The 144179-nt window shown below is 28.8% G+C and overlaps 2 protein-coding genes across 3 annotated transcripts; one reads left to right on the forward strand and one right to left on the reverse strand.

Moving 5' to 3' along the window:
• Window positions 1–16929: 16929 nt before the first annotated feature.
• LOC107448372 (ankyrin repeat and MYND domain-containing protein 2) lies at window positions 16930–24205 on the reverse strand. The gene has a single exon (XM_071187926.2). The coding sequence runs from the start codon at window positions 23945–23947 to the stop codon at window positions 22763–22765; it is 1185 nt and encodes a 394-aa protein (XP_071044027.2). The 5' UTR covers window positions 23948–24205; the 3' UTR covers window positions 16930–22762.
• Window positions 24206–45044: 20839 nt separating this feature from the next.
• On the forward strand, window positions 45045–118133 carry LOC107448366 (uncharacterized). 2 transcript variants are annotated; one of them, XM_043054894.3, is made up of 16 exons: window positions 45045–45212; window positions 80093–80230; window positions 88199–88271; window positions 89147–89255; window positions 95226–95391; window positions 98093–98165; window positions 101588–101783; window positions 104737–104836; window positions 107009–107148; window positions 107226–107352; window positions 108591–108704; window positions 108789–108938; window positions 109957–110129; window positions 111414–111483; window positions 113512–113678; window positions 114744–118133. In XM_043054894.3, the coding sequence occupies exons 1-16, from the start codon at window positions 45164–45166 to the stop codon at window positions 117540–117542; spliced, it is 4644 nt and encodes a 1547-aa protein (XP_042910828.2). In that variant the 5' UTR covers window positions 45045–45163; the 3' UTR covers window positions 117543–118133. The 2 variants fall into 2 exon arrangements, with proteins under 2 accessions (XP_042910828.2, XP_042910827.2); XM_043054893.3 differs by having other exon boundaries at window positions 45048–45212; window positions 108789–108965.
• The last annotated feature ends 26046 nt before the right edge of the window (window positions 118134–144179 follow it).

The following is a 144179-nucleotide window of genomic DNA, read 5'->3' on the forward strand; positions in this document are numbered from 1 at the left end:
GCAAACAAAATCCCTTGGGTAACAAAACTTCTCATTTTCCCTTATTCCATTCAGGCTCAGAACTGGAAACCTGATATTCTGAACGAAGCTCAATTAGAACATTAATTAAACTAATGGGCCCCTTACTCTGCTTAATAAATTTTCCTGCACAGAAACAAGCTTTATGTTGCCACATACACTTTGTTTCCTACAGCAAAACGAAAAGGGTTTTAATTGCCGCGTACTGCAGACGATAAAGTAAAAGGAAAGAATAAAAAAAAAAGATAACAGACAAAGCACGGCTTGCTAGAACGTGTTGACATGGTAATAGACTAGATTAATGAATGCAATCTTTTGTCCGATCGATTTAGAGCAATACATCATATGTGGCGATGTTAATCAAGTTGAAGATTAAACTTCGCACTATAAAAGAATCATAAATTATTTTTAAAAAAACTACATTGTGTTGCATGACTTTTTTAAAGTTTTATTAGAGCATGAAAGATAATTTAACATTTTTGTCAATTTAAATTATAAAGAAAAAAAAATATTTTAAATGATGGGAAATTAATTTTTCTCTTCTTAATTACTTTAAAAGAAAATTTACTTCAACTTCAAATTACCTATTTAATGAAAGTTTAAAAATGATTGCTTTTCAAAAATCATATACTCTGTTCCAAAATCTCCTCGTTTTTTTTACTACTAACAATTATCTCCTAAAATTTATATATTTTATTAAAAGACACTTTATTTAAAGTTAAGAGGACAATTATTATTTAAAGTTAAGAATCAATGAGCAATAATGAATTCAAAATATATACAGGAATTATAGAATAATTTTCAAGCGCACTAAAAATTTTTAAACCGGAACTCATACGTATACATACATGCCATAGACATTCAAGTTCCGAAAACGAAATGTGCAAAAAAAAGTGTGCAAAAAAAGACACTTTTTTTCCATCATTTATGACAACGATTTTTAATTTTCATTTTTTCTGAAAAATTATGAATTTATTATTATTATAGCCACTTAGTTAATATGGTTAATATTTACTAATAACAATCAATAAAGCTTTAGAAAACCAAATTTAAGTAAATAATTTTATAATTCAAACTTCATTATGGATTATAAGATTTGTAATACAGGTAGAAAATTATTGAACTGTATGAAATAAAAAAAATAAAAATTTCAAAAATTTTAAATATTTTTGAATTCATAAATTTTAAAAGTGACTAAATGTTCGGATTAATTTGGATAACTAAGAGGAAAGTACGTGCTTAAAAAAAATCCCAATAAATTTGGCATTCAACATCCAAATTTTAACAGAACCTAGCTAATGGTTCAAAAGTTAACAAGTTTCTTTTCTTATGGCTCAATAATTATCATCCTGTAACGTGTAATCAAGGTATAAGGGCAATTGATGGTGTTTCTCAATTCTTGTTCAAGTTAAAGGATTGACACACCCCCTAGCAACAATTTTACCCCAGTTGGGCTCAAAATTGATTCAATATGAATACTATATGAACCTGCGCCGAGAGACCAATGTAAGGAAGTCTAGATTTTTTTAATATTCATCCTATATAGAGCTAACATCGGCCTTTATGAAGCCAATATTGGGTCTATATTTGTTGAATAATGAATATAAAATCTGGATATGGATCTGATAATTTTACATAGAGCGGATATTAGTTGTAGAGTGACTGTAAAATATATATGGTCCTTTGAACGAACCCTTGTTGAAAAACGAAGAGAAGATTCGTGACTTCACCTTGCCAAGATCCGTGAATATAGGTCCAATAAAGGCCCAAGTTATTTTACTGCTACGGCTATTTGTTTAAATACGATAAATAATTGTTATCGTACTTAAAAACTTACTTTATTTGTCACTACTAAATAATTTCTTTTGTTTTTAATTTATCAATTTGAAGCTTCATTTCACAAGAATGCGTGGTACGACCAAAATCTCAACTCATTTATCAAAGCATTTTTTCGAAAACAAAAATATAACATTGTTAATTTGTTCTTATCGTGATTTTCAAATTAAAAATATATACATTTAAGGAGTACGGTACTTATAGTCTTCAACTTATGCGTCCAGATGGCGTGATCGCATGAATCATGACAGGATGAGAACAGAATCTTGGATATTCAATCCCATGACTAGTCAAAAGATAAGAATGTGATGCTGATGATGTACAGAGAGCTGACCTCAAATATGCTAATTAATAAGTACGAACAATATTTTAAGTTACGAAATCAGACACAAAAACGTGCTTTCTTTGTTGAATAAGGATATCTTTTTTTTGACGGATTTCTGACCCCCAAAATGCCGCAATCTAGGAAATATGGTCCCAATAGTTTGTTCAAGAGCGCGATGTAAAAATTGAACCCCTTAATATAAATTTCACTTTTTGCGCATTTCGCTATATCTCGAGAACTTCTTAAGTGAATCGAAAAATTTTTTGCGCACAATTATAAAACTCGTTTACTCAAAAATAACTCAAAAATACAAAAAATAAATTTTAGTAAATATTTATTATTTTATTAAAAGATTGAAAAAATTTTTAATTGTAAGGTATACAATTTTTTGCATCATTTTAAAGAACGTAATTTTACATGATAAAATATAATTATAATTTTTACATGATAGTCATTTTACATGATAGTTCCTGATAAATCAAATTTTAAGCAAGGCATATATTTCAAATTCGATTTCTCCGGAACTATTCAACCGATTTTGCATAAATTTTGTATTTTGAAATGTAAAATTATATACTTTAGACTGACGTGAAAAAATTGTTGTATACCTTACGATTACCGATTTTGCATAAATTTTGTATTTGCCATGTAAAATTAAATACTTTAAATTGACGTGAAGAAATTTATACCTTACGATTTAAAAATTTTTCGACTGTTATTAAATAAAATAGTAAGAGATAATAAATATCTACCAAAATAAATTTTTTGAAGCGAATTATCTCTGGATAAACGAATTTTACAATTGTGTATAAAAAAATTTCAATTCGCTTAAAAAGCTCTCCAGATACGGTAAAATAAGCAATAAGTAAAATTAACATGAAGGGGTAGAAATTCTGGACCATTAAGTACTTTTTTGTGTCTGATTTCGCAACTTAAAATACTGTCTCCACTAATTAATTAGCATATTTGAGGTCATCCTTTCGAACCATTTAAGTTCTAGAAAGTGAAGATTCGATTATTAGATTATTTATTTTATTTATTTATTTTTTGTGCACTGTACATTAAACAATAGTATGACTTAATCTGAAACTGCTTGGAATTTACTAGAGAGCTAACTAACTGAATATTTAATGCTTTAATGTATCGTTAAACCAAGCAGTCACATTTTTCGATCATTACATTAAATTAGAGGCTTAATGTTGAGAAAACTCAGAGTACATAAATCGCACCTATTATCCAAATGTGACAGCGTTCCTCATTTTTTTCTTTACAAAACGCAAATGTAAATAATTCCATTTAAAAATTTAAAAATTGTCTCACGTATGCGAGTGTACTCCTAAGCTCGACAAAGAGCCGTGGTGGCTCAGGGAATTGAGCGTTCGCCTTTCAATGAGATGAACCGGGTTCAAATCCCAACGTTGACTGATTGATAAGAATTCCTCACCCGGCTCGTAGTGCTGACGTAAAATATCCTCAGTGGTAGGTGGATCATGAATTAGAGTCGACATGTCGTCAGGCTTACTGTGACAAGTTTTCTTTGTTTTCCTCACCACGTAACGCCGATCAAGAAGTCCTCCACGAAGGCGAATTTCTCCTAATACTTGATCAAGGAGTTCTTTATCTTCTGGATTGGGTTCAAAATTACATGGCTACGGAGTTGAACATTAGTAGTCATAAACCCAGAAATTGGGTCGGCTGTTCAACTTCGGTTATAAACTAAAAACTAGACTAAGAAAAGTTCCTTTGTTCTCAGATATGGACTAAAAAAAAAAAAAACTACTAAGTGGATTGGCTATCCATATTTGATAATAAGGGAAAAAAATATTTAATGAGGAAAATCCAGGATAGACCATGTTTTTTTTTTTTTTTACTTATTATCAGGTAGTAATATAAAATTAAAAAAAAATAATGTTGAATTTGATAAAAATTAGATTTCACAAATAAAAACAAATAAATGACAAGAACTTTATTCAACTTAGTATGCATGCAACCCGGTTTCCTTTTTTTTATTTAACGTAAATGCTCGAAAACTCATGACTAATTAACATCAAAAATTTCTTGATAATTATAGTTTCAATTTCGGTTAAAGTTTTGAGTAATTTCATTGCATTTCTTTTAAAATTAGATATTTTGAAATCAATTTCAGAGGCTTTTAAAAAGAAAAATATAGGTAATTATGATAATTTTTTTCATCCTTTGATGGTAATTTTTATAGGTTTTTAGTCCTTAAACATGTTTTTTATTTATTCATTGAGTTCTAAAAGGGCATTGCCTCTTAGCACGAAAACCAACTACGGAGCCAATTCTTTTTTTTAAATATTTATAGAAATTACGTTTCTAGTTATCTTTTTTAATATTAATAATAGTAATTTGAATTACATTTCATGAAATAATTTAAATACACCCTTCAGATTACTCAATTGATCATATTAAATGTCTCTGTAATAAATAAAAACGCGATAGGTATCACAAATGAAATTTTGAAACCAACGCCTCAAGAACTGTCTTGCAAATATTGTAATATTAACACACGCTCCTATTAAACCAATTACTTAAGTTAGATATACACAGAAAAGTATTCTTTTTTTATTGTAAATTATTGAGTATGAGTGAACTTTTTGAACTTTTAGTATCATCCATATATTTTACCACCTCCGTCTGTGTCAGATGCTAGAATTGTTCCCATTGCGCCCAGGGCAATCTGAAAGAATAACGCATCGTAATAAGAGGGTAGATAAGTAATTAGGCAAATTCGAATTCGTTCTCGGGAAGTGATAAATGTGCCAGTTCTAACAACTAAAGTTGCAATGACATGGAATTAGAAGATCCCTCATTACCACCTATAAAAGTAGTTTCAAAATTTTAGGCAACTTTACAATCTGAACACGTCCGAAACATCTTCACCGAGGTGGCGCTACATGTCGCCAAACTATGAAAACGCATCAACAATTCTAATAACCCTAAAACGCTTTGGGAAACAATGGGTGATGGCTTCAATTTTCGTAAATGAATTCTTTCTTTGTTCACGATGGCTACCGTGCGATGCTGTGTTCTCGATCACATTATCTTCCATTAACTTTCATCATACAGAAATATGAATTGCCCTTTCGTCAGTTGCTAATGCTCTTAGCGCCAGTGATCTTTGCGAATTAATCCAATGGATGTTATGTAATGCAATTGATGGATACCACTGTGTGAACGTGTTAGTTGTGAGTAATCGCTGCTCAAAGCCCATTATGTGAACCATTATTTCTTACAAAATGGGGTGTGAACTGAAAATATTTCTAGGAGTGTGAATTGATTGATCTAACTCACCACTGACTGCGAAACTAACGAGCAGCAATGATTGATTTTGAATATTTGAAAGAAACCTAATTCAAAAATGAATATTCTCCTTATAGATGTCATACTATATGAGATGTTATCAATAACTCATATGTCAAATTTTAACACTTTTTGAAATTAGCAAATAATAAAATATCACATTGGAATAATGCAACTATATTATTTTTAATAAATCCTCTTTTTTTCTGGTAGCGTATACCAATAACATCAAATATTAGAATTATTAAAAAAAATCTAAACAATTTAAAAACATACTTTTTTGTTAAAAGACATGAAGTTTTTCAAACAATGTTTTTTTTCTATTTGATTGACAAATCTCTAATAAATGTATAAGTTCATTGTTTAGGCACTAATTCGTAACTTAAAATATAAAATTTATTCTTTTATTTAAAGTTTTTTTAATAATAGACTGTCGGACTATCCACTTTTCGTTGAGTGCTTAAACACAAACGTTTTAAAATCCTTAAAATAAATGGTGAACTAAAGATAAATTCAATAAATTATAAATTCTTACAGAAATTGATCAACCACCCCACCCACACTACATTCTGAATCTACAGGAAGACAATTTTAGTCATTTTAAAAATGCCACGGACAGGTCTCATTTTAAATGGATTATAATGTGCTAATATCCACTTAATTGTCCTTTCATCGACATGATTTAAGTTTTTTCAACACACCCTGGAAAATTATCTGTTTGAACGAGTTCTGTTTTCAACTTCATATTATACAGAGTGTCTGAAAAGCATGGAAATAGTCAAAAATTTCGAAAAATACTCATCGAATCAAAAATTTAAAAATATACGTGCAAAATATTTTCCAAAGGTGCTATTAATGATACTAAATACGACTCTTCGCCTCAAACCACAAACTCTTAGGGTGTAAAGGGATCAACTTCAAATTCTGAAAGGAGAACACTCCAATTGAGGAAGGGGGCAAACTATGAAAACTTAAATGTGACTTATAGATACTTGTATTTTAGTTTACAGATGGCGATGTATCACAAAATTAAAATTGAGTAAAAATTCTTTAAAATTGGAACTCTCTTGAGAAATGCTTTTCTGATCGAAAAAATAAAAATAGTTAGATATTTTGATAAACTTATCAAATGACACCAAACTCAACCCCCATTCCCAAGCTCTGTCCCAGTTGCTCGGAAACACCTCAGCTAAAAGACAACAATGATCAATATTTCAACTTTAATTTATGACTTTTAATTTAGTATTTCATTGCACGCTAAGTTTTTTTTAAACGAAATATAAGGTGTTTAGCAATATTTGTATGACTAAAATTCAGTAATCTGCAATGCAAGATTCTGACAACAGCCTTCCCCTCTCCTATTGTTTTCCACTCTTATTATTTATAAAAGCTTTATTTCACTATGTAATTTAACAAAAAGAAAGTGATTTTCAATGTAAATCTGACTGGAATTTGAGTTATGTTTGACGCTACCATATATATTTTTTAACTTCAAAAATATTCATAAAAGTGTTATGGAAATCTATGTATTCTATCAGTTTCTTAATAATCAAGTTAAAATAACTGCTTTGACATATTTTACTGCAGTGCAGAATTTGAATTCAGGGAATCCGGGGTAAAATAAGCTCCTTTGGGACAGAGAAATATGTTCTCGAAAGAGAGATGCAAATTTCGAAACTATTCCATCGTTTGCTGCTCTCTTTCTCGGTAACCATTTTTTTTTGTTCGTTTTTTTACGTGGTTTTCTGACTTTCTACACTTTCAATAAGATGATATTACGACACGTGATTTCAAATTTAGTAATCCTATTTTGACACGATCATTTCACGACGATTCAGTCGTAAGTCCACTTCCTTTTTCGATCGCTTTTAGACAGTTATTTATCACTTTTTCGGCTAATTCTGCGAGGTTTTAAAAATTCTAGTTTTATAATACAATATGTTAGTGCAATGCCTGAGATTGGATTTCGAGTGATCACATTTTGACATGCTTGATTTGTGACTATTCCATCGGTTATCCACGTCGTTTTCCGGCCATTTTCTAGATAGTTATTTTTTGTTTTTACCGTGTTTTTCACTTGTTTTTTGTTTTGTTTTTTTCAAGTAGTGGTATTTCCAATACAATTTTATTACCAGACGCTAGTTTCAATTTAAAGTAACACTTTTTGTAGCTCTCAATTCGCGACTATGTCGTTTTAAATCAACGTCATTTTTTAATCATTTTTCCACAATTATTGCAGTTAGTTATAATTTTCAAGGCCATTTCAACATCGTTTTTAAATTCTCGATATTTTAAATGCGATGTGATACAATCCTCTCTTTTCTTTTGCCTCCCTCATGTATGTGTGTAACGTTTTTTCATTTTTTACTTCAAATTTAACACAGTTCTATGCATAATACTCTTATATCAAATTTAAAGTAATTTTAAAAAATGAAAATAAAATTTCAAAGGAAATTGCCGCTCTTCTTGAAAATTTATTTATTTACAACTTAACTGAACAACACGTGATCTCTTTAGTTTGTGACCTATCAAAGCTAACTCTTAACTGAGCTTATTGACAAAACGTAAATATTTGTCACAACTTTCTCTAAAATCTAAAGGAACATTGGATCTGAAGCATGTTGCTGAGATCAGAAATGGACATAAAAGATAATTTTTCAAAATTTTCTCGAATAATGAATAAAAAATTATTCATTGGATAGAAATATTTTGAATAAAGAATAAATTCAGTATTTTAAGTCCTTAATCCTTATTTATTCGCCAAGAACATATTCAAAATAAACAATTTCATGAAATACTGTTCAACAGAAATGGGAGTCGAATCGACTACAAATGAAACTAACTGCAAATTAAAAGTACATATAAATAAACTACTAGTAATCCAAATATCACAGCTACATTAACAATAATTTCTGGTAAAAAGCGGTAATTGATAAAAGCGACTAGAATTGATTACTATTGCAATTAACTATGAATAAAAAGTACATAGTAATAAACTACTTGTAATAGTGATAACAAGTAGTCACAGTTACAAGTAATAATTTCTGATGAAAAGCGGTTATGATTACTAGTAACCACAACAAGTAGCGATCACAGGTAATTATGATTACAAATAACCAAAATCTTTTATTACAAAGCATTGCGTCTACATGTAATCATGATGTATAAGGAAAAAAATTAAATAAATAAAAGAACACTCTAAATAGTATTTGAAATAAAGATCTGATTTTCCCATACTCAGACTCAACCTTATTGGTTCGAGGGCCAATCCTTAAATATGCTAACTACTTAAGACAATATTTTATGTTACGTGCAGACGATATTTTATGTTACGAAATCAAACACAAAAACGGACTTGAACGAACTTTCAAACTTACTTTGAATAAATATACTTTTTTTCGACGAATTTGGATTTCTGAAACTCAAACTCTGGATCAATCGAAAATATAGATCTGAAATCTGGAAAATATTGTCCCAATAGTTTGGTCAGGATAGCTGTAGAAATTTTGGATCCCTTATGTAAATTTCACTTTTTGCGTATTTCGCCATATCTCGAGAAATGTTTAAACAAATCAAAATAATTCTTTAAAGCAATAATAAAAATCGTCTTTCCAAAGATAAAAATTCATGCAAAAATTAATTTTTACTAATTATACATTATTCTTTATTATTTTATTTAATAACTGTCAAAAAAAAATTCGAAATGTAAGGAATAGAAATTCTTACATCATTTTAAAGAATATAATTTTGTATAGCAAAATACAAAATTTGAACGAAATCGGCCAAATACTTGTTATGAAATCAAATTTTAAATATACCACTTTTATAGAAGTTGAAAACTCAGAAACTATTCGATTGAGTGCGCTTAAATTTTGTATTTTTCTATTTAAAATTACATTCTTTAAAATTATATAAATCTCAAGGAGGAACATATGGAGGAAAAACTTGGTTTGTAGTTAATGTAATTTAAAATTGCTGGTTTTACTTCAATTTGTTTTTCATTTTGTAAAATGTGAGGAAATGCTAGAAAGAACGAGAAATAAGACTGTAAAAAAAAACTTGCACCAATATTAGTTTATGAAACATAATAGTAAAGAATTCAATATTTGTGGTCTTATAAAATTTTCCAAAATTGACTGGTAAAATTAATTATTATAATAAATAGTATAAAACAACTGAATTTTTAAAAAAATTCAAAATATTGTAAGGCTACTAAGTAAATAATAAATTATTTTTCTAACTATTTATGAAAATGCTTCTAGTGCTAAACGTTTCTTGTAATTCTAAGATATTGCCATTTATGTGATAAAAAAATAATATTGTTTAAAATTAGCACAGTACATTTTTATGTTAAGGTATAGTTAACATCACTATTCTTTTTTTTTATCATTAAAAAATCTCAGCTATCTATGAAATCTAAAATCTTAAATCAAACACTTTAGGTTAGTCAGTCCTAGTAGAAAAATAAGAAGAAAAAATAGATATATATATATATAAGTAAAATTCAAAGGGTAAATTATAAATGTTTAAAATTATAGCTTTAAAGCAGTGTTTCCCAAAGTGGTCTATATGGACTCGCAGGGGTCCATGGTACCATTCAGGGGGTCCATGAAAAATAAAAACTGATTTAAGGGTCCCTGAACAACGTCAGTGGGTCCGCTTGAGGTTTAGTATAAAATAATAAAATTTTTATTATGGAAATGATGATAAATAAAATAGTAGCGATTTTCACGTCCTAAGTAAACTATAAATAAAAGTGGGTGCTTATAATTATTAACAGTGGTTTGTTACAAATTAAACAGTTGATTTACAAGTTTTCTTATACCTTTTGTTCCCTTTTTAAGAGATATGAATGAGTCGAAGAAAAAACGCCGAAAATACAGTGCTAAATATTTGAAGTATGTCTTTATTTCTTTACCAGTAAATAGTACTTTACCTATGTGTCTTCTATGTAATAAAACTATAACAAGTGATTCTATGAAACATTCCAAGCTTAACGAAGAATTGATAAAAATCCATAGTGACAAAAAAGATAAAGATTTAACTATTTTTCAAACAGTCAAAAAAATTATCTGAAAACACCGTCACTGCAACAACTTATAGGGACAACATCTAAGCAAGGTGACGATGAATTGCATGTTTCGATATATTACATGATTGCCAAGTCTGGAAAGCTTCAAACTATTGAAGTACTTATCTTACTAGCTATAAGTGATATAATACTCACCGGGTTGCACAAACCAGCTTTTAACACTGTAAAAAGAATTCCACGGAGTAATAATAATGTACAAAGAAGGATTGACAAAATATTTCAGTGCGTAGGAAATTCTTTATGTGAGTACTTAAAAATATCTGAATTTTCTATACAGCTTGACGAGTCCACTTATCCAGGAAACGAAGCTTTTACTTTTAGCTTATGTACGACTTGTAAAAGAATAAAAATTCAACCAAGAATTGTTATTTGCTAAATGTTTGGAAAGCGATACGAAAGGTGAAACACTATTGACTGAATTGAAAGCTACATATCCTTGACTAATATCATTTTTGTAGCTACTGACGGTGCTCCGGCAATGGTAGGAAGATACCGAGGTTTTCTGGCTAACTGAAAACAAGCTGCAGGAATGTATTTTCAGTACATTTGTCAGACTTAACGAAACTAATTTAACTACAAGAAGAACAATAAATTTAATCAAAACTAAAATCGTAAAACTGCACTTAGGAAGAGGATATTGTTCTCTCAGTTTCAGTGCCGTAATGAACCTCATCGCAAAAGAAAAAATAAATAAATAAATGATTACAAATTAGTGCCCACAAACATTGAGTCTGATATAAATACAGTCTTAAAATCTCTTCACGTTCATCCAAGTCATTATTTTTTAAATTTTATTTTAAACAAAAGATATAATTTCAATAAATAGTTCTTCAACGAAATGTTTTTTTTTTTTAATTTTTAATTTTTATACAGTACATATCAGTTCTTCACTTGGTTGTCCGTGATCAAGTTTTGACTATAAAAAGGGTTCCATGGGTCAAAAAAGTTTGGGAACCACTGCTTTAAAGCTTTCACTCGGCATAATCCATTACTGTTTAATACACTTTAAAGACTGGTGTTCTAATCTTTTGAATCATTATAACACTTAGAATTTAATTAATTACACACTCTAAAGTAAACACTAGATTTATCAGAAATATTTTATATGATATTATAGAAAATTATATGCGCTAATTTTTTTACTAATGGAAAATATACACAAAGTTGCAAAACATTTAAAAACCAAGTTTAATACTCAATAAAATAAAACAGTCGAAGTTTTCCTTTTATCTAATAAAAATGTTTACTTACCAAACATTTGGAATCAATTCATCTCAGAATATTTATTCCAGTATATTTTCGCAAACGACAACTACCACTTATAGTGAAAACTATATTCTTTTTTAGATTTAAATAAAATTCCGTTTGCTTTGTTCATGAGCAACTTAAATAGGATTATTTGCAAATATTGTTATTAGATTATTTATTTGAGGGTCTATTTAGCAGTAAGTTCTAAATGTATATACAATGAGGTAACAGTAAAATACAATACTTTAACTCAAAAAATACTTGTTTTAATTCCGTGTAATAATTTCGAGTTCGAAAATAATTTCGTGTCTCGAATTGAAGCAGACGACAAATTTGTTTTTTCTAATTTAGAAAATCGGTTCGAAAAATTCATAACAGGAACTAATCTTATTTTAAAACAATCTAATTAAGATTACTTTCATTAACTACTAGCAATCTTAAAAATGATACAATTAGCATGCGTATGTAGGATATACGTACGTATTTAGTATGCATAAATTACGTGTACATACATATATTGATTCCAGTACATACAATGTAAGTATGAACATACAGTGTTTCTTTGCATGTATGTACATTTATGAATATAAAATATACGTAGGTTTATAAACGTAGGTATTATGTACATGCAATGCTTAAAAGTACGAACAAACACGTAAGTATGTATGCATACAATTTACGGATGTACAGTGCGCCAAAAAAACGGACCATCTAAATAACTTTTAATCTAATGATCGGATTTTCAGGTTCTAGGACTCAATTTTAATGGCCTAGGGGTAATCTCAAATATGCTAATTATTAAGTGCAGAAGATATTTTAAGTTACGAAATCAGACAAAAAAAAGCGTACTTTCTTTGAATAAACGTACCTTTCTTTCGACTGATTCGGATTTTTGACCGTCAAAGTAAAGGGTGTCACGTCATCGCAATCTGGGAAATATGGTCCCAATAGTTTTGTCAGGAGAGCGCTCCAAAGTTTTGACCCCTTAAAGTTAATTTTACTTTTTGCGTATTTCGCTATATCTCAAGAACGTTTTAAGCGAATTAAAAAAAAATTGAACGCCATTATAAAATTCGTTTATTCAACGATAATTCCGTGCAAAAAATAACTTTTAGTTAATATTTATTATTTTGTTTTTATTTTAATTCAGAATGCTCGAAAAAATTTTGAATTGTAAAGCATACAATATTTTGCATCATTTTAAAGAATGTAATTTTAAATAGCAAAATACAAAATTTGAATGAAATCGATGGAATAGTTCCATAGAAATCGAGTTTTAAAAAAAAATGTATTTTTCATATTTTTAAAATTACAATTAGTCTAATTGATTAAAATTGTCATTTTATTTGCATTTTGCTCTCGTAGGGTAATTTATGCCTTAAAATTTATTTTCAGGTTATCATAAACATTAATTGGTACATTTAATGATCTTTACCAAATATCTACCCGTGATCCTCATTCAATTTAAATTTGAGTTTATTAGTTTAACTCTTCATTTAAGTTACGAATATATTAAATTGAAGATAGAATGTAATTCGTAAATGAAGAAATGTGTAGAGCAACAATTTTTAGAAATAGTGCTGCCATCTCTCTGCCAACTCGAATCTCAAAAAGTTAATGAAAGAAACGCGGTGGTGCCCTCTACTGCAATTTTTATAAGCTGGCTTGTCAAACATGTATATATATATATATACAATTAAAAAGTAGCTTATATATTAATTAATTTTATTATTTTCTAACTAATTATTTTTTCTCGCAGAGCCAACTAAAGACAATTAATTTCAACCACTTGAATCAATTTCAAAATTATTACAATTCAGAAATATTATTTAAAAAATATTTACTTGAAACGATTTTCAACAAAAATTACCAATTACTCTTGGTCAAATACTTAAAAGGAAAGTTAATTTATTTAATCTACAAATAATTAAACTTTAGTAAAAATTAAAAGCAAACCAATAACCTCAATAAAGATATTATAATTTGGAATTAGTAACACTTATGTATCGAATTTAATAATTACTTTAAAAAAATAAAACATTAGTTTTTAAATTATTATAAATAAAGTACAATAAGCGAAAAACTTGAAATCATTGTTATTTGTATCATGAATTAAATGTTAACTATTTTAAGTAGCATAAAAATACATATCAGAAAATTTTGCAGTGGGAATCAAGCCCACGCCAAAACTCATAGGTTATATAAATACAAAAATTAATTTTTATGTAAGTATAATCAACGATTAATGTCATATTTAGTTCAATTTTGCATTGAGTCAAAAACAAAATAATACCCTTCATTGTAGATTGATCAGAAATTAGACAATACCAATAATTCAAGCAAATTATGTACAACCAATAACGTAAACAAATCATTAAATAAAAATTTAAAATCATACAAATGTGATAATCAGATCACATTTGATGTGATCATTGATATAAATGATTTTTAACGTTGATTATTCTGGAAAATGTTACTGAAACTGAGGGCTAAAACATCAGAGTTTGCAACGCTTCATAATAAATTACTCTTATTAGGGCTGGGGGAGGGGCAGTGGCCCCCAACTAATTTCCAAACTATTTTTTTCTGATAAAATATTACTTTATATAAATATCATTAAATCCCTTCTCCACATTACCAGTCAAGTTTAATGATGAATTTAACAAATAATCACCCCAAATATTACTTAAATAACTTCACTCAATGATTTTTTGAGGATCCTAAATTTGGCATTTTAGGATCAATATTCAACTCATACAACGCATGGGATGTGCCTTTAACTGTACCTTCATAAAAATAAAATAAAGACATTTGAAATATAACAAATGAAGTCAGATACATCAAAAAATACCCACACAGATCGCAATTTCAAAATAATGTAAGATGTTTTTTTTATTGCCAGTAAACTACATTTTTTTGTCTAGAGCCCAACACATTTTATTTGCAAGCAACTTTCTTTACAACCTAAAATGATAACCAAATGTTTAAGATACTATGATGATAGTTAAGAGTATTGCAATACACAAGTGTAAGAATTTTCATAACGGTATGCAAATTTATAACAAAAATTAGAACTGCAAAAATTTTGTAAAAAAAGTGTGTTAATGTTTGAAAACAGTTTAGAAAAATTACCTAATATCTCTTAGCATTTATTTTATTCACAATTTTTCTTTGTTCATATATGAAAAAAATATATATATATGACTCTTTTATTCGCCTAACATGCTATGTTTGAGAACCTTGACTCTTTTATTTTTCTTAAAATAAAAATCTTATTTTTATTTCTAGAATCATTTTTCTTAAGTTCTAGAGTAAATGTCTGATATCAGTGGCGTAGTTTTTAATATATGTTGGGAGGAGGTTTTCTCCTTCTGATATATATATATATATATATACAAAATGTTTAGATTACAAAAAATTAATAATAAAAACTCTTTTATATCAACATCCTACTCACTATACAATAGTTTTGTCCCCCAAACCCTCCCCAAAACTATGCAACTGTCTGATATTCCATTTTACCACCAGCTTTTTGGTCCTGTAGTTTTTTAGTAATTAAGTTTCAAACAAGAACATTTATCTTGAACTATATCAAGGTTAACACTCTGACATTTTCTAAAAGACTGCATTTATAAATCTTAGTGCCTGTGCGTATGCGTTTTTTTCTTCTTCTTTTTTTTAAGTACAATATTTTAATATGCTTCTCTCTTTAAAATATAATATTGAAGAACTTTATTCCAATAATGATAAGTAAACAACCCTTAATTTGTATGAATCTGAAAAAGCATCATTACAGCCACCAGCATCAACCCAGAATCTGAGCCAAAAATGAAATAATAACCAATGGAAAAAAGTGAACCTTGAAAAAAAATGAATTTATTTTTAGACCAAGAAGAGTATATAAGTCTATTTGCTATCTAGGTTATATGGATGCAAAATATTACAATAAAAAAATATTGTAATTACTGCTAGAATTTATTTAAAAAATGTTTCAAGTTGATAATGAATTTTAGAAGTGATAGTAAATTTCATATTTCGGAATTTGATTTACATTTGAATCATCCTGATTGATAAAAATATATCTTATTATAGTGTAATAAGACAAAGCTATATACAGTTTTTGCATGAATTGTTCACAAGGGATAACAAGATTTTTAAAAATACAATTTAGTTTTTAGTTGCAAAATTTCTTTTTGATCAAAAAATCAAGAGGTATGGGTCGGGATAACTGGTTGGTAGGACGGTGAGTTTGTGAGAAAGTAAATTTGAATTCCGCCAACCAAAGAATCCCTGTGTATTAAATGGTTGACTGTTAATCTGTCGGGGTCATAAAATTATCCAAGTTCCCGTAACAAATCAATATCTCTGGGGGTACTGAATCGAAGATTAATCGTTTTCTGGTTCTGGTTAAAATTACAATCTGTGAGTGAATAAATGCACAGTATGATTGGGTCCTCCCTGTAGAATGGGATAAGGCGTGTGTGGCTGAAGTCAAATTCTTGGCCACAGATGGCACCACTGAAAAAAGAGATAGCCTTAGCACCCTCAGCCTTAAAAATTTACTTGACTTCAAGCAGGCTTGCTGTTGGCAAATGTCATAAGTAACAACAACAAGAGGCAATTAATAGAACCTTATTACAGGATTTAAGAAAGTAAACTGTTTATGTTTTAAAAAATTATTAATGCTTGAAAGATAGACCTATCTAAACAATATCTCTAATAATCAATTTATTTGAAAATTAAATAAATTACGAAAGTATTTATTTAATTTATTAAATAAAGTAAAGTATTTCCACAACAGCCCGTTGAGGGCCAGGGGTAATAGAGGTTAAGGCTCAAAAAAAAAATAATAATAATAAATAAAGACAACAAAAAAGAACATAATGAATACACCCTAAATTCAGTAATATTAATTGGAATATTATATTAATTCAATGCCACTGAAAATTAGTAACACTAACAAATATTGTGATGCCTAAATATTCAATTTATTAATGATTGCTCTGCTGAGTTATAGTACTGAATATCAGAATGAAATTTTTAGTAATAAAGTGAAAAAGAGAGATTTTTAAAGAAAGTATTGGAATTGGTATTTAAATTCTGTTTTATTTTTTCTTTTATAAACATCAAGCATGACAATTATTTCATTGGCTGTAATATACAAAACAACCAATTTCTTACATAAACATATTTCATTTGCTGTGCAACAATATTTAAAAAATATTGATTCACAAGCTAAATTATAAGTAGAATTACAGTCATATGTCATTTTTACAGTCATTTTTAAGATGAATTTGTTAAAAAAATTAATTATACATATCATATTCTAAATTTTTCTTAATAGGAATCTATTTGAAATGAGTGATTAAAAAAGAAAGCAACATACTAATCAAATTTGTTTCTGTAAATAAATAAATGTTTCAAAATAAATGTCTTACTAAGAAACCATTCAATTTAGAAAAAATAATTTTAATTAGTCAATTATAGTTTGACAAACCATTTTTTTGATTCATAAGAATAAAAATAATAAATAAATTTAAAATTAAAACGCGAGAATAACAGACAAAACTAAATAAGTTTTATAAAAAAAAAATCACTTTAGTATTTACATAAAACACAATGATGCCTATCCAATGTTCACCATTCTCCCTTTATAATCACATGAAAAGTGAATTTTCAGAGGATATTTCCATTTAAGTGTTTACATTTACAAAAGCAGTCTATTTTTATTAGTTTAAATGTCATTTAGTCACAATTCCAAATTATTTTCAAATATATAATTAACAAATATACAATTAACCGTAATTGTAGAATAGAGTTAGTTCAGAAAAATTATTTGATTAATTGATAATTATAACAAGATAATCCTTTTTCATTGACATATGCAATGATTTACAATTCAGATAATGATCAGGACTACATTTATATATAGTTAATGAATCAACAAGATAAAATTCAGAAAAAAGGATAGGTGATGTAATAAAAATAAAATGTGAACTGAAAAAGGAAATTTATTACTTCAATGTAGAAAAACTTAGTCAACCATTAAAATTTTTTAGCTAATACAATTCTGTATAAAATTATTTAGATAAATAAAAATTGCATTCTTGCTGTTTAAAATCTTGTACTATATGCATTAAATTTTACTTAAAAAAAAAAAAAAAAACTCAGTGGTGCGACAGGTCAAGGAGAGGGAAGGCCTGTTTGAAGGCAGGTTTTGGAATGATATTGCCTAGAAATCATGTTCTTAGGTGTCTTTACATAATTAGATTTTGAGGGATTTTTATTCCATAGTTTTTATGAAATTTTAAGTTAAGCAGTAATAAAATTGTTAAATTTGATAATCTTAATTTTTTTTTTTGTTTTGGTTATAAAATGCTTGATAAGTATTCTTAAATAATAACTTTGTGTAAGTTCCTATGTTTTTATAAAATTTGTAAGGGAGTGCTAACGGAATAACTGCCAGCAAAAAAACATTGATATAACTCAGACAAACTTTTTATTTATGTAATGTATATTTGACGATACAAAAAATTTCATAATAAAAGTGAATTTTGAAATTAACTGGGTGGTAATATTAGTTTACTTGCTTTTCGCATATGATAAAAGTGGTACTACTAAAAATGCATGAAAAATGGTTCATGAAGAAAAGAAATTACTAAAAATAGGTAGCAGAGTGGAAATAAAGCTGTTTTTGTGATTCTAAGAATTTTTTTTTCCAAGTTAATTTACAAAATATAAAAATAGTAATCTGCATTGTCCATGTATGCGGTGATGTGAGGAAGAAAAATTTTCAAAATGGAAAGTTTTCCTCTACTCTCCATTCCTAATTCAAAAAAAGTCACTTTTTTTGCAGACTTTTTTTTATGAAATATTTTAACCTTCCATAAAAAATTTTATTAGTTAATTTTATACCATTTAAACAAAAACTACAGGCTATAATTCTAACACTTTAATCCACATAAATAAAATTAAGTTAGTTTTTTACTTAAGATTTGTCATATTGTTTACTCATATCTCTTTGAATTTAATACACAAAGCAAGACTGAACTTGATAGATGAAAGCTTGAACAAAGACAGTTGTCTTTGTTCAGGTTCACAACAGTTGAATCTGAACTCTAATGATTTAGAGAGAACTACCAACATAAATAATCAATTATGCTATATAACATATTAAATTTGGATATTAAGAAAATGTGTTCCAATTGCCCTGGCACCAAAAGAATTAAAAGTAATCTTAATTAGGAATTTAACATAATTAACATTGTAATGTTGCAAAAAGTGCTACTTTTACTGTAAGTTTGGCATGTTTTCTGGCAGAGGGAATGTACCATGTGTTAGACCATATTAAGTTAAGATATTAAGCATTATTAGCAGAATTGGACAGGCAAATTGCATTCTGATGTTGTAAAGAACAGTATTATGCCTTTAAAATTATTCAATACATTACAATAATTATTTTTAAAAATTCTTTGCTAACTTTAAATGTTTTCATTGATTTTATTATTATACATAAAGAGGTAAATATGCATTAACGAATATGCTCCCACAATTTTTTAAAGCTAACTTGAAAGACAATTTTTAAACCAAAATTTCATCTCACAAATTTACTTTGTCCAGAAATTATGACTAACCATTGTTTTAAATAGAGGGTGATGTCCGCATACACAAAGCAACATTAATTTTGTGACAGTGTATTTGAGTACAATAAAACAACCTGATTTATAACAGCTAAATCACTGATTTAGTTCAACCTCGAACAAAGTAATGAGGCCAGACATACCGCAGCAGCTTTAGGAAGAAAAAAAAAACTGAAATTAGTGTAGTAATATAAAACTTCAGAAACATGTTTTTCCAAATTGTACCAGAGCCGTAGCTGGGATTCATTTTCATAGACTAAAAATACTCCTTGACTTTTTTCGAAAGAGTAAAATTCACCTTAGAATAGTAAAAAATAATGAAATTTTAAATTACAGAAACTGACTTCAAAATTTTTTTGTATATTTAAAATTTAAATAAATATTTAAATTTCTCTTCCCATGATTCTATAGCATTATCGAAATTGAAATCACAAACATTACTATTTTGATATTAAATTCAGATCCTTGCTTTGATATTCAAGTAATTATTTCCAACTATTTGTGTGTCAATTTCTATTATAATTTTTACCCGTTTAGGTTTAAAAACCCTTATTCACATTCAGTTGTTTATAAGTAAAGGTATTGCTACTACTATAACAAAGTTAAAAGGTAAAGAGAAACAGAGAGAAAAAATTTAAGAAAATTTCGAGAAAGAATCATGCATTTTCACTCTATTGTTATTTAAAATACGAGTAAAAACACACCCAACTTGTTTTTTTAGGAATATTACCGATTTTTAATGAGTGAAATAAGCTTGCAGACGAGTAAAAAATATCTCTGATATTGAACTGTAATAAAAATGATTCTTTAAAGGTATTATTGGATTGAATAAAATTTAAAATGAAAAAAAAAAAATACATTTTTATAATAACATTTAGTAATTTCACTTAAGTTATATAACTTTTTTATTAGTTGTTTTGAAACATTATTAAGCTCTCAAATGGTATCATATCTCTTTGAAAGTCAATTTGAGGATTCAATATTGCATCTAAAATTGCAATTTTGTTAATTAAAAATATGAAGATTTGAAAAAAAATACTAAAATATTTCACCAGTTTCGAAAAAAACTTTTAAAAAAAATTGTAAACAACCCCTCAGAAGATCATTTAAAAAAAATTCTGTGATTATTATTATTATGCATTAAAATTATTTTAAATAAATTATACAAAGAGACAAATTTAAATTTTTGCCACAACTAATTTCCATCAAACAAATTTTGCTTTCAAATTCTAATGATAGTAAATAAAAATAAGTATATGACCCCTAATTTGCCCTTAAAAATGCTTTATAGGAAAATTCAACTAATTAAGTTTACTTTTCATCATATTATTAGTCAAATGTCCAAAAAATTCTGAAACAAATAGAGGAGAATAGATAAGATACCTCAATCACTTTTGTGCAGTTTGTGGATGGTCTTTGTGTGCAATATATTATACTCTTGCAGTTTAAGGACTCATCAAGTCTTTCGATAGAAATTAGGCAACAAAAAAAAAGGGTGAAATTAGTGAAAGTTCAGCACATGTGAGAGGTAGTGGCAGAAGGCGCCACTCTAATGGCTATTGCAGTTAAAAAGTAAACTCAGATACAAATCTTTTGTATTTATGATATTGTCTGCAAAATTGGTCACAAAAAATCTCAATGACAGCTATTGAAACAGTAATTACAGTTGCAAAAACACTTCTGATTAAATGAAGTTACAGTTGCAAAAAGCACTTCTGATTAAATTAAGTTACAGTGTCAATATAGGAGAATGTGGTGCAAAACAAAAGCTTTGGAGTAAAAAAACACAATAAAATATCTCTAGTGACTTAGTGGAAAGGTTATTGCAGTACAGCAACACTTTCTAGGGTAGCAGTCAGAATTTTGAATATCACCCTTAATAACTGCCTCATGTGAAGACAAGTGGAAGGCATATAGCAACATAAAAATAAAAAAAAGAGAAAGATTCGGAAATGAATGCATTGCAAAAATGGTATAGATATCACAACATCTTCATTTGATACGCGATGACAATACCCTGCTTTAGAATTCTGAGTATGATTATTAAAGGAACACACACAGAATCTTCAGATATTAGTACCATTCCTGATTTGAGTCTCCATATCTGGGAGTGACCCAGAAAGTTAGAACATCAAAATCATGCTGTTTCCATAAGTAGAAAAGTGTTAGCAAAAAAAAAATTATGATCAAAATTACATTAGAATTCATTCCAATAATTATTGAATGCATTAAATTTGGTCATTTGTTTTGATTTTCAACATATTCTTATAGCAATGAAGTGGGGGATGTTTTCATAACAGTACCTATTTCTGCCTCTTACTACTAGCAAAGGGCCAAAGGGATTTTGCATTTTCAAAATATTTTATAGCTTGTCCAGGGATGGTTACGAGTTACACCCTATAAGTATGCTTCCTACTGTAATTTTTATCTTTTTTGTTTTGGGTTTCTTCCGTGGTTACTTGGAGTTATCTTGCAAAGCTATCAAGATACAAAAAACTCTCTAATTCAGCTTCTTCTTAGTTAAAAAAAATAAAAAAAAATTTCTTCTTTTTTTTTTGTTATTTTAGAACATATTTTGTTTTCATTTCAAACATTCATAGATCAATTTAGCAAAAAATATTTTGTCCAACGTGGTACTCATTAATTAACTGCTGAGACATATATACAAAATAGTAATTGCAAAATTATTATACTTTACTTTTCAGCTTTATAGAGGATTAAAAACTTATAAATCCTAATTTTCACACTTTATTAATTAAAGGAATAAAAAGAACTTTAAATTCATCTTTACATAAAAAATTCCTAAGGGGCCATTTAAAAAAAAAATTAATTTACAAAAAATATTTCATAGAAGAAATTTAAAACTAAACAAAACCTAGCCAGAAAATTTATATAGTTGCACCTTAAATAAAAACAAGTATTTATAAGATCTAATTTTAATATAATTTTAGGTAACATAATAAAAATTCTAAATAAAATTTCAAATTTATTGATAAAAACAAAAGAACTTAACTTAATTATAAATTACTCTTTGGACTTGAAAACAAAGCTTGTTATTTTAAAAAAAAATTTCACAGCTCTAACTTTAAGTAAGTTATGAAGCATACAAAGATATAAATAAGAATATGGAATTTGCACAAAATGAAATTTCAAAAGACAAAATATTGTTCAAAATCTGACAAACAAACAGCATTTTACACAAAGCATGCTTATATGACTACATCTTTTAAATTTTTTAAGATCTTAAACTTTCCTTTGAATAAACTCATCAGAAATTTATTATAACTCTTTAGCTTCAGAATTATTCTCCACCCCTTCTTCCACTTCTTTCAGCTTTTCCTCTTCATATGTTTTTTTTAGTTCAGCACAGAAATTTTTATGTGTGAACCAATGTAGCTTTTGGCAAGTTTTATCACAATATTGCACAGATTTACACGCAGAACATTTCTTTTCAGCATTAGGATCACTACAAGTAACACATGATGTAGTAATGTTAAAACCTCTCTGACCAGTTACAGCTTCATTAATAATTGATATAGCACTAGGTTCTTCACCTATATTCCCAGTAGCAAGAGTGCGAACTAATTGTTGAAACAAAGTACATTCGAGGTAAGGGTATTCACGAACATCTTGGCGGAGAAATTTTTCTAAGCCAATCGGAAAACCATTTTTATCTCCACAAATCCACCGCTTGATAAGTGGAGTTAAGACATCCTTCCCAAATTTTTCTGTTGTTTCTGAACACTTGGATTTTTGCTCCAAGTAAAACTTTTCACAAGCATTTAACACGAAAGCCAAATGATGATATTTCAAGGACAAAAGCTCGTTACATTGATCTTTAAACATTTTCTCTGACAATATATTCAAAACACGAGCAACTTTTATAGAATTATCAAGAATAACAGGAGTAGCTTGAATAAACATTGCTATTTTCACTGGATTAATGTTAGTTATAACAACAAGTTTGTGAACTGGTTGGCTAAGCACTGCAGGGAGCTTAGGTTCTTTTTCTAAACCATGAATTTTCGTGAAGTATTCGATTTCTTCAATGGGCAAATAATTGTTGATTATGCTTACAATATGATGATTACCTACAAATGCAGCCATTTGAGAAGCAGTTTTGTTGATAGAATTGACAGATGTTGTTGAAGCCCCATGTTCTAAGAGTAGGTTAACAACATCAACATTCCCAGATAAGCTTGCAAATGTAAGAGCACTATATCTTGATACGTGAGTAGTTGCATTGACATTAGCCCCACAATCAAGAAAAAGTTTACATAATTTATAGTCACCTTTGTAAGCAGCTTGTTGTAGAGGAGTAGTACCATCTTCGTCTACACAATCTACATGTACATTTTCAACAGTTATAAGATATTTGGCTTGTTCATAATTACACTCCAAAGTGTACTTGAACAGTTCCTTTTCCAACTGTTTGCTACCGTTCTCTTGAGATGACTCAGCCATCAGGTCTAGAAGTAATGTTTTGTCAATCTTAAAACGACAATCTAATAATATTCAAACTGTTAAACTAATAAACAGTAACAAGGCCGGTAAACAAGATATTCTCTGTTTATTCTACAGATTCGATGAAAATATATTCTAGTTACTATATCGATTTTTCGATTACATAATTTGGAGCGCCAGATAATGGATACATTTTTGCTGGCATAAAATATCCTCCTTAATAAGGAAATCGAGAGCCACCATTGGACAATTGCCTCAAACGTAGAGAAGAATAGGGAAAAGGTTGCACTTCAACACAAAATTTCTCTTCTTCCAATTTTTAATCAAATGAAAATTACTATTGTAAAAATATATATAATTAAATAATATTTGCAAAAAATATTTTCCAAAAAAACGTTCAAAAATCCTTTTTTGGGGGGAAAAGTCAAATTTAATTAAAATTAATTTAACTAAGTAAGTAAATAAAAATAAATTTCAGTAAATAAAAATTAGTAAATATTTAAATTGTAATGAATCATTAAATTTTTTTGAATAGAATGAAGTAGAATTTTTATTTCAACATGGATGGTGTTTTTCTACACTAGGGAACGCTGCAAGCTCGGTACTACCTAAATTTCCGGGTTACTGTTTCCGTTGCATTTTAAAGTCTTTTGGCATCATTGTGTTTTGAGATTCTTGCAAACAATGTATTTGATTACTTATTACTTGTGTTTACAATGCTAACAATACTTCATTCTACTCTACTGCTAAAAGTGCAATGCTAGTTACTAAAAAGTTACAATGCTAAAAGTGTTAACACTAACGTAAGATGGTGCACAGCTTGCAACAAGAACAAACTTATGGAAAGAGACCATACCAAGACTGCAAAAAAGCAAGTTATTCAAAATCTGGCAACCATGTCACCTTTTTTAACAATATATCTCTAAATAACTAAAAAAAAATTCACTTTAAACTCCCCAGAATTACGTAATAACATTAATACCTTATGAAATATGGCAGATTTGAGCTCAGAAATTATCTAATTTATTTCTTTTATTGAAAACAAAATTATCCGTTTGAAAATATCGCCTCGCAGGATAACATGCAGTAAGCAGCTTCAAACTTTCTAACCGGAACTAGAGCAGGCATACACAGGGTCGTAGCTAGGTAACCAAGGGCCCTGGGGCAAATTAAAAAATGGGGCCCCACTGCAATGTAAACTGATTAGGTTTTACAAATAAAAATATGAAATATACAAATACTTTAAAAATGCTATACTTAAGCTCTTTTTTGTGCACTGCTGGGCAGGTAATAAAAATATTAAATAACAGTAACAACATAAATTACAATTAATACTTGGTGTAGGTTTGGCTAATAAAACGAAATAGAGAAGATTCAAGGGCTTATTATATAAAGGTCGGGCCTAACAACTGACTAAATAACAATTATATTTAAAAAAAGTTTCTAGCTTTAGTTTTCGCAAAAGTATCAATGACTTCGTTTAAATCCAGGCTTGATGCGGTTTTGCTTTCAATTGTTATTAGCGATAAATGTCGGAATCGAGTTTGGCCCATATTATTTCTTAAGTAATTTTTTATTATTTTTAATTTGCTAAATGACCTTTCAGCTGCTGTAGAAGTGACAGGAATTGTAAAGAATAATAACATAGGTCACATTCTAGCACTCCATATTTGCTCATTATTTCCTTACATAATTGGTGAACAGTCCATGCTTGAGTTAGTTGAGGTAAAAGTAGGTGGTAAATATTAATAAATTGAAGTGAAAAACTAGGGTCTATTATATCTGAATATTTTCTTTGGAATTCGTCACGCTTTTGTAATAAAGTTGCTTCATCAACATGTAATAAAAATGTTGGTATTAGAAAATCGAATATTTGACAGACTGCACTCATACCAATAAAACGTGTATCGAATTGAGATATTACTGTGTCTAGTACATTATTGAAAATCTCAATTTTAAATATTGGCGATTGAAATGGGCTGCAGGTGGCGTAGAGCAGAACTCTTTTCCTATGGCAACACTTAACATGCTTTCCCCATTAGCGTGTGGAAAGTCCTAGAGGAAGGAAGTACGTTAGTTTCTCTCTTGATTTTCATATACACTGGTTATCATAAATTAAGGAAAAATCACAAAAATAGCGATAACTCTTTCAAAAGTAAGACAAACCGTGCAAAATTTGCATATGTTGTCCACTAAGAGTAGCTGAGTAAAATTGCAATATGCAAATTAGTGGCGCTGCACTCGGCTTACGTCATCTGCCTGGAGCATAAAAGTCCAAGTTTGAGAGAAAGCACACAAATTTTACTGGGATTGCGACATTGAAAATCTGAGATAGCCAATTCGTAATAATGACCTCTAGGCATCATTTGCCTGAAGAACTACGATGGAGAGCCATCGGGAGACTAGAGGCAGGGCAGAGTCAATCAGAAGTGGCCAGATGGCTAAATGTGAGTCCATCTGTGGTTCATAGACTTTGGAGGCAATTTCAAACCACAGATTCGGCATCTAGGAGGTTCAGTCAAGGACGGCCAACTGTTACGACCAGTGCCGATGACCGATATTTGACATTAAGTGCACGCAGGAATAGAACCGCTACTCCGACACATCTTAGATCCTCTCTTGCTGCAGCCACCGGAAGGTTGGTGTCAACGTCAACTGTGCGCAGAAGGCTCCACGAAGGTGGTCTGTATGCGAGACGACCAGCCATTTGCGTGCCGCTCACATCACGCCATAGGAGAGACCGTTTGCAGTGGGCCCGACAACATGTCCACTGGACGTCAGATCAATGGAGGCCTGTTCTCTTTACGGATGAGTCCAGGTTTAGTCTAGAAAGTGACAGTAGACGTTATTTGATATGGAGAGAACCTGGGACCCGTTATCATCCATCAAACATCCGTGAAAGAGATGCATACGGAAGAGGCAGTGTCTGTGTTTGGGGAGGCATATCCTTAGGAGGGCGCACATACCTCCATGTCTTTCCAAGGGGAACCGTGAATGCTCAGGTTTATCGAGACAACATCCTTGATGCTTATGTGCGCCCATATGCCGGGGCAATTGGTGATTGCTTCCTGTTACAGGACGATAATGCAAGACCACACAGAGCTCGCATTGTTGATGATTATCTTCAACAGGAAACAATTACTCGCATGGAGTGGCCAGCTCGATCCCCGGACTTGAATCCTATCGAGCACGTTTGGGATGCTCTAGGGAGGCGTGTATCTGCCATCAATCCGCCCCCTCAGACCCTTGCCACGCTTGCAACTGCTTTACAAGAGCAATGGCTCTCACTTCCTATTGAACTGATAGACCGCATAATTGAAAGCATCACACATCGCTGTTTGTGCTGTATTGCTTCTAGAGGCAATCATATTCCATATTAAAGGTACTTTTTCTATTGCAAACCGATACTTCCAATTTGTTTATTTTATACATGTGCTAATTTCTATACTACTATTAATGTCTGATAATTTCTTTTTATGTTGTTTAATACCTTACTATGTGTTGTATATTGTGGGTAAGTTTCATAAAATTCCATGTGTAATTTCTTGAGTTATCGCGATTTTTGTGAATTTTCCTTAATTTATGATAACCAGTGTAGATTAAAATCTTTTAACTTGAAAAACTATATGGAACTGAAAACTACATTAAACATAGTTCTAAAGACAAGTATCATGGAAATTTTAAAACATATTTTTATTAAATAAAAAGGAAAAATATTAAGAAAGGGGAAAATATCGTAGTACATTCCTATACAACTGAAAAGAGGAGGAGAGGGAAGGGAGAAGGGCTAAAAGCATGAAACCGGTCTCTCCCCAGATGGCGTATTCGAGTGTTGCGATCGCGAATTTTTTCTCGGTTTGGAAATCGGTGATCAGCAGCTAATTCATCAAAATGTTTTTTTTAACTTTTCTTTGCCTTTTTTCTTGAAAATGGGTATCAATACCATATTTTCTTGCAGTTTCACTGGCTTTGCACTTGAATAATTCGAAATCATTTCTATAAATTTGCAACTTTGCTTTGGTCTCTGCTAAAACTTTACTCGCCTCACCCAAATTGATGTTGCATTTTTGTAAAGTTTTGGATGCATAATTGATGTCGTTCAATACACTGTGCATGAATTCGCAAAGCAACACGAACTCGAAATTTAGTATTTTTGTTTTAATACTCTCTGCTTCACTACGCTCATCTTTATTAGGACTCTTTAGAACTATTTCTGATAATGCTTTGATAATATCAAAAGAACGAAGTTTTATTGCAGATATCGTATTGACCCTACTGGACCATCTAGTCGGATTCAGTTTTTTTAGAGTGGTGTCCGATTCGCCAGTGAATTTTGACAGTAGATCCCAACGTTTGATGTTGTTTCCGAAAAAGTTATACAAATCTTGCAACGTTGCGAAAAAAATCTGTATTTCCCCACAACTGCTAACGGCATCATTTATCACCAAATTTAAATTATGAGTGGCACAATGTACGCACTCTGCGTTAGGCTGGATATCCTTAATATGTTTTTATACACCACTCATCACACTGGCTCCATCATAGCCTTGCCAAACACATTTTTTTAAATCAATATTTTTGTCGTTAAATAATGTTGTCACTTGGTTGACTGAATCTACTGCGCCATGTTTGATGGCTGCATAAAAGCCTAGAAACACTTCTTTTACTTCTATATCAATGTACGCATTGGCTGTCCATTTTCCGATCTGGTTATTACTGCATACCTCACAACAATGCTTAGCTGATCTACCTTCGATATGTCCTGTGTCGTATCCATAATGATGGCAAAAAACGGTGACGCTCTAATTTGTTCTAGTAGATGGATTTCGAGTTTAGTCCCGAAGCTCTCAATCATTTCATTTTGAATTGTTGCACTCAGATATCTTGTAGATCCTAAAAACATAAAAAAACACAATTTCAAAAAAGTCCTGATATTAAACAGTTAATAATTATAAACAAAATTAAACGATAAAAAAACTTAGAAATAATTATTATTACCTTTGGGCATATCCAAAACTTGCCGCAAAATATGATCATATCGGGCGACAAGCTCTACAAAGGACAGAAAATTTCCGTGGTATCCTTTCTGACTTAAGTCTTCTTGATGTCCTCTCTAAGCCAAAGAACTCTTTGCTAGGGTAAGTATGATATCGAATAACCTTTGAAGAACCGTTTTCCAAACTGATTCTTCTTTGCGAATTTCATTTTCAAGTTCCTTGTCGATAGTATTAGTATCGTTTTTTTTCTCCAAAATTCATGCACAGCACATGCTTCCAAATGGTTACTCGAACAACTGTGTTGTTTAATTCTTTCTGATAAATGCTTCCAATCTCGAATTCCTGTACACCAAACATTATTCCTTTGTGAAGCAAATAACCAGCAGGGTTGACAATAGGCAGCGTCTAGTATTCTGGAATAACACAACCAAAAACGATTTACTGGCCCATATTTAGAACACGAAACGTAGTACGATTTTGAAAAACACCTATTGTTCTGATAGATGTCTGTTGGAAAAGGTCCTGAAGGCTGTAAAGACCCCATATCAAGAATTTGACGTTTTTCGTTATCACTTAATATCTTGTTCGTGAAGTTTCCCAAGTCATAAGAAGATTTGTCGTACACATTTTCGAAAAATGTAGAGGTCTGTGGTTCCTCCAAACCCTCCGCTCTTATGTGTGTCATGCAAACATCATCCACGTTCACATGATCGGCAGCGGAGGTATCTCCAACTGCAATAATTGTCGAATCTTCTTCAGTAGGCTTCTCAACCAACACTGCAGTTACCACATTATTTGAGTCAATAGAAATATTTAGGCCAGATGTACTTGCAGAAGGCTGACTAAAAAACTTGTCAATTTTGGGCAATTTTTGTTTACCATCTTCTCTCTTTTGGTATTGTTTGCGTTTAAATGCACCACTGGGTTTCTTCTTTTTATCCATAATTTTAGTTTTCTAATTTATTTAAACAACACAATATTAGATTGTGCTTGTGTAGGTAGGTACTCACTGTTCACTGACGACGTTAAAAGTAAAATAAAAGGAAAGAGAAACACAATGATACGCTACAAGTGTCGTTGGGGAATCCCTGGAGAAAAAAAAATTATCACCGTTAGAGTTAAAACATTTAACGGTGGAGACTGTAATGGTTGGCAACTGTTTGGCGACCTCTTAAGGCGCACTTGGCGCATTTTGTCATCCCGTCGGAGGGATGCGAGAGAGAGAGAAACGTAGATGTATGTTTGATATAATCGGGAGGCGAATTGACAAAACATACCGTAGATTATAAACTAGGCGATTGCAAGTGGAATTGGCGATGGATTACGCGTAAATGTGGTGGCAGAACAAAATTACATTAACCTAAACAGTGAAATTTGATATTTTTTTTCTCCTCCTCGACTCGCCATGATGAATAAAAATAACTCATTAATTCATTTTAGTAGAGAATTAAAAAAGAAAATAATCTGTTTATTCTTAGGATCACGTTACAAATAAACTGTATTTATATTTTATTAAGCGCAATAATTTATATTTTATAAAACGATCTAGTTTTTTGATATAACAGATTTAATTTTTTAATTTTATTTTTTTACAAGAATTGTGTTTGTGAAGAAATAAAAATAATTTATTAATGAACCAATCACAAAAAATAGTGTAACATTTTAATACCATGTTTTATTGGAACGCTATTTTGAAGAATTAATTCTATTTAACTTTTATTGTAAGAAAACATAACCTATTTAAATTTAGTGATTTTCTCTGTTAAATCAATCTTGATAAAAGAATAATGTAAACTTTTTTATGAACATTTTTTTTAGAAATTAACAAAGACATATCATTTATTAGAAAAAAATTGGAGTATTCAAAAATGTTATCACGCTTTAAAGTAAAAATTTCTTGCGAATGAAAAAATCGATATTTTTAAAATTTTAAAGTAATCGGAAATTCCGCTAGTGAAAAAAGAAAAAGTGAAAAAATTTCAAGAAGGGAAAAATGTACAAATGAAGGGATTTTTCTTCGATGACCTATATCGCGTTTGTTTTATTACTAGAAGCATTTATTGTAAAAAAATATTTATTAAATAACTTTTTTTTCAATGGGATGAGATCTTAAACTTCGTGAAAAATTGATTCAATTCCTTAATACATATAAAAGACCGTAAATACCTCATTTATTATGGAGGTCATAGATACCTTGATACTCTTTCAGTATAAGAATAATAAATGCAATTAATAGAAAATGCACAATTTTAAAAATATATTTTATTTACATATATTGTGTACAGGTTATTCTGCAACGATTATGCGTAGCATAAATTTATAGATTCCTAAATACTGTCATATGAATTAGGTAATTAAAAACATAATTAAAGAAATAACAGAATTAAAAATAACATAATTAAAAAAAATTTTAACCTTCAATTAAAAACTTCCTGTTGTCAAGTATTAATAATAATTATAATTTTTAACAACTTTTTTAAACAAAAATTTTTAATTCTCAAACTTAATACTATCCTTCATATGAAAATATCCGAAAATTCGTAAAAGAAAAACTATATTTTAAAATTGAGCCATTGGCGACAACAGAGGTCAGATGTATATACTGAGTTTAAATAAATTATATATTATAGAACTCACATTTAGGACTTAGATCAATTTATTATCAGTTCATAAGAGTGTTTTTTAAAAAATAAAGTAGTGATTGTTTGATTTATAATTGTAAGTCCTGGGTGTTTAATGTTAAGTTATGTTTCCTTTGAAATAATTTTTTAACTATGCAAAGCCGGGCGACATTCATTTCTACTTAAAATATATCAACTTAACTTTCAATAACTATAGATAAATAAGAAGCAAAAATTAGATAAAAACTTTAAATGAAATACTTTTAGAAAAATAACTTCTAAATAAGATTTAAATAAAACGCAATCACTTCGCCTGAGTGATTTTGTAAAGAATTCTAAACTTTTTAATTTTACAAGTTAGGTGAAAAGTAAATATCTTACAATAGTGGTAGGGAATTAAGGAAATTCTAAATTAAATGAACATTAAAACATTGAGTGCAAAAAATTTTCATTTCACTTAAAAGTTTACTGGAAAGTTCCCAAGATATGGTGAAATGCGCAAAAAGTAAAGTTAACACTAAGGGGTCCTAATATTGCATTGACCAAACTATTGGGATAATATTTCCAGATTGCGGCAACCTCTATATACTGGGGATCAAAAATCCGAATACGCAGGAAAAAAATTTCTCAAAGTAGGCTCGTTTTAGTGTCTGATTTCCGAACTTTAAGGTATCTGCCTGCCTTAAAATGACCGATTTCATCAAATAATTCGAATTTCTGTTTTTTGCATTTTTGAAAAGAATGAACTCTTAGGATTCTAAAAATGCTTTGTTTTTAAAATTTCGATAATTAGAAGCAAAGTTATAGCTGATTTCGAAACCGGAAGTGAGATTCCGAAACACCGGAAGTGCACTGAAAACGTCAAAACTAATTGTAAACAATGTAGTTTTGAGCCAATAAGAATTCTTTTTGCTTGTAACGCTATTAAAAATATTAATATTTGTTAATTTTTTTATATAATATTAATTAGACGCATCTGGCAACAAATTATGTATAAACTTTTTAAAGGGAGTGAAATTGAATGGTTCTTTCCACGTTCTTATTAAAAAAAGCTTTAATATTAAATTGACGGTAGTTTCAGTTGTTATTTAAGTACTTTTTATTGTTATTCAAGTACTTTTATTACATTGTTTAGTTATAGTAAACAAATATGCTACCATAGTAAATCTTTTTTCAAAATTATGTACTGTAAAATTTTGTGTTTTCATAAGATAGGCATATCTTATAATGTTTATTTTTAAATAATACAGTTTTTGTTTGAAATAAAGTTAAAAATAATAATAGTGTGTAGTATTATAGTGTATATAGTGTGTAGTACACAACTACATGATTAAGTTAATATTTTTAATCATGTAGTTGTGTATACAAAATACAGCGAAAATTAACGCGTCATTTTTGCCTGTTTTATGAAAAAATATAAATATTTAACTATACTACATTCTAAAATGACTTAGGTATTGTTTGCCAATTGATTCTAACAACCTAAAACTGTTTTAGAAGGTGTTTGGTGGTAATTTGCTGTGAATTATTGCATACATAACTAACATTTTGAAAAAAAGAAAATCGCGCGCTCGAGTTAGTGTTTGTCGCTCAATAGAAAATTTGTCATAAAAAAAAAGATAATGAATTAAAATGCAAACTGTAAAAAGCAAGAGCTACATAAAGGGCTGAACTACAAATATTATTAAATTAAAGCTCGTTGAATAAGTCTATGTAACTATTTTTGTTTAAGTAAATCTTTAAAAGCGTTTTCTGAAAAACTGTATTTTTCAATATTTTGATTCACGCCAGACACTCATACTCCAAAACTAATGGAAGTTTTCTTATGAAATTTGGTAACAATGTTATAAACTATATATACTGTGTTTTGAACTAAAACTAAGTTTCAATTTAAATATTTGGTCATGTTAGAGGTATATAAACATAAAAAACTATTGAAAAAAATTGAAAAAATTGCTGTTTTTCTAGAATTTAGCACTTAATTTGGGTAATTTTTAAAATTTTCATGAACCTTTAGTTCAGAACACAGATAAGGGTCAAAATAATCTGTGCAAAAAAAGAAATTGTATTTTATTCATTTAATTTAAGTGTATAGTGTCTGGCGTAAGATCTAAATTTCGCTCATTTTAGGCTTAATTTTTCAAATATTTTAAAAACTAAGCGATATTCAAAAATATTTCTTCTTGTTTATATCATTTTATGTCACACATGAACCAATAACACGTATGTTTCAAAAAAAAATTTCATCGTACCCAGGCAGTCGCTTTAAATATATTGTCTGCTATAATTAAGCGGCATATTTGAATTCACCCTCTCGATCCATTAAGATTGAGTCCTAGAACGTAAACATCTGATCATTAGATCAAAAGTTAGTTTTAGATTTTTGTTCACTGCTCACTGTACACTAAAACGTGATTTTTTTTCTTTCGAAATTTCGATTTTAATGCCATTACTTCAATCTCCTTCGGGTTCAGGTTACTTTATAAATTTAATCTCAGCTATATTTTTCTCTTCACTTTTAAACTGTAAAGACTTTTTCTCCATTTGTAAATTATGAAAAAAATTATTAATCTGATTGCGTAAACAGTTAATTCATTAAAATTGGACATTCTCAATTAATTCCTTTCAATAGTCATTTATATTATTAATAATAATTATTTACACAAAATTAAAATGAAGGAAAGTTTGATTAGAAATTTAAAAGTTTTTGCTGCTATAATTAGGGACTTTCTATCGACAAAATTCAAGTAATTTTTTTTTCCGGGGCAAAATGCATTTTTATTTATACGGGAACAATACTGACTTAATATTTATACGATAAAAGACTCTCTAATCGCTAACACCGATGACAGGAGACATTTTCAATTTTTTCTTTTCCACAAAAAGTTTAAAACTTAAATTGTTGTTCTTTCATTATAAAGCAATCGTATAATATTCTCGTATCATGTAAAACTTTATAACGAAGTTACTTATCTACCGTTTTGCAGTTATAAAATGAAATAATTATTAAATTATACTTGCATTTTAAAATGTAATACTCAATTGTTCAATGAATTTTACGATTATTATTATAAAACTGCGTATAATGAACATTTCAATTAAAATAATTAGTACAAAATAGCTGCTAAAAATTCTCTTAAACATTTATAAATATTATACATTTGTAAATTTCAGCTTTTCACGTTATTTCTAAATAGGTAATCTCTACGTCGAAAAATATCTAAAGAATTTCATAAGAACAGAAAATTAAATAAAATTTTAAAAAAATTGTAAATGGTTATCGAGCAGAACCATTATGTACCTACTGCAGGTGACTTGCATTTTTTCACGATATTTCGCGCTATACAATGAGGTGTAGCCGAAATTTATAGATTTGACACGATTTATTGACTTAACGGACATCAATATGAGTGGTAAAATCAAATAAAATTGAATCACTATATTAACCAGTACAAAAAAGTTTATTGACATTAGCTTACTTACTCCTGATACAGCATTAATTTTTTAACCGTTCTCGAAAAAAAAATCTTAACTCGAATTCACAATAAAACGCACATCGATGAATAATAAAACGCACATATCACTATCCATCAAATTGACAACACTGCCAACCTACAGAAAGAATTTAGGGGAATTCCCTAGGCATAACTTTTGAATTTCTCTCAACTGAGTTGTCATGATAAAAGTGGGGTTGCAACCTGTCATATTTATTTTGAAAATGGGAGAAATTTCCAAAAGTTCAGTTCGATCGAGATTTCTGGTAAGGATTCGAGGGCCCCCTGAGCTTGAGGGCCCCGGGGCACTGCCCCGCCTAGCCCCTAGGTAGCTACGCCACTGGGCATACAGCTCGAGATTGTTATTGTTTACATTTCTACTGAAAACACCATCTATAAATGTGAACAACAATAATCTCGAGCTCTTGACCTGCTCTACTTCCAGTTAGACAGTATACAGCTGCTTACTACAGCTAATTCTGTGATGCGATATTTTTGAACTGATAATTTTGCTTTTAATAAAAGAAATAAATTGTATAATTTCTGAGTTCAAATCAGCTGTATTTCTTAAGATATTGATGATTTTAAGTGATTTTGGTGTGTTTTAAGGGAAAATTTATTTAAGTTATTTAAAGATGTATTGTTAAAAAGAAAGTGACGTGGTTGCTAAATTTAGAAAGAACTCGCTTTTTTAGCAAATCAGGTAATTTTTGGTAAATTAGGTAACAAATACTTGTATACAAGAAATACAGTCGAACTTCCATTTAACGAACTTCCCTTTTACGAATTTCTCTATTTTGCGAATTTTTTTGAGAAACCAAGAACATTTTGGAAATTTCTTCATAAAATAACTTCCAAGTAACGAAGTGAATTTTCTATTTAACGAACTTGTTTTTGAGATCCACTTTCCCTATTTCCGTAAAATTTCAGAATATTTTAAACTTGTTAACGCATTTTATGGGGGAAATGCCCTTGAATTGATTTTTGAAGTCACTTAACTTTTAGAGAAAACAGTAAAATCCCTTTCCCCTTTTTTTTCTTTTTTTTGCATTTCGAATGAAAAACTCAAACAAAATTAACGGATTTTATCAGTAGCCATTAAATTTAAGAATGCATGTGGTAATACGTGTTTAATATTACTTTAATGATTAATGCAGCGAAAATTTTACTCATAAATTTAGCTTCTTTTAGTTTAAAATGCCTGTAGCAGGATAGTGTAACACTGGATAATGCTTTGCTCTATTCTTGCTTTCCATGCACATTTCTTATATTTTTAAGATTTATAAAATAAATAGTAGATATTACTTTGCAAGATAAAGGTGCATTAATTGCTATTTTAATTATGTCTACTGTTTATGAATTTAAAACCTGTTTCGTGTCGTTTAAGTATTTCGAAAGATGATTTTCTATTTAGCGAATTTTCTATGTAACGAACTTATTATCGGGATTTAGCGACTTCGTTAAATGGAGGTCCGACTGTACTACTTAAGATAGTCTCAAAACACAATGATCACGTTGTGAACCACAGGCCAGTCGTCAACGGGAGGGGGGGGGGTGAGAGGAATGTCTAACCCCCAGCGATTTCTTCTTGTCAGCAAATTCAAGATGAGTCTGCTTTTTTTTGTTGTTGTTGTTGTAGTTAATTTACGTCGCAATAGAACTGCACGGTGGGCTATTGGCGACGGTCTGGGAAACACCCCTGAGGATGATCCGAAGACATGCCATCACAATTTTGATCCTCTGCAGAGAGGATGGCACCCCCGCTTCGGTAGCCCGACGACCTGCACGCGAAGTTGAGCACTTTACGGTAGAACAGTTTAACGAGGACCAATACCGCACACCCTCGGTCCCTACGCAGACTGATCCAAGTGGTCACCCACCCGCACACTGACCGTAGCCAGTGATGCTTGACTTCGGTGATCTGCTGGGAACCACGTCTTAACGATCAGTCCACTGCGGGACTTTTTTTTTGTAGTATTAGTTGTTTAAGACGAACAGATTACGATTGTTAGATTACGTTTTGAGAAGAAGATAAAAACATCTTAAGGTGTATTTATATTCGTATTTCCAATCATAGTCTCAAACCAGCCTAAATATCGAAGCTGGGGTTTGCCTTGTCCTTGTGTTGTAAGCGTGATATAAACGGATTAAAACGTTGTCAGTATTTCCCCAATGTTGCAATTTCATCACGGACCCGACTCGGTAAATCTTGCTCTGAAATGTGAGCTTTCCAATTCAGTTTTTTATTCTCCTCCCAGAGTAACTTCAATTATTGCTTAAATATTTAGGTATAAGACTTTTTCAAAAAAGAAAAAAAAACTTTTTTTAAAAATATATATGGGTAAAAAATGATTTTTATGAAGCAGATAAAATTATTGATTTAATATCTTTTATACAGTAAAATGAAAGAAAAAAGAGCAATTAAAAAGAAAAGAAAGAAAAAGGAGTAGGAGCTTGAGATAGAAATAGATAAATCACATTTGAATTCCAAAAATTGGAATTCTTTCTCCCTTTTTTAAATAGTTATATACTAAGTTTTTTTATTTTGTGCTTGAAATAGTAATTTTTTTTAAGACTTTTTCAGTTGAAATATTTTTCATAGATCTTATTTAATCGAAATTTCAAATATCAAATTCTACATTTGTTCGTAGTTGTTTTTATGATAAGTTCGAACTGCAATCCTTTATGAACAAAAATACTAATGCTTATTTTATTGAAAATGTGATGCGTTTAAAAATGGAAAAGTTTCAGTTTTTTTTTTGATAAATTATTCTTTTCAGCTATTTTGTTACTATATTGATGTAATTCTTATGTATTACATGTTTTTTATATTATCTTTTTGACTAAACTTAGCAGTTTTCCATTTGTTTAGGTTCATTATTAGTAAGTTGAAGTCAATTGTGAAATTGTGAATGACTATATTTTTAAAAAATGTAAGAAAAAGAAAAAAAATTATTATATATTCTACAGTTACTATAAGTTTCAATAAGATGCTTACTTTTCATGAAATTTGCAACTAAATAAAAGAAATGAACCTGATTGTTATATGTTAATCATTTGCAACTGAAACACATTAACTGAAATATTAATGAGTATTCGCATTTTAGGAACTATTTTAAAAAGACATAAGGGAAGTTGAAGAAAAATATTCTTAGAAATTTAGAATGCATATTAGGTTCTAACTAAGATATCATGGGATGAAGGTGCTAAGAAACATGTTATAAATTTAGAATTCGGTTAACGCATAACATTTTTTTAAAGGAATGATTTAAACCAGTGGTTACCAACTGGCGGTCCGCGAAACCATTTTTTGTGGCCCGTGAATTGTTTAATACATAGGTGCGCATTAAAGTTATTGTAGCCAGAATTTTTTTATATGCAATTAAATATTTTTAAAAATCTACTTCTTATTTTAATTTGTAATTCAATACTTTTGTTTTGCACAACTTGATAAAAATCTGACAGTAATATTTAATGTTCTTTCAAACATAAAAGAATCCGATGTAAAATTTTGATAAAGTTGCGGCCCGCCATTTGACTGGTGTTTTTAATTGCGGTCCTCAGCCTCGTGAAAGTTGGAAACCCCTGAATTATATACTATGTAGAAAATAAATTTAAAAATTCTGTATGATTATTTTTAAATAATTAACGAAGTTATTAAAGTTTATAATTTTTTAAGAAATCTTACTTTATAAAATAAAAAGAATTTATTTGATAACATGATTTTAAATGGAAATGACCTTGTTTTCTTAACAAGAGAGGATCTTTCGAATTGGTCGGGAGTTAGGACAGAATTATCCTCATTTACCTTACTTTTTATTTTATTATTATTATCAGTAATAATAACAATAATAAATAAATGAATCTTATGAATAGAGGGAAAAAATTATTTACCATATATTGAAGTGACCGGCATTTTTCATAAGTAGATAGATGAAAAAGATGAAAATCAAATAAATTAGTCAAAGAGTTAATATCAAATGAAATTTTCTTGCATCTGCTATGACTTATGAATAACTGAAATTTGTGTTTTTTTCTCAAAAAATATATAACTGTGTTTTGGGAAATATTTATGCTGTTACTTATTTTATTTCCTTTAATGATTAAGTTTAAAACCTTTCGAAATTACATTTCTAATCATAAAATTTCTTAAGGTTCTAATTCAATTTTTTTACCTATATTAAAGTTCTAATTCTTCAGATTTCTGTACCTTATATTTTTAGATAAAGTTATATTAAGATATATTTTTAACAATAACCTTTCTGAAATGCATATCTTCCTTCCAAATTAAAAATTACAGAAACCAAATTTTATAAAAGAAATATTAAAACTTTTATATTTTGTTTGGTTTACATTTCAAGTAAACCTTTTGTAAGTAATAGAATATCTTTTGCTAACATTGCTTTGGTTAACTTATAGTTAAAAATAGTTAGAAAATTTCCTATTTATTAGTACAATAAGACATTCATTTTCTGCTTTGCATTTATTTACTGACTTGATACTGGCTAGCGTGCTTGACAAATCAGTGTCCAATGGAAGCATTTTGTTCTGGGGTCGCGAGTTCAAATTCTGATTGAAATAAGCGTATTTTTATAAATAAATATTATTTTTAAAAATTTCCTGTTTCCAATTATAAAGTAAGTTCTAATTATAAATACTGGAGGGAGCCAATATTAAAATATCATCTCCAAATAAACATTAGTAATTATTTAAATCACTAGATGGCAGTACTAACAAAAGATGCAATGTAATGAGTTGGAAAATTACAATATTTTAAATTAGTACCTATTTTACTCACCAGGATCGACATGAACTGGTACCACTTAAAATCATGTGGTGTCATTCGAAAAAAAAATTTATTTAGTTGTTGACACCGTCAATTAGAAACTTTAATTTTAAGTTATCACTAAATTTAACGCATTTTTTTGTGTGAACCGAAACTAAACTTGTTACCACCGAAATTCAGAAATTTTTGAAAAACCGAAACTAACTCATGTGTTGCCACCGGAAGTTAAAAAATCTGGAAACGGAAACCAAAACTGATTCACTGTTGCCACTGGAAGTAAGAAATTTCGGAAACCGAAACCAAAGCTAAAGCAGGAGACAAACAACTCGACTCAACTCAGCAGGAGGAAAACAACTCAACTCAACAGCAGATGAGAAACAACTCAACAGCAGGAGGTAAACAACTCATCTAAACTCAGCAGCAGGAAGGAAACAACTCAACTCAACTCAGTAACAGAATGGAAACAACTCAACTCAGCTGCAGAAGGGATGCAACTCAACTCAACTCAACAAAAGGAGGGAAACAACTGAACTCAACTCAGCAACAGGAGGGATACAACTCAACACATCACAACAGCAGGAGGCAAACAACTCAACTCAATTCGGCAGCAGGAGAGAAGCAACTCACCTCAACTCGGCAGCAGGTGGCAAACAACTCACCTCAACTCTTCAGCAGGAGACAAACAACTCATCTCAACTCAGAAACAGGAGGCAAAAAACTCAACTCAGCTCGGCAGCAGGAAGGAAACAACTCAACTCAACTCTGCACCACTGGCTTTTTCCATATGAAGTTTGCTATTTTATAGTTTCTCTCTTATTAAGTTTCTCATTGGGAAGCCCGAGGTATCCAATGGTGAACAAACGAGGAGTGTGGAATTTGCGTGGCGATATAGAATTTGAGGTTCTTTGGTGTGTATTGGTATCGAGCGGAAATAAGAATTAAACCACTATGTTACTGTTCAACTACGGAAACCATATTGAATATGGGGTTTTTTTGAATATAGGGAACGCGTAGTCTTCTTCGTGTGATTTATTTTCCTTGTGATCAAGGTAAGGTATGCCTACTTGTTAGCATTACCATCTGTAAATTATTATTTCAACTGATTTCATCCGGTTCTTAAAGCATTTGAAAAACCACGCCACCTATACTTAAATAAAGAATTTATTTTTAACTTTAAAATTAAAATTTCAAGACATTTAAAATTAAAACTTAAGATTTTGTTAACAGATATTTGAAGTTATATATATGGAAATGAATTATTTAATGCTGTAGTGGTAGTGAATATATCCGTAATAAAATACATTTATCTTCTTAGTTTTGTTGCCACTATTAAAGTTTCTTAAGAACCTTACGAATCCTGTTTAAAAGGAGACTAATATATGTGTGTAATCACGGTAAGAATCATAAAATAAGTTTGTAATAAATGGAATAAAGTAAAGAAATTATAGTAGCAATATTTGATGATCGTAACTGTTGAACATGTTGAGCAACATTTTATGGTGAATTTACAAAAATCCATTTCAGAATGTACATCAGGATACTATTTGAAAATTATAAATAGTTTATAAATCAATTCAAATTTTATTTTTAAAAGAAATGAAAATGAAACCAACCTTTGCTTTTTGGACAGTAATCAACTAAAAACAAATTTGTTGCCTCGAAACTTCAAGGTATTTTTCCATTAAATAATAAAAAAAAAATTTAAAAAAAGCTTTGCTGACCCGAGCTAACATAAAATTGACGAATTGCTTTAGTCTTTATTTTATTCTTTTTTATTCTGCCAGCTCGGTTGTTTAGCAACGGAATATTTCTCTCTTGTTGATTGCGCGGCTAGAATATGATTATATTAAATTTCTAATCCTGCTATGGCGGCCTCTTGGCCTCTTTTTGAGACTACGCCAAATATATAAAACTTCCTAGCACCTTAAATTTTGATTCAATTTCTTCAAAATTTTGTCTACCAGTCCATTCTGAGGGTCAGGTATCCAAATATGTATTAAAAATGTATGTTTAATCTGAGAAAGTGCTTTTTTGTGTCTAATTTAGTAGCTTGATTAATAGTGAGCATTAATTAATTAGCATATTTGAAGTCAACCCCGGCAACCATTAAGATTGACTCTTAGTACGTGAAACTCCGATAATTAGAACGAAAGTTATTCAGGGTGATATCTTTTTTTTTGCCCACTGTACAGTATACGTATAATGTGTCCTTTACATGCATGTACACTACATTATGTCCCATGCATCTACTATGTATGTATGTCTCATGTATGAATGTACAGTATGTTCAATGCATGTATGTGCAATGTATGTATATTCCATGCATGTGTGCACAATACATACATGCCCCATGCATAAATGTACAATGTATGTATGTGCTGTGCATGTATGTACAATATATGTACGAAATGTCCCCTCCCCTGCATGCGTGTAAAGTGTATATATGTCCCATGCATGAATGTTCTTGCCCCTTCCTTTGCAACACACGCACAATGTCTTTCGCACTCTTCATGGAGAAGCTAAAGCTGTCCCTTTTGAAGTATGTGAACAGTGGTTAAATGAAACGTTACCAAATTTACTTAAAGGATACAGTAAAAATGATGTTTTCAATATTGATGGAATGGGTTTATTTTTTAATTGTCTTCCAAATAAGACTATGATGTTTAAGGATGAAAACTGCTCAGGGTTACCCCCTGAAGGTTACCCCCTGAATGCGTCTGGGACAGAGAAATTGCCCTTACTTGTTATCGGAAAAAAACGAAATCCCCGATGTTTCAAGAATGTAAAAACGTATCCTTTGGATTACAAGTCTAACAAAAAGTTTTGGATGACATCAGTTTTATTTGAAGACTATGTAAGAAAATTGGATCGGAAATTCTTCGCTAAAAAAGAAAGTGATACTCTTTATGAATAAATGCACAGCATATAGTGATCTACCTAATTTGAAAGCAGTAAACTTGCAGTTTCTCCCGCCAAACACAGCAGCAAAGTTGCAGCCGATGGACCAGGGTATCATAAAGTGCTTCAAACAGTCTTATCGTAAATGGCTTGTCAGAAAAATGATCTTAAATATTGAAAACAATTAAAAGATTTGTAATTAATAAGCATGAATTAAATAATCCGACAATATTTTGAAACTCCAAAACCGAAACTAACGGTAAGTCGAACCTCCGATACGTCGAAGTTTTTCGTCAGTCCTATCAGATTCGAGTTATCGCGAATTCACTGTATGTCTATACGTGCATGTATATTATGTATACATATACTGCACTTATATGTACATATATTGTACTTATAAACAACCTTCTTACATATATGTTGTACGTACATTGTATGTCCATTGTATATGCATACATACGTACTATTAGCTTGTATTCATACGATTTGTGCTGCGTGCATAGATGCATGAATATTATATGCACATGCATTCAATATATAATATCTAAGCATACGTACATACAAACATTGCATTTGCATGCAAGCAAACATATACGTTACATATGTGCATACATATATCATGTATATCATGTGCATACATGCATCATATGTGCGAAATTATGTACGCATATTGCACTTACAAATGACGTTGTATTGAATTTGTGCATACATACATTGTATATATGCCTACGTACATTGTTTTTGCATTCATACATCTTAGATTGTAAGTGCATAAGTACATACAAACGTACGCAAAATAAACTGAATAACTTCAGATCTAGTGATCAGACTTTCGCATCCTAGGACCCAATGGTTTGGTCAAGAGAGGGGTACAAAATTGGAAAAGGTGGATAGACAGTGTTGAGAAAGATATCACTCTTAACTAAAAGATATCAATCAAAACTGGAGGACAGTCGCCAAACCGAGGGACCGTTGGAGGAAACTTAAAGAGAAGGCCCACCCAGGGCTGTCGCACCAGTGAAGAAGAATAAAAAAAAGAATAAATATTTACTAAAAGTTATATTTTACATGGAATTATCTTAGGATGAACAAATTTTATGACTTTGTGCAAAAATTTTGAATTCGCTTAAAAAGTTCTTGAGATATTTTGAAATACGCAATAAGTAAAATTAACATTAAGGGGTCCAAACTTTGGACCACTCTCCTGATCAAACGATTGGGACCATATTTCCCAGTTTTCGGCTACCCCCGATATTTTGAATTTTAACGTTTAATGAATTAATTATTTTTTTCAACAGGGATTATTTACACTAAATGCTGAAAAAACTAAACATTTATAAGCATGATTAATTTAATAAGATTAATCATTTAAATACATTGACCACTTTCATTTAAATTTAATAAAGTTAATAAATAAATTGTTTAATAAATTTAATTACACACTAAAACAAGCGTGAAAAATCAGTTGACTTTTCTTTGTCAACTTTATCCTCTTTGTATCTTTACCAAAACTCAATATCGGAATATTTGATGTTTCAAATTTGTAATAGAAGCCGCTATGGCTCAGGGAATAGAGCGTTCGCCTTCCAATGAGGTGAACCCGGCTCAAGTCCCCAGAGATGGGTGGTTGAAACGAATCTGCATCCCGCTCGCACACACCACAGTACTCACATGAAATATCCTCAGTGGTAGACGGATCATGGGTTAGAGTCCCTTTGTCGTCAGGCTAACCGTGGGAGGTCTTCCCCTCCATGTAACGCAAATGCGTGTTAGTTCTATCAAAAAGTCCTCCATGAAAGCAAATTTCTCCCAATACTTGATCCAGGAGTTCCCTTGTCTTCTGGATAGGGTTCAAAATTACAAGGCTACGGAGTTGAACATTAGTAGTCGTATACCTAAACAATTTGGTCGGTTTTCCAACGACGGTTATAAAATAGAATAAAAGTTGTAATAGATTACAAAGTAGTAATACATACAATAGAAACTGCAAAGTTGTATAAAATTACTGTAAATAATATAAAATTATTATTATTTAAAAAAAAAAAAAATAATTCAAACGTTATGAATGAAAGTTTTAAAATACCAGTTTGCTTCGCTTTTATTATTAATGCTACAATATTAATAAAAAATAAATAAATGAATCTTACGAAAATAATTCTTCAAACCCTGTAAATGTGAAGAAAGGAAAATTACCTCATGAAACCCTGAGAATTACAAACTTGGCGCGTAAAATAGTCTTACTGAGAAAGTTCCCTCGCCAAGTTTACCTGCCTACTTAATGAAAGGAGTAGGTTATTGAAAGATGTTATCATTTTTCTTTGAGTCAGAGTAGACTTAGAAGCTCAGGCTGAACTTGAAGTAGTTTTTACACACAGCCGAGTACTTGAACAAGGGATAGCAATCATCACATCGCTAAGGAGATGGCGATAATTTGGATCGCCTGTTTTCTTTTATATTTTCAGTGTCCAGGTAATTGATGTTCTTTCTTTTTTTATCAAGTGATACAAGCAGTATTTAATTCTCGCGCTTCTATTTAAATTTTAACAATCAGCTCTTATTTATTTTTGTAAAAAATAGTCTTCAAAAAAATACTGGATTTTTTTAATTTTAAAAATAATTTAAAAAAAAAATATTTAGTTATCTGCAACCTAAAAAATTAATTGGATTACTACACAAAATTTATTTCTGAAAAATTTATTATCATTTGAAATGAAATTTTAGGAAATCACTTTTAGTTCATGCATTTAAATTTTATGCTAAGATACCCGCTAAATGATCTTTGTTTTAGTAATTACTTTAGAAAATTTTTTTAAAAGCTCTCTATATCATTCAAAAATTATGAATGCAAAGAAATTCTATTTCATGATGATATTTAAATTGAATTCTAGATTCTTTGATATGAGATTTGTTTAAAAAGGGCAACTTATTAGCTAGTCAAAGGATACTGAATAAAACAAAATATATTTCAAGTGTTAACTGCGACTAGGTAATATTGAGATAATATAAATTGAACGTAGAAATATTCCATATATGAAGTTTCAAAAAAATATACTAAGGTTGATATTGATCCTACAATGTAAAAAAAAAAATGAAGCTATTTTAAAGTTTTAGATTCGGTATCTATCAACTACCCTCAAAATGAATAATATGCATAATATTTGTTTTTAGAACATTTTTAGCAAGTTCCCTTTTTATAATTTTTAACAAAATTTACATTAGTTTTGCGTATAATTCTCCTTAAATTTATTTATTTACATGAAATAATTCAATTTTGACAAATTTAGTCATTATTTAGCTTTCTTATACAATTCTTCCTGCGTATAAGTTTTGAATTATTACTTTAAAATGAGTGTTATTTTTCAAAAATAATTTTCATTACAACGCTTTGAAAATAAACCGTCATTTAGATGCGAGTGTAAGTTTTAATAAATCGCAAAAGCATTCTTATTTTGTCTTTTATTTTTTATAACAAAACTCTGACAACTAATATTATCGATAAGCCGCATTGTGTAAAAATTTATGTCTTTTAAACATTCAAAACAAAAAATATACAAAATAATTTTAAGAAACGATATTATGCCTAATGAATTTTGAAATGTTTCTTTGAATGGCTGGTTTAACAATTTTATTGGCTGAAACGCCTATTTAGTTGTTTTTATATTTCTGCGTTTATACTTGGTTAAATGCAATTGAAAATTGTTTATGAACTAATTTTTAAATTTTCTGATTCTAAGTTTGATATGTAATGAAAAAAACAAATTTCAAGAAACATATAAATTAGTCAATTTGCTATAAACAATCAATTAAAATATTATTTGATTACACACTGACTAATAAAAGCTTAACGCTTATATTTATCAGCTTTCCTTTAAAGGAAAAAAATTATATATTAGTCAAAATAATTAATCTAGTGTAAAGGAATATTTAAAATTTAAATTAAATAAAATTTAGGAATTTTTTTCAACTCAAACCATTTTATGTTTAATGAAATATTATACGAATTTAAGAGAAAATCCGTGCTCTGATTGATCTGCATTTATTTCAGTTCGTTTTTTGAAAGTTTTTTATAAAATATTTTATTTTTTTAGTAAAATGATTTTAATTTTTTATTTTAAAGTATATGCCAATAATATATTATTCTTGCATCATTAGAATGCTTTAGTATTTCCAAAAGTGTTCGAAAACTTCTTAAACTCAATAATGTTATATGTATAGAAAACAATTTTACACAAAATTGTTTTTCTAAGTTAAAAATATTGCTAAAAATAACCATTGCTATAAATAATACGCTGAGAATATTGATTCAATGCTTTCTTTGGATACTCTGCTATGTGTTGGAATATATATATATATATATATATATATATATATATATATATATATATATATATATATATATATATATATATATATATATATATATATATATATATATATATATATATATATATATATATATATATATATATATATATATATATATATATATATATATATACATATATATATATATATATATATGTAAATAAGGTTCAAAATTTTTTTAAGCTGAATGGGATATCCTATGCAATGTAAGCGTATGCAAGTAACGACTGCATTTAACCAATATTATTTATCTTATAAGGAAAAATAACGTGAATCGATTTTTATTTACAATTTAGGTTATAATATTTGACTTGCAAAAATTAATTACCGTAGAAGATTTTCAGAGAATTCAAAGTTATTTTACCAACGTTTTCTTTTGAATGCCCAATTCTTTTTTTTTAAAATTATATTATGAAATCATTGATTTTGAAACTAAAATGTTTTTCTTAAAAATTTACGTTCTTTGAAAAAAATTAGCTCTAATCATTTTTTTTCAAAAGCCATTTTAGAAATTAAAATACTTCATAATAAAAATCTCATCCCACGTCTTTTTAAAGCAAAACATAAATTTATGCTTGTAATTTAGATATTCGTTTTACTAAAAAATACCTTAAAATATTCATGAGGTTATGAAAAATTGCTTGTTAATGAATGATTTTATCTTAACGTAGAAAATACAATTTCCTTTCAGAAATTCGAGATTAATGAATTTTTTCAGACTTCAAAGATTGATTTTTTGAAGGACTTGACCAAGCTTAAAAATGGTAAAAAAATTTTCCCATTATAGTTCTTGAGATTGATGATCTGATATCAATGAAGTAAAAATATTCAAGATCCGTTAAAAAATCACATGCAACAGAAGAAAAAAAATTCCCTACTTTAATGTATTGATCAAAAATGAGGGCAGTAATCATGACTTGTAGAGAAAAATTGATGTCAACAATATTTGTTCCGACATCACAGTACCAGTGCTAGAATGCGAACAAAATTTCTAATCTTAGTTGTTGCTGGTTTTGAAGTTTAATTTTAAATAATAGCAATAAAATTAATAATAATAATAGGATTCATAATAGCAAAAAAATAAAAGTATTTATAATAATAATAATAAAGGTATTGCTCATAATTATAAAAAAATAATGTTTTTAAGACGATTTTTTTTTCTCTAAAAGTTTTTTTAAAAAAATTACACGTTGACAAATGTTAGAGATATTTGAAATCTTTTTGTCTATATTCAATAAAAAAGACGGTTTACTATTAACCGATTTTAAGACGATAAGTTAGGCATCCCAAAGCTACCTCAACAAGGTGATGACTTTGTGACCGAGAAACATTTTGTTTTTTTCAATATTTCCCTTACTATTTAGAACAAATTTTTACTTACCACATTAAAAAAAGAGTTGTGAAGATATAGATTGAAAAATATTCCGAACTAACATTGCAATTTAAACCAGATATGCAAAAAAAAAAAAAAATTCATAAATGAAAAATAATAAAAAAAGAAGTGTTCTATAGTAACCTAAGATGGTCTTAGTGATTTGAGCTCCAATCTGTTATTGCGCAGAATCAGTGTTACACCCCCTGTGGCGGTTAGACGCCTATGCAACTTCAGGTGTATGAGTCCCAGTTAGTCTGAAAAGTAAAAGTGGCCGGTGTACAGAGCTGACCACATTCGCCTTGGCCATTAGCTGGCTGTTGCGAGAATGATATATTTCATTTAAAAATATTAGAGCACTTAAGAATGTTACCGTTAAAGTGCGACGAAAACTATCGCGTTTCTCTCGTGTTGTGGCGAAAATACGCGGTGATATACTTTTTTTTCATGCCTGCTTTCATGCTATTTTTTTCTATTTTACTCAAAAAAATAATTAATAAAAAGTACTTTTTAAGTAATAATTGCTTTTTATATAATAATGGTGAGAGTTAATTATAACCATTTCTATTACTTTCTTAAAAATTAATAACAACGTATTTACTTTCAATTTATATAAAAGCATATGCGCAAGAAAATTCTTCCGTACTCAGACGGTTAAGAACATATATACAATTAGTATATTTACCGTTGCATGTAGGACTTTTTTGATTGCACTGTTGGTTTCTTATTCGTAAAATATTTCGGATCAAATTATGGGATAAAGTATTGGCATTTTGGGTGCATCATCATTAAAATCCTTCTCACCATGAAATCCATTTTTATTGTAAATATATTGTATCGTAGTTTTTAAAATAATATTTATTTAATTAGAGATATTCAGTGATTTTACGGTAATAATTACTATAAAAATTACGATCGAACATGTTCCGGTAAAAATGGATTTTACAGTACGAAGTATCGACATCCTGAGTGCCTGCATTTCCAACTGTAATTTGATCCTGAAATTTTTAAAGGGCAGGCTACTCTGGCTTTAAGAAGAAAAAAAAAATTTTTTTTTGTGCTTTTCATTGCGTTTTATTAAAAAAAAAATTCTAAATGTAACATAATGAAAACTACGTCAAAGATACTAAATTTGTCAAGTTATTAAGTGAATTGGATAGAAATTGAAGGAGGCTATCGAATCCGCCGTAATTAGATTTTATCTGAGAGACCGCAAAAGACATAAAATGTCTTAAGATTGGTTTAAAATTATATATTTCAATTGTTGGAAACTTAGTTAAATGTCAAGTTAAATGTATTCATGTTTATTCACTATATGAACTTAATTATTTTTAATAAAAAAAGTTTAAAAAAGGAAAAATTTAAAAAAAATCCCTGTTAAAATCTATCCGTAATTTCTTTTACTGGATTTACTCGTTTTTCTAAAATTTTCTGATTAAAATAGTTATTTTATTTTTATAAATTTTAAAAAAAAATTTCAGATTATTATATTGTTTGTCGACATATTCATAGTATTATTTTCAAAAAATTATTTTTTTTATGCGAGAAGTTACGCTGAATCGTTTCATTAGACTACTGCTGCTATTTTTTCTGATGAGCAAATAAAATTTTTTGCTGGAAAAATTTATGAATTCATAGAATTTTAATTAATAAATACAAGGAAATTAGTTAAATGGATTTATTTGATCAATTAAATTTCTACTAAAAGACTTTTATGGCACTGACGAAATGGAAAGATTTTATGTATTTCCTAAAATTTTATTTAATGAATTCAAGAAAATTAGTTGAATGGACGATTAACTAACTTTTTAACTCAAGCATAAGGGCATTGAGTAATTCTAATACTAAACCGTAAGCATATTGTTAGTAAGTTATATAAACAAGCTCAATTTGTATAAACGAAATTCCTTTTATAAAATTCTTTATTGAAAACGATTAAAATAAATTATTTACTTGTAGACTTTCGAAAATTTTATCAAAGTATGAAATGAGTCAATTTTATTTTTCTTTATATTTACATCTTAATGATATTTTAACTAGCTTGTGTACCATAATGTTGAAAAAAGGCTAATTATGTATTTATACTTTATAATTATGATAAAATTGACTTTCGATATTCAGAGGATTACAAATTTTTGCGAGTTAAAAATTTGATTTTTGCAAACCTTACTAATTGCTTTGGATTATTTATGAATTTATAATTCTTCTGCCTTTAATTTACTCGTTTAAAAAAATAATAAATATCAAAATGTGTTATGATTTTACCGAGGAAAAAGTATGGTCAAAACTTCCAGAATATGGCTAAATTTACCGTGCTTCTGTCTTTAAGGAAGCACCAAAAAGCTCCGTAATTCTTAACGAAGTGCTTTATAATGATTTCAGTAAAATTAATAATAAAATATCGTTTTATTATCTAAGGTAAAATTTGGTAAATGTGGCAAAATTTGATAATTTTATCACGATACCTTAAATCATTTATTTCGTTAAATTTACTATTCAATTTTGTATTATTTACTAAATATGTGGTAATATGAACTATAATTTTGAAAACCAGAATTTACAGCGAAGCGCAATCATATAAACGCAAGAATTACCAAATAAATGATATAAATAACATATTTTATGGTTTTTATTACCATACGGTTACGGTTTTACGGTTTTACGAATTACGGTTTTTTTACTATAAATTTCATTACCATACAATGCGGTAATTTTACCAGAATGTTTTTCTTCCGTGTAAATCATGGTTTAGTGTAGCTAATACTAAGTCAAAAACAAAGCGCATTCATTTGATAAAACTATTTCTTATTGCTACATTTTAACTCTTTTTTTAACATTTTCAATTTTTAAACTTCAAATTTAATACACCACGAAGTTTTTTAATTATCAGTTATTCTACAACAACAGATTTTAAGGTTTTCAAGACCTGAAACTTATTTTTTACAGGATAAAAACAGCATAATTTAATATGTACTCTCTACAAAGAAAAAAACAAAGAAAAAAAAAAGGAAAAAAAAAGAAACATTAAAGCATAAAAAAAAGGATAGCAAAGCTCTGTATTATTTTATGCAAAATCGAAACCGTTACTAAATTACTTGATAAATAGTTCTTATTTCATTTATGCTCAAATGAAACTATCATAACATTAAATGAAAATAACAATTGGTATAAAACTTAAGGAAAATAAACTTAATTGTCTCATTTCTTTTATTGGTGAATCAGTCGGGTGAAGCCCACCATAAAATAGAATTTTCCTCATATATGAAAATACTTTTGTTTGATTAATCGAAATAATAATAGCAAATTAATATGGAAGCAAAACCTTCTGCTCTAGTGATGCGAACAACCCAATTGTTTAATTATCTAATATTATATAAGAATTGATGATAGAAAAGAGAAATTTGGCTTACACCCTTAAGGTTTTGTAGATTAAAGCTTCTATTATGTCCACATAATACGCTCTGTCGCCGAATTGGGCCATATACTTAATCCATACAGATCCGTGAAGCTTTCTTCAAATAAATATTTATTATGATACATCAGTAAGAAATAACTGATATATAGCTTTCTAAATATCTGTTACTTTTATCTTAATCGTGCTCAATCATTTTTATTTATACAGAATACTCTCGATATCTCGAAAACCTTGTTATCTAAAAAAATATTTTTCTGCTTGGCCACCTAATATTAATTTGAATTCCTATGTAGAGGAGTTTCTTTCCAAAACCTCGTTATTGCGAATTTTTTTCGAAGTGATTTACAAAATGAATTTTTTTGGAAAAATCACAATTTAAGTTTATTGTGAGCCAATTTTTTTTCTATTTAATGCATAATTATTTTTGTCTTAATTTTAAAAATAAAATGATCATTTCTTTTTTCAGACTTAGACAACTACCGTTACATACATATTTATTAGTAGTTATTCTTATGTTTCATGACTCTATATTTCAGAATATATTTTTCTAATTTTTAGAACTCATTTAGTTCTGAAATTGTTATCACGAAAACTCGCTATTTCGAAATTTTTCTCTTCAACTTTAAAATATCGAGAGTATACTGCGTTGGTTTAGTTTAGTTTTTTTAAGGACTAAAAAAGAACATTTCCTCTCAGAGAATATCAAGCAACAATTTTTTTTCTTCATAGTTTAGAAAAAGCTATTAGCTTTGAAAAACACAGGGTGAGGCAAAGAAACCCGAACAAGCAATTTTTGATATAATTTTATTTAAAATAAATAAATTAGCAAAATATAACAAATAATTATAAGAGTAGACTTCTACTAATAAATAAATGTCATTGGTTTGAAAGTGGTCACCCTTAGTAGCAATGCAGGGGCGCAAACGCTTATTGAAATTTCGGATATGGGCCGTAAGTCCTTTAATCCAGTGCTCCTAAACCTTTTTATCGCCGAGGACCTGATAACGTTTATAATTTTACCACGGCCCTCTGAAGAGGGAGTAGATAGAGATGTATTTTTACCGGTACTGGTACACGGCCCGGGGATTGGAGACTACTACTTTAATCTATCCCATTTCAGCCGAAGCGATCGCTTTCGAGAGTCCAAACTTTTGTGTACATACAACGATTGTGTGCTGAACAAGCGAAAGATTTCGCACTATCGTTTTTCTTGCTTAAACAGCTCTAAAATAGCAGATATTTTGCTTGACAGTGTAAAAAATTCAATAAGCAGTAAACAAAGTGATATATTGTAAAATATTTTATGATTCAAAGTAGACACAGAAATAATGAACCCCCCAAAAAAGGTTCTATTATATGGTTCAATAACTATGTCGGAGATTTTTTCCCGCACCCTTTAAAATGTTAAAAAAATTTCTAAAGTTGTTAACAGCTTTCTATATAGTTCACACTTATAACTTATTATAGTACAATAATTTTGCTCTATTTTTAAGCAGTTTAGTTTTACAAGAACTAAAAAATTTCCATAGAACACTATCACGCGAGAATTTTTTTTATAATTTAGCAAAATTAATAGAAAAACTATTAGCTTCTACGATTTCAGTGTAAAAATTAGTTCTTACGATGTCAATAGCAAATATGGTTTTTACTTTGAACTCAATTATGCTCAATCATTTCGCTTCCTTTTCATTTTACTTCTTTTTAAAAAATAAATATATCCAAGAAAACATTTCCTCACGGACAATTTCATGTGACAAGATTTATTTATTCAACAATAGCAATACAAAAGATATTATATTCTTAAATTGAATGCAAAATTTATTGCTATGTAATGGCTTGGAAGTTTGCTTTTAATAGTTCTCACTCAAACTTCATTGCAATGCACTTTAATATGCATCTGTTATGATGCGATGCAATGTACAAAATGAAAAAAGGAACATTAAATAATTTTTAATCGAACTTTCTCGTAAAAAATGTCAACCTGAATGTTTTGAAGCGTAGTTCTTAAATAAGCTAATTTTCTAGTGAAATTAGTAATTCAATTAATAGAATTGTTGAACACTTTGAATCTCCTTTGACCTAATGATTTGATTTTCACTGATTGAAAATAAAAGAATTATGATACATACAAATAGTTTTTCATAGTTTTGGAAATGAATATTTCTTAAATGGCATGTTCAGGAAATTCATAATTGCAGCTTACAGTAACTACTTATTATACTTAACAACCAAATTAGTTTTCATTAATCGATGCAGACTTATAAGATATCTAAATAATAATGTGAAATATTTAATAATAATGTAAATATCTAAATAATAATGTGAATAATAATATGAAATCAGACACAAAACGTATTTCTACTGAATGAATATACCTCTCGACGGATTTGAATTTTTGATCTTCGAAATATAGTAATCTGAAAAATATATTCTCAAAAATTTGGTCGAAAAAATCAATTAATTTTTTTCGTTTATCCGAATATAATTGTCGACGAAAAATAATTTTAATAATTTTATTTAAGATTTTTATTTTTTTATTTATTACTTAAGCAGATAGTAAGATAAGCAGATAGTAGATAGTAAATAGGATTTTAAATTATAAAATTTTAACAGAATTAATTGATTGAAATTTAACAGAATCGATTTCGAGCAGAATTGGTAGAATAATTCTCGACGAATTAAGAATCAATTTTCAAAAATGTCACTTTTAAAAAAAATATCACATTTTTAAAAGTATCACTTTTTTTAAATGTTTACTGAGAAAATAAGTTTGGTCATTACTACCAGAATATGGTAAAATTTAACGTGTTATTGGCTCTATGGAAACACCAAATAGCTACGTAATTTTTACCGATGCTTTACCGTTTTACTTATGATTTTGGGAAAATTAACAATAAAATCTGGTTTTTTAATATGTGATAAAATTCGGTAAATGAGGCAAAATTTAGTAGTTTGATAATGATACCTTAGACTATGACATAAAAATCATTTATTCGCTTAAATTTCCTTTTCAGTTTCGTATTTTTTACTAAATGTGTGGTAATAAGAACTATAATTTTGAAAACCAGAACTTTCAGTAAACCGTTACCATATGAACTGAAAAATGACCCAAATGAATGGTATAAATTACGTATATTTCGGTCTTATAAACCAGAATTGTGTTTTTCTTTAACTCGAAATGTCATTAACATACAGTACGGTAATTTTACCAGAATTTCTTGATTTTGCTATTTAAAATTACATAGTTTGAAAAATTGTAAAAGAAAAATATATACGCTAGAATTCAAATTTTTTTCGATCATTTTTAAAACTAAACTAATAATTAAACTTTCACTAAATGATTAAAAATAATTAATTAGTTTAAAAATTTATTCTTAATTGCATAAAACTGTTTTTGAATGAATGAATTTTATAATTGTTCACGAATATTTTGGATTCCAAAAAATAATTTTAGAAATAAGAAAAAAATACCCAAAAACTAAAAATAAACAAAGGGGGTTCAACCCATGACTAATGTTATGACTTAACTAATTTGACCATATTTGGTAGATTCTGGTTACCCTCCATACTTGGTATATCGAAATTTGAATCCGATGTATGTTGTTATAAAATTTTCAAAAAGCAAATTTTTTTTTATCAATTTTGTAACTTAAAATATCATTTACATTAGTTAATTTGATATTTAAGGTGTGTCTTTGTAACCATGAAGATTGATGACAGGCAAATATGATAATTAACTCAAGTTTAAGTGTTTTTACCTCCAGATCAGAGTACGAATATGTACCTCTCTTACATATATTAAAAACTTTCTTTCACCACTTCCTATTATTGCTCATTTTTATGACATACACTTTATTTTAATGTATTAAAAGTAGATTTTATGCAATTTCAATTTAATTTTAATGTTTTTTTGCTTTGTTTTCTTGAAAGCACTTTCGAATTTTTAACTAATTTTGTATTAATAATATTTATAATCTATGTCAACGTTTGTTGACAGGCTTCGGTCAGAAATAAATAAACTAATTCTTCTCTTTCCATTTTAAAAAAAATGTTTGAATGATACATTATTTTAGAGTGTATGACGTTGTGTAGTATAACGTTAAGTTTGATGTCTGATATGAGTCATTTTGTTATATAAACCAACAAATGCTTATTAAGATAAATGAATGGATAGAAAGAAAAATTCTTGGTAAACAAAATTATTTATATATTTTTATTACTGTAACTCTTATCTTTCATGAATATATTAATCCAAAAAATATTATTCAAAATTTAAATATTATAAAAGGGGGTAATTTTTAAAATAGAAATGTACTCTTATGCAGTCCCTGGCCAAATTATCAGACGCACTATAAGATTCTATGTAAAATCTAAATTATCAGGTGATAATATACAGCTTTATTGTTTTTATGCGTCTGAAACTGGTTTACACTTGTTTACGTTCGTGTGAAATTAGACGATATTTAATATAAAATACGACGAATGGATAAATTAGACGATATATTATATAAATATAGAATATTTATTATATCAGGTATTATATTAATATTATAATAATTAGACCAAATTATTCGACTCACTGTAGCATTTTAATAATTACATGCTTTGCACGAGTTTATATGCAATACTTTTATATTTAGACATACATATGATCGGTTTTTATTCAGGAGATTTTTTTTACATACTTCCTATTTGTATTTATTTTTAACGCATCACATTACAATATTAACCAATTGATACACGAAGATAAACAAGTGTAAACTTGTTTCAGTTGCGTGAAAGCAATAATGCTTATCAAATGATAATTAAGATTTTACATAGAATCTTATAGTGGGTCTAATGATTTGGCCAGGGACTGTATAATGAAAATATATTGAGTAATTTAGTATTAATTATGCTTCTCCTCATCATGTGTTGGCATGTTTAATTTCTTATTTCAAAGCAGCCATGGTGCAAAAATTATTTGTCTTTGAGTAAAATATATTTCAGGATGCAAGAGGTTCTACTTGTTTGCCCTGCATCGTTGCAAGAACATTTTTAAAATTACCAGCAGCTATAAACAAACTGCCAAATGTATTAAATGGCGTTTAAAAATATGAAGAAACAAGCAGATCTTTCTGCTCTCTATCGATGCAAATGCAGCAATAGCTACACGAAAAATCTATTAATATTTCTCCTGCTTAATTAAACATTAAAATTTTACATATATTTATCATAACTTTTTATACGCATCTGTATCACTTCCTGCTTTAAATGAAAGAAACCACTTTTGAACATGTTATTCAGAAGGAATTATTAACTCAAACCACACAGTTGGTCAGTTTACAGCATTAGGCATAAATCAACTATCTAGGTCAAAGTAAATTCTAAACGGGACATGTGACGTTAGAGAAAAAAAACATATATTCTACTATAGAAACCTGGTATATCGAAATATTCAAGCAGTTTTATAATCAATTTGAACTTAAAACAATGATAAACTTAAAATTACTTTTAAATCGAAAAACAAAAACTTTTTTTCCTTTAATAGGACATTTGTTTTAAATTATTAGCTAATTATTAAGTTATTCCGCAAACAAAAATTCCAATATTTAAGCCTAGTTGTAATGTGTAAGCATAAAATAGAAGCATATATCAATCTTGATGATGTTTAATTGCTTGAGGCTATGAGTGAACTTCAATAACAACTCCAGTTCGTGACTTGATTTTTCAACTAACGCATTATCTTTGATGTTGTTTGGGCAAATCTATTTCGAAGTTTCTCTAAAGAAGATTGTTTTGCGTAATATCTTCATGATGTATGGAGTGAAAGCATGGTAATATACAATACAAATATTTGGAGAAATTCGCTCAATTACATCTTAAAAGATTAATTGTATGCCAATTTAAATTATATTTTTATCCCCTTATCTATTTTTTAAGAATATTTAAAACAATTACAAGAAGGATTATATATTGTAACAAATTAAAACTTCTATGTTTTACATAACTTATGCAATTAAATTTAATCGTATAATTAAGTTGCATATAACACATATAATTATTTTTTCACATGTAATTACATGTAATTAAACATACTTATAATTATATTTAATCATATATACATGTAATCATAGGTATAATTAAATTTAATATTATTTATAACACCACAGCGTAAGAAATTTAATAACATTGTACTCACGTATGCGAAAATTTTTCTCAAGTCTATAACCAAAAGAAAATAAATCTGTATTTTGTTTCGGAAACCTTAAAAGTTAAGTTATATTATTTTAATTATTTTAATTTTTTAGATAAGTCAATGTAAGCTTTTAAGAATTTTTCGAGAAAATTAATTCTTTACATATAATTTCTTTTTTTTTCAAAAAAAATGTTGTTGTTTTGTCTCCTTTGCATTTTTGTAATAACTGGTACTTAATATTTAAAAAATATTTTCTTATAGTTAACATGAAGTTAATTCGAATTAATTTTTCTTTTTATGGACATATTGTTCACTAAATTATTGAGAAACACTGTATTAAACGCAATTACAGCTAATTAGAGTCATTTAGTTTTTAGCTGAAAACAAATAATGAAACTAAAATTTTACTCAAATTTCATTAAAATTTTACACAAATTTTATTAAAATTTTACGCAAATTCCATTAAAATTTTACTCACATTTCATCTTTTTATCATCCCTAGGTCAATCATTGAGATGAACTCAATCGAGGAAGGTTTTTTTTATTTTTTTTTTATTTTATTAAAACTAACTCTTGTTTAAATTAAACTGTAAAAAAAAGATTTCTCAAAATTAATCAAAAATGTGTCGAAATAGTTTCGAAAAAAATAATAGTTAAATTTGAAAACTCCAAGTATTCAAAATTGAAACCGCGTCTAATAATTTATGAAAAAAATTCATAGTGATGAGGAGAAAGGAAAGAGAGGTTACCATCAGGATTCGAACCAAGGTACCAATTTGAAGCTCTAATTACGATAATTGTTCATCCAAACTTAGTTTTATAGAGTGGCAGCCGCATTAACACATCATAACATATATCGCTTAAAAGCTTTTAAGATATAGCGAAATAAGTAAAAAGTGAAACTAAATTTACCGATCTCCTGACTAAGCTAATAGGATCCTATTTTCCAAATTACAACCCTTCGCATAATTGAAATCGGAACTTAGCGTGTCATGAAATATAATTACGTTGGCCACTATATAAAGCTTTCTAACTCTCTCTGGACTGGAGAGTTTAAAGCATCCTAATACGAATTTGGAGACCATGCATTTTGCTTAAAAATGAGTGTATGCTGTTTCAATTTTGAATACATGGAGTTTTCATAATTTACTATTATTTGCTTTGGAGCTATTTTGACACATTTTTGTTCAATTACCCTGTTTTTTACCCTGTTCTGTACCTGTAAGAAACCTTTTTTTTACAATGTAAAAAAATTACGAAACACCTTCCCTAGGTCAACACCCATGGGATTCGATCAATTTTCAGACATTTTTACATAGAACAATTCATATAAAATCATATTAAAAGAATTACACTATGTAAGTGAGTATGGTTTATGTTTATGGATATTTTTAAGAAGTGGATTTTTTACAGCTTGAAAAAGTAAAAAAAAAATTTTATTCCCTTAATTTTCTGACTTAACTACTGAATTTCTTGTAACAAAGCAATAAAAGCATCTAAGGAAATTATTTTTTTCTATTTACTTTATTTCATGACTTTTAATATTAATTTCACTTGTAACAGCATTTCAATTTCGAAAATACCTTAGAACAACCTTTAATACTTCACAGTAAACATCTTCAACAAAATACGTCGCCATGCTGTGAGGAATAACTTTAGTTTTGTTCTTTAAGAACATCTAAGACGTGATTAGTCTTTTTTGTTATTTCGTCTGGCAATAACAAAGTGAAATCACTCCAGACAAAGTACACAATTTAAAGTGTTTTCCATGGTCTTATATGTATGGCAAAACTCTATTTCATGACAAGTACCGGAAGTACTATATATTAATCAAAGACTATGAAAATGTTATTATTTCTTTCACAGCTTGAAAACTAAGTTAAAGTTCAGAGGTTCATGCATGAAAGGGGAAAATGAGTGAGAGGCATTGCTCTTCTAATTTGGTTGCGGTCTACTACTCACTAAATGACGATCTTTTAGTAAATACGAGGGTGGAGTAACTTAACGGAAGCGGTTGCCCGATACTTCGAGAATGAAAATTAAAGGTCACAACAAAGTACTTCGGCCACGTCTTCTTGAATAAAAAATCAGTTATATTTGTTCAAATATCTTTTTAATAACTAAATCAATACGGTACCTATTTAACTTTCTCAACTCTTACTTGAACAAATTGCAAGTAGTTCGAAAAAGTTAACGAGTTTGAACTATCATTTTTTTCGACACTGAAGACGGTTCTTCATTATAAAATCAAAACTTCTACAACAGACATACTATGTTTTCGGTGCTGTAACTTTTAGTGCAGTATTGAGCTGTAATTCGTGCTTGTGTTGGGTAAGAAATTATTCCTAATAAAGTATAATATTGTTTATAATATGCTAAGAAAAGTTCGTAGAAAAAGATTTCAAAGCAAAGTAGGCATATTTATTTTAAAAAATGTTAGTTAAGGTTTGTTCTAAGGAAGTCTACGAATTCTTTACCACACGGGGAAAGAATTTTGGTAAAATTTCATAATGTATGATCATGACATTTCTGGTGGAAAAAAAACAACGTTAATCTGTTTATTAAAAACCGAAATATACGGTATTTAATTCATTCATTTTGTAATTTTTCTTCTCACTCGGTAAGGATTTACCGGAAATTCTGGTTTTCCAAATTATAGTTCTTTTTATTACACATTTAGTAAGAAATACAAAACTGAAAAGTAAATTTAACCGAATGAATGGTTTTTACGCCATGCTGTAAGATATCATGATTAAATTATCAAATTTTACTGCTAATTAAAAAATGATGTTTTATTATTAATTTTACGAAAATCATTATAGAGCGCTTCGGTAATAATTATCGAGTTATTTGGTGTTCCCATAGAGTCAAATTTACGGTAAATTTTATTATATTCTGGTAGTTTCGAAAAGTTCTTTTTCTCCTTTAGTTTGCTTTTTTTCAGTGTAATAAGTTTTAAGCAGAAACTTCATTTAAAGGGAAGCTGAATCGGCTACTAGCCAAGAAATTTTCTTGCAGAACATTTTTCACAGTGTAGAGTCGCATGCGTAAAGAAGAATTTACTGCTATTTTGTTTACTTTAAAGGCATATGCCTTATAAGAAACCTTCCAAATAATGCATAATTGCCATTATTTGGGCTAGAAATTATTGTTCAGAATTATTTCTTAACTTGATTAAGTAAAGCTAGCTGATAGAAAAAGATTCAATGCAAGATTAGTTTACATATTTATGATAGAAAATGTTAATTCAGAGTTTTTTCTATATTAAAAAGAAACAACTATATAATTTTACGATGATGAATTTATTGCTTTTGAAAAATAATTTTTAATTAAAAAATGTTTATTGAGCTCTAAAAAGGTTAATCCTTTCGAAACTAATTTAATTTTTTAAAAGCTAATAATAAACACAAGTTAAAACATGTGTTTAGCTTACAATTATTTTTAAAGTTATCCTGTTAAAGACCGTCAGAAAAACGTGACACTTTGAAACATTATTTCATTTACGTTTTCCTTACTAATGACAGTCGCAGATCAACATCTCTTTTACAGTTCCGCTTATATAATAAATATATTAGTTTTAATTATTATCATCGTGAATCTAGGATGAAAGATGATGATTATAGTACATGCATTTCTTTTTGTCTTCTGGATTGTAAGAATCCAGGTTAAAGAAAGAAATTGAAAGATGAATTCTTCCTTTGCAGTTATAAGCCTAATGAAACGTGTTCAGTTGTTATAAATAACAATTATTTCTAGCCTTAAACAAAATTGAGACCTACTTTTTCATATTGGATGACATAAAAAAGGGGTTTAGAGACTCATTTTTAGTTATTATGCTCCTGAACTATTTGACCTTCATCAGTATCCGCGTTGTATGCTTTAAAAAACTGGTTGTTTCTTTTAAAGGTCAAGGTTGCTGCATCTCTGAACTAAATGTTTATCTAATTTTATTTTTTTATTTTTTTTTATTTTGTGTCTCACGTAGATTATATAACAAAATTATTGTCCCCGTCAATGACCATTCAATGAGTTAAACTGTCTTTCCTGTTTAAAAAAAAGCAAATTCTAGAGCAATGTCTAAACCTGAAAAACATATGAATATTCATATGTTTTACGATCAAAACAACAAATACAATTAGTAAATTTAACACATTACTATACAGAGTGAATGGGAATTGTCTTACCAAATTATAATGAACAATAACACTTTAAATGAGATAGCAAGACATGAAGAATTATATAAGCACAGTTCTTCATTTATTATTATGTGTTACTATTTTTTTTCTTGTTATTTTATAGATTTCCTTCTTTTTTCATGGTCTACCAGTGTTTCTTAATATCATTTATGTATTTTTGTTAGCTTCTTTCATTAGGAGTAATGTGATACTATGACATGAAACATAATTAAGTGTTTTTGAAATTTTTATTTTAGATGCATGCCAAAACTGGATAATTCCCCTTTTTCCCTGTTCAACAGAATACAAATTATTAACCATAATTTTAATGTCAATTTCGATCTTCCAAAAAAGATTTATTTAACAATATTGGAGTGTTGATAGTAAGAGGATTAGATATATTATTATTGGAGAACTTTATAAACATCTTGTGTGCAACTTTTTTCCTCATTTCTCTATGCTTTGAAGAAAAAAAATTATTTTAATTTTTCTAAAATGAACTAATATTATAATTTCCTAATTTAAAATGATGGGAAAAAAATTCGCTTAACTATGACTTTCGCTGGTTATTTGGTATGATATTAAAATGAACAGCTAATGTAAAATTGCATTGTTCAGATATTATTAAGAAACATTATTAAATCAATTAATTTAAATAAAATAAGATGAAATTCTATATTCGCAATGTTTATATTGACTTAGCTAACATTACAAATTTTGTAAAGTTGGAAGTAACTTAATTGCATTAGTAAGCCTAAGTTGAATAGTACTCACACTATACAAAAATTATTCGTGAATATACTTTGAAACAACATTCATTTTTTAAAAGATCAGTAAATAAAAATTTGGCAGAGCCATACATTTTTCAAATTAAACAAAATACACTTTGAAAATTCCCATTTTAAATTCTAAATCTTTCTTTTTTTTTTTTTTTTGAAGAATATGGTATATTTTAAGATATTATTTTGGAAAAAAAAGTTTTAATTTTCAATTTCACTTTATGAAATTTTTTCTAAAAAAAATTCCTTTTCAAAGAAGTGCATGTCATCGAACTAAATAATACTCTCAATTTTAAATTCTTTATTTCTGGAAAAAATTCTTAAAGTGATGAGATTTTAAATGTTAGGTGTCGATAATTTTTTTTCGTATTGTATTTAGATGAATAAAAGGTCATCGCGAGGCCTTACATTGTAACGGTGACTGAAACTTTAAAAAAAATTGTCGAGAAAGAATGATTTTAACTATAAGAAAGAATAATTAAAACATGTTTTTATTAAATATCCATAAATTTATAAAAATATTTATGATATTGTGACTATAGTTCAATATCATAAATTTGTATAAGTTTTCTTCGGTACGTAAGTAAATCTTATATGTTTAGCACTCAAAAAATCAAGTTTCTATCTAGTATCAAAAATTAAAAAGTCAGTTTTTTAAGGTTCACTGCCCCTTACGTTTTAGTTGCATAAACATTGATTTATGTTATTTTTCGGAGAAAATTATTTTAAATTATGATGCTTTTAAGCGGTATTATAAGTTAATTCGGACTAGTAAACTGCCAGCAGAAAGTACTTTACATAATAATCTTCCTAAGATATAATTGAAATTTATAATTGATCAGCCGCTATATAGCCATAAATCGCACTTTCATATTTTTCAGCTGAGCTATATGGAGAAAAGAAAACAGCCCGATTTATATGCAGTCAATAATATATTTCGATACATTGTACACGTGAAAATTCCGGAAACTTGTAAAATGCCGATCTCTAACGAATCCTTCAAGACATATACGTCATGACGCGATTTTCCCTTTTCGGCATATATGAGATGAACCGTTCCGTCACCAGCAGTTCAAGATCTCACTGACATCATTTCAATTTGGAATGTCTTATTTCAATTTTTTAACATTTCGGCAGTTGAAGTCCTTTATAATTTCGAATAATGTCTGACTTTCAATATGCGCTTCTGGTTTCGAGTTTCTTTTTCTTTTCTTTTTTTTTCTTCTTAAATTTGATCAGGGGTATTGAAATATGTAAACAACTGCGCATGCTCAGGCTTTTTCAAAAGGATACTGCGTGAATTACTGCGCACTGAGCTTTTGTGTATACATATATTGATGGAATGGGAAAAAATGAAATGCTGGTTTATGAGAATGCAGATTTGTGGTTTGCAGTTTGGGGTTTGCTAGAGAATATTTTGCATGTTTTGGGTCAGTTTTGCAATCGTTTTTTGAAATATCGCGAACATTTTATTACAGTTTATTCAGGTACTACCAATGATAATAAATTTGTAAATTTCAACGTATTTAATTGCAGTAAGGATTTTATATGAATTATTAAATGAAATTAGGCTTAACATGGAAAAAAAAAAGCGTTCTGACTCATGCTTTTAGCCAACTTATATTCTTTGAGCTTACATGCCTTCTTCTTTCGCTGGTCGTGAAAAAGTGAATTTAGAAATGTTGGTTTTGAAAAATATAGCTTATCACTATATTACTCCAAATCCCTCAACTGAATTAGATAGTAACAAATTATAGCGTTTACACGTGTGCCTTCCATTGCGCTCAATAAAAAATGCAATTGAAAGATGGCTAAATACTTTGCACCAGTCATTGTTCTATGATTTCACATGTCTGGTTTACAGTGGAAAAGTTCAAAGAATAATAATTTATGGTGTGAGTCACGGGAAAAAATATTCGAAACATGATACTTCGAATAGCTGCGAAAGCGAAGCAAATATGTTTGAATACTTTTGGAATAAACTTTCGTTAATTAATCATTAAAGCATCTAAATTTTGAATTATTTTTAGACTCAGTTTGCATTGTTCAAGTGAAATTTGTTACAGCAAAATTCCTTGGAATACTATTTTTGTTATTTTTTCTTTTTTACTTAAATTTAAATTTTCTTTGCATTTTCTAACAGATTCACAGAAACCTTTCTGAAAGTTTGATATACACTGAAAGAAAAAAAAACCGAATCATGTCTGAATATATGGGGGCAGGTACCGAGCATATAGTTCACAAAAACGTTGCCAGGCTACCAACAATGTCAACCGTTCTCTATCAAAAGGTACCTCCTGATAGAATCGAGTTAACGTAACATATCTTATATACTAATGAATTGGAATTTAATATTTGTAGTGGTAGCTACGCTACACTCCGAAACTAAACCGGCGTCAATGCAATTTAGTTTACTTTTAAAAATAAAAAAAAAATTTCTCAATTGATCGGAAACATGATATTAAATGAAGTTCTGTGAGATTTTCGGAAACTTTTTTGTCGAGTCAAAATTAGCTTCTGAAACTTTTTACAGTGTATCTGAAATGAATATAATAACACTGATACATATTTAATAATCAAATTATTTATTTACTTTTTCATTCACTCACAGGTGTTAAAGCTTTATTGTAGATTGGATGGCATATATACCGGAAAAATATGCAGTAAAATAAAACAAATGTTTCAACATTAATAAGCTGGTTCAACCACTAATATTTCGCCAAAACATTTTTCAGTTTCTAATTTGCAGAGTTTGCAAATGAATAAATTAAAAACATTAGGGAAAACTGAGGATCAAATTATACTGACAAATCAAGTTATATGGTCGAATTTGGTCACATTTGCGTTTAGGAAGTATATTTGTGAAGGCTATTGTAAAGATAATACAGATTTTAATGTAGCATCACAATGTAAAAATAAAGTAAAATCAGTTAAATTTACAGAAAAAACAGAAAACTGTCAGCTGATGTGCCAGTATAAAACCGTTTATTTGACTGAAAAGTACTGTTTTTTAAAAACAGGAGCCTGTTTTTTAAGCAGACAAATACTGTTATTTTGAAAAACACTCTTATTTTTTTTTAAAAAAAGAAACTCCACTATTTAAAAAAATTCTATTATTTATAAAAAATTTCTTATTTTAACAACAAAAAAACAACAACTCATTAACGTCAGCGTTGCGGTCGGTGCGAGACGAGATCTGAATTTGCATGAACAATCAACGTCTGGATTTGAACCCGAGAACCTCTTTTAGAGGTGAGCACTCTGTCCCCAGAGTCATAGTGTGTTTTGTTGTAAAGAAAAATCTTAAACTGTCTTTATTTTAAAAACATGCGCATTGAGATCATATTTAAATGTTGACAACTATATTGACCACCCTTATAAAAATTGACTTTACCAAAAATTATAGTTAAAAACAGATAATAATCAGGTAGAGTATCAATGCGACAATAAATTTGAATCAAAATTTTATTTATGAGATGTTCAAAACCGTAAAATAATTTCTAAAAATTAAGAACAAGTGTAGAAAATAATTTAAATTTTATTTATACGATGGTCAAAACCATAAAATAATTTCTGAAAAGTGAGAACAAGTATAGAAAATTATCATAAAATGATTTGAAAAAAGTTTTTCTTATGGTAAGAAAAACCGCATGGCAAAAGCTGGAATTTGACATTTTTAATCCATTTATGGTCAGAGTGAAAAACAGAGAAAAACTGTTTTGTGAAACACAGCCTCAAATCGTTAAATATACGGAGAAAGTCTCTAAGAAACAGGAATTTTTGCAGCAGGAGGGTAACGATTAAAAACAGAGCAAATCTATATTTATCTTTATACAGTTTTTTTGAGGTAAAAAATATGCTTGTTTTCTTTTCTGTTAAATTTACAGTAATCTGCATAAATTTTTTATCCCATTTTTTTAAAGTAATATAATTTCACTTTATTAAATTTAAGGTGAATGTGGAATCATACATTAGATTTATGTCAATCTTATCTTATTTAGAAATTAGAAATTTTATGCAACATTTTCTCATTTAATAATGTTGTAAAGAGAAATTAGAATGATAACCACACAAAGAAATTTTCTGAACTTTGATTTGGTCTAATTTTAAGGGAGAGGTTATTTAAATAAACCTTAAGAATGAACAATAAAGAGTGAATAATATTCTTAAGCAATTGTGTAATCATTAATTAAATATTTTTTTGCTATTCATTATAATTTGTTCTTGTGCTATTTTTGGGTACAATAAAGATTTATTTAATTATTTTAAATATAAATAATGTTGGAGAAATTAAAAAGAATAACTACGCGCATTCACTTCAATAATTGAATCACACGAAAAAAAATCTTGATGCGAAATTTTCATATCTTTAGTTTTTAATGAACTGAAAGTTCATTTTAGAAGATTTGTAGCACTTTTGAATTTTGACAACAAAACTGTCGGAGTAAATACTACTGGGTTAAAACAAATTTGTTACCTAAGAATATCACATTTTGAGAAGGTTAGTGTCAACGTTTTTAATAAAAGTAACAATTTTCGTAACACAAAATGCTGGTTTAAAAAAATTAAAACCTCTGTATAACAAGAAAAGCCAATTTAGAAACAAACAACAAACAACAGACAAAGGATTTTTTTAGGAATTTTTAAAACAAAAAGTTTGGACATTTTTTGAGTGTATTAAATTAAAAAATAGACGTGCAGTTTGTTTTCACAAAAAGTATTAATTTTTATTTTAGTAATGTGTTAAAAATATAACAATAATTTTGATGGCACTATCTTTTCTCCGTGGTAAATAACTTCTGCGAATGTTGCAATTAAATTTAAACTTTTTCTATTAATAAGCTTTCAAATTAATGCCATTTATTGCAGATTAAATCATCCGCAGATTCAATATTTAGGTTTCAATCGGGTTTGTAAGGAAATACGAAATTCTCTAATAAAAAAATTAAAATTATGATTCAACATTTGTTGTTGTTCTAATCGGTATTTTATTTATACACATTTAACACCTTTTTAATGAAATTTGGTTTAATTATTATTTATAACTTTTCAATTTTACAGTTAAATTTGATTAATTTTCTTCTAATTATTAGTTCTGCTTTATAAAACTTTTTCTATTCCTAAAATTTTCCGAGATTATTACTGGATTAATCAATAGAAATTAAAATTCGGATTTTATTTCAAAATATATTTTTCCATTAATTTACTTAGAACTTTTTTCAATTATTGATATTTTTTATTGAAAAATTTTTGTACTTATTTTTCTGAAAACAAACTCTTTTTTTTTCGATTATTTTCCATTTTTATAAAAATGAAAATTTTCAAACTTCTTTCGCAATTTTACTTTATTAATCTTTGATCTATGAAAAATATCTCAATATTTGCTTTTGTAAATACAAAATTAATTTTTTGAAGAAATATTTTGTTGTTAGACATGAGCGACTCTATTTTGGATCAAAATTAAATAATTACGTGAAAAAATTTTGAACATAATCTTAAAAATGAACAATAAATGTGTGTAAATTTTTTTTCTTCTAAACGCTTATCTGAAATACCCACAAAAAAATAAACTTGTTATTGTTATAGAGAACGGCGCGTAAACTACGTAATTACACTGTAAAAAAAAACTCGGCTACTCTTTTACCAGTATTTGGTGCAAAGTTTCTTGTTATCCTAAAGATTAGTTAATTGAAGGACCATTTTATCTTTGTTACACCATAAATCGTGAAGAATGATCGAGAAATATTTCCATGGTGCAACTGACTGCCCCAAAAAAACGCAAAACGGTGACTGTTAACTAAACGATATTTGTTTACGACGCCCCTCATTACTCGGTCTCGGTGTATCGAGACGACTAATGCCATGTTGTTTCAAGTATCAGCTTATTTAGGTAAATGTTTTATTTGCATTAATTAATGTTCATTTCTTTTAAGTTGCCTTTTTAAATTTGGTTGGCGGAATAAATTGGTTAGAGGTATGTTATAAAATAACCTAATTACTGTAAATAGTTTTGTTACGGTAAATAGCAACCATTTGAGAGCTTTAAAAATACCTAATAATGCTGCGAACAGTTTCTGCTTTCATAAAAGAAAAAAAAAGGAATGAAAATAGATGTTTTGTTTCCTCAAAACACCTTCTTTTGGTGCCACCTTCGACTGATATTTGTATTTGGTGAAAATACCAAAATATGGTAAAATTGAGCTCCATTTTATGTAGCCAGCAAATGAATACCAACTTTTGGTGCAACATGGCTCGGAATTTTTAACGGTGTACATCATTCCTTATTTCCATTTATTGACTATGAAAATTTCAGGAATATAATACACAGGATATATTCATTAAATCGTAATATCAAAGCTTCCAAATTTTATTTCAAAAATATTATCCAAAAATTTTTTCTGAAATTTATTTCATTATACTTTTTGTAAAGGAGAGCTTGTTATGCAGATAAACACGCACAGACATGAAAGAATTCAGCAGGAAGAGCAAAGAAAATTCCATACATTGTCATAAAATTTCAAAATTAAAGAAACTTATTTCAAAGTAGAGAAAAATTCATAATTAAGCATTTTTAAGCAAATACTTACATTTTAAAGATATTACTCATGAATTATGAAGGCCTTCTTTATAATTTATGGAAAAAAATGTAACGTCTTAGGTTAAAACAATAAAACGTGGGAAAACCGTTAATGAGTCATAATGTGCGTCTTACGCATGACCTAGATAGAAAATGAAGTCATTCATACTCTTTCAAAGGTAATATAAATTCTTAGTATTGCGGTTTTATTAAATTAGAATTGGAAATTAGAAAGGAAAATTTACAGTGATAGTGAAAGAAAAAATTGCAATCAATTTTAAATTAAATAGACTTAAGCTTGTTGTTGGACTACTTCTGCTTAGAAACTGTAATTGAAATCATTTAAGAAATCGCTTAAGACATAATTATATAACAGTGGCATGCAAAAGTGCGAAGATCCCTGAATGAGAGGGGCAAAATATCTTATCCAACCAAAAATAAAAATTTTTTAAACTCAAAACACACATTTTAAATTCATTTTGTCATATAAAAATTAACTGAAATTTTTTGCAAATAAAATTAATTATTCTCCAAAGAATATTCTCTGCAAGTCACGGCTATATAATAAATCTCTGTAAGCCCCTATAATGTAATAATCATATTTCATAATAACTTTACATTTATTATTATGAATGGACCGTTTACATTAATTCAGCAATAAATTCACTTTCGTAATATCAAAAAAGTTGATTAAATCGTTTTTAAACATAGTTTACTTTGTGCAAATTCTGTGGAAATAAATAACATTCTGTGGAAATTCTGCGCGGCAGAAAATTCGTGAACATAAGTTTTTAAAATAATGTTCATTTTCAATAGTTTCGTGTAAATTATAATATATATTATATTACTTATGCTAGTTATATTCTCACAAGTTATATCTATTTGGATAAACAGATAAGCGTAAGAAAATAAGATACTTATTGAGTAAGAAAATAAGAAGAAGAGAATAAGAAGAGAAAATAAGAAAAAAAACGAGAAAGTCTTCTTATAGTTTTAAATTATCAATCTGTTGTTCCATTTTTTAACGAATTTATGGAAAATAGGTATAAAGTTATTACCGTAAACAGCATCTTATTATAAAATTCTTCTCCAACTTCAAAATTAAAAATTTTTTTTTAATCATCTCAGACATTTTAAAATCTAAAGCTATGAAAGAGACTATATTTTTGCTGGTGCACATTTATCAATTGAGTATGTATACTCAAATATTATGAACATTAAATATTTCAATTCATTATACTAAATATTTCGAATAGAATTATTATGTATAACCTTCAACTATTGTCTAGCCCTTGGCCTAGCCAAATCTCCTTCATCTGATCAAAAACAGTTCTTTTACAAAGTATTCAAATTAATACTCTTTAGACTTTAAGAATTATAAGTCACTGATTTTATGGTCTAAATTTAACAACTATATAAGCAACTTATTGATTTTCCTTTAGTTTGTCACTATATACTCTCAGAAAAATATATTAAAAGATGAGTCATGCTGTTGGTACATTCAACCCTGATACGATGCAAATTTGCTGCCGTTTACCCTGGGAAATAAAAGTATAGTCCAAACTACTAGAATATGGTAAAATTAACCATATTTCTTACTCTATGGGGAAACCAAAATGCTCGTTAATTTTTATCGAAGGGTAAAATTAACGATATGATTTTGTAAAATTAGCGATAAAATATAATTTTATAAGCTGTGAAAAAATTTGGTAAATATGGTAAATTTGGGAAATTTATACGTGATACCTTAGAGCATGGCATAAAAACCACTAGATGGGTAAAATTTACTTTTTAGTTTTGTATTTTTTTCTAAATGTGTGGTAGGAAGAACTATAGTTTTGAGAACCAGAATTTCGGGAAAATGTTACCATATGAATGGAAAGATTACCAAATGGATAATTTACATACCGTAAAATTTGGTTTTTAATTCCAGAATTATGGCTTTTATTTTTTTTTTACCAGAAATGTAATTACCATACAGTATGGTAATTTTACCAGAATTTTTTTCTTCTTGCATAATCAGGCGTAAGAAATATAATGCTATGATTAAATTTAGGACCATTACGCTAGGAAGCACGTTAGGATGTTATGGTTCAGCACGCTTTTAAATTTATAACTGTGTACTTAATTTTAGAATCTAATTATTCATTTAATTATTAAAATGCTTTTATTGACAATGCAAATGTGATAGATATGGGCTACATTCATTTACCATATTTAAAAACTAACCGTACAACTTATTAATTATTGTTTATTTTATCTTTCAACTACGAACTTGTTTTCATGTCTTTAAGACAGCTTATATTAATGATACTATAATAGTGGTGTGCTAAAATTACCGCCACGTATATTGTTATTTTGATTTAATTGCGATAAGAAAGAAAATACAAATTATTTTGCGTTTCACAACAGTCATATGCTTTCGATACAGTACAGTTTTAAAAGCACATTTTTCCGTGGCAGGAAGTAATGCTCTACAAGTAATGAAACTATTTTAGTCGCTACTTTTTTTCCCATTTTGTGGTGTAGTATACATTTTTTTTTATAAAAGTAGTATAGTGAGCAGCAGTGGCTCAGGGGATAGAGCGCTCGCCTTCCAATGAGGTGAACCTGGTTCGAATCCCGGCGATGGCTGGTTGATACGAATTCCGTATCCGGCTTGCACCGACCACAATGCTGACGTGAAATATCCTCAGTGGAAGACGGGTTAGAGTCCCTTTACCGTCAGGCTAACCGTGGGAGTTTCTCGTGGTCTTCCTCTCCATGTAACGCAAATGCGGGTTAGCTCCATCAAAAAGTCCTACACAAAGGCAAATTTCTCCCAATATTTGATCCAGGAGTTGGATTAGATTCAAAATTACAAAACTACGGAGTTGAGCATTAGTGGTCGTAAACCCAAAAATTGGGTCGGCTGTTCAACGACGCGGTTATAAAATAAAATAAAAAGTAGTATAGTGAGTAGTTCAGTAAAAAAAAATAATTTGTTGCAATTTCAGATAACCACCTTTAACTTTAGTTTAGTTAAGAAATAAGGTTCTAACAAAGCAAGGTTCGAATCTGATTGATGCAAATTCTCACAGGTTTTCACTATGGACGCAATGAAAATGCCTCTGTAGTCGAGCGTTAATAAAAATTACTTCCTACTAACATTTAAACTGGCCAATGCGAATGATAGCTAGTTTATTTCTTTGTCCACACCTTCAAAAAATATTGACAATTTTTATTTTAATGAAAGAGGCCACATTTTCTCTGTAATATTCGATGCACTTTACATCTTAGAGGAAATAAAAGAGCATTAAACACTTAACAAAATTGCACATTTTAGATAATTCCCTAGCATTTCGTAAATCAAATATTCTCTGTGGAGAAAAAGCATAGGAAGTTGAAAGTTAAATGACCGATTTCGTAGAAAATGGTTTAGAATAACAAACTAGATTAAATAAATTTAAATGTATTTTTCTTAAGAATCCTTTATGTTTAAATAAGTCAATTTTTATTCAAAACCATTATGATGGGTGTAATATTCCTCTTCTAAAAGTACTTTGTAGTCACAACATTTTAAAAAGTAGCCCGTAGTGAACTGACTGATCGTTAAGACACAGTTCCCAACAGCATCACTGGTTTCAGTCAGTGTGAGGGAGGATGACCACTTGGATCAGTCTGCGTAAGGACCGAGGGTTTGCGGTATTGATCCTCGTTAAACTGTTCTACCGTAAAGTGCTCGAATTCGAGTGCAGGTCGTTGGGCTACCGGAGCGGGGGTACCATCCCCTCTGCAGAGGATCAAAATTGTGATGGCATGTCTTCGGATCATCCCCCAAGGATGTTTCACAGACCGTCGCCAATAGCCCATTGTGCAGCTCTAGTGCGACGTAAATGAACTACAACAAGTTGACTACGAAAAACATTAAGTTTCTTTTCCAACCGTTGCATATTTTAAAAGATTTATGTATTTTTTGAAGTTATCTGTACACGCTAAAAAATTATGGATCAAATTACGGTATAAAGTACCGTCACCTTGAATGCATCATCTGTAAAATTCCTTTTACAGTAAAATCTATTTTGACTATAAAATATTATACCATAATTTTCAGAGTAATATTGATTTAACTAGATTGATTCAGGGATTTTACGATAATTATTACTGTAAAAACTATGGTATATCAGATTTTTTTGTTCCGTAACATGTTCCGGAAAAAAAGAGATTTTACTGCAAAATGTACCGTCATTCTAAGTGCCGGTACTTTCTTCCGTAATTTAATCCAGAATTTTTACAGTATAATTTGTAGCCACCAAATTTTAAAAAAGTAGTTGTAATTGTTAATAAAACAGTTGTAGTTAACTACAAAAAAATTTTTTTTCAACCATTGCATATTTTAAAAGATTTATGCATTTTTTAAAGTTATATGTAAAAATATTCATAAGCTGTTAGAAACTTTCAGATGCTCACTGTTGTATTTTTGTAGATAGCCATGTAACTTAAAAGTTTGAGACTCTTGACTTTTACTATACAGTATGTTCTTGAACCCTTTCAATATACATGTTCGTAGAATAAAAGAAAAAAAAAAGAGTTTACTCAAGTGAATCGTTGACTATTCTCTATTTCATTCTTCCGACTATAAAAGTTTTCACTTCATGCTTCGCAAATTTTATTGTGAAAAAAAGTTATGGAACAACTCTGTAATTTAAAAGGTCACTTCTCTCTTCGTGACAGTTTAACCCTTGTTCTTCCAAGGAACCATATGCGTTTCCAAAACCAATCTAAATATATTAATTTTTATATCTTTTTCTTTGATACTGGGGCACTGAGAAGAAAGAAGTGACACGGTGTTTAGACGTGCGCAAAACTGGACTGAATTGTAAAAATATTTACTTAAATTTCTTTCACTATGTAAGAAAGAATGTATACAGACCAACTGTAACTTTTAAGGAAATAAAATTTCACCGAACAGTCGAGTACTAACAGTGTAGGAAAAAATGTAGGAAAAATTTCTCGTTAAAACCGAGTTATACTCGTAATAACAGTTTGATTTATAGGATTTTTAGCATTAAACTAATTATTCAGCAAAAATGTCTTCGTTAAATCAGAGCTCGTCATAAAAGAATTTGACAGCTCTTTCGTCATAAAAGAATTCGACTGTACTTTATTTTCTTTCACCATATAAGGAAGAATGTATACATTAGACTAATTTTAACTTTAAAGAAATAAAATTACGACTAATACTAACAGCTTATTTTCAAAAAGTGGAGTAAAAACTTCTCGTTAAAACCGAGTTATACTCGTAATAACAGGATAATTTATAAGATTTCGAGCAAAATCAAAATCAAAACAAATTTTTTAATAAATCAGATACTTGCTCTAACTGTAACCAAAGACAAACCATAGAGCATCTTTTATATTATTGTGATCGGTACCGAACACTCCGAAAAAATTATTTCTTCCAAAAAACAGACCAACAAATTTTTGCAGACAAGGTTTGTAGAGAAATTATCAAGATTATCATTAAAACTACTCTTGAGGAACAAATGGAATTAATAAACAAAATTGACAATAACTAAAATTTTAACCTGCTTAATCTAACCACCTTGCCAAAACTTTTTTTTGGACCACATTGCCATTTTAGTGTTTTAATTTGACTTTTAACTTGACTTTGCATTTTATACATGCTTTAGGTTTGTTTACAACCTTTGGATTTTAATACATTTGGTATTTTACATTGCGATTGTATTTTATACATGGTTTTTAGATTGTTATACACCCCTTTTAACTCTTACCTTTTGGTATCTATTGGTATTTTGTCCTCTGTTTTTTTGTACTTCAATTGAATTTACTCTGCTTTACTTGTTGTTCTTCATTTTAACTACCTGTTACTACTTCACCCTCACTATTTTGGTTCCACCAGCAGGATTCAAGCTGGCTTGATTGGCTGGATCCTTTCAATGCCCTATTGGCAAGTGTATACATCTGTGATTTTGTCTTAGTTTTAACTTTTCAATTTTAGCACTATATTCATTTATGTCATTTTATCCTTTCACCTTTTGGCGGTTTTATGAGCTGTATTTACGGCTGTTTTTGGTGAATTGTTAGATTTTTTGTCTTGTATTAAGGGTTCCACCAGCTCTGGCTCACAGCTCACTCAGTTTTTACTGGTTGTCTCAGGGTTCACAATTTTTGTATTATATATATATATATAATTTTTGTATTCTATTTATATGAGGGTTAATGAGTTTTGTATTGTATATATACAGATAATTTTTGTATTTTATTTATATAAGGGTCTGTTGACCTTTTAAATGATTCATTGTATTTGGCGTATGGGCCTATTGGCCTAGGCCGCTGTATATATATTAAATAAGATTTCGAGCATTCAGCATAAATGTCTTCGTTAAATCAGAGCTCCTCATGAACGAATTCGACTGCACGGTAAGTGTTAGGTTTCGAAACCTGTGAAGTTCATAAAAATAAACTAAGCATAAAATTGTATATTCTAGAAAGTCTTCACTTCGAATTTCATTAAGGAATTTTTTTATGACATAAAATCTCATCAAAATGACTTATAAAATATATTTTTCCCATGTTAAAAAAAAACAGGGGCATGCCCTCGAATCAAGAAGTACGCGTGAGGGAATAATCTTTTCCTGTCCCGGCGTCATGAGTATACTTCGAGTCCTATAGCTAAGAAATAAATAACACATTTCCCCATATTACTTCCATAATTAATGAATCCTTCTCGACTCAGCTTGGTAACAGGCCTCAAGTTTGAATCCTAGACACGATAGTCGGTTTTATTACAACTTCCAAAATCTCTCTCGTAGACTGATCAGGGTTTGATGCTTAACAGTTAGGGGACTAACGCCGAGAAGTTTTCCTCACGAATGAAACGAGCTAGCTTTAATTATTAGAAGTCATTTAGTCTTATATATTTCAAAATGGCAAACGTAATATTATATTTTTTCAATGATTGATTCAAAAATTCTCAGTTTTAGTCAAAATTATAAAAGCTAAAAGTGAGCAATCACCTCCGTTTTTATGATGAACTGTTTATGGTCGATGAAAAGACATATTTTTAGGAAAAAAAATCGGCAAAAATAAATTATGAATCTGGATTTTGCCAACCTTCGAGAAGGTCAGTCTGCGACCATTGTAGGACACGCGTGATTTTGACTTGCAGTAAGGCACCCTAAATATTACTCTGTAAAAATAATCATCTATTCCCTTTAATTTTTTCTTTAATTTCGATCAAACTTTAACTCACTGAACTTAATACATTTTTAAGTCACAAAACAACAACCACGTTAAATAAAATGCTCCAAATGGATTTTGTGATGAAAAGTTTAAACTGATTCAAGTAACATTTGTCAAATACTTAAGGGAGTTAACTAAGTTTCAATTTACTATATTTAATTACTGTTATTCAGTGCATCATTCCAGTTTCCCCCCTAGAATGTGGCATATCATAGCGGTTTTGTATCGAGAAATTTTCTGGTTTGATACCTGAGGGCATCTTAAAAAATTTATCAAAGAAATTTGTTATTTCCTAATATATACAATTCACTTTAACCTAAAATAACTAAAGTAAAAAGATAATTCATTTACATTTACTAAATTAAAGTTGGTTAGTTTTGAACTTTCTCAAAAGTCGAAAAAAAACAAAAAATTTTTAAATAATTTTTTTTTTCTTTTTTAGAAAATGCTAAAAATTGATTTTGAAATGTCTTGACAAATTTTTTTTTTTTTATTTCATTCTTATGGAAATGTTCGTTATTAATGAACAGTGATGTTCGCTATTAATGAATATAGTCAAACCTTTGTTAAAATATATACTTAAGTGCTATAACTATCTAAAAATTTATTATTGACCATAACATCCGTTCTAGAGAAATTCGTTAGTGTGGCATATTGGCCATACGTAGTAATATGTATTAATGTTTTTATAAATTAATGTAATTCAACCAAATAATAATTTGAATAAGGTGGGGTATTTTTGACCCCCTAAAGGCTTTTCACGACCTTCAGAAGTGTGATCAGGAAGTTCGATCAGCCTTTTACCTTGTTCAAGGTCGGTAGGTAACGGAAGCCAGTCGCTGACCTCAGAATCTTTTTATTTTGACCTATTTCATGTATTGGTGAAAGCTAATCGCTAATTCAAATTGTTAATTGTACGCACTTCAGGAATTAATTCAAATAACATGAATACACTTAAAGTGTTTCATTCATTTTTTCGGAATGAAAATTTACAGCTAAAGTAATAAAGGAATTGTAACATTTTTTAGCACTATATATATATATATTCATTTCGACCATTTGACCGAATAAAATTGAGGTCTGAATTTTATATACACATACATATGTTTACCTACCTAAATAAGTAACAGAAAGTGAAACGAATGATTGAAGTAAACTTTATTTCTATATTTCTATAAAGATAGCATTCTTTATTTTCATGAAATCCTTATTTCTATATTAATATAAATATATATATATATATATATATATATATATATATATATATATATATATATATATATATATATATATATATATATATATATATATATATATATATATATATATATACAGAGAGAGAGAGAGAGTAATAAATAAATACCGAAAGGACAAGAGGAAAAAAGAGAAAAACGAAGAAAATTTAAAAGGAATTTTTTTTAAATAATTTTCTTCTCTTTATCTCATTATTCTGTAATTTTTTCCATGCATTCTCTACATTTTGAACTTCACTTGAAAAGCATTTAAATTTTGAATATATATATATATATATATATATATATATATATATATATATATATATATATATATATATATATATATATATATATATATATATATATATATATATATATATATATATATATATATATATATATATATATATATATATATATATATATATATATATATATATATATATATATATATATATATATATACAAGAAAACACGAGGAAGGTTAAGAGAAACAATAAGTTTCATTTATTGCGCTTAAGCTGCAAGTAAACAGAACTCATTAGATAAGTTCAAAATGTAGAATAAAACAAAGAGAGAGACTCCCCCCCCCTTTTTTTTTCATATGTCTATAATTTTTCTTTGTTTTAATTCTACATTTTGAATATATATATATATATAAATTGACTACATATATATATATATATATATATATATATATATATATATATATATATATATATATATATATATATATATATATATATATATATATATATATATATATATATATATATATATATATATATATATATATATATATATATATATATATATATATATATATATATATATATAGTTATAATGCTGTAGGCTAGCGTAGAATTTTTGTTCACTCACTTGTAAGTGTGAGAATTTTACTTTAAAAGTTCAGAAACTCATATTTATTCTTCGGATTTCATAAATGAAAGTCGACTTTTTGACCCGAAAAATTTCGTAACTTTCTAAAGAAAAAGAAAAAAAAATTGTAATTTCATTATTAGGCATTTATGTAAAAAAAGAAACTGCTGTCTTACCTTTGCTGTGTTTGTGGACATCAGTGATGCGTAGGAAAGAAGAAAGTCATTCAATTGGAAATGATGAGATGTAGACAATAAATTGAAAGTTCAATTATGACCTCTACTTATAATCGCCCACGTGATAAATTTAGTTTACTGTTATAAATGTTTCGCATCAATAAAAATACTGAAAAGGAATATTGCTTTTAATTTTACTTATGGTTATATAAAAGATTTACTAATTATTATGCAACAATTCAAAATAACGTAGCCATTCTAATATTTAATATTTAGAAATGTAAATATTTCATTCTGCTCTTGTTTTAGAAGTTTTAGACTATCATTTATATATGTATATATATATAGCAAAATGACTTTACATCCTGCGGAAACGTTTATATTAATCAAAAAAATATAAATACACTTACAAAAATCCTACATAAGACGAAAACTACATTACTTTATTATGCAGTTTTAGTCAAATCGATCAAAAACTTGAAATATTATTGAACCCGTGAGTATGAAAAACGGAAAGCGTAAATTCCGAACAAGCTCCCTGAGTCTCAAATAATGTTAAAGCTTGAACCGAAGATAAATTTTAAAAGCATGGTGTTAATTTGTGATGAAGTGGTAGCAAATGGTAGTATATTTTACCAGAAAAATTTACGATCTGTATTAAATTACTGTATTTAAATGAATATATTTTTATGGGCATAATTTTATTTTTACGGTCAGTGGCTGTAACACGTTTTGCCACTCACTGAGCGAAAGATAACTCTGAAATGTTATGTAGTGTACTTAAAAAAATATATCAAGATATTTCATGAACTACTCATTAAAACCTGAAAACTATAAAGAGGTGCACTTAATTTTAAAATAGAAGCACATTTTTAAACTTTATTTTCAAATAGAAGTACGTTTTGCTACAAATTTGTGCACATTCAAAACTAATTTGTCTTTTATATTTACAGGTTCTAAGTCTGAGCCATACTATGGAGTAAAAATTGGCAAATTTATTACACATTTTCATAATATTCAAGGGGATGTATATACAGTAGATGATAAAACAATGTTTGTTAAAGGCTTTCATTATGATGGTAAAGGCCCAGGTATGTATTAGTAGCTTAATTCACTTGTGATTAACATTGCAAACAATATTTCCTTACTTAAAATGCATTCAGCGCCAAAAATAATGATGAAAACGAACATTTTTAGTTCGTGCTGAAATTTTATATTTACAACAATATTTTTTCTTCCGCTACTTTACAAGGATTTCAAAAAGTATTAAATACGTTTATTAGGAATTTGGTATTTTTAGCATTTCAAAAAGTAATTAGCAAAAATTACATTATTTAATGATTGATGTTATATCGAGATATTTTTAATTTAAAAATGACTTGAAAATGCAGTTTTTGTCATTGTAAAATAATTTTTCCAAAAGAGAGGTTCTATGAAATTCAACATATGAGCGATTACCGTAGAAAAACTAAAATTAAAGACATTACAATTTGATCATAATTAGTAACACATTTCAGGTTTTTTATCCTTACTTTTCCAGCATTTTCAATAGCGAAGTTCTATAGGTATGTGGATTGAAGATATGATATTTGAGCAATTATGCTTTAAAGTATTTTGATAAATTATGTACCACATTGGTCAAAAAGCCTCAAGACTCGCTACAAAAAAATTATCTTTTTTTTTCTTTTTCAAAAATTCAAATTCTTTCATCCACATTTCTTTAAGATTGATTCATTCATTCCGAATTCCATTTTTTTTTCTCTATCATTTCAATGCTTCTTTTATGAAATGGATCGTCCAGATCCCCAATAAATGCTTCAATTAAATTTTTTGCTTCAATTTTTTCCCATTCTTTTGAGAACTGATAACAGGTAGTTGTAGTTAGGAACCAGATCTGAAGTGGGTGGGATTCTGTTTTCTCACCGTAACCATCGAATTGTAGCAATAAACGTAATTTGAAGAAAGAGTTCTTCGGAATCATTTCTTCTTCATTCCATCCTTATAATTTAGACTAATATCAGCTATTATTGTATCTGTTCTCCAAACAGATGAAAACCCAATTTTATTCTGCCTATTAACCTAAGTGTTAAACCTAAGTCTAATCCATTTTTAGTTATCCACACAAAAATTATGTTTTTTCCTCCTAAACAGCTCCAAGAAGTACTCCGAATCATTCGCAAGTTACTGGGCTTCTTTCACAGTAAACAAACTCGGTATGCATTTGGAAAACATCTTTTTTGAGTAAAATGCTACTAAATTCGTCGGCTAAATTATAATCTGTCTCTTTGCAAACTACCGATGTCATTTGTTAGACTTATTGCAAGGAGCCTTGTTGGTGTATTGCTAAGTGAAATTGATAACTGTGGTGTGTTAACTATCTCATGCAGTGTCTTTTGCCTGTTATCCAGTACAACTTTCAGTAATTATTTTTACTTGTTTCAAACGCAATCCTCTCATTTGGATATCTTCAGCATTCGGTTCATCGATGACCGTACGACCCCGTTTAAATTGCTCAAGACACTGACAATGGTTGCTAATGACGAAAAAGATGCCTTACTATATTTTTCAAGCCATTGCTGTGTTTAAACGTTGCTTTTCCCCATCAAATTAAAGTGTTTTATCAACACAAATATTCGGTTTTATTCCTTGCTTTGAAAAATGTCTCTACTTTTTTTTCTGACTCGAAACTTCTTAACTGAAACTTTAATGTGAAAAGAAATAATTATCGAAATGTCACGAAACTTAGACAGGAATCTTTTGAAAGTCATTACTATCCAATACGTGAATTTGACTTTAACAGCCTCGTTTGTGGGTTAGACTAGAACCTTTGTGACGGACACGTTGAATATCTTAAAACTAATAAACTTTATGAATTTTTTAACACGCATAATTTTTGGTGAGCTAAAAATTGCTTAATTTATTTTTATAACTGTGTAATAATTTGAAACACTTAATTTCTGATTATTCTGACAACAGTTTATAGAGGTATATTTTTGTGTTATTTGACTCGTTGTCAATTATGTCAAATATTAAACGAGGGACCTGTAAACATAGCACTGAATGCTGAATGTAATCTAAATATGAGAGCTTCAACGTTAAATTTAAGTATATCATTTATAAATACTGTTTTGCAGTTAATCATGCGAAAAGAAGCGTTATGAATTAAATTACAGGATCATTTGATGTTGTTTATTTTTTAAATTCAGATATGATAGAGAAAAGTACTCCTTGATTTAACGCGAATAAATTAATTGATAAAAAATATTACTTGATTCTTTCATTATTTTTATCATACTAAAACATTATAGAGTAGAATTTCAAAATATAGATAAAAGATGATATTATTTTTAGAATCAATTGATGTAATTATATGAGAAATTCCTATACCAATGAATTGCTTTTTACCGTACCAGCAACTTTGAGATTTTATTTCTTATAATTTTTTTTTAAAGAGAGGGGTAAAAAAATGAATGGAAGTATTTTAGTGATTAGCGAAAGTTACAATTGCGAGACAATCATTTAATCAAGTTAAACGACAAAAAGTTTTAACCTTTTACATAAAATAAGCAAAAATATGTCAGAAAAAGCAAGAACTGAATTTTTAACAAAACACATAAATAATAGTAAAATATTAAAAGTTAGAAGAAAAATTAGAATCAAAATATCGCCAACAAAAGATGGTGCATTAAATTACACAGATTTCAAAGGAAAAAGTCCAAGTAAACTTAAAAGATTTTGTTATTTTAGTCAAAAGTCAGAAAATTGGAAACATTCTGTAGTTAAGTAATGATTAAGAACGATGCTTTTGTTATGATACACGGCATCAATGTTGAATTTGTTTTGTATAAAATATGCTTGGAATAAATGACGATTGCAATCTTTTTAAAACAATTAAGACATCATTAGATTAATTTTTTTAAATTTAAACTATTTATTCATTGCTTTTTTGATACTGATACTATTCTTTTAATAGTTCAAAATTGGGGAAAAAAATTGTCTTTGTTAAATGGAAGGTAAGACTTGAAATTCTACAAAAATGTTTAAAGAAGGTAATTTTAATAATTTAAGGTAATATAATTTAAATATAATATTCATATAGCATTAGGTTCAATAAAGTAATTTTTAAATAAGGTAATTTTTAAGGTACTTTTTTTAAAGTCATACAGAAAAAAATTAACATAAAAGGGAAACATTAATAGGTTTGTTAATTACTTCTTGAAATTCTTGCAAAACGGTAAATAATCTTAATAAGATGTTTCGAAAAAAAATTATTTTTGTAAAAGAAACGAAAAATGTAATAATTACATTTTATTTAAATTCGCTATTACATTTTTCGATGTAACTATTTAAAAACATACTAAAAACATACATGATTTGGGCTAATAGCAAGAATTAATTACAAAAAAACTAGGAATAATATGGATAATACAGATTGATAACACAAAGATAAGCAAAATATATCGTCAATTTTTATAGATAAGCAAAATATAACGTCAATTTTTATGGGTAAGCAAAATATATCGTCAATTTTTACAGATAAGCAAAATATATCGTCAATTAAAGTTCTAGTTATTATTTTTTGTTTTGTTTTATGTAAGTCATTAATCATATTTTTAAAATAATAGATAAGTCTCTGCCATAAAATAAGATACATTTTCTTAATTTTCTCAAAATAATGTTTTAATATTATATAAAATTAGCTCAAAGGTAAAAAGTGACAATTATTATAAATAAAGACCTAGACCTCAACCATATAGCTGATTCTTAATGATTGGTTCTTAATTCTTAATTTCAGCAATTTATTACGTATTATCTAATGATAAGTAAAATATAACTAATGTACACTGTTAGAAATTTCACGGAAAAATTGTTATTTGATTGTTATTTTACCATATTCGAACAAAACAGGCAAATAACCATAAATAAGATGATAATCAAACTGTTAACTGTGAAAAACCGTTTATTAATTGCTTTCACTTAATACGGTTAAACAAGCCTAATTTCATCTCACTAACTTAGCCCACATAATGAAGCCACCTTGCAACTGCATACATATTATAGGCGAGAGGGCTAATCTGTCAGTCCCAGTGTTGACACTGTTCCCTTCACATGAAGAGTTTCTGGCGCCCTGCACGCTCCAGTGCCCATTATATAACGATACTAAGTGACTGAAAACCTAGTTACGTCCACTTAAATTTTTTTAATGGATTTAAAACCATGCTAGATCTAAATAGTTAAAAAACAGTATAGCTTTGTATTCATGGTTTTATAACCATACTAGTTGTAAACGGTTTCAAAACCATAAAGGTAAAAAACGTTCTTTACTGTAAACTGTACGGTTAATTAGATGGGCAGACTGTTGCTGGTTATTTTACCATAATTTTAGAATGAAAATTCTAACAGTGTAATTGCAAATTTGTATTGAAACTGCCGTTTAAATCTGTTTTTATGAAAGTAACATCAACATTACCACCAACATCAGCATCATCAATGACGTCAAAAATCTTAAAAAGATAATTAGCGTTCATTAATTACTATTACATGTACTTGGGCGTAAATAGTTGAATTAAATTGATATATCGGGTTTCTTTTTTTTTTTTTTTTTTTTTTTTTGAAAAATAACCTCCACCTTAGTAGCTTACTTTAAAAATTATTGACAACCCTGTAATAAAATTGCAGAACATTCCTTCACATATTTTTGTTCACAGATTTATTAAAATGATATATATATATATATATATATACATATCCAGATAATGTCACCCTCAAAAAATATCTTATAAAGCACTATTTTAGACCCTGTAAGAAAGGTGCATTTTAAGACCCAAGCTGAGTGTTTTAGGGGAAATTTTTTGAAATAGTAACGTTTCAGTTCAAAGCCTGTTTCTATAGCAGAAGTTCAGATGCTTTCATGTCTACGTATAATTTCAATAGATGTGAAATAACCTGTTTTCAACGTAATACAGTGATTGATAGTTGATTTATTATTATATTAAGGTAAATAGCCATATGATGTTTTGGACCATCAGAAAGCTATTTACCAAAAATTTTCAATTAAGAATTTTTTTATTGATAGTGAGTTTTTACCAATAACAAAACTACAACTTTTAAAAAAAGGTAAAAGAAACTAATGGTAGTTACTTTCTAGTTTCACAAAATTCGGATATGACTTCTTCTTACTTATTCATGTAACGCGTATCAATCATCTAATTGAGTATCTGTTCGTATAACAAATACTTCAGGTTACATCAGAATTACAGGTTATATCAGAATGAAAAAAGTGAGATGAAAACAACTTACCAAATACGCGCATTACTACGTCATTAGAGAATAAAAAGAGTATGATTACGAATTAATATATTTTTAAATTTTGTTAAAAAAATAATAAAGCACAATTTTGTGCTATTTTTTTCCAGTTCAAAATGCGTTGCATTCAGTGACTATATAATACTATTTTGATAATTATTTCTTATCTTATTATATTTAACAAGCATTTTTTAAATTTATTTGCCGTTAGTAATATGTTTTTCACTTATTGGATTTTGCGTGAATACCAAAAAAAATCTAACTTAGTATTTTCCGGTGAAATTTTCTTTGTATAGATTGTTTCGATAATTATTCAAATTATGTTCTATGGAATCATTTTTCTAATTTAAATGGAATCTATTGCTTGTTTTTTTCTGAATTTTTATTTAATATTTTCTTTATTATTTAGCAAGAAACTTTTAAAAATTATTTTGCCTACCAAAAGAATTGATGTAAAATATAAAATCTTAGATTTAATAATCTTATGATTTTGAATAATCTTAGATTAAATAATTGGACGTACTAACATACAGTGTTAATGACCTAAAATATTTAAATTCATTAGTGCAAACAATAAGCTAAGTTACGAAATCAGGCATAAAAGCACACATTCTCTCAATAAACACACATTTTTTCGGGTGAATTCAGAAAAAAATTTGAGTTTAAAAGAGTTTGTACACCTCTAATAAATTTTTAATTACAGAAAGATAATAAAAAATTAAAGGTAATTTTAAATTCTTATATTTATTTAAATTTGGAATTTTGTCATTGAAATTCATCGTGTTTAAAAGACTGTAAAAATTGCAAGCCTTACATTAAGTTTTTTCGATTCTTATTTAATTAAAAAATTACTGTAAAGTTATTTTTTAACATAAAATCATGTTTGTGTAAGTAAACGCGACAAATGGGTAGAAAAAATTAATGAGCGAGATAAGGTCTAAGAAATATGGTGCAAAACGAAAAGTAGATATAATACTAATGAGATCAGACACTTTCAGCCACTCAAATTATTTAGATCCTCTTTTCAGACCCCCTCTCCTTCTCTCTTATTTAAAGAATCAGCACTCTGCATGTGCCTGGGGAAGAAAGTATGCTCATTTGAAAACAAAAAAAATTGTGTTTGATTTCGAAATTTGAATTATTAAATTATAGTATTTGATTAGCATAATAAAATCTACCCCTTTAACCAATTGACTTCAAAAATATGCAGATGGAAATAAAAGCCGACAGGTTTCAAGTGTTCAAAAATTAGCATTCACATGACTTGACGAGTGAAAAAAGAAAAAAAAGAAGAGTTATTTGAAATATAAAACGTAAAGTTGCCAACGAAAAATAGACAATAAAGTTGAGAAACAAAACTAGAAAAACCACAGCAGCCGAGTGTGTAACAAAGAAAAAAAAATAATAAATTTAAAAAGGAATAAAGAGGAAAATGCAGAACAAAAAAAATCATTATGGCCGAGAGGGGCAAATCAGGGTAAAATTCATTTCCACGTGCTATGGAGAGGTGGTGAGAAATTAATATCGTTAACACTCATATGAATGAAACAAGATTTCAGGGCATCAAGATGAGCTGCTGTGACTAGGGTGGAAATAATTTTGGCATTGTCGAAATTTAGTTTTTCCCCAAAATTCCAACAATGAGCAGAGATTGATGGTTTATTGAATTCTTGGTAACGGACATATCTATCGTGTTTCTTAAATCTTAAAAGACTTAAGGAACACGATAGATACATCCATTTTTTTTATTTTTTATTCTATTTATTTATTTTGTTTCACTCTCGGTTACTGCGCTTTTTCTAACTTTGCTCATTACATTTATTTTCCTTTTTTTTATTAGAAACTTTACAGTTTATATTTCAATTCAATTTTGTTTCTTCTAAATCACGTCTCGCAAGTCTTGGGAATGGGCGTCTAATTTTGAGGGCTTAAAACATGTCCATGTTTATTTCTAACTGCATATTTTTGAAGCAAATTAAGTTTTTTTAATCAAGTAACATAAATTAAAAATCATGGTCGGAAGCACAAATTGGAGTAAAAATTTGCCACAACTGTGACTCTTGGGTCAATATATGACCTGTCAAAGCTCTGGCCAATTTATTATTAATGAAGAAAAAAAACGTGAAGCAGATGTATATTCGTGACCAAATGGTTAAAACATTCTATTCACTATAAGGAGATAGCAAGTTCTAGCAGACGACTGTATTCCAATTTCACTTCTTAACACAGAAAATTGCTTTTTAGCTTTTTATTAAAGTATATGGGTCATTTTCAAAAAGGTGAGCCATTTTGAAAATGCAGCTACACATCATTTCAATAGTTCTTAATTCGAATATAAAATAAAATAAATCTCAGATGGGGTCATATCTTCTTGGAAGTTTTCACCCCATCAGTCATGCTCTTAAAGCTTTCGAATAGGAATTTTACAGATCCCTTGAAAGTAGCTTATGAAATTCTACTCGTTAGATTATTCAATGGGATTTGTTTTGTTTTTGTGCATGATCAACCATTTACGTGCTTAGTTTCACAGAAACTGTTCTGGTGAAACTTTATTGCTTTACGCTATTAAAACTGCAAACGAAAATGTATCTAGTAATTGTATCTTATAAATGTAAATGTATCTAAATGTAGGAAATGTGGATTTACTTACAAAATTACTTAAATGAAATTAAAAAAATAAATAGAGGAAATTTCGAAAAGAATATCATTAATTATCTTCGTATTTAATTTCTCTCTTCTTTTTTTTCTTTCAGATGCCTATTTTTGGGCTGGCACAAGCAGTAAACCAGATACTTCCGGGTTTATAGTCAGTCATAATAAAGAATCGTAAGTTTTATTTTCGTATTTTTGAATGAATATTTCTGAAAAAAATATATTTAAAAATACGCGTACTTCGGAAAAAAATTTTTTTTAACGTCTCTTATACACGTTTGTTGAAAAATCTACCGCATATTTTTCAGATAAAATTTTAGGAATTATTTAGGTTAGATGAAAATTCTGTTTTTAATCTATATTTCAGTCTAAATAAATCACTGTTAAATTAGCTATAAAGATATCATAATTGTTAACTCTGAAGAGGAGCAAAAAAAGTTTACGTACTTCAAATAATAATTTTTAATCTTTTTAAGTGGTTAACAAAATTAATTTAGCGCTTAACAATTTTAACAATTAATTAAACCTTTAACAATTAATTTAGTGTTTTTTTTATTTTTATACTTCCCTTTTTGGCATTAACACTAATTTTTATTTACATAATTTTTAAAAATTAATGAAAAGGTAAGAAAATTCATTTTAAAGTGCATTTTGAATAGTAGCCTGCCTAAAAATGTGTTGGAAAAATGTTTAGAGAAAGCAGTATTTTGAGTAACCAGCAATATTTAGACTAAATTAACTTTTAATATATTTTAAGGCAAAGATTAAAAAAATTTTAAGAATGTTTATAAACATCTGATAAAAAAAAGTAGTTTAATCATTTTGGAAATGAATTATACAATATTGCAAACAAAATATGTCTTTTGATTTTTAATTGAACTATATACATTTTCAAAAAGATTTTATTTAAGCGCTACTTGAAATAATAAAATGCAAAAACAGCTTTTTAACTAATAAATTTTACTTTATTTTTATAACCTATTATGAATCATTTATCAACTGATTTTATAGCGTTTATCTTTTTTATAGTATAATTGCATTTTTTTCAGATCAAATATTCTAGAAAAATCGGATAATCAAGATATGATTCTCCAATTACCAGATGATATGAAAATAGAAGATATACGGTGGTTATCGGTTTGGAGCAAAAAGTTTTTGGTCAGTATTAAAATTTGATATTTGCACATTATTCCTTCACGCAATAATTTAAGAATACGTTTATTATTCTACTAACAAAAGCTTTTACAAGTAATATAATAAAAACTAATATTACTAAATAATATTACTAAATAATATTATTAATAATTATTAATAATTATTGAATAAAAACGAAATAAATATTGATTAGACGAATTATTTAAATTAAGTTTTTAAGCTGTTTGTAGTAAATGCTTTCAAAAATGTTATAACGACGTGACATTGTACAAAAAATTTGACATTAAGAAAAAAAATAACTTTTCACGTCTTCGTGTATTTTTATAAGTAGTTCTTCAATTTGTTATTAATATTAATTTCAGTTTCAACAAAACTAGCTCTGAAAAAAGTGACCGAACATAAGTGGAAAATACTTGCTAATAATTACTTATTGTTTTCATTACTTTAATTAGACATTCAATTTTAATACAAAATATTTTGTTAATAACTGAGGGCACAGTTTTGTTTTACAAGAAAATTATTATATCCAGAAATATGAATTTTTTTACGCTTCGAATTTTTATTTAAATTAATAGTCCGCAAAAAAAAATTACGTATAACAATTAGATAAGTTTCGTATAAGCGAAAAAAATATTCGATTTTATAAGACATTAAACTGTTTTTTACCATACTATGAATAGCTTTAGTAACAAAATCATTTTATGATATCATTTAAACTCATTTCAACTAAATAAAGGCAACAAGACTAATTAAAAAACAAATAAAATGTAGTTATCTGTGAAATCTTCTTATGGATAACGTCTTAACGCAAAAAAATGTTACTTCATGTAAAGATAGGAAAAAAGATATTAAAACTGAAACTTATATTCGAATCTGAGTTTTTATAAGTTAGAATATATATGACGCTGAAGTTGCTTATATCCTTTACTTAAATACGAATACTAAGAAATTAAATATATGTTTAGAACTTTTAGACCACTGAATTTAAATACATTTTATTAATAATTAACAAGAAATATCTAATTAATAATTTCAGAATAAGCAATTACGGTAAATTATTTAAAACTATATTAGTTGCATATTTTATAGGGATAATTAATAATGAAATTCCATGGATAGATGTAATATCGATGTCATGAGAGATAAAATCTTGATCTTCAAATCAAACAAAATTTATTGCTAATGATTATATTAACTTATGTCTCATGGAAACGGTAAAAACTTAAGAGACTGTATATTGTATAGCACATAAAAATTTGAAAATAAAATTATAAAACTTTTATTTTAAACATTTTTGTTTTAAGTTTCCATATTTTGCATTTTATCGAGCATAAATTACCTATAAAAGTACGGGAGTTCTTCAGATGTCAGAAACAATGAATAACATTTAAATTAAAAATTAAATGCTTCAGTCTAAATTTATGGTTTTTCATTATTACAATTTTTTAGGTTAATATGGTGAAGGTGAGGAATTTACATCTTCATGTTTCAAGTAATTACAGTCTCTTTTCCAAATTGTTAGACGCACTATAAGATTCTATGTAAAATCTTAATTATCAGGTAATAATATACAATTTTATTGTTTTTACGCCACTGAAACCGGTTTGCCCTTGTTTACCTTCGTCTATCAATTGGTTTACATTGTAATGCAATACTTTAGAAATAAATACAAATAGAAAGTACATAAAAAATCTCCCGAATAAAAACCCATTACATGTATGTTTAAATATAAAAGTATTGCATATAAACTCGTGCAAAACATGCTTTTAAAAAACTTGAGGGAGTCTAATAATTTGATCTAATTATTACAATATAATGATACAATACCTGTGACATAATAAGTATTCTATATTTATATAATATATCGGATAATTTATCCAATCTTCGAATATATATTATATATCATCTTATTTAACCAATTAGTACCCGAAAGTAAACAAGTGCAAACCGGTTTCAGTCGCGTAAAAACAATAAAACTGTATAGTATTAACTAATAATTAAGATTTTACACAGAATCTTACAGTGCATCTAATAATTTGGCCAGAGACTGTATTCTTGAGATAGAGGAAAGTTGTCTAAATCTTATCATTTTTCCCACATTAATTTTTATCATTCACAAAGAAAAATACGTTTGAAATATTTTATTGATAAAATATAATAATTAGCTACTAATATTACTTTTTTGTACATAATATTTGTGCAGTAAGTACTGAAAATTAATTGTTTTCACAAGGTCTTCGTATGATTTAGAAAAGCAGTTGCCTAGTTCGTACCACTAGCTCCCTATATTGTACCGAGCTAGAAAATTTAAGCAAAAATGGACAACCAAATACATATGCAAGTCCTAAAAGAAGTAGTATTGTAATATAAAATGCAGTACTATATTTTCTGAACTATTATGAGTTCAATAAATGGAGCAACTAAAAACATTACGATAAAACATGAAATTTTTTACTAATAAACTCAAATATGACTCTTACTTGAAAAATTTATGTTTTTTTTCTTCCCTTTAAAGAGTTTTTGAGCGTATTATTTTATCAAAATTTAAAAAAAATCTGAAAATTCTAAGAAACGATATTTTATCTTAAGCAAGTAAAAATATCAAACCTTCAGAAATAGCCCGATCCTATATAACTATGTAATTTTTATTCATTGTTGCGCTATGACTAAAAATGTGAAGCTGAAAAAATTAAAAATACCTCTGTGTGATAACGAACAGTGTTCCACCTTTATCCCTTTTTATTCTTTCAAAACTCTTTATTTAAATATAAGAAAATGGCAACTCTAGACTTAATTGACTCGCAATTTTCAATTGAAGGATAATTTAAGAATATCGAATTTCTAGCCAAGAGAAATTGTGAACAATTACACAAAAAGGCAAAATAATCAAATCGAATGAAATTTTGAATTTAGAAAGCATTTTTAAATTAGCTATTCTTTTCACAATAGACTATGAATAAAAGTTTTTTCTTCTTAATTTTCACATTTTTTAATTCATGATTTGTCTATAAAAACTAATTTTTTAAGAAATAGAAAAAATTGGTCTTCATGTCTTTGCTAGGTATTTCCCAATTTAAGTTTGAAACTCATTCAATGTTAATAAAAAAAACTTTCTACTTGTTTGGTGTTAAAAGTTAAATGTAAATTAAGTAATAAATAACAGCTACTGTATAATTTTTCCAAGTAAGTTATATTTTTAAAAAAAAAATTTTGTTGAATTATTTTATTATTTAAATAAATTTATATCTTGGTCATGGAGCCATACTTTTAAAGTAAGTACATAAACGTACGATTTTTTCGTAAAAATACGCAATTAAGCATTACAACTTGTTTTGAGATACTGGATTGTGTTATTATACTAGATATAAGATACTGGATTGTGTTATTGTGTAAGTATTTTTGGAAAGTATTCAAAAATTATTCCTTGATGCTGTGATAGGTATTATCTAAGGTAATTATCGATTTATTTCGATAGATTTGTTTCTAAGAAATTTCAAAAAGAAGGTAAGAAAATCTTTTATCTGTATTTTTTATAAAGAAAGTCCTTTATCCGCACTGTTAATCTTTGCCTGACTATATAATTAGTCAAGAAATTATAAAATTCACAAATCTAAAAATAGCACCGAAAAATGCTGGAATTCTGTTTTAAGACCAAAAATAAAGATTTTCCGTTTGAGTTTTAATGTTAGAGCATGATAACATCTGAAAAACCACGTTTTCAAATTTTGGAATAAGCCTTTTCTTTGCACGCAACACATATGATTTAATCTCGCATGATGCGTATGAATATGCATGATTAGATTTCAGACATTACATTTCAGAAATCGAAACACAAACATTTCTTAACGACATTCTTAAACTAATTGCACATTATCTGGAATACCTATTTTGCATAAAATTTCTCCCGTTTGCTATAAACACGTGACCGTCTCGTGAAAACTAATCTTAAACCAACAGATTCGCTTAAAGTACTTAATTTTGGAAAACATGAAAAATATTCTTCAGCGAAAATAAACCTGATATTTTAAGCCGTTGCCATTTTGTCATGCAGTTATAAATTTTAAAGTTTTTTTTTTTTAATTCACATGGTAAATAACAAATTTGTTAACCGAATTGTATGAGACCACATTTAATTTGATATAGACACAGAAGAAAAATTATTTCGATAGAATTTTAATTAAGTCAGAAGGACAGTTTTAGAAGAATTAATAATACAACTTTTCGAAAATTGACTGTTTTTATTAGTCTAGAAATTTCGTTTAGAGACTTGAAACTGAGAAAAACACTAAGACTGACTAAAGAATGACACTTAGTTGCTTACATTTTTTTCCCAAATTATAGATTTTTTTACAGTGAATGCGATAAGTTATAACATCTATTTTTGTAATTTTATTTATGAAATGCTTGAAGGAAAGATTTAAAAAGTAAAGTAAAAAAGTATCTTTGACGATAATCAATTTAAATTATAAGTAAATCAATCCTAAACCAAATCAAATTATAAATTAAAAATGTGAAACAAAACACAATTAATTAAAGTAAAAATTTTATTTCTCGAAACTGGGTAATAGATTGTTGTAGATTTATTTTCTTTTAAAAATATTCTCTAACAGTATTCTCTATTTGTGCAATGTTCTCAATCTTTAGCAATATTCTCCCTTTTTAGTAATATTCTCTATTTTTAGCAAATATTCAATACAGGGGTGCGGCAAAAAAAATTGGACAAAGTAATTGCATCATAGAATAGAAGCTCATTTCAACTCATTTCTTTTTTTGTGTTCATTTCTTTTTCGTTTACCACTTTAATTATAAAATATTTTATAATATATATCTAATTTCGAGTTTTGTTTTTTGACTTTTTTTTTATAATGTTAAGAAAAAGATCTACAATTTTATAGTTGTTTAAGCTAGGAAAACGAAGTGTAAATAAAATTGTTCGTTCGCTCTGTACTCACTCAATCGTTGTTTATAAAAATTTAGACTTTCTAAAGCAATCGCTTCTGCGGAAATGTGATATATTAAAGGTAGAAGACATTGCTGATAATTTCAAAATGACTCTGCGACGCTGCAAAAAGTGGTCACTTTGAAACCATTTAAATTTATTTATCAGTAAAAATCAACACTTATTATTATTCATAATATTTTATTAATTAATTTATTTTTAATAAAGTTATATTAACTACTCTGCACTCAATCGTTGTTCACAGTAGTTTGAACTCTCTAAAGCAATCACTTCGGTGGGAATGCGTTAAATTAAAAATCTACTGTCATTATTATTTATGATATTTTATTAATTTGTTTATTCTTAATAAACTTATATTACTCAATCGTTGTTCACAAAAGTTTGGATTCTCTAAAGCAATCGCTTCGGTGGGAATGCGATGTATTAAAAGTCTATTCTCATTATTATTTGTTATATTTTATTAATTTATTTATTCTAAATAAAGTTATATTAACTACTCTGTACTCAATCGTTGTTCACATAAGTTTGGACTCTCTAAAGCAATCGCTTCGGTGGAAATGCGTTAGATAAAAAGTCTATTCTCATTATTATTTGTTATATTTTATTAATTTATTTATTCTAAATAAAGTTATATTAACTACTCTGTACTCAATCGTTGTTCACATAAGTTTGGACTCTCTAAAGCAATCGCTTCGGTGGGAATGCGTTATATTAAAAGTCTACTGTCATTATTATTTATTATATTTTATTAATTTGTTTATTCTTAATAAAGTTATATTAACTATTCTGTACTCAATCGTTGTTCACAAAAGTTTGGACTCTTTAAGGCAATCGCTTCGGTGGGAATGCGATACATTAAAAGTCTACTCTCATTATTATTTGTTACATTTTATTAATTTATTTATTTTTAATAAAGTTGCATGAAAAATTGTTTGTCTGTTTTTTTTCTTGCCGCCTCCTGTATTTAAGAAACTTTCCCTAATTTTGTTTAGAAATATTCTATTTTATTTCAGACTAGTTTTGGATATGTTATTTTTCCCGAGACGATTGTACCGCCTCGGCCAGTTCTTATCGGCCCATTAAGAGACACGTCAAAAGGTGTATCAACTGGTAACATATTGATACTTGATTCTCAAACCTTTTTAATACCTGATTTCAACTATGATGGATCTGGAAAAGGTAAGGCTTAAATAATGCATTAGATTTAACTGAAGCATTTGATTTCAAAAACAGCTTCATTTATATTTTAGAGACAAAAAACAATAACAAAAAGTGTTTATCAAGACATTCAAGTTTAGGAAAAAATTATTATTTCTGAATGGAACCGATGTTCGTGTTGTTTTAAGGTATTTTTAACCATCAAAATATGTTGATTGTTATTTTAATTTATAAATATTTCTAATTTGGATCATTTTTATGATAAATATAGTTTTTGTGTAATCGGTAGAAAAAATTCAAATTGTACTTGCTTTAATCTGCAGTTGAATTGTGTTCCACCAAAAAAATAAATGTATGGTACAAAAATGAATTGAATTGAAATTTTTAAAACATTTTTGTATTTTTTTATCAAGGCATTATTATTTTGATTAAAAACACAAAAAAGTAAGTTTTACAGAAATTTATTATGTTTTAAGAGCTAATTTTTATCAGAATTGTTTCATTCCCTAAAATTGAAGGTTAAGTGATAGGTTTATAACTTTTGAAAAAGAAAAAAAAAGGAATAGAAGGATTAAAAAATTAAGAAAGCGAATACCTCGGGTTTTATTCTTTTTTTTAGTAACTTCCACAGTTTCGTCGTTAAAAAACCCTTTTGATACAAGTAAAAATGTTAGTAACTATTCCTTAGCAATAAAGTAATTTTTTATCAAATGAAAATGCACACATCATTAAGTAATGAAACTAAAAATGCAAATTATTCAAGATTTCCACTGGTTTCCAAAAAATTTAAATACTATCGAAAAATCCTACATTTATATACAAAAAGGTATCAATTACGAATATCCTCTTAAGCTGTTTAGAAAATTAATATAAAATGCGTTTTTTTGTCGTTTCTATAAGTTACAGTTTACACATTAAGGAAATTATTTGAGTATGTACAGTGCTCAAAATAAAAATCGGAACACCCTGAATAACTTTTGATCTAATGATTGAATTTGTAAGTTCAAGGACTCAATATTAACGGTTCGAAGGGGGTGGCTTCAAATATGCTAATTAAACAGTGCAGACGATATTTTAAGAAATAAAATCAGACACTAAAACGTACTTTCTCTGAATAAACGTGCCTTTTTTTTTGGCGAATTGGGATTGATGGCCCTCAAAATATGGGGGATAGCCGCAATCTGGGACAGATGGTTCTAATAGTTTGGTCAGGATTGCAGTCCAAAGTTTGAACCTCTTAATCTTAATTTCAATTTTTTCGTATTTCATCATATCGTGAGAACTTTTTAAGCGAATTCAAAAATTTGTTAACACAACTATAAAGCTCGTTTATTCAAAGACAATAATATGCAAAAATAGCTTTTATTAAATATTTGTTATTTTTTATAATTTTATTTAATAATAGTCGAAAAAATTTTGAACTATAAAGTATAAAAAATTTTCAATCATTTCCTAGAAAATAATTTTGCAAGGCAAAACACAAAATTTGAACGAAATTGGTCGAATGGTTCCAAAGAAATTGAAATTTAAAAAAAAATGTGCTTTTAAATTTTGATTTCTCAGGAACTAATCGACCGATTTCGCTCAGATTTCGCATTTTACCTAGTTAAGTTACATTCTTTAAAAGAATGTAAAAAATTTTATACTGTTAGATTGTTTGTATTAAATTTTTTCGACTATTATTAAGTAAAATAACAAAATATAATAAATATTTACTAAAAATTATTTTTTAAGAGGAATTATCTTTGGATAAACGAATTTTATAATTGTGTGCCAAATTTCTTTTTAATTCTCCTTAAAAAGCTCTCGAGATATGGTTAATGCACAAAACATAAAATTAACATAAACGGGTTCAAACTTTAAATAGCTCTCTTGAACGAACTATTGGGATCATATTTTCCAGATTGCTGCTACCCTCTCTAGTTTGGGAGTCAGAAATCCGAATCCATCGAAAAAAAAGTATGTTTATTCAGAGAAAGTACTGTTTTTATTTTATTTTGTAACTTAAAATATCGTCTGCACCTATTAATTAGCATATTTAAAGTAACTCCCTTGAACCATTAAGAATGAGTCCAAGAACGTGAAGATCCCATCATTTGATCAAAAGGTATTCAGGGTAGTCTGTTTATTTTTTGCGTACTATACGAGTGCATACTGCAAAATTTTGCAACTAAGTATAAACAAATTAATAAATAATTAAAAATAATTTGGATGAAAAAAATATATTCTTGTAAAACAAGTTTCCAGAAAACTTCACAGTTGTTAAACTCATTACATTTCATTTAATGAATGAATCAACTATTAATAATCTAATCATTTTTTAAGAGCTTTATAACTTTTATCATAAAATCAAATCATACCTCTAGGGGTACTGAATTGTAGATTGTTAGTTCCCTGGTTCAGGTCAAAATTACGATCTGTGGACGAATGAATGGATGCATGAATGGGTCCAGCCTATGAAAAGGCAGTGACGCATGTATGGCTGAAGTCGTAATCTTGGCTATAGATGGCGCCACAGAGAAAAAAGACATGCCCCCTCTGCCTTAAATTTGCAATGTTTTCACCAAGCAGGCTTGCTGGCTTTGGCATGTGTCATTAGGAACAACAATATGCAGTGACTTCCTTAATTTTTTATTCATATGATTAAAAATGCGTGTTAGATTAATCCAAGTTAAATGAATATTTACGTTCCTGCCTGCTTAAGCTATGTTTTTCTTTTCAGGAGTATATTGGTGGTTATCTAAAGATGTGGAATCAAATATGGATGATATAAAACTACTTGAAGAAGATGGAAGGTTCGTATTAATTATGTGTGATTATGTGTTAACTTCGTAATTAAAACAAAGCATGAAATTAATTTTTGAGATTACCTTACTTAAAACCTTTACATAAGGTCTCAATATAATAAATCCCACTCCTCAAGTAAGGTGAGCTTCAATTGCTGTTTCAAGTGCATTCTAAAAAAGCTCGATGGGTTTTGACTGACATACTTTGAATATCTCTGGTTTCGATGTATTCCTCGGTCACCCCAGCTATATATGAACGCGTGTTTTTACTCATAAAAATGAACTGAGGAAAAACAGCGCTTCTGAACACTGTTTAAAATTTTAGCTCTAAACCTCAGAAAATGTCTTTTTGACACCAAGTCACTGATGAGCATTGATTCAGTATAAACAATGATTCTTGATTTGTACACATATGAAAAGAATTAGCGATCCGGTACCATCCCTCCAGCATCATGGCAGTGGCGGAGTTTGGGGTATGTTTGCAGGTGTGATTTTGGAATGTGTTACCCACCTAATTTATCTTTACAGGAACCGGCCGGATTTTCTCAGACTAAAGCTGATATTCTACAGCCCTAAGTAGGACTGATTAGAAGTATCATCTGTTCTCAGTTCATTTTTTTTTTAAGAATGAAAATACGCGTCCAAACAGGGCTCGATTAACCGAAGAATACTTAGAAGTCGAAAATATTCAAAGGAAGAACCGTGATGACTCAGGGATAGAGAGCTCGATTTCCAATGAGGGGAACCGGGTTCGAGTCCCAGCGATGATTCGTAGATACGAATTCCACAGCCGGCTTGCTCCTACACAGTGTTGACGTAAAATACCCTCAGTAGTAGACTGATAATGGATTATTCCCCTTGCCGTCAGGTTAACCGTGGGAAGTTTTCGTGTTTTTTCCTCTCCATGTAATGCAAATGCGGGTTAGTTCCACTAAAATAGTCCTCCACGAAAGCAAATTTATCCCAATACTTGATCCAGTAGTTTCCTTGCCTTCTGGATTGGGTTCAAAATTAAAAAGCAACAGAGTTGAGCATTGGTAGTCATAAACCCAAAAAATTGGGTTGTCTGTTCATTGACGGTAATAATATAAAATAAAAACCTTCAAAGGATGTAGTGGCCACCCGGATCTCCAGCTCTTAATTCCATAAAGTTTGTCAAGAATGCACTTGGTAGAACATTTGCATACCTCTACCCCTTTCACAAACTTCTAGATGCTTAAAATTGCAATTTATTCTCACAAAACTTTTAATTTGTATAATTGTCCCAAATATAATATGCCGAAGTATTCCGCTAATATATTATACATATACTAGCGATTAATTACATATATATATATATATATATAATATATATATATATATATATATATATATATATATATATATATATATATATACATATATATATATATATATATATATATATATATATATATATATATATATATATACATATATATATATATATATATATATATATATATATATATATATATATATATATATATATATATATATATATATATATATATATATATATATATATATATATATATATATATATATATATATATATATATATATATATATATATATATATATATATATATTGATGCATTTTCACATTCCTTTTTTTTTAAATTGATTCACTATTTCTTGAGTTATTCGTGAAAATTTATTTTTTAATTATTTTTCGGACATGAGTATTTAAACTATAGCTTTATCTTGCCTTCTTAAATTGACTTAACCATGACAAAATCTGGACAAAAAATTAAAAATTGAGATTTTTATATATTTGGCATTTTCATATCATAAGTTGCATATATTACAAAAATAAATTTCGTTTTATCAGTTTTCATACATTTTATTTTAGAGTTCATAGCATTAGCCGTAATAGAAAGAAAATAGTTGTCACGTCGAAATCTATTGCGAAGCATTTAACATTATTTTTTCAATTGCACGGCAGATCTAGTATCACCAGGAATATCTAAACTGAAAAATAACCAAAAATGCGTGATTATGCCGTACATATTATTTGAAAATAAAATGAAATTCTCAGTTTATTTTCCTCCTTTTCTGTGGTTGGTTAGGGGTTAAAGGAAGGGGAAAATTATAAAATCTCTTTTAAAACTGCTCATCTTTTTACTTGGGTGACACTACGCTTCTCTTCACTATAGTAATATACCTAAAATTATTTATTTAAATGTAATCTTCACTTTTTATCTTAAAAATTACATCAGAATGAAAGCTTGATTTTACTAAACGTCGTATTAGTAGAGAAACTGTATTTTACAATTTTGTAATAATTTTCATAGTTTCCATTTTCTCAATATCGATTCTATTACTTCATTCCGTTTGGATTTTTAAAAAAAATCAATTTTAAGAAAACGTGTTTTAAAGGTTTATTTTTGTGTTAATCTTGTTTTTAACTAGACACAATGACGTTGTCCGATGACTAAACATTTTCAACTTATTTCTCGAATTATAAAATTATTTCCTTTTATGTAAAGCATATTTGCCTAATAATATGCTCAATTTAATGATTATTAATACTTTTTTTTCAAAATTGAATGCGTCAATTTTTTTAATGGCTGAAATCTATATGTTCATTCGAATCAAATCATTAGAACAAGAGGAAGTTAAATTTAAAGTACGTATCTATTGATTTGCTTAAAATAATATAATTACTGGAATTTTTCATACAAAATAATTGGAAAATTATAACTGTTGCTTGACCACTGTAACCTATAATCAATCGTCAGGTCACATATTTGGGGTAAACATATCTGCAATTAAATTTCGAAAGACTATTAAATTATTAATAACAAAATACTAGTAGATTATAGATTCCAAATTTGTGGCCCTTTAGAATGCGATGCTCTAATTCATGTATGAATGGCAACAAGCTGCTTAGTACAAAAAATGTCTAGTATTTCTATGCTAGTTGTAAATGGTTAAAACGTCGTACAGTTTTGTATTCATGTTTTTTTAAACTCTTCTGGTTGTTAACGGTTTCGAGACCGTAAAGGTAAAAAATGTTCTTTACCGTAAACTTTAATTTGGATGGACAAACTGCTGCCGATTATTTTACTGCAATTTCAGAATAAAAATTCTAACAGTGTAAAAAATAATATGCAAAATAAATAAATAATAGAAAATAATATGAAAAAAATATGTAAAAAATAGTATCAAATGAGGTATGAAAATAAAATTTAATATTATAAAATAATGAATGATCAGGTTGAAAATTTTATTTTTTAAATATGTGGAATTGTCATACTTACATTCTAGTTGCAAAAATAAAATTTGTTTGTGCTGAATCTGCCAGCAACTTTTAAAAAATATGATACAAATGTGGTTTTCATTGTTTTGAATGTTTTTACAATATTCCTTATTTTTTTATTTTTTTTTTATTGTCTACATCTCTATAGGGACTCACCTGTAAAAGAACACATTGGTAAAACTGTCGTTATCATCTTACCTGATGGACATTCTGTATTAGAATACAATGTTTTGAGCTTACGGAGTCTTGAAGATAATGAAGATTATGGTTCCGTGGAATTACCAACTAATTTAAATATTCCACCCTCACCTCGTAACCTTGGATTAGTACCAGAGCAAGAAACGGTGAAAATACTTACGCAATTCATATCACCAATTTAAAAATAATTTTTAGTTAGTTAACGCGGTCAATTTATATTTCTTTCAGGAAAATTCAGGTGATGTATAATAAGTATTGACTAAACATTTCTGTAACGCATGTTTAATTCAAGATTTAAATTAGTCATTAGGCACAAAGTCATCAGTCTCAGGTCAAAGTCATTAGGCACAAATCAATTCGATTTTATTCCTTGCTAATTTGAAGTTTGTTTCAACACAATCAGATCGAGTGTCTCCATTTTCGATGAGTTTTTAACGAAGAATTTTGTTAAATAATTTGCTCATCCCTTCGAGATATTTGTATGATGTGTAAATAACATTCGATTTAGCAAAATATCGATAAAAATTTGACTTTAATGCTTCATACTGTCGCATTAATTTGAATTCATTTCTATATTTCTATATTGTCGCATTCATTTCTATATTTTAGGTAATATCACTCACTAGGTAATATTACTCATTATCTTACAAAATTTACATTTTTTAGAATGACATAATGACATTAGCATTATATGACATAATGAGTAATTTTCATTGGAGCTGTTCATTGAAAATGTTTATGCTATTTAAAAATTTCGACAAATTATTTTTTCTATAAATATTTTAAATTTATCTCATAAAAAATAAATCAAAATTTTTTTTAGTGAAATAGCTTTAAGAAAAATCTTTTTAAGATTCATTAACGTTGAGAGAGTGCCCGTTTTTAACCCTACAATTAGATAATTTAATAGAGCCTGACATTTTACTTAGAGATGCTCTCTTAATGATGTCTACATGTTTACAATATTAATATTATTAAAATTCGAAGAAATATTTTTTTTCTGTCCTGTAAAACAGCTTATTCAACTCACTTTGATAAAATGTGTCTTTAAATATTATTTTACTATTCAGAAATACAGAGAGCTCACTTAAAAACAGATTAATCTTGATTTTCAGAAAAGCAACAGCTATTACCGTAGTTCAAAGGAAATGGTACATAGGTAAAATAAAATGACCCATAGTCACTACATTTGCCAGTATATGTACAGTACGAAGCATTTTTTACCAAAATTAATATACAAAAACTGTCATTCTACAAAATAGGAACACTGACATCGAATTGAAACTCCATATTATCTACAAGCGGTCTTATCAAATACTTCATAACGATTTTGTGTAGTCAGAAACTACTTCTATGATCATATTTGAAGACTTTAGTAAAAGAACTAGATAAGTGACATTTTTGAAGAATCGAGTGGAAGGACCAGGCAAGTCACTTAACAGCAAAGAATTAACAAACAACCCTAGAATATCACTCACTTGGCAACGATCGCTAAGGCGTGGGCAGTTATTTACTCAGAATAAAATGGAAAACTTGAAACAGCTGTTTCCATTCATTAAAAATTAATGCAGGTTATTTTCCAAATCAATAATTAAAAAAAAAATAGGCTTCATCTCATAAATGTCTTTAGCGTATTATTTTATTGTTTCTAGTTCTCAATGCTTTGTGTTTTAGACACACTGCCCTGTTAATAAATTTATTTTATTTTTCAGAACCAATTATTATAAAATATTATTTTGTGCTTATGGAACTTTTTCAGTATATTACCTGCTCTTCCAACGGGTTGCAAAAAAAATAGATAATCAATAAATCGATAATGATACGAAATCGTGCAGAAAACAGAAAAAGTTATATTTACCTCTTGTTGCCTCTGAATCATTTTTGGGAGATTTTCTGGCAATCAAGGCTTGATCAATACCTCCTAGTACATAGAAGGCTTAAGCACGGGTTGCCATAAACAGGAAATTTGATCCTTTAGTAGTCCAAACGTAATGACATCTTTCGTGTTTCCCCACTGCGCAGTTTATTTTCGTTACGTCGGCCTACTAAATTGATCCATTCTGAGGCCTTCTCTTTTAAAAGAGGTGTTGGCTTGATACCAGGTTGTTCCAAAATGAGTTAACTGAAATTTTATTTCGTGAATATATGCCAAAATATATGCATATTTATTTTAGCTTTACAAACAAAATTATATTCGTTGAAAAATGTTAAAAAACTTCCTTGAAGGAAAGCAAATGCTAAGCACAAAATCATTAAGAAATCCTTCTTTATCGAAGAGTTATGGTCATGTAAATACACTTCCAAATATGAGTTATGTCTTCACAATTATGCTAAAAACATAAAGATTGAACAAAATGAAGAACATAAAGACTCATTTACTCAAATTCACTAAAATGTCACTTACCTGGTTCTTCAAAGTCGTCGTTATTTAAAAAAGTAAATAGTTTAAAATATAGTTGAAATAGTTATCTTAAAACATGATAGTGAACTACTATACACCGGAGCTGTTACTTTTCTATCTACCATGTAGTAAAATCCAAGTAATAACTAATGATATTTGAAAGTGCATCATTATTTTTCATGAAACACATGTTTTTAATACTTGTAGAACTATTTCGCTTTTATATGAAATTTTATTTTGTAGATGAGAGAATTATTTATGAAATTAAGGGCGCACCATCACTCCTTAATAATCGTCAGTTTGAGAGCTTTTGCACTGAGGAAATTAATGAAAGGCATGTTTCTCCACAACGACAACGGATTTCCATTATAATTCGCGTTTGATTGCATGATTCATTACTTATTTACTAATCTCGTCAAATTCGAAGACTGTCTTAGGTGCACAAAGATGTCTAATATGTAAATTAACTTACTTTTGCATTTAATGTTTTGAATTTGAAAATTGTTTATGTTTTAAAATACATATATTTTTATTTTATAAAGTGATTATTTCTTTATTCTTCTATCGTACGAATTATCTCAACACGAAGCTTTAAAATTAACTACAATGCGGTCATTGAAAACCGCTATTGTAATATACTATAAAGATAAAAATAGTGGACTTTAATAATAGCGTTTAATTATTTATTTGCTATGTAGAATAAACTGAATTGTGAGATGCTGAACGACAACTTAAGCTTACAAGTAAAATGGGCTATTCAACGAAATGATATCATCATTCATTTGACTGGAAATGTTGGTAAGTCTAAATTATCGGTGAACCCGTTATTCAAAGGTGTAAAACTTTTAATGGGAGTAGTTGTAGCAGATATTGGGTGTGGATTTTGAAATAGGCTGTAACAGTCATCCCTATTCTTACTATTTTTAGAATTTTCCCTCATGGTGCATTTTTTTTCAATCATAAACTATTTTTGATAATAAACCAAAACCCTCAGTAAAATACGTTACCATATTACCTATTTCGTGCTGGATAAACATAGCAAAACTATATTAATTACCTAACGATTTATAATCAGTTTACTTGAGCCATAAGGAATAGAGCATCCGCCTCCCAATAAGGTGACCCAGGTTTGAATCCCAGCTTTGGCTGGTCAATACGAATTCTGCTTTCCGCTGGCACTGACCACAGAGATGACATAAAATCTCCTCAGTGGTATATGGATCATGGGTTAGAATCCTGGAATAGAATCCCCTAATGCGGTTTTCGAGGTTTTCCTCTCCATGTAACGCAAATACTGGTTAGTGTCATCAAAAAGTTCTCCATGAAGACTAGTTTGCCTCTACTCTTGACCAAGAAGTTCTCTTGTTTTCTGGATTAGGTTCAAAATTTCAAGGCTGTTTGTTTGAACAGGCTGTTTGTTTGTAGTAAACTCAGAATTGGGTTGAACGCCAAAATAAAATCTATTACCTAGAGAAGAAGAAAAATTTCACTGTTTCCAGAGAAATGATTTTTGTTCTTTTTTTCTACCTTGGGTACACTGTAAAAAAATTTGGTGTATAGTTGCACCATTTTCGGTGTTGAGGTAAATTAAAAAAATTTCAATGTATATAGTCATATTTTTTCTTTACTTTTTCAGTGTTGTAGGTTTTTATGTATTTATTTATTTTTGTTTGTTTGTTAACTGACAATACTCATTTTCATGCGCATTAAAGTGAACTTATGACTTTATTACAAAAACATTTTGTTTAAAAAACAAGCGCATTTTTAGTTACAGATTTGTACTAATTCTTACAAATGATTGCTATTTTATCAATTTTATACAATCTGTTGTACAATAACTACAGTTCTAAATTTCAGAGTACATTTAGTTTAGAACTATACACCAAACTTTTTAGCAGTGTACAGTGGCATTGCTTGAGCAAAAAGAGGCATCTGCTCCCAGAAGCAGCCTCAGTGGCGTGTCATGTTCATGAGAGTCATTTAAAGAACACATCATTAATGACGACTCATATCCAAACAAACTGTTCTTAAGTTTAGATACACGTAACAATATTAAATATAGACACGTTCCCTTCTTTCTTTAAGTTTAAATACACGTATATCTCCATAGAAATTAAGTGCGTTTTCCTTGATTTGTTTATTTACATCAAAATAATTATCTAAGGTATAAAAATCCTTAATATAATAACAAAAAACTCAATAAATCCGCGGAAATAATTATTATTTTTTAATAACCGAATATTGTTGTTGTTGTAGTTTATTTACGTCGCACTAAAGCTGTTGGCAACGGTCTGGGAAACATCCCTAAGGATGATCCGAAGCCATACCATCACAATTTTGATCCTCTGCAGAAGGGGTGGTAACCCCCTTACGGTAGCCCAACGACCTACGCGAGAAGTCGAGCACTTAACGGTAAAACAGTTTAACGATGACCAATACCGAACACCCTCGGTCCCTTTGTAGATTGATCCAAGGGATCCCCCACCCGCACACTGACCGCAACCAATGATGCATGACTTCTGTGTTCTTCTGGGAACCGTGTCTTAACGATCAGTCCACTGCGGGACAATAAACGAATATATCTTAGCACAAATATAATTCCGATAATCTAACGAATTGATGATTTGAATCGATATATATATATATATATATATATATATATATATATATATATATATATATATATATATATATATATATATATATATATATATATATATATATATATATATATATATATATATATATATATATATATATATATAGTATATATAGATATAGGAAACACTAGTATCCCATCTGCTTCTCTGGGCCAAGTATGTAAATGAACATAAAAGAGTATTGGGAAGAAAATTTAAAATTCAAGTTAATTTTAGATTACTATCTCTATATCATTTTGTTTTAAATCTATAGTCAAGTAAACATTTATTGCATGAATATTTTTATTTAATGTATTACTTATGTTTATAGGAAAATTACAATACATGGCTTTAGGTTTGAGTAAAGACGATACTGAAACTAAGTTTGATGCGTCTGATGCAATAGTTGCTTGGCTTGATGAGAATGGCAGAGGTCATGTTGAAGATTATTTCTTAGAGAGCATTGAAAAGGTAATATGTATATCAATTTTACAAAATGAGCAAGTATAAAAATTTGTTGTTGATGTTTTTTTAATGTTTTCTTCAAGTGTGAAAACGGTCATGGAATGTGTCCGGATATTTCTCATCAAGGGTCTAAAAATAATATCGAAATGGTAAACGCCACAATATCTGGTAATACAACAACTATTGTCCTCAAGAGGCCATTAAAAGCAGGTAATAGTTGCGTTTAGATAATAAAAATTAAAAAAAATATTTATATAGTGCTTGAAATCATACTACAATAGTTGAGTATTTTTTCTTTTTTTTTTTAAGAAAACGCGTAAATGCTTCAAATTAAATTGTTAAAACACTATTTTTTTTATAGAATTAAATTACTATTTTTACAACGCAATATATCTGCTTTTCATTTTATACTGTTCGTAACGTAATAATTTTATTAATAACACTCAATTAAACCTATTTTCTATCAGAAAAATCGAAAATATATATTGCATAAAATAGTTTCATAGTTGAACTTAATATCAGTACAATAAAGATTAATAAATAAACATAAAGTTTGGTAAATTTGTTTTAAATTTCCTTTTCTAGTCAAAAAAAAATTTTTTTTTTATATTTGTAGTTTTAATTGCTAATTTTCAGATCATTTTTACGTCTGAATAGTAACTTTTTTTCAAACAAGAGTAATTTTCCAAAAATGATAGTAGTCAATACCTTCTTATATCGATAAATATACTATTTCATCTTTCTAAAAGTATATTAGTTTTTGTTCTAGGTCATTCAATAATTGTAGAATCATATTGACAATGTGACAGCATTTCTGAGAGTGAGCTTCCGCATGGACTAAACTGTAAAAAATTCCGGATCAAATAACAGTGTAAAGTACCGACACTTTGGGTGCATCATCCCTAAAATCCATTTTTACCGTAAAATATTATAGTAATATTAATTTAATTAGAGTGATTGAGTGATTTTACTGTAATTATTACTGTTGAAGTTACGGTACATTACATTTTTTCTACCATTACATATTCCGGTTAAAATGCATTTTACGGTAAAATGTACCGGTGCAAAAGTTGCGTGGTATTTTTACCGGAATTCGATCCGGAATTTTTTACAGTCTTAAAAGGATTTTCCAATTTTAAATAGCTTTTAAAAACTAACAGCTTTTACTTAATCATCAAAATTAATACAATGAAATTAAGAAAGATTTTGTGAAGCTTTGCTCTATTTCACCAAAAAATCGTTAAATGCAATATTTTAAAAATAATTTGAGAATTTAAATAATAGATTTTTTAACTAATCCAGTTATCGCAATTGCATGATCTCTTCCATTATTCAATTTTTTTCATTATGAAATTCGCAAGTTGCGGTTTTCTAAAGCATGATGAAAGTTTTAAAAATTCTTATAAATTTATTTATTACCTGATGCTAGAATAATTTTCTTTTCACAGAAGACCAGGTATATGATCAAAACATTTATACAGATGGGCCCCAAGCCATTCTTTGGGCAGTTGGATCAATTCAAAATGAAAATTTTGTCGAATCCCCAAAATTTCGCTCCAGAGGTAGTTATGAATTAGGCTAATTATATTTCTTAACACGAAGGACAATTAAATTGTGCTTATTGAATATTTATTTTTTTTATCAAGGTAATCTTCTACTAGACTTTGGTAGAGATCCAATTTGGAATTGCCCTCAAACAAATGAAAATGAAATTCAAGTTGTGAAACCTAAACATGTGTTTGAAATTCATTGTCCAAGTGATCGTATTTTTAGAGCACAACTTGGGCCTGCAGAACGTAAGTTTAAACCTGAATTTAAAAAATGTAAGTATGAATTTACAGAAACAGCTACATGCAAATAAATAAATAATAATCTGGCATCAATATCTGCGTTGATAAGAGTATTTCTTAAAATATTTATTAAATTTATTTTATTGAAAATAAAATTTGATATATGGTTAGACTATAGGCTTTAAACAAAAAATTTTAAATTGAAATTTGTCAACCATAAACAATACACACAACAGTTATGAGTGACGAAAATTATAATTTAATTTTAAAATCTTGTTTTTTTAAAATACATTATAATTTACTCTTAATGAAAGAATACATTCTCAACATTGAGCTAAATTACTATTTTTACAACAGTATATGTGTATATATATAATTTAAGAAAATGTAATTTAATGCAGAAATCCCGACAAAAAATTCAAATGCTGCAGAAGACAGCAGAATCCACCAACAACAGCACCAATAATAATATAAATAAAAATATATTTAAAAAAAATGGAAAATACTGACAGCCTCTTCCTTAGGACAATACTACCATGCAATCAGTGCAGGAGCAGTTTCTGCAGGCTAAATACGGCTAACAACCCTCTGCCCTCAACTGCCCCAAACAAGAAAAAAGAAGAAAGAAAAAAAAAAAATATATATAAATAAATAAATACAAGAAAACACTAAGAAGAAACCCTTTTTTTCATATGTCTATAATTTTTCTTTGTTTTTATTCTACATTTTGAACTTATATATATATATATATATATATATATATATATATATATATATATATATATATATATATATATATATATATATATATATATATATATATATATATATATATATATATATATATATATATATATATATATATATATATATATATATATATATATATATATATATAATCTGCTGCTCTGCTGAAAGTAATTATTACATGGAATAGCAAAGTAGCAAAAAGAAGATCTAAAAATAAATCAATAGTACCGTGCAGATTTTTTTTTCCTAATAGAATTTTTTTTTTCTACGATAGATTACAGGAAAGAACTAGTGTGGTACATCAATGGATTACCGACACCTGATTTGACAGTGCAAAGAGGAGAAAGTTACACTTTCATTGTAGAAGGAGGAAATACTCCAAATAAACGGCATCCGTTCTATATTACCGATAGTAGTGATGGCGGCTATTTACTTAAGGCATCAGAGGTAATATATCTTGGCTAATATATAAATAAGATTAAAATAATATTTTTTAAAAGAAAAACTTTAATTTTTTGGCCCATTATTCTTAATATATAATAAACTTAAAATATGAGTAATTACCTTATTAATCTGCAAATACGAATGCATAACCCTCCTATGCATCTTTAAGTTTATTTATGCAAAAAATGTATGCACCTCATGCTTAACATTAATGTATATCTTACTATATGTCCTTTAAGGACTGACATTTACGGTGAAATAGTCTAGTGCAGTAGTTTCCAATATTTTTCAGCTATGGAACCCTAAATATTGAACATTCTTCGGCGGAATCCTGACTTTATAATATGATTGAAATTTAAGATATATAGAAACAATAAAATAAAGTAAAACAATTGTGATCATCTTTACTAATGAAAGACTACTTTATATTCTCATTAACGAAATTTTTTCGTTATTTTTTTTTAATAATAATCTTAAATTAGATTTTATATCCGACAGTTGAATTCACATTCCTGGAGCTGTATCTAATTTAGTTTTAAATTTGTTTTTGGGTATATACATAAGTGAAAATGAAACAAATTAGCCACATTATGATTTTTTCTGCATTGAAAGCTAAAAAAACTGAAATGAAAGTTGAAAATGGTTACATATTTCTTTGTTAAAGAATTTAGAAATTTAATTTTATTAGAAAAATTCGATGGGAAATATTAATACAATTTTTCATAAATGCAAATCCTTTTTATAATATATTTAAGATATTGTTATTGGAAAAATAATACTTTTTAAAGAAAAAATTTGCTGTTTCTTTTTTATCGACATACTGTAAGCAGCTTTATGAAGGCGGCAACCGAAATGTCTGATTAATAATAGGTTATTAATTAGATCTAAATATATAAACAAGGTTTCAAAAATCGTTGCTATTAGACAAAAAAAAAATTCTAACTCTTACAATTCCGCACGGAACCCTAGGGTTTCGCTGAGCTCCATTTAGAAAGTGCTCTGATCTTGTGTTTTGTTTTTCGTCACAAGTTTCAATATATCGTAGCTGTTATAAGTGAACTAATGAACTACTAAATGAATTAGTGCTACTAAAACATTTTTGATTATTATTTGTATTGAAAATTTTAAATTAAAAACTTTATACTACTAACTAAAATAGATTAAACGTTTTGTGATGCTGGATAGAGTTTTTACGTTTTTTCTGAAGTGTATAAAAATGCATTTTTATATTTATTAAAAGCTATACTTTATTTATATTAGTTTAGTAACTTCAATCATTTTTTGTAGGGCTCGAAAGAAGAGTTTTTTGCTGGAGTAGTTAGAGATTCAAATACCAACATATACTTTCCAACTGTCGGTAAGATGGTTTAATTTTTAGCAGATTTTTAAATTTATACAATTATGATTAAATGTCACAAATTTTTATAATTTTATGCTAGAAAATTTGCATGCTCACATTCCTTTAAAGTATCTGACTAGTGCAAAAGCTTAATTTTGGGCAAAATTTTCCAAATTGTCTTTATTATGAATTTAGAATCCCTATACACTTAGCATTCTAAAAGTATTTTAATTTCGTTTGAAGTCGAATTATTTACTAAGTTATAGCAGTTTTGTGAAAGTTGATAATAGTGTATATACTTATAATTTTAAGTCTTTAAATGATAATTTATCTCAATTATCAGTTCATATATGATAATTATCTATGATAATTTTTTTCAAAATCAGATTTTTGCAGATTTTACACCACCTTAAACAAGATATCTCATCTTGTTTTTAAAATAATTGTCTACAATTTTTCATGAGTATTTATATTTATAGCACACATGTTTTGAACTACAGATAAGAAAAAAACGTAGAATTTCATTTTTTCTGCATGCTTTTTCGCAAAGAGAAGAGCGGAAATTTTAAAAAATTTGCTTTTTTAAGTACATTGATCCCTAACTCAGTCGTATATTAATTTTCTTTTAAGATAATAGTTCAAAACATAGTTAAAAGCCTTCCAAATAAAATCCTCGAAGGATTTTTTTTTTATTTTAGGTGATAGAAATTTTTTTACAGTGTTCAGCGTATATGCATAAAAAGTCTTTATTTTTACCTAAAAATGGCCAGTTAAAAAAATAACAATAATAATAACATTTTTTACTAGATATGTAAGTTTTTACACGTAATAAAACAACCAAACTAGTTTTTAAAAATTTCATATTAAAATGAAGGGAAAAAAACTTTTCGAAACTTATTTCGGATACCTTAAATACATTTATTTTTACATCTGAAATACTGATGCTAATATTCAATAAAAATAAAATTAAGAAAACCTTGTGTTTAACGTTAGTTACTTTTGCCTCAACATTTTTTTAAAGCTTTTTATAATAATATCTTTACACTGTCTTTCCGTTACTTCTCAGAATCAAACCAATTTTGATGCTTTAAATTGCACCTTTACTACGATGGCTCAGATAATGGTTCTCTCATACTTTGATAACATTTTTGTTCTGTTTTTATTCTTTTTTAATGCAGAAATTTGAGTTCTTTAAAGTGCACATTAGTATAACTTCCACGAGTTATAGATTTCTCAAACCATATAAAGGACAATGATAACAGAATGCCATCTGCACGTGTGTGTATGCCTAACAGTTTTAACAGTAATTCTATCATCTTAGTCCCTGGCCAAATCATTAGACGCACTTTAAGATTCTATGTAAAATCTTAATTATCAGGTGATACTATACAGCTTTATTGTTTTTACATAACTGAAACCAATTTGCACTTGTTTACGTTCGTGTATCAATTGGTTAAATTCGACGATATATTATATAAATATGTAATATTTATTATATCAGGTATTATAATAGTATATTATAATAATTAGACCAAATTATTCGACACACTGTGGTGTTTTAATAATGACACGTTTTGCTCGAATTTATATGCAATGCTTCTTATATTTAAACATACATGTAATGGATTTCTATTCAGAAGATTTTTTAAATACTTCCTATTTGCGTTTATTTTTAACGTATTGCATTACAATGTTAATCAATTAATACAAGAACATAAACAAGTGTAAAACGGCTTTAGCCGAGTAAATACAATAATGCTGTATATTATCACCGGGTAATTGAGATTTTATATAGAATTTAATAGTACTAATAATCTAAATTATCTAAATAATCTAAAGAATCTAATAATTCGGTTAGGGACTGTAGTAAGATAATTTTTTTGCAATCCATTTAAAAAAATTTATTCCTTTATAAGCTGTAAATTTTTTCAATGTATAAAAAAAGGAAAAAATTAATTGTTTTTAAAATTTTTAATTTATTTTAATAATTAAAAAAACATGAACAAAATCTGTGAACTCATAGCTCTTTTTTGCATCTTTACTTAGAAGGAAGATTATGCGAATGGAAAATTTCTGTTTCTGATCCAGAAGATTCTATAAACTTGTCCTCAAGTGAATCAACCCAACCATTAACTCTCATCTGCGAGTTTGGCACCTCAAAAAATCTTACATGGACTCCAGATTCAAAAACGCCAAACACAGTTTATTATCAGGTATTCTGAAGCTCTAATTTAGGAAACGACTTGTTTTTCATACTTATTCTCAGTTTGTTCTTTACTTTTAATATAACTTTCAACACTCTACATTTTTAAAATAAATAACGTTTTTAGACGTCTATATCATGTTACAATACTTTATGGATTCTGAAACGTTATTGTATTGTATAGGTTATTATATTATTGTAAACGTTATTGTATTGCATAAGTGAAAGCATTCAACATTTAGATAATATTATCCTATTATTAACTTCTTACAACCTGCATATCTTTGATTAAATACACGGATTCATACTAATCATCATTTTGCGTGTTAGTTAGAAAAAAAAGGAGGGGGATTCAGACATAAGAAAGAGTCATATATTTGTAAAATCCTCAAGTCGTGACATATTCTCATCACTATCCTTATGTGGTAGACCAAATAAAGCTGATAATAACTAAGGAAAAGTCATAGAATTTATCTGGATATGAAAAATTTGCCGAAGTTTGATATTTGAAACAAAAACACTTTCCGCTCCTGTCTTTTTAGGTTTAGTACGCTTATAATTAATTAAATCCTACTTCATTTTTTTAAAAACATTTTAGCGTTTTCATCTCAATTGTAGTGACTTGACATATATGTATCATTCATAGTTTTATTTTGTAATGAAATTTATAAAACATTATTTGGTTTAATTGCAACCCATAATACATGTATATATATATATATATATATATATATATATATATATATATATATATATATATATATATATATGTATATATATATATGTATAGAGAGAGAGAGAGAGAGAGAGAGAGGGAGAGAGATTGTTTACTTCTGCACCCTCTAGATGTAAATATGTCAGTGGATAATAATGTAGGTAAAAATATACAACTTTTCCTCAAATACTATTCATAGAAAATTCTCAATTGTTATAATGTCATCAAAATATTCACTTTTGCTTAAAAAATTGTGCTAGTATACAGAACTTCAATCCTACAACAGCAGAAAACCACATAAACAAACAGAATAAATGTATTTATATTTTAAATACTAAAACAATTTCATTTTCATTTCAGAGCTTTACCGAAAAAAACTTCGGTGGAAAAATTAAAGTCGTAGATTTTTGTGAAGAAACCAATCCCTCCTTCTACTTAGAAAATGAATTTAGAGAAATTCATAAACCGAGCCTGAAGGGATATAGATCCAAACCAGGAATGGAAAGGGAAGATCTATTTAGTGAGTCTGAAGAAATGAATCCCAGCAAAAATCAAAAAGAATTTCAGGAGAAAGAATTGGAGAATAACGAAAGTAAAGAAGTCAAAGATTTGCACTACGCAGAATTCGAAAATAAGTCAGACGAGAAACCTGAAAGTATTAAAACACTTATGATGACTGAAAATTGGAAGAGAACTGATTATTCCGAAAGTTCAAATCCAGAAAAAAATTTAAAAGAACTTGAAACCTCATCTGAAGAAACTCAAAGTAACAGTGAATCTTTAGACATAGATCAACATTTTTCTACTGATTCTGACCATCCTCATGATGAATCTGAAAGATCCGACAGAAACATACATCATCAGCATCTAAGATTAGAAAACACAATAAGAAAAGGTGAGATTCCTCCAAAAGCAATAGCTTCAAATGAAGATTTGGCTTCATCGCAACTCTCAGTTTCTCATACTTCTATACAAAGCTTAAGTCCTGCAAGTACAAAACAACAACAAGGATTTAAACCACATTTTGAAGGAGGATTTATACCATTAGTATTGAATCCCATAAAAGAAAGGGAGTTACAACTACCCCAGTTTCCTTCTTCATCTCTTCGGAGACCTCACCGTCCTTTCTTATTTAATGAGTCTATACCATTCCATGGTACATTTAAACCTGGTGTTCCAGATTTCAGTGGCTTCAATATATCAAGCTATTCCCAAGAAGAATCGAACTATCCTGTAAACCATGTTCAAGATAATATTCCGATGTTATCAGCTCCAAAGCCTCAAATGGTTCAAAATCAAATTTCACCCATTAATTTACAAGCAGAATTATTTAAAAGACAAAAGCGCCCAATGCAACATCAATACGTATTTCACCCTCCTCCTCGACCACGCAATCAATTCCTTCATGCACCATCACATGGCTCATTACTAAATCTTCACATTTCAAATGTTCGAGATGAATTAGAGCAAGTGTCATCTCAACGAGTGCAAGTGGCGCTTCAGTCTATCAAAGAGGATAAAAACAATCAAGGCCTCCTTCCACCATTTCATACAAGACCAATGCAAAATAGAAATCAAAAACCGCATAATCTAATACATTCTCCTCCAATACAGCGTCGTCCTGATATTGTTGATGGAGAAGTCCCATCGAATATGCGACCTTTTCAGCGGCCGGCAGGAAGCAACCGTCATGAACCAGTACTTAAGAAAAATATTGAACCTCAACGAATCACACCAGAACTTCAAAATGGACCGATGAGAGCCCCATATAATGGCCGACGCCCGCTTCCTCTTCTTAAAAGCACGTTCAAAGATCCATCGGACAATGCTGTTCGTAGAGTGCCTCCTTTAAGATTGGACAGATTTCAGAAAGCTCCTATTCAAAACAGGCTAAGAATTCCTATGTTCCCTGTTAATCAAGCTAATCCAGTAATTTCCGCTGTACCACAATCATCAGAAGATATCCTAAAATCCATGGAAAATGAGAAAAATGCAGAAATAGAGCACCTGCCGTTTCAATTGAAAAAACAATTACATGGACAGTTATTCGGTGCTCCAGGTATGTTGCATCTGGAAAACAAAGAATTGCGTCCACAGCTGTTCTCAGCCAATCCTCACGTCATAATTCGACAAAATCAACTTCGTCCTCCACATCAGTCCCAAAACAGCCAAGAAATGAATCTTAAAAACATTGCAATTTCAACAAATAATTTAAAACAGCATAATGCACCGAAAGATTCACACCACATTCACAACTCAACAGCATTATCTACTTCAATCTTAAACATACCCCAAGAAAATAGTTACTCTCTAAACAAATCACTCAGCAGCAATGAAAATTATCCTGTATCTTCCAGCTCTGAGGAAACTGAGAGTGAACCAGAGATATTTTTAACTGATACTAGTGAAGTTGCAGATGAAGATAAATTATACGATCAAAAAAAAAATTTAAGTGAATTCAGTTCATCAAATGAAAATACCTTTGAAAATAATACAAGTATTGAATTCCACTTAACCGAGGAAGTTTCAGATCATGCTATTGATTATGAAGCTCCCTTTGGTGCGCGGCTGAAACCAAGACCAAATGATAAATCTAAACAGAAAGTGAACGCAAATCCGATTCCCAAAAGTCCAATAAATTTTTTAAGAAAACCTCAACTACCATCACCACAAGTAACATTTTCCAAACCAAGTAATATAGAAAACATAAAGCCTTTGGAAGAAAGTTCTGGCATACACTTACCAAGTGAACCGAGTTACATCGATCTACTTTCATCAATAGAAAATGGAGAAAGTAATTTGCGAAATTATACTAATTCTAATATTTCAGAGGTAAAAGAAAACAAAAGTTCTCAACTTCCGGAACATTTATATGTCAATAAGATACAAGATTTGCCGTCATTTGTTGAAACAGATTTCATATCTTCAGATAATTATCCCGGAAGAAAACACATTCTTCCTAGTACTTCAAACATAACGTTTACAAATACGCCTGTAAGAGCACCGGAAGATATTAATCTGCCACATATATCAGAAAAACCACCTTCACATGATAACGGCACAGATTTTTCTATTTTAAATCATGTTTTGTATATCATTGGTGGACAAACAAACTCGGGACACTTTCAGAGAGACTCGGGAAAAGAAACACAATCTTGAACAATCAATCAAAATCATACGCTCAAGTTAAGAACTTAGTGGAAAAACATGTATACAAACATTCAAATCCCAGGTTTAAAAACATATTATTATCAGTTCTAAGTATAGAAAATCTATTTATTTTGCCAATCATTAAGTAAGACAGTTTTTAGTCGAAAAAATTTACAACTTAAATGTTTTGTTTACAACTATCTAATGCTTCATTACAAACTAATGTTAATTTTTTTCGAGTTCACTGAAACACCTTTCAACATCTTTTTCCACTTAGATTTTCATATATAAAAGAAGAGCAAAAAGTTTTAACAGTAGGTTTGAATTTCTATATCATTTTATTTTACAAATTTCAATACGTAAAATCATCGATATACTTTTACCGTATTTCATTCATCTTTCAAAGCAAACATATTTATAAATGAAAATACACATTTTTATTTTTCTCTTACATCTGTGATTTAATCATCAAGATAAATTTCAATCTTAAGTTATAAATAAATGGCAGGTCCATTTATTCAACATCATCGTCTTCGTATACTTAGAATGCATTGCATCTTTTTTGTAACTGTATCATGAAAATAAAGTTTTAATCATTAATACTGTGTAATTATTCCTAAATAAAAGTTTATAGGAACACGACTTATGTCGTAATCAGCAAGAAGAAATAGAAGCACCCATAACAAATTTTAATAACGTTTTAACACTTAAATAAATTCTAAGAGTAGTTAACAATACAATAAAAACTAACAATGAGCTGTAATTTTTATGATTCAAAGACACGAACTTAAATATTCTAATCCAGGACTTAAAACTGCATTTCATCTGGTCAGTCTTACTTAGTATAAAAGTACAGCTGAAAGAACTAGAAAAGCAAATATTTGAGGTGTCGCCATTTCATAAAAATTAAACAAAATAATGATCCTTGATGTGTTAATTGTGACTTTAGGTGGCAGCCATATTCCCTTTTGCAACCGAATCGACCAAAGTGATCATGCAGAGTTGCAGGGGGAAAAAAAACTATTAAAACTCGAAGTCAATAAAGTTTTCATATTTTAAATAATAGACTTGGTATTCGAGAGCACACTGATAGAAATAAAATAATAATAGAGACAGTCTGTGAGAGAGAGAAGCTCGTCAATCGATAGCAAGGATCGAACCTCGGAGGCTGGATAAATGGAAAAAAGTGTACAGTGCGAAAAAGTGAACATCTTGGTTAATTTTTAATCTAATGATCGCATTTTCACGCACTAGAAATAAGTCTTAATGGTTCGAATGCCTACCTCAAATATGCTAATTAAATAGGGTAAAGCAGCGATTCTCAACCTGTGGGGCGCGCCCCCCTAGGGGGGCGCGACCACACCAGAGGGGTGGCGCGAGAATATTCAAGAGAAAATATTAATTGAAAAAATTGATTAACTGGATGAAAGGAAAACGCACATATACATAGAAAACAAAATACATTTTGACATATTTAATAACTTATTAAAGTGAAACAACTTATTAAATCAAAATTTAAGGTGGGATGTCAAGGGTGGCTTGGCCTTATGGATTTTTTTATAATTTTTTGATTAAGTCTGTGTATCTGAATTTTTTATGTAACATCTTACACCTATCTCTAATATATATCACGTATACCTTTAATTGTAAAATAAAATTATAGTACAATTTTAAAATTTTAGCTTCTGCGCCTAAGGTTTCGCACAGGTTCCAAAGGTGAGCCATGTTTTGGAATCACTTTTTCACTTACTCAAATTATCTTTAGAAAAAACACTTGGACTGGCAAACTTCTCTTAAAAAGGCATTTTAATTGTCTTGCTGGTTGGAACAAGTTTCCCGACTTCAAAAAAGATATTTGTTTTCAGAGTGTATAATTTGTTTATTGATTTTACTTTGATACTTCTTGTGTGAAGTCACTTGCGATTCTTTTGAGTTCACTCATTAGAATTAATTAAGAATTATTGAGTTAATTTTGTCAGAAGGATTAGCCAACAAGTAAGAGTTAAATAACCATACTAGAGTTAACTAACTAAACCCATAGCTAATCTAAAAATTCCCAAATTGGCAAGAAAATACCAGAATCGACCACAAAAACACTCACAACTACCAAAAAATAAAAAAATACCTGAAAAATGACTTTAAAATGCAAACAAAGCAAAACACTTGAAACAAAATATCGCAAAGTCTACTAAAGTGCAGAGAACGTCAAAATATTATAAAAATTTTAAAAATACCAAAGTTCCACATTTGCTTAAAATGAAATAAATCAATTGGCATTTAATTCAAGCATTCCTTTTTGAGAAATAATATGCTGCGTAATGATTTATAATTAACTCTTTTATAGATTTCACGTTTGCTTCCGAAGGTGGCCCGAGTGTCGCGCCACTTGGCAACATACATAAGGTCTCTCTTTTACCATTTGCAGACATAAAACTATTAATCTGATAGATTAATTCGAATTAAAGTAATGTGGTTAAAGAAAAAGAAATAAACTTTCAGAAAACATATTATAACTCAAAGTTCTAAGAATTTAAACACATAATCTTCTCACCAAGAAATTACAACGACAACTGCAAATAATTAAATCACTTCATACAATGGAGGCTATTCAAGGAAATATCTTCCAATTCAGCATCGTGCACCTCAGATACAAGATTTACAATGCTTCTGCATTGTAAATCTTGTAATCTGAAGGGACATCTTATGATTCAAAATAAATTTCATTTTACTTTGGGGGGGGAGGGGGGCTACGTTAGGAGCACTGGCCACCTTTGGCTTACCCACCTTACTTAATCAAACATACTAATTTTTTAAAAAAAAATTAATAATTTTTAGTGACTTCCTTGGGTCTGCCCTGCAGAGCAAAGTTTTTTGAGGTGAAGCTTAATATTAGAAATAGCCACTCTCAGTCCTTTTTCTATATTTAGCCGTGATCTATATTTTGTCTTCAAAGAAGCCACAGCAGAAAATCCAGTTTCACAAAGGTAGGATATTGAAAACGGTAATAGAATGCGAAATGCCCTTTGTTTCAGTGCAGAAAAATCCTCCTCCTGCCAAAATTCAAATAGTGATTTATTACTAAATTGCATTTCAGTTTCGCCACTTGTCGTGAAGTCTATGGATTTTTCTTCCTCATCAATTGAGAGTCCTTCGGGAGTCTTATGAAATGGATTCCTAACCCACTCGTAACTTGCTAGCAGTTTGTCATGAGCAGGAAAATACTTTTTAAAATTCTTTGCTAGCATGGCTAAATGATTTTCAATGGTTACAAACGTAACTTTCATCTATTCTTCCTCAGCCTTATAAGTTTTAGTACAATTATACACATTTGCAAACATTGAAGTAGTTCTACTATACTGACATATTATCACAAAATCAAACATAGGCAATGAAATGAGCATCTTTATTAATATCTCTTGCTTCAAAGTTTATTGAAAACATTTTGTCACGCAACATCGAGAAAAGCTGACACTACATTTTCAGCTGTATCACCAATTCGACGAGCAACAGTATCATTTGAAAGAGGTATGGACTGTAATTGTTTTGAAAAATTAACTCCAAACATAGTTTCTACAATCTCAATTGCTGCTAATTTTTACTTTACTTTTGTTTTGGTAGTTAGTTAAAAATAATTTAAAGACAGAATTAAAAATACTCAATATACATTATTGTTGCATACATTTTACTGCAAGTGGGGGGCGCGATGAAAATTATGATTGAAAACTGGGCCTCGAATACTGAAAGGTTGAGAAACGCTGGGGTAAAGGATATTTTTAGTTACGAGTCCAAACATAGAGGCGTACTTTCTCTGAATAAACATAGCACTTTTTTGATGGATATTTGACCACCAAATATGGTGGGTAGCCGCAATCTGAAAAATGTGGTCCCTATAGTTGGGTCAGGAGAGCCTTTTAATGTAAATTGTACTTCTTGCATATCTCAAGAACTTTTTAAGCAAATCGAATATTTTTGCCCCACAATTATAAAATTCTTTTATCTAAAAAAATAATTTTTAATAATTATTTATTATTTTATTTAATAATAATTTTAGAAAAATTTAATATGTAAAGTATAGAAATTTTTATGTGATTTTAATGTATGCATTTTTAAACAGCAAAAATTCAATATTTGAACAAAATCAGTCGAATAGTTTCTGAATTATCAAATCTTAAAAAAGTCATATTGAATTCTTGATATCACTTGTAAAAAACTTAAATTCTTATAGTACAATTTCTCAACTATACGAAACCAGTTACAATAAATCATATTACTTAATTATTATAAAAACATTAAAATTTCAAAATAAAGCTGGATATTACCAAATTTTCCAAATTTAAACACGCTGTCGTAAGTACGTTTTTAACGTAGGTACAATTCACAGGGGATGGAGGCACCACTCTAGTTTTTAAAACGCACGCATGGTTGGAAACGCTTCGGAATTTCGGCTAATGTTTGTTGCTATCTTGTGAAAATATGAAAAATAAAAGTTTGTGCTATCTTTCACAATATATATGATACAATAAATTTAAAAAAAAAAGGTTATGGTTCTATAGTTTTACAGGAATCCTGGACGGAATCCGACATATTTCGATCAATAAGAAGTACATTCGTTCTTGAAAACGAAACATTCATATGAAATATGACGTTGCAAGAGCATTGGTTTTGATAGGACCAATAAAATTGGCGCGTCTTATGCTAACATGACCTTAACAAATCAAATGCGAAATAAAGAATTTTTACTTTTGCTTCGCTGTAGAAGAAAATCGTCTGCAAGAACCATTATTTATTATTCTTTCATCAGTTTCTTTAAATGTGAACAGAAAAACGTATATTTGCTAAGATTTTCAGATATCATTTCTATTAATTCTCATTACATGTTAATTGATTATCCAGTAAGTTTTCTTTTCCTCATTAACACGATTTAAGAATGCAAGGAAAAAAAAAAGCTTTTCAACGTCGTTTCAAAAGTTGGCGATGTTTGTATACGTAGAAAGCAGTTGAGGATCATGGGAGCTTCTAGCACTGTGATTGATTATGAAATTTTTATGATATCCCTGTAGCTTGATAAAACTTCTTTTAAAATGAACTAAAGTTTTTTAATAGCAAATTAGGTAACTTTTATAAACTTTTTAGGGATTACATTTGATCAGGATGGCCAATCTCTACAAGAAAAAAATATCCATATCGTACTTTTTTTAACTAAACTCTTTTTGTTTTCCCCTTTACATTCATTGAACATAAAATAATTTTAAAGATATGGAAATTAATACCTTATCAATAAATGCATATTTTACTTAAAGTAATTACATTTACTTTTATAACTTAAAAGGCAACAAACAATGAATCGTTAATTATTTGTCCTAAAAAAATTTATATTTGATTTTTGCTTACATTTATGCGGTTTAGCCATTTCTGGCTCTTGCGCCAAAAACACACTTGCCTACATTTATAAATTGAAAAACTGCTTAAATTTTGAATCTTACTTATTAAAAAAATAGCAATAAGGTTTCCATTCCAAATTTCAAAACTTGAATTTGCTCACATTTGTTTTAAATTACGGTTAAAATACGTCATTAGTATAAATAGTGTAACAGCAAAAGTCCTATGGTGTAAATAATCTTAATTTAAAGAGAATTTTAAATAAATTAAAAAATTTAATTGATGAAATTTATTTAAATATATGACTAAATAAGTTTTAAACAAAAATGTAGACAAATAAATAAATACAAAAGTAGTACTTAATTTGTGAATTATAAGTAAAAAATATGTTTAAAATAAATTACGAAATAAATGTTGGGGTATCCAAAATGGCATAGAATCCCGACCACTAGGTCAATAGATTTTAGTGAATTTTCTATTTCTTGTACTTTTTGAAATAAATAAAACCTACACTATTGGTATTCATAAAAAAGAATATTATTAGTAATAAATATCTAAAAGCATTCAAATAAAAATTTATTAATAAATTCGAAAGAGTTAAACCTTTAGAGTGACAGAACCACCTCTTCTTAACTAAAAAGGGCATAATCTATAAATTTTTTTTTCCTTTTAATTTCCAGAGAAATTGGTTTCAGTTTTGCTTTTCTCAGGATTTCAGCATTACAAATTTTATGGAAACACTTGATACCAAGATTCTTGTTTAACAGTTATTAATAAATGCTTGAAGTTTTTTCATGATTTTTATTACAGTGCCATGTCTCAGATCCATATAGTAGGACAGATTTAACATTAGTATTGAAATTTTTGTCGAATCGAATTTGTTCATAGTTCTGTTTAAAGTGTACCATGTTTTTGCCAAAATGAGTCCAACGTTCATGATATATATATATATATATATATATATATATATATATATATATATATATATATATATATATATATATATATATATATATATATATATATATATATATATATATATATATATATATATATATATATATATATATATATATATATATATATATATATATATATATATATATATATATATATATATATATATATATATATATATATATATATATATATATATATATATATATATATATATATAAATATAGATAGATAGATAGATAGATACTTAGATGTATATATGTATGTCAAGAATACAGATAATTTTTGCTGATGATTTTTCTTTTTTATGGAAATATAAATTCTTTAAAAGAGTCTAAATACCAATAAAAAAATTCAAAAAATAACAACTTGCCAACTTGCCTACATTCTAGATTTATTTTTAGATTATTCAAAAATACATAATCAGAACAAGGAAACAAGGTGCTGAAAGAATAATGCAAATATTGTATATATGTATTTCATTTAAATGAAAAGCGTCGGTCTTAATTGGGGCTTATTTTTCTCTGGCACAAAATCAAAGAAATTAGAAAATTGTCACAAGGAAAAAATAAGTCTTTTGTGGTCACGTAAAAATTTAGTTCAGTGTTGAATTTAATATTATTCAACTTAATTTTTTCATTTCATACAAATTTAATGCTTTAGACTGCTTAGATTACTTACAAAAACGTTCCTTAATTTCTTATTTTATTATTATTTTTACATATAAATTTTTTTTCCTTTTTTTGTTGTAAATACTCAAATCATGCTTTATTTTTTTAAGTATTTAAAATCAGTTTTAAATAAAACTTTTTCTTTAAATTTATTTTGAAATTAAATATTGTTTACAAATTATAAATCTTTAAAGAATTGAAAATTGGAAAATTAAAAATTTGGACATTTGTAAGATCTGCAAATTTTAGATATTTTTTTGACCTAAGCCCAAGACAGACTGCTAATATAGTCGGTCAACAGTCCAGATGGGTGTCTTTTATTTTATTGTCTAATATGGGTGTTTAATATTTTTATTTTATTTTTAGAATTTCTTTGAAATTAAGTAGCATTTGCAAATTATAAGTCAAAATTGAAGAAGAAAAAAAAGGTATTTAATGTCTGTAAAATCTGAAAATTTTAGATTTTTCCGGTACTAAGGCAAAGCAGACTGTTATTTTGATCAGTCACTAGTCAAAGTGTTTTCTTTTTTTTCTTTTTACTCTGTTCATTTATTGAATGAATTCAAAATTTAGTCTTCCTAATTTCTATTATCTGGAAAAATTAAGAGAAACGGATTAAAATTTCTTGCTGTTAGACTAAGAATTTCATGGTCTGATTATATTGCTTTAAATCTATAACAGATAAGAGAAAATTTCATATCTCGTGAATATTTTAGAAATCTTTATCGTGGACATTCCAGCAATCGCAATCAATAAATTAAATTTATTTTCGCTCTGACTCAATGAAGGCGAGAAGTGAATCAATATTGTGAAATTAAAACTACTAAAAAATTAAAACTATTAATAAATTTACTTATTTTTATTGAAAAAAAATATATAAACTTGTTTGAATTATGAATGTGGCAATTTATTTATTTACTATATTTCTTAACGTTTTTTTTTTTCTATGATATTGTTTGGGATTGAACGTAAAAAATTTTAATATCTGTGCAAGAGCCGCGATAACTCAAGAGATAGAGCATTCAGAGAGAGAGACCAAGATTCAAATCCCAGTGGTGGCTGGTTGATACTAATTCTGCTCTCAGCTCGTACCGACCACAGTTCTCACGTAAAATATCCTCAGTGGTAGACAAATCATGGGTTAGAATAATCCCCTTGCCATCAGAATAACCATGGTTTTCACAGTTTTACTCTCCATGTAATACAAATGCGGATCAGTTCCATCAAAAATATTCCACGAAGACTAGTTTGTCTCAATGTTTAATTTAAGAGTTCCCTTGTCTTCTGGGTTGGTTCAAAATTACAAGTCTACGGAGTTGAGCATTGTTAGTTGTAAATACGGAATTAGGTCGACTTCTCAACGCCAGTTATAAAATGAGATATTTTTACAAAACTAAAGAGACATTTAGTTAAATACGATAGTAATCAAAGTTAAATCAGCTAAAAATATACTTGATGATATAAAAACTTCCTGTACTTTAAAAAAAATATGAACGTGAAAAATGTCGACATGTTTCGAGCGCTAACAAATTGGCGCCCATTCTCAAAACTCGACAGACAAAATTTACTTACTTTTAAATCTTTGTTTAAAAGATTATTATAATTCCGTACAAATATTTTTCAACTCGATTAATAAGCTCAGGACATATTTTCGCCGAACCCTTCTGCTGCCTAAACTATTTGGACCATATTTTCCAAATTTCAGCTACCCTTTTATTTTGTCTTATATATATATATATATATATATATATATATATATATATATATATATATATATATATATATATATATATATATATATATATATATATATATATATATATATATAGTTAAACTCCGTTGAGAAAAAAAAGTATGCTTAGACCGAAAAAGTACGTTCTTGTGTCTGTTTTTGAAGCTTAAAATATCTCGTTTGTACAAAGTTAAGTAGAATATTTAAAGGCTGATTCTCAAACTATTGGGATCGATTCTTGGTATTTCAAAATCCGATCATTAGATCAAGACTTATTAAGGCGTTCTCTTTCTTTTCTCCTTTTTTTTACACAGTACTAGAAGAAGAAATTTTCCCAAACTAATTCAATAATTTTATTTAAAATATTAAAATGACAATGTTTGGACAAGAAATTACATTTACAACAGCATTTACTTTTTAAAGCAAAATTAAAATTTAATAAATATTAGACTTGATTTAAAATCTTAATATAAGATATGGTAAAAGCACAAAACTTAATAAATGAAAAATAGAAACACATTAGTCGGTTCTAAGTTTCTAATTTTTTTTTTTTTTTTTATTTGAAACTTGTCTGTTTTTGACATCTATTTTCAATTCCAAAACAAACATCCTTTCATTTTATTTTCTTAGCTATGAAATCCTTTATTGAGATAAATAATAAATATTGCCGCAACTACAATATTCTACAATTAAAAAAAATAATAATAAAAACGTAGCATTAATAATTGACTTATTAAAAAAATAATTTGCCTTTAAAAAGGTGTAGCTATTTGATAATTTTCAATGAAATGTTCGCTTACGAAAATACTTTTACTTCGTTGCACTTTATTAACTAATTAGATAATTCAACAGTTTTCATTTTCCTTCGTCCCTTTGATGCTTTACTTTTTGTTTTTCAGGGCCAAAATCATATTTCTTACCCGTGTTACGACTAACTTTTCTTCAAATTTCTCCAATAATTTTTTTCGAACCGCAATTCAGATGTAAGTGTAAGTAACAAAAACTTATGTTAGCAAATGAGGATATAGTTACATTAATGACCCTGACTCATCTATTCAAAAACTGATAACTGCAATGAAATGCAAATTACTTCACTTGGAGTTGGTACAAACAATCGTTCACTCTGACCCAAGAATTGTATATTATTCCTTTTTTCTTCCTTCTCTCTTTTCTCCTATCCATTGTGTTAAGCAAAATTTTCAAAAAAACGAAACTGTATTAAAATTTAAAATATCATAAAATATCACCATTAAGAGTGCCGTGCCAGTTCATAAAATAAATAAATGTAAAATTTCAATTTATTTCATCTCACTTTTTTACTAATTATCTTCCTCCGTTATCGTATTTCATGGTAGCTCCAGGTGAGGCTTTTCAATAATTTGAGGCCCGGGTCTGCAATCCTAGTAATCCCCCCCCCCTTCAATGCTGCCCTGGACATCCCTGGGGATAATCAGAAGACTTGGAACCGCATTTTTCTTCCTCTGTTGAGGGAATGGCTCCCCACCCCCCCGCTTTGGTAGTTCAATGACCTGCGTGCGAAGTCGAGCACTTTAAGGTAGTATATATATATATATATATATATATATATATATATACAGTGGTGGCCAAAAGTGTGAACATTTTTTGAAAGTTTCATGTTTTTCAACTTTGTGTGCTTGTAGAATATATTAATTTTCACTTAAATACAAACGCTTAATAAAGCAAGTTCACTTAAATAAAGCAATAGTTACATATTTTTTTGCAAAAGTAGTTTCAATAAATTAATATCATTTCCAGTAGTTGAGTTTTTACTGATATTAAGTACTTTCATCTAAGCAGATAGGTAGCAGGGCTAAAGAGAATAGAAGGGCTAGTTCACTCCGCTCTTAGAGCTGAAGCTACGATTTCCCTCCTCATGACGTCACTGTGTCCACAGATCTCGGAGATCGCAAGCAAAGATATGATAACTTTGCATCTTTCTCTTTGTAAAAATAAGTAATACTTTTTCTGGTTATTAGCCTTCAAACTTTACGTAATTAACACATTATTTCCGTTCATAAACATAGTTAAAAAGAAACTTTCTTGGTTATTATATTTAAAAAAATACCATTTTAAACTTATAAAAATGTTTTGCTAGTTGGTGAAAATGACACGATAAATACTTTATTTTAAAAAGTTCAGTTTTAACTTTAACTATTGAGAAAAATGAAGGCATATATCGACACTTTTTTTATCTACATATTCCTTTATAACGATAAGTTAAGTTAAATTTAGAATCCCTGATTTTAAAATATGTCATTAATGGCAATTTGTTCTTACTTAATCATTAGGAAACATCGACCTTAAACGCTAATTACTGAAACAAAATAATAATTTAGGTTCATAATGACATTAGAAGCTTTACAATTGTTTATAGACATTTAAATTTACGATGATATAATTTATAGATATTTAAATTGAAGAGAATATAATTTTTTAAAAAAAATCATAAATATTTAAAGTAACTACATTAAAAAGTATGTTACGAAATTAGGAGAATTTCAACTATATACTATATATTTTATTTATACTTTTTATTTACATTTTAATTTTCTTTGACTTTATCCATTTTTTAATTCTTTTCACCTGCCTTTCTTTATGAAGTAACGAGGCGGTTTCTATTTAGATAATGAATTTTTATAAAAGTTCTTTACGACAGAATAAACGTATTGCTGTTTTATATTAACTTTGTCATTTCGGAATCCATTCTTTACATAGTTGTTCATTTACTTTAGGGAACACGCGAAAAATTACACTTTTTCCTTTTGTTTTTGTATCAGAATTTTTGCAAGTTGCAATCGCGCAAACTGGCATTTCGATAATAGTTTTAAATTCTTGTAAATTCACTGCAAAAACTGAGGAAAGTCATTATAGAAAATAACAATTGTCATAGAATATCTCGCAAAAAGAAATGATCCAATATTAGTTAGAGCTAGTAAGGCCAAACGCTCCGTTCTTGAAGTAAAAGTGCGAGCTTTGCGCCAAAGTGACGTCACTAGAGTGACGTCGGAGGATCGGCGCGGCGAAAGATACTTCAAAGGAGTGAACCAGCCCTTCTATTCTCTTTAGCCCTGGATAGGTAGGTACTTTATTTATGTCGCACTAGAGCTGCTCAATGGGCTATTGGAAACGGTCCGGGAAACATTCCTGATGATGAGATCCCAAGACGGTCTATCGCAATTTTGATCCTCCGCAGAGGGGATGGCTCCCCTGCATTGCCCAGAAAGCATGTAACCTTACGACAACCTTGAGTTTTAACTTTACTTTCATTGTAACGAAAAGGTTTGCGGTAAAAACCTTTTTTCAATGACGTAAAAATAATCCAATTTCCAACCTTTCCTCCTTAAAGGAAAACTAAATGATTTTTAAATCTTTTTTTAAAAATATTGTTATTTAGGTTAAAAAACAAGCAAATTGTAAACCTTATTTTTTGCATTTTTGTTTGCTGTCATGATTAGATTAGCAGAAATATTAAGCGAAAGCCTTTTTCAAAGGAAATGAAATAAAGCAAATATTTACCTTTTCAGCGAAAATATTAATAAATAATAAGAAAATATTTTGCAAAGGGCCACATTTAAAAGAAAGCAAATAAACGAGCATAAGACCATGATTTTGGATTGTTTTTTTAAAGTCTGCGAAAGTACAATACGAAAACTTTCTTTGAAAGGTTTCTCGACACAAGTATAAGTAATAGTTCTTTTTTAGAAACTTTTCATTCGAACAATCTCATTAAAATGATAAATAAAATTTGAATCTGGAGTTTAAAATTGACTCTTCAATATTTTGTTACATATTTTTTTTCCTTCTCGAATTTGGCTTTAGGGGTCCTATGCGTAGCGGATCCTTTATAATGTGGGGCCTTCTCTCGTTCATTTTACCTTATTGCAAACCTAATTATGGTATAGCAATAAAATATTCGTGCGAGGAGAATTTTATTTAAAATATATATGTGCAGAAAAAATTCGCCCAACAGTCTATTGTGAGCTAGAGGGTCATCGATATTAAGACTCCACGATTTATGACTAACGAGGAGTGGTGGTGAAAATAAAATCAGCATTGTGCACCTACCGCCTTTATTTCCCTGACAAGCTGGTACCCGCTCTACAGCAGGGTGGATTCAAAACCTAGACCCACAGTTTTTTTCATCATATCTTTGGAATGAATTTAAGAACATTTTGTTCACAGAACTCGATGTATAGTGTACAAAATAAAAGCCAGACCACCCTGAATAGATTTTGATCTAATGATTGAATTTTCATGTTTTATAAATCAATCTTAATATACCAAACAATCGTACCAAAGGGAATTTTTATACACTATTTAGGGGGCACATAAAGAACCAAAATAGATTTTGTTAATTAACCGGAAGGAAGCTTTTTAAGCTATATATTCGTGGAAGCGACGTGTGAGTCGTGGTGTGGTTGATAGCGCCATGGGTAAAGAAGATTGTAGACTCGGTGGTCAGGGGTGCGGTCATGGTCACGGATTAATTTTTAATTTTTTTTTCTATTTACTTTATTTTTCTTTTTAAAATTTATTTTTCGAAATTTTAACGTGAATAAAATGTTATATATATAAAAATAGTTATTTTTCTTTGGGAAAGAGGGAATAATAGCTGAAAAACGGATAAATTTCGACTCCGGAGATACACACACGACTCACTGCGTAACTCCCTTTCATATTAACTTATAATTTTCAAACTCTGCCAGAAATTAGAGTTTTATATACCAAACAATCGTAATAAAGGAAATTTTTATACACTAATTAGGGGGCACATATTGGAACAAAATAGATTTTGTTAATTAACGGGAAGGAAGTTCTTTAAGCTATATATTCGTGGAAGCAGAGTGTGAGTCGTGGTGTGGTTGTTAGCGCCATGGATGAAGAATTTTGTTGAATCGGTGATCAGGGTTCGGTCCTGGTCACGTATTAATTTTTAATTTTTTTTGCCTATTTACTTTATTTTTCGTTTTAAAATTTATTTTTCGAAATTTCAACGTGAATAAAGTGTTATATATATAAAAGTAATTATTTTTCTTTGGGAAAGAGGGAATAATAGCTGAAAAACGGATAAATTTCGACTCCGGAGCTACGCACACTACTCACTCCGTAACTTCCTTTAATATTAACTTATAATTTTCAAACTCAGCTGGAAATTAGAGTTTTATATACCAAACAATCGTACTAAAGGAAATTTTTATACACTATTTAGGGGGCACATAGTGGGCCAAAATAGATTTTGTTAATTAACGGGAAGGAAGTTCTTTAAGCTATATATTCGTGGAAGCAACGTGTGAGTCGCCGTGAGGTTGTTAGCGCTATGGGCAATGAAGTTTTTTGACTCGGTGGTCAGGGGTTCGGTCCTGGTCAAGGATTAATTTTAAATTTTTTTTCTATTTACTTTCTTTTTATTTTTAAAATTTATCTTTCGAAATTCAAACGTGAATAAAGTGTTATATATATAAAAATAATTATTTTTCTTTGGGAAAGCGGGAATAATAGCTGAAAAACGGATAAATTTCGACTCCGGAGTTACGCACAAGACTCACTACGTAACTCCCTTTAATATTAACTTATAAATTTCTTACTCTGCCAGAAATTAGAGTTTTATATACCAAACAAACGTAATAAAGGAAATTTTTATACACTAATTAGGTGGCACATAGTGGGCCAAAATAGATTTTGTTAATTAACGGGAAGGAAGTTCTTTAAGCTATATATTCGTGGAAGCAACGTGTGAGTCGTGGTGTGGTTGTTTGCGCAATGGGTAAAGAACTTTGTTGAATCGGTGATCAGGGGTTCGGCTCTGGTCAAGGATTAATTTTTAATTTTTTTTTCTATTTATTTTACTTTTTAAAATTAATTTTTCGAAATTTCAACGTGAATAAAGTGTTATATATATAAAAATAATTATTTTTCTTTGGGAAAGAGGGAATAATAGCAGAAAAACGGATAAATTTCGACTCCGGAGTTACGCACACGACTCACTACGTAACTCCCTTTAATATTAACTTTTAATTTTCAAACTCTGCCAGAAATTAGAGTTTTATATACCAAACAATCGTAATAAATGAAATTTTTATACACTAACTAGGGGGCACATAGTGGGCCAAAATTGATTTTGTTAATTAACGGGAAGGAAGTTCTTTAAGCTATATATTCGTGGAAGAAACGTGTTACTCGTGGTGTGGTTGTTAGCGCTATGGGTAAAGAAGTTTGTTGACTCGGTGGTCAGGGGTTCGGTCCTGGTCACGGATTAATTTTTAATTTTTTCTTTCTATTTACTTTATTTAATTTTTTAAAATTTATTTTTTGATATTTCAGCGTGAATAAAGTGTTATATATATAAAAATAATTATCTTTCTTTGGGAAAGAAGGAATAATAGCTGAAAAACGGATAAATTTCGACTCCGGAGATACACACACGATTCACTACGTAACTCCCTTTAATATTAACTTATAATTTTCAAACTCAGGTAGAAATTAGAGTTTTATATACCAAACAATCGTACTAAAGAAAATTTTTATACACTAATTAGGGGGCACATAGTGGGCCAAAATAGATTTTGTTAATTAACGGGAAGGAAGTTCTTTAAGCTATATATTCGTGGAAGCAACGTGAGAGTCGTGGTGTGGTTGTTAGCGCCATGGGTAAAGAAGTTTGTAGACTCGGTGGTCAGGGGTTCGGTCCAGGTCACGGATAAATTTTTGATTTTTTTTTCTATTTACTTTATTTTTCTTTTAAAAATTTATTTTTCGAAATTTCAACGTGAATAAAGTGTTATATATATAAAAATTATTATTTTTCTTTGGGAAAGGGGGAATAATAGCTGAAAAACGGTTAAATTTCGACTCCGGTGTTACGCACACGACTTACTACGTAACTCCCTTTAATATTAACTTATAATTTTCAAACTCTGCCAGAAATTAGAGTTTTATATACCAAACAATCGTAATAAATGAAATTTTTATACACTAACTAGGGGGCACATAGTGGGCCAAAATTGATTTTGTTAATTAACGGGAAGGAAGTTCTTTAAGCTATATATTCGTGGAAGAAACGTGTGAGGCGTGGTGTGGTTCTTAGCGTTATGGGTAAAGAAGTTTGGTGACTCGGTGGTCAGGGGTTCGGTCCTGGTCACGGATTAATTTTTAATTTTTTTTTCTATTTACTTTATTTTTCTTTTTAAAATTTATTTTTCGAAATTTCAACGTGAATAAAGTGTTATATATATAAAAATAATTATTTTTCTTTGGGAAAGAAGGAATAATAGCAGAAAAACGGATAAATTTCGATTCCGGAGATACACACACGACTCACTACGTAACTCCCTTTAATATTAACTTATAATTTTCAAACTCAGCTAGAAATTAGAGTTTTATATACCAAACAATCGTACTAAAGGAAATTTTTATACACTAATTAGGGGGAACATAGTGGGCCAAGATAGATTTTGTTAATTAACGGGAAGGAAGTTCTTTAAGCTATATATTCGGGGAAGAAGCGTGTGAGTCGTGGTGTGGTTGTTAGCGCTGTGGGAAAAGAAGTTTGTTGACTCGGTGGTCAGGGGTTCGGTCCTGGTCACGGATTAATTTTTAATTTCTTTTCCTATTTACTTTATTTTTCTTTTGAAAATTTATTTTTCGAAATTTTAACGTGAATAAAATGTTATATATATAAAAATAAATATTTTTCTTTGGGAAAGAGGGAATAATAGCTGAAAAACGGATAAATTTCGACTCCGGAGTTACGCACACGACTCACTACGTAACTCTCTTTAATATTAACTTATAATTTTCAAACTCTGCCAGAAATTAGAGTTTTATATACCAAACAATCGTAATAAAGGAAATTTTTATACACTAATTAGGGGGCACATATTGGAACAAAATAGATTTTGTTAATTAACGGGAAGGAAGTTCTTTAAGCTATATATTCGTGGAAGCAGAGTGTGAGTCGTGGTGTGGTTGTTAGCGCCATGGATGAAGAATTTTGTTGAATCGGTGATCAGGGTTCGGTCCTGGTCACGTATTAATTTTTAATTTTTTTTGCCTATTTACTTTATTTTTCGTTTTAAAATTTATTTTTCGAAATTTCAACGTGAATAAAGTGTTATATATATAAAAGTAATTATTTTTCTTTGGGAAAGAGGGAATAATAGCTGAAAAACGGATAAATTTCGACTCCGGAGCTACGCACACTACTCACTCCGTAACTTCCTTTAATATTAACTTATAATTTTCAAACTCAGCTGGAAATTAGAGTTTTATATACCAAACAATCGTACTAAAGGAAATTTTTATACACTATTTAGGGGGCACATAGTGGGCCAAAATAGATTTTGTTAATTAACGGGAAGGAAGTTCTTTAAGCTATATATTCGTGGAAGCAACGTGTGAGTCGCCGTGAGGTTGTTAGCGCTATGGGCAATGAAGTTTTTTGACTCGGTGGTCAGGGGTTCGGTCCTGGTCAAGGATTAATTTTAAATTTTTTTTCTATTTACTTTCTTTTTATTTTTAAAATTTATCTTTCGAAATTCAAACGTGAATAAAGTGTTATATATATAAAAATAATTATTTTTCTTTGGGAAAGCGGGAATAATAGCTGAAAAACGGATAAATTTCGACTCCGGAGTTACGCACAAGACTCACTACGTAACTCCCTTTAATATTAACTTATAAATTTCTTACTCTGCCAGAAATTAGAGTTTTATATACCAAACAAACGTAATAAAGGAAATTTTTATACACTAATTAGGTGGCACATAGTGGGCCAAAATAGATTTTGTTAATTAACGGGAAGGAAGTTCTTTAAGCTATATATTCGTGGAAGCAACGTGTGAGTCGTGGTGTGGTTGTTTGCGCAATGGGTAAAGAACTTTGTTGAATCGGTGATCAGGGGTTCGGTCCTGGTCAAGGATTAATTTTTAATTTTTTTTTCTATTTATTTTACTTTTTAAAATTAATTTTTCGAAATTTCAACGTGAATAAAGTGTTATATATATAAAAATAATTATTTTTCTTTGGGAAAGAGGGAATAATAGCAGAAAAACGGATAAATTTCGACTCCGGAGTTACGCACACGACTCACTACGTAACTCCCTTTAATATTAACTTTTAATTTTCAAACTCTGCCAGAAATTAGAGTCTTATATACCAAACAATCGTAATAAATGACATTTTTATACACTATATAGGGGGCACATAGTGGGCCAAAATAGATTTTGTTAATTAACGGGAAGGAAGTTCTTTAAGTTATATATTCGTGGAAGAAACGTGTTACTCGTGGTGTGGTTGTTAGCGCTATGGGTAAAGAAGTTTGTTGACTCGGTGGTCAGGGGTTCGGTCCTGGTCACGGATTAATTTTTAATTTTTTCTTTCTATTTACTTTATTTTATTTTTTAAAATTTATTTTTTGATATTTCAGCGTGAATAAAGTGTTATATATATAAAAATAATTATCTTTCTTTGGGAAAGAAGGAATAATAGCTGAAAAACGGATAAATTTCGACTCCGGAGATACACACACGATTCACTACGTAACTCCCTTTAATATTAACTTATAATTTTCAAACTCAGGTAGAAATTAGAGTTTTATATACCAAACAATCGTACTAAAGAAAATTTTTATACACTAATTAGGGGGCACATAGTGGGCCAAAATAGATTTTGTTAATTAACGGGAAGGAAGTTCTTTAAGCTATATATTCGTGGAAGCAACGTGAGAGTCGTGGTGTGGTTGTTAGCGCCATGGGTAAAGAAGTTTGTAGACTCGGTGGTCAGGGGTTCGGTCCAGGTCACGGATAAATTTTTGATTTTTTTTTCTATTTACTTTATTTTTCTTTTAAAAATTTATTTTTCGAAATTTCAACGTGAATAAAGTGTTATATATATAAAAATTATTATTTTTCTTTGGGAAAGGGGGAATAATAGCTGAAAAACGGTTAAATTTCGACTCCGGTGTTACGCACACGACTTACTACGTAACTCCCTTTAATATTAACTTATAATTTTCAAACTCTGCCAGAAATTAGAGTTTTATATACCAAACAATCGTAATAAATGAAATTTTTATACACTAACTAGGGGGCACATAGTGGGCCAAAATTGATTTTGTTAATTAACGGGAAGGAAGTTCTTTAAGCTATATATTCGTGGATGAAACGTGTGAGGCGTGGTGTGGTTGTTAGCGTTATGGGTAAAGAAGTTTGGTGACTCGGTGGTCAGGGGTTCGGTCCTGGTCACGGATTAATTTTTAATTTTTTTTTCTATTTACTTTATTTTTCTTTTTAAAATTTATTTTTCGAAATTTCAACGTGAATAAAGTGTTATATATATAAAAATAATTATTTTTCTTTGGGAAAGAAGGAATAATAGCAGAAAAACGGATAAATTTCGATTCCGGAGATACACACACGACTCACTACGTAACTCCCTTTAATATTAACTTATAATTTTCAAACTCAGCTAGAAATTAGAGTTTTATATACCAAACAATCGTACTAAAGGAAATTCTTATACACTAATTAGGGGGAACATAGTGGGTCAAGATAGATTTTGTTAATTAACGGGAAGGAAGTTCTTTAAGCTATATATTCGTGGAAGCAACGTGAGAGTCGTGGTGTGGTTGATAGCGCCATGGGTAAAGAAGTTTGTATACTCGGTGGTCAGGGGTTCGGTCCAGGTCACGGATAAATTTTTAATTTTTTTTTCTAGTTACTTTATTTTATTTTTTAAAATTTATTTTTTGATATTTCAACGTGAATAAAGTGTTATATATATAAAAATAGTTATTTTTCTTTGGGAAAGAGGGAATAATAGCTGAAAAACGGATAAATTTCGACTCCGGAGATACACACACGACTCACTACGTAACTGCCTTTCATATTAACTTATAATTTTCAAACTCTGCCAGAAATTAGAGTTTTATATACCAAACAATCGTAATAAAGGAAATTTTTATACACTAATTAGGGGGCACATAGTGGGCCAAAATAGATTTTGTTAATTAACGGGAAGGAAGTTCTTTAAGCTATATATTCGGGGAAGAAGCGTGTGAGTCGTGGTGTGGTTGTTAGCGCTGTGGGAAAAGAAGTTTGTTGACTCGGTGGTCAGGGGTTCGGTGCTGGTCACGGATTAATTTTTAATTTCTTTTCCTATTTACTTTATTTTTCTTTTGAAAATTTATTTTTCGAAATTTTAACGTGAATAAAATGTTATATATATAAAAATAAATATTTTTCTTTGGGAAAGAGGGAATAATAGCTGAAAAACGGATAAATTTCGACTCCGGAGTTACGCACACGACTCACTACGTAACTCTCTTTAATATTAACTTATAATTTTCAAACTCTGCCAGAAATTAGAGTTTTATATACCAAACAATCGTAATAAAGGAAATTTTTATACACTAATTAGGGGGCACATATTGGAACAAAATAGATTTTGTTAATTAACGGGAAGGAAGTTCTTTAAGCTATATATTCGTGGAAGCAGAGTGTGAGTCGTGGTGTGGTTGTTAGCGCCATGGATGAAGAATTTTGTTGAATCGGTGATCAGGGTTCGGTCCTGGTCACGTATTAATTTTTAATTTTTTTTGCCTATTTACTTTATTTTTCGTTTTAAAATTTATTTTTCGAAATTTCAACGTGAATAAAGTGTTATATATATAAAAGTAATTATTTTTCTTTGGGAAAGAGGGAATAATAGCTGAAAAACGGATAAATTTCGACTCCGGAGCTACGCACACTACTCACTCCGTAACTTCCTTTAATATTAACTTATAATTTTCAAACTCAGCTGGAAATTAGAGTTTTATATACCAAACAATCGTACTAAAGGAAATTTTTATACACTATTTAGGGGGCACATAGTGGGCCAAAATAGATTTTGTTAATTAACGGGAAGGAAGTTCTTTAAGCTATATATTCGTGGAAGCAACGTGTGAGTCGCCGTGAGGTTGTTAGCGCTATGGGCAATGAAGTTTTTTGACTCGGTGGTCAGGGGTTCGGTCCTGGTCAAGGATTAATTTTAAATTTTTTTTCTATTTACTTTCTTTTTATTTTTAAAATTTATCTTTCGAAATTCAAACGTGAATAAAGTGTTATATATATAAAAATAATTATTTTTCTTTGGGAAAGCGGGAATAATAGCTGAAAAACGGATAAATTTCGACTCCGGAGTTACGCACAAGACTCACTACGTAACTCCCTTTAATATTAACTTATAAATTTCTTACTCTGCCAGAAATTAGAGTTTTATATACCAAACAAACGTAATAAAGGAAATATTTATACACTAATTAGGTGGCACATAGTGGGCCAAAATAGATTTTGTTAATTAACGGGAAGGAAGTTCTTTAAGCTATATATTCGTGGAAGCAACGTGTGAGTCGTGGTGTGGTTGTTTGCGCAATGGGTAAAGAACTTTGTTGAATCGGTGATCAGGGGTTCGGTCCTGGTCAAGGATTAATTTTTAATTTTTTTTTCTATTTATTTTACTTTTTAAAATTAATTTTTCGAAATTTCAACGTGAATAAAGTGTTATATATATAAAAATAATTATTTTTCTTTGGGAAAGAGGGAATAATAGCAGAAAAACGGATAAATTTCGACTCCGGAGTTACGCACACGACTCACTACGTAACTCCCTTTAATATTAACTTTTAATTTTCAAACTCTGCCAGAAATTAGAGTCTTATATACCAAACAATCGTAATAAATGACATTTTTATACACTATATAGGGGGCACATAGTGGGCCAAAATAGATTTTGTTAATTAACGGGAAGGAAGTTCTTTAAGTTATATATTCGTGGAAGAAACGTGTTACTCGTGGTGTGGTTGTTAGCGCTATGGGTAAAGAAGTTTGTTGACTCGGTGGTCAGGGGTTCGGTCCTGGTCACGGATTAATTTTTAATTTTTTCTTTCTATTTACTTTATTTTATTTTTTAAAATTTATTTTTTGATATTTCAGCGTGAATAAAGTGTTATATATATAAAAATAATTATCTTTCTTTGGGAAAGAAGGAATAATAGCTGAAAAACGGATAAATTTCGACTCCGGAGATACACACACGATTCACTACGTAACTCCCTTTAATATTAACTTATAATTTTCAAACTCAGGTAGAAATTAGAGTTTTATATACCAAACAATCGTACTAAAGAAAATTTTTATACACTAATTAGGGGGCACATAGTGGGCCAAAATAGATTTTGTTAATTAACGGGAAGGAAGTTCTTTAAGCTATATATTCGTGGAAGCAACGTGAGAGTCGTGGTGTGGTTGTTAGCGCCATGGGTAAAGAAGTTTGTAGACTCGGTGGTCAGGGGTTCGGTCCAGGTCACGGATAAATTTTTGATTTTTTTTTCTATTTACTTTATTTTTCTTTTAAAAATTTATTTTTCGAAATTTCAACGTGAATAAAGTGTTATATATATAAAAATTATTATTTTTCTTTGGGAAAGGGGGAATAATAGCTGAAAAACGGTTAAATTTCGACTCCGGTGTTACGCACACGACTTACTACGTAACTCCCTTTAATATTAACTTATAATTTTCAAACTCTGCCAGAAATTAGAGTTTTATATACCAAACAATCGTAATAAATGAAATTTTTATACACTAACTAGGGGGCACATAGTGGGCCAAAATTGATTTTGTTAATTAACGGGAAGGAAGTTCTTTAAGCTATATATTCGTGGATGAAACGTGTGAGGCGTGGTGTGGTTGTTAGCGTTATGGGTAAAGAAGTTTGGTGACTCGGTGGTCAGGGGTTCGGTCCTGGTCACGGATTAATTTTTAATTTTTTTTTCTATTTACTTTATTTTTCTTTTTAAAATTTATTTTTCGAAATTTCAACGTGAATAAAGTGTTATATATATAAAAATAATTATTTTTCTTTGGGAAAGAAGGAATAATAGCAGAAAAACGGATAAATTTCGATTCCGGAGATACACACACGACTCACTACGTAACTCCCTTTAATATTAACTTATAATTTTCAAACTCAGCTAGAAATTAGAGTTTTATATACCAAACAATCGTACTAAAGGAAATTCTTATACACTAATTAGGGGGAACATAGTGGGTCAAGATAGATTTTGTTAATTAACGGGAAGGAAGTTCTTTAAGCTATATATTCGTGGAAGCAACGTGAGAGTCGTGGTGTGGTTGATAGCGCCATGGGTAAAGAAGTTTGTATACTCGGTGGTCAGGGGTTCGGTCCAGGTCACGGATAAATTTTTAATTTTTTTTTCTAGTTACTTTATTTTATTTTTTAAAATTTATTTTTTGATATTTCAACGTGAATAAAGTGTTATATATATAAAAATAGTTATTTTTCTTTGGGAAAGAGGGAATAATAGCTGAAAAACGGATAAATTTCGACTCCGGAGATACACACACGACTCACTACGTAACTGCCTTTCATATTAACTTATAATTTTCAAACTCTGCCAGAAATTAGAGTTTTATATACCAAACAATCGTAATAAAGGAAATTTTTATACACTAATTAGGGGGCACATAGTGGGCCAAAATAGATTTTGTTAATTAACGGGAAGGAAGTTCTTTAAGCTATATATTCGGGGAAGAAGCGTGTGAGTCGTGGTGTGGTTGTTAGCGCTGTGGGAAAAGAAGTTTGTTGACTCGGTGGTCAGGGGTTCGGTGCTGGTCACGGATTAATTTTTAATTTCTTTTCCTATTTACTTTATTTTTCTTTTGAAAATTTATTTTTCGAAATTTTAACGTGAATAAAATGTTATATATATAAAAATAAATATTTTTCTTTGGGAAAGAGGGAATAATAGCTGAAAAACGGATAAATTTCGACTCCGGAGTTACGCACACGACTCACTACGTAACTCTCTTTAATATTAACTTATAATTTTCAAACTCTGCCAGAAATTAGAGTTTTATATACCAAACAATCGTAATAAAGGAAATTTTTATACACTAATTAGGGGGCACATATTGGAACAAAATAGATTTTGTTAATTAACGGGAAGGAAGTTCTTTAAGCTATATATTCGTGGAAGCAGAGTGTGAGTCGTGGTGTGGTTGTTAGCGCCATGGATGAAGAATTTTGTTGAATCGGTGATCAGGGTTCGGTCCTGGTCACGTATTAATTTTTAATTTTTTTTGCCTATTTACTTTATTTTTCGTTTTAAAATTTATTTTTCGAAATTTCAACGTGAATAAAGTGTTATATATATAAAAGTAATTATTTTTCTTTGGGAAAGAGGGAATAATAGCTGAAAAACGGATAAATTTCGACTCCGGAGCTACGCACACTACTCACTCCGTAACTTCCTTTAATATTAACTTATAATTTTCAAACTCAGCTGGAAATTAGAGTTTTATATACCAAACAATCGTACTAAAGGAAATTTTTATACACTATTTAGGGGGCACATAGTGGGCCAAAATAGATTTTGTTAATTAACGGGAAGGAAGTTCTTTAAGCTATATATTCGTGGAAGCAACGTGTGAGTCGCCGTGAGGTTGTTAGCGCTATGGGCAATGAAGTTTTTTGACTCGGTGGTCAGGGGTTCGGTCCTGGTCAAGGATTAATTTTAAATTTTTTTTCTATTTACTTTCTTTTTATTTTTAAAATTTATCTTTCGAAATTCAAACGTGAATAAAGTGTTATATATATAAAAATAATTATTTTTCTTTGGGAAAGCGGGAATAATAGCTGAAAAACGGATAAATTTCGACTCCGGAGTTACGCACAAGACACACTACGTAACTCCCTTTAATATTAACTTATAAATTTCTTACTCTGCCAGAAATTAGAGTTTTATATACCAAACAAACGTAATAAAGGAAATTTTTATACACTAATTAGGTGGCACATAGTGGGCCAAAATAGATTTTGTTAATTAACGGGAAGGAAGTTCTTTAAGCTATATATTCGTGGAAGCAACGTGTGAGTCGTGGTGTGGTTGTTTGCGCAATGGGTAAAGAACTTTGTTGAATCGGTGATCAGGGGTTCGGTCCTGGTCAAGGATTAATTTTTAATTTTTTTTTCTATTTATTTTACTTTTTAAAATTAATTTTTCGAAATTTCAACGTGAATAAAGTGTTATATATATAAAAATAATTATTTTTCTTTGGGAAAGAGGGAATAATAGCAGAAAAACGGATAAATTTCGACTCCGGAGTTACGCACACGACTCACTACGTAACTCCCTTTAATATTAACTTTTAATTTTCAAACTCTGCCAGAAATTAGAGTTTTATATACCAAACAATCGTAATAAATGACATTTTTATACACTATATAGGGGGCACATAGTGGGCCAAAATAGATTTTGTTAATTAACGGGAAGGAAGTTCTTTAAGTTATATATTCGTGGAAGAAACGTGTTACTCGTGGTGTGGTTGTTAGCGCTATGGGTAAAGAAGTTTGTTGACTCGGTGGTCAGGGGTTCGGTCCTGGTCACGGATTAATTTTTAATTTTTTCTTTCTATTTACTTTATTTTATTTTTTAAAATTTATTTTTTGATATTTCAGCGTGAATAAAGTGTTATATATATAAAAATAATTATCTTTCTTTGGGAAAGAAGGAATAATAGCTGAAAAACGGATAAATTTCGACTCCGGAGATACACACACGATTCACTACGTAACTCCCTTTAATATTAACTTATAATTTTCAAACTCAGGTAGAAATTAGAGTTTTATATACCAAACAATCGTACTAAAGAAAATTTTTATACACTAATTAGGGGGCACATAGTGGGCCAAAATAGATTTTGTTAATTAACGGGAAGGAAGTTCTTTAAGCTATATATTCGTGGAAGCAACGTGAGAGTCGTGGTGTGGTTGTTAGCGCCATGGGTAAAGAAGTTTGTAGACTCGGTGGTCAGGGGTTCGGTCCAGGTCACGGATAAATTTTTGATTTTTTTTTCTATTTACTTTATTTTTCTTTTAAAAATTTATTTTTCGAAATTTCAACGTGAATAAAGTGTTATATATATAAAAATTATTATTTTTCTTTGGGAAAGGGGGAATAATAGCTGAAAAACGGTTAAATTTCGACTCCGGTGTTACGCACACGACTTACTACGTAACTCCCTTTAATATTAACTTATAATTTTCAAACTCTGCCAGAAATTAGAGTTTTATATACCAAACAATCGTAATAAATGAAATTTTTATACACTAACTAGGGGGCACATAGTGGGCCAAAATTGATTTTGTTAATTAACGGGAAGGAAGTTCTTTAAGCTATATATTCGTGGATGAAACGTGTGAGGCGTGGTGTGGTTGTTAGCGTTATGGGTAAAGAAGTTTGGTGACTCGGTGGTCAGGGGTTCGGTCCTGGTCACGGATTAATTTTTAATTTTTTTTTCTATTTACTTTATTTTTCTTTTTAAAATTTATTTTTCGAAATTTCAACGTGAATAAAGTGTTATATATATAAAAATAATTATTTTTCTTTGGGAAAGAAGGAATAATAGCAGAAAAACGGATAAATTTCGATTCCGGAGATACACACACGACTCACTACGTAACTCCCTTTAATATTAACTTATAATTTTCAAACTCAGCTAGAAATTAGAGTTTTATATACCAAACAATCTTACTAAAGGAAATTCTTATACACTAATTAGGGGGAACATAGTGGGCCAAGATAGATTTTGTTAATTAACGGGAAGGAAGTTCTTTAAGCTATATATTCGTGGAAGCAACGTGAGAGTCGTGGTGTGGTTGTTAGCGCCATGGGTAAAGAAGTTTGTATACTCGGTGGTCAGGGGTTCGGTCCAGGTCACGGATAAATTTTTAATTTTTTTTTCTAGTTACTTTATTTTATTTTTTAAAATTTATTTTTTGATATTTCAACGTGAATAAAGTGTTATATATATAAAAATAGTTATT

The sequence above is a fragment of the Parasteatoda tepidariorum genome, chromosome 11 (genome assembly GCF_982258835.1).
Source record: "Parasteatoda tepidariorum strain Cologne lab strain chromosome 11, Ptep-v5.0, whole genome shotgun sequence".
Lineage (NCBI taxonomy): Eukaryota > Metazoa > Arthropoda > Arachnida > Araneae > Theridiidae > Parasteatoda > Parasteatoda tepidariorum.

Coding starts and splice junctions, on each gene's coding strand:
- LOC107448366 (XM_043054893.3), top strand. CDS start 45,164: ATGGCGATAATTTGGATCGCCTGTTTTCTTTTATATTTTCAGTGTCCA. Junction 104,837..107,008: donor TCATTTGACTGGAAATGTTG/GTAAGTCTAAAT, acceptor TTATGTTTATAG/GAAAATTACAATACATGGCT. Junction 110,130..111,413: donor ATTTACTTAAGGCATCAGAG/GTAATATATCTT, acceptor CATTTTTTGTAG/GGCTCGAAAGAAGAGTTTTT.
- LOC107448372 (XM_071187926.2), bottom strand. CDS start 23,947: ATGGCTGAGTCATCTCAAGAGAACGGTAGCAAACAGTTGGAAAAGGAA.